The sequence below is a fragment of the Barbus barbus genome (genome assembly GCF_936440315.1).
Source record: "Barbus barbus genome assembly, chromosome: 20".
Taxonomy (NCBI): domain Eukaryota; kingdom Metazoa; phylum Chordata; class Actinopteri; order Cypriniformes; family Cyprinidae; genus Barbus; species Barbus barbus.
The window spans coordinates 23,841,384-23,973,730 of NC_136748.1; the positions used below are offsets into that span (position 1 = coordinate 23,841,384).

Genomic DNA, 132,347 nt, shown 5'->3' on the forward strand with positions numbered 1-132,347 from the left:
GCCTAGCAACATTGGAAAATTGAATTCTCCCTTGATACAGGAATTCCCTGTGGCCCCTTTTTTTCCCCCTTTAATGAACAAAATGTTGATTCTGTGCATTATTCTAAGGTTCACTTAGACCTTTTCTCCAGCACGTCTGTACTTAAAAGTTACAGCATGTTGCTTGTGAAATTTTTATTGTACATTTTAATGAAAATTAAATATTCAATCTGAATCATGTATCTCTTGCAAAACTATCTGAGACATTTGTTGAAACTGCTTTAGACCTTAGATCAGATAAATATTAGAGAGGTCTCCTCCATTCTAAAAAGGTATTTTAGTGTTGATCTCGGATCATAAGAGTAATTCCTAACAGAGCAGTCTGGCTGAAACCACTAGGATCATTATGTGTTTACCATTCGAATGAGTGACTACTATGTTAACGATTCCAATTACATCCCTGCAATTATTAATAATTGTCTACTATGTTACTATTATGTTACTAAACTCATTTTTGCAATTATTTTTCAGAGTATATGTATATATATATATATATATATATATATATATATATATATATATATATATATATATATATATATATATATATATATATAATTTTTTATTTTTTTTTTATTGGAAAGTGTGCTGGTGTTAGTTTTTTTTAACCATAAAGACTGATAGACTGCTACATTTTGCAGTTTAAATTTTCTCAAAGAAAAACTGACATCTAATTTCTTATGATGCATTTTAATTGTAATGTCCTGAATATCAGGTAAGTATCAAAATATCAGCTAAGTATCAGTCTTCGTTTCAAATGAGCATTTTATTGGGTCTAACCACTGATGAAGTTGCATTGGCAATCAGGCACCTATGCCTTATGTTTTGTGTTGCTTGGATGAGGCTTTTAAAGACATGAAGGCATCATATGGAAAGCTGCTTTAACATTTATTCTTTAAAACTAACAAGTGTCTGCATTTATGTTAAGTTCTGATAAATGCATATTACAGTTGTCTCTGGCACATATCCCTTTTAGGTTCAAATATTTATTAGTCCAGCTTTGCTATATCACAACAGCTTCTTATATTACATTTTTAAACATTACTCTTCATGTGTATTGGCTAATAAAAGTAATAACAGGAATACATGCTAATGTCTGATTTCAGTGTATATTGATTTGTTACTTTTAATCTAAAACACACACACACACACACACACACACACACATATGTATGTATATATATATATATATATATATATATATATATATTAGTGCTGTCAATCGACTAAAAATAAATAATTGATCGCAAAAAAATCTGAAATTAATCGCGATTAATCCCACCTAACATTAAAGTTTTTAAATATACTTTTATATTGCAATAATTTCACATTCGATCTTCAAATTAATGTTCAAACAACATATTTTTAGTATTTGTTTAATGGCATCTTTTTTATGACTGAAGGCCAGTATCACTGATACCAAGTAATACTGGTTTCCCTATAAAAAAAATTCCCCTAATATTTAACCATTGACTATAGCCACTAAACATTACATTATAATTAAGAGCTATCAAATTTAACATTTATTAAACTTAAAAAATAACTTCTAATTTAAGTGAACTTAAAACAATCTTCACATAAACCCATTATAATAAAGGTCATATTTATTATACATATTAACCTGTGCTCCTCTGCAGAAATATACAGAAATTGAGTAAAGTTATCAAACACTAAATTCTAAACTAATTACAGATAAATACAGCTATATAACAGACATCACAGCAGCTGGTTATTAGGTTATTTGGCTGCTATTTCTTTAAGAGCTGCTGTTGAATGTGACGCGGATCTGACATGCATCCTATTTTCTCGCAACTCTCATCAGCTTTTCTGACCCATTTCAGTCTCTATTAATGAACTGACGAGTTGAATCGGGTGTGTTAGATGAGGGAGACAGCGCTGGGATGCTCCAGGACAGTTTGGAAAACCATTTCAGACACATGTTCTTAATGTAACTCATATATAAAATATTACATGCATGCACAGTTTTACGGCAGCTTTAATCGCCTTTTTGATAATTTCATGCTTTAACTCACCACAACATTGCATGCACGTAGTTTATTTCGCGCTTTGATATGAATTGATACAGACTACAGCACGCGCTGAAACGTTTTACTCGCACCTGCCGCTGGAGCGCGCGTCTGAAACGTTTATGTTAACGTGTGTGCAAACTGTCTTTGAGGGAGAGAGAGAGTATGTGCTTTCCGTACATAATAAAACGTATTTTTGTGGCAAAAACATGGATATCTGTCATTTTTTAAAATCATTTTTTCGTTGTGGGTTTTGGTTCTTTAGATGTTTAAAGGCCATTGAAATAACGCAAATCATTTGGCGAAGTGATATGGACATGTAATGCGGTGCCTGGAACTACATTCGCCTTGCCTTTCGCTGAAAATAATTGCGCACCTTAGAATGTTCATCAGCCTGTCAGATTCAAGCATTCAACTCCCCTTATATAATTTATTTATAACTTTTAGGGAACTTTGCCAGAAACTTTAGCCAAAGTTCTGAGAACGTTCCCTAATAGCTGTGAAATAGTGACTAGTCGCTATTGAACTTCTTATAAGTTGTAATACTAAAGAAGCACCAGCAAACAAAGAAAGAAAAACTTTAGTTTTACAGTGTAATTGTTAAAATGGCTTGCCATATGCGTCTGCTCCGAGAGTTTCGTGCAGTCGCAGGGAACGTGCGCTTCTTGTGTGGTTTGTGTACTGAACTTAAGTGCATCGCGAATGTGTCCAGAGAGTTCTTGCGAGTTTAGTCTGTGCAAACTGGTGCTGAAGGCTTACTATAGTAGTTTTTAGCTTATGCACAAATTCAACGCTTGTATCAGTATTGTAAGATCTTTGTTATAGCGTGCGTGCAGCCACCTGATGGACGTACCAGCGACTGAAGTGAATATAAGGTATGACGGCTTTTCGAAGTGACATGCATCACATGAGATGAGCTGAACTAGCAGATCCACCCACAATCTCATCTAACAGGATTTCAGCTGCCACTAAACCCATTGTCAGAGGATGGTATGAGCATCTCTCATCATCATTGCTCATATGCAGTGCATTTGGTGTACATGCAGCCCAAGAATAATGGAAGACGAGGAAGTTTCTTACAGTTGCATGCCCACCACCGTTAAATGTAAGATGTGGAGACTTTATTACCAGTCCTGTCCAGCAGTAGTCAAATAATGGCATGTAGAGGCGCGTGCTGCTGTGGTCCTGTGAATGAAGATAATGCGAGGTTCATAATGTTGCTGCTCCTCATCATCCTCTACCTCCTGTGCGGAGCCGCGGTCTTTTCAGCCCTGGAGCATCCCAAGGAGAAGCAGGCGAAGGAAAAGTGGGCTCAGAGGTTTGAGCTGTTCAGCCAAAAGTACAATCTCAACAAAAGTGATCTGGAGAAGTTCTTGAGACATTATGAAGAGGCGAACATGGCAGGAATAAGGGTGGACACCCTCAGACCACGCTGGGATTTTACTGGAGCCTTTTACTTTGTCGGTACTGTCGTTTCCACCATCGGTAAGAAATATATTTGGACTAAAAAGATTCGTAAATGTATTAGGTATATTATATTTATAAAGCTATCTAAAATCACTCAAAAATTTGTATTTAGCCTATAACATATTTACAACAAACATACAAATAATAGTATGATAATGTGGTAATACTAATTTATTTGTGTGTGTGTGTGTGTGTGTGTTCCAATTCAGTGAATATGTAACCTAAAGTCTTGCCTGGAAAAAAATGTAGATACAGTTTATTGCAGACACCTTATTGAATAGTGGGGCATATTCTCACAATACAAGTGGTCATATAAACCTTTGCTTTAGCCCACAATTGTTTTAATTAATAAACTGTTTACATTTTTTACATTTCAAATAGTCCGGTCTTATTGTCCCTTCATGAATGTATTATATATGTCAGTTTTATCATCTTAACTTGTTTACCCGAAACACTGCAATAATTAGGATAGAATCCACAAAAAAATAAAAATTTAATTAAAGAGAGGTTTGACATAAAAAGTAACAGTTAGAGAAAACATAAATTTATGTAATTTGGCTTTGTTTCAAAACCATATAGTTTCTGACATATAGCCCTTGTGAGACCTGCAGTATATATGATACAGCTTTTTAATAAAAAAATATTTATGTATTGACTTATGCAGGTAAACCACATGTAGTCACACTTTTCTTGTGTTGTTACATTTTAGTGTTCATGATGTTGTGTATTTATTTATTTGTGTAAATACATTTGTCAAGATTTTTATGATTAAAAATTAATATATTTAGTTTAAAACATGCAATAACACAAAGTAAAGTGTTGCAAATTGTTACATTGTACATTTTGGAGAAGCATTTGATTTGAGTATTGATGCAGGTCACTTTGCCTGCATGTTCTATAGTGTAAAGATTTTGAAGTGAATATATTGGGCTTGACCAGACATTTTGCAGCTTTTGGTACAGAACTGAAATTTATAAAGGATGTTGTACAAGTTAAGTCAGTCTGATACATGTCCCCTCTCTTTTCTGTACATTTTCTCTTTATCTAACCATTCCAAATAGTAAATACTGACACTGAGGTTTTAGACTTAATAAAGATGCTGTTTATCTACATCGAATGCTGCAGGTAGTGCAATCAAAGATGTTTACAGAATTTCCCAGTTCCTCATGCCTGTATTCCTAACTAGTTCCAAGAAAATTTCCCAAAGGGGAACCGACAACCACACAACTGATAGTATTCCAAACGATGAACCATAGACCTTTGCAGCTTATATTATCTGATGTTTAGTTTGAGTTCATTGCATCTCTCTTTGATCAAGCACCTCACGAAATGTCCAGTGATAAAGTCTTCAGCTGAGGATGAGAATGAGCTTGTCTTCATGATGTCCCTGTCAATGGTGGCTTTCATATGCAGGGGAAATACATCTATGAGAAGAATAGTGCAATCCACTTGTTATTTGCATTTCAATCAGTGTGACAAGGGAAAGATGAGAGATGTTTCAGTATCTGTCACCAATAGCAACAGTTTGTTCTCCAGCTTTGAAGAAGAAAATAGTTTTGGCCTATTGAGCTCAATAAACAGCCTGCGGCAAATATAGTTTATTCCGTTATATAGTATAAATTAACATTTCTTCCTCTCATATTTCCCACAGGGTTTGGAATGACCACACCAGCCACAGTCGGTGGCAAAATCTTCCTGATCTTTTATGGTCTCATTGGCTGTGCAGCCACCATTTTATTTTTCAATCTGTTCTTGGAGAGAATAATAACAGTGCTGGCTTTTGTTCTGAAATCTTGCCATGAAGTCCAACGGCGACGCAAAGGAGTTTTACCTCACAACAGCAGACAAGACTCGAGCGATGCGAGGCTAAATCGTGAAGACAGCCTTGCAGGATGGAAGCCCTCAGTGTATTGTGTGATGTTGATCCTTTGCGTGGCAGCAATAATAATTTCTTGTTGTGCTTCGGCCATGTATTCCTCAATCGAGGGATGGGGATACTTGGATTCACTCTACTTCTGCTTTGTGGCATTCAGCACCATTGGTTTCGGGGATATGGTCAGCAGCCAGCGAGCCAGTTACGAAAACCAAACCGTCTACCGTATCTGCAATTTCTTCTTTATTTTAATGGGCGTTTGCTGTATTTACTCGCTGTTCAACGTCATCTCTATTGTTATCAAGCAGGTGCTGAACTGGCTCCTGAAAAAGCTTGAGATGCCATGCCGTCACTGCCCCGGGAGGTCTCTCCGGCCCCGTAGAAACGCAGTCATGCCGGCCCATGTCCGAACACGTGTTCGCAACATATCCATAGACACAGATGCAGTGAACGACAGCGAGACGGATGGACGCAGGATGTCTGGAGAGATGATCTCTATGAGAGATTTCCTGGTGGCTAATAAGGTCAACTTGGCGATCATGCAGAAACAACTGTCTGAGACTGCCAACGGTCATCCCAGGCCATGCGGGTCAACAAATAGGCACAATGGATTCTCTGGTGGGGTCGGAGCCCTGGGCATAATGAATAATAGGCTTGCAGAAACCAGTGTGGACAGATAAATATAACCTTTACAAACAAAACAACACAATGGCTTGATAAAAAGCCAGATTGCACTGCCCATAGTTTAGCTAGTATTACTTTTATAATACAGATGGCTCGTACATGAAGTCTCTTGTGTGTTTTGAATGCTGTAGTTGAAATATCATTGCTGCTCTGAAGGTAAAGAGAATGGAGAACTTAAGCTCAGGTCTGTTTCTAAGATTGATGTGCTGGGAGAGGCTTTGCTGCACAGAGTTCCGACTCAAACTTTCTTATGACTGCAGGGTTTTGTTTTTTTGTTTTGTTTTATTGGAGGATGTTGCAATCAGGTTTAGCACTTTGTATGGCAAAAAATGAACAGATGGGATCTACAGAACATCTTCAGTGGCGTGTCCAAAGTCTGAGACCACTAGTGTGAACATATATTTTATATTTATATTATGAACATAATTTGCATGAAATGTAAACTGAAAAATTAACATGAATTTTTGAATTTCATAACTATTAATTGAAAAATAGTACTTGCCCTTTTTTGGCTTAAATTGCAGCAGCACTCGAGCTGCATAAACTTTGGATCAAATGATCCAAAGAGCATCTTATGAACATCTGACCTTCTGTATACAAAGAGTCACACGAGCAACGTCACAAATGACATGTTTGACCTAGAAATAGTTCTGAATCTTAAGTATTAAATATATACACTACAATTCAAAAGTTTAGATTTTTTTGGTTTGGAAAATAATACTCATTCAGCAAGAATGCATTACATTTACAGTAAAACTTATCAAATATTTCTATTTCAAATAAATGCTGTTCTTTTGAACTTCAATTCATCAAGAATCCTTAAAACATTTATCACGAGTTTCACAAAAATATTAAGCAGCACATCTATTTGTAACATTGATAGTAAATGTCTCGAGAACCATATCAGCATATTAGAATGTTTTCTAAAAAATAAATAAATACACAACTTTACCATCGCAGGAATAAATTGCATTTTAAAATATACTGGAATAGAAAACTGTTATTTTTAATTGTAAAAGTATTTCAAATTATTACTGTTTTTGTATCAAATAAATGCACCCTTGGTGAGCACAAGAGACTTAAAACAACAAAAAATTCTGACCCTGAACTTCTGAATATGCACACATGCACGTATGGGGTCTGAGATTTTCATTGTGGTGTCAGACTTTTGGACTCCGTCTTTCTTTCACTTCTGTCAGCTTCTGACACTTTCTAGTGGAGCATTTCTTTTTAGGTTCAGCTGAAGAATCTAAGTGAAAAGATGATGCAAATTACATTCGTTCACCAGTAGCTTACTATCCTCTTCACTGTGCAGGTATGTAGATATGGGCATGAGGCATAAGGTGTGACAGTTAAGAGAGCCAGACAGCCTACATGCCATCTGTTTCATGACATTATACTGCAGACACTTCAGAGAGTCTAGCAGCTGTATAGAATCCATAACTCTGCTACAGCCTATTGATTGCTTGAATTGCTTATCAGGTATTTCAGATGAACTGAAATGAATGTGCAACAGTGCACAGAACAACTTTTGAACTGTTCATGAAATATGTGCAATGCCAAAATGGGTATGATGCAGGACATCAAATCATTTTCTCCAGCACTTTGTATCTTGAACTTTGAAACCTGCTTACTTTATTTTGAGGTGAATGACTGTTTAGAGGAGTAATGCATGATGAATTATAATAAAATATGCTTTGACAGTTTTGCTGGGAAGTCTTGCAAATGTGAGTGCGTGATAAAAATGATCATTCTGAACAACATTTATCTAAGTTACATTATTATACATAATATTTTTAGTCTAGAATGCATTATAATCAGTGGTGTTCTCTACACTGGATGCGGCGCGACTACTATTGCAGCGTTTATCCTGCTAGACTTATTGTTTTGTAGGGTAGGCTACTATTTCTTCTTAGCAAAAGCTTTAAGATAATAGGCTATGAATATTTTCAAATTGCCTAATTAAAACTCAAACGATATTTCATGTCCACATATTTATTTGGTGATTGACAATGATAACTATATTGGATGTATGAAATGACAGTTGTGCAAATCATCTCATAATGCAGGCTGTTATTTGACTGAACAGCGAGTGAGTCCTGCCATGTCTGTGTATGTGTGTCATGACTTTCCTTCCATTAACATCTGTCACCTGCAGTCTTATGGCCCTCACCAGCTTTCACACCCGTGTCGATATGATCCTGCTGTCACTTCAGGGGAATCTCAGAGGTGATGTGAAAGCCAGCAAAAGCAACCGGTTTCCAAGCAGCAAAGGAAATAGATGTTTTCTAGCATATTCTAGTCTTATTATTTGTTCGTTTTGTGCATTCTGGGGTGTCAAAATTAGTGCGTGGATCAATGCAAAGTCAATGATCCAAAATTGTTGAATGCCTAATGCACATTTCTTGCCGTTTGCACAATTACAATAGACTCAAGAAGCCTTGAGTTATTTGGCTGTGATTTGATTTTGAAACACAGGCACATACATAAAGTCTATGCAGCAAACAAGCTTCCAAAGATACCGTTCATTGAACTCAAACAATATCGGGTAAGTTATCATTAAATAGGTATTTCAGCTAAAACTAAACAATTGTAAAAAACACAAAAAAAGGTAAGGGTAACAAAAGTATCAAACCATTGTTCTAACCAACATTTTTTATATAAAATTGAAATTGGTAGTATGCCTACTACCAAAACAAACAAACAAAACAAGAAAATAAATGACAGATATTTTGAAAGCGTTTGAGAATCATGTCATTTCAATAACTTTCTTAGTATTTTGCAATGCTACCAAAATGTGGTGTTTTGTGGACACTGTTGTTGTGATTGCGGTAAATGTCCACTGGAGGGCGGTAGGGTGTAATAAATATCTGAACCCCTTTTGCAGGTGTTTGTAAGAATGTCATTTAATCCATTACAATCAAACATACCTTTTTATTTTTTAGGGTTTTTTGACAGTTTTTCCACACAGAATTAATCTCTGATAAAATGTATGTGAGTCTTTCGTTAAAAGTACTATGTCGAATAAATAGTAAATATTTAGGCTACTCTAAAGAAAAAAATACTTTATCTCGTTGAAAACATACATCTGTATGATTACCTTAATAATAATATTAATAATAAACTAAATTCATATTTCAGAGAAAAAAAAAAGACAAAGAACTACAAACAGTGAACTCCACATTCTGTCGTCACGTCCTCAGCGAATAAAAAGTCAGAAATTATATTTTTGTCCGTGCAGCATTTGGTGAAAAATGATCGAGGATGAAACTACCATATTCCACTGGATTTGTAGTCCGGCGCTCGACGAACTCTCATTAAGTGTGACTATCCCGCCCGCTGAGAGGAACTACAACTCCCATGAAACCACCGCAGCGCTTCTGTTAATATCAATATGGCTTCTGTCAGTCAGACAAAGGCGAATCAGTTTTTGCCTTGAAATGAAATCAAATTAGGGAAAGGTAGCGGGAGAGCCAGACATCGTCCTGTTTTGGTGGTTCATGTCTGGCGACGAAAATTAAAGGGACGGAAACACTGTCAATTTAGTTGAATAAATGCTGTGGTGCACGGAGGCCCCGCACGCGCACAATCAGGTAAGTCTGAGATGCCAAATTATAAGAAAGGCGTCTTTTGTTAAATCTGTCTGGAGACATGAAGCATGCATTCACGTGCATGCTCGGTTCGACCGCTGCTTCGCATGTAAAGTCACATCTGCTCTCGCTCTGTGCTGGGACAGGGGTTTAGAAAAGAAATGCCAGCAGCTGTGCAACAACTGACACTATGTTGACATTGGTCAAATGAACTAACAGTTGTGTTGATGCTCATCTCTTTGCATTTATTATTATGACTATTAGTAGGCTTATATTGTATATTTATATATTATTATGTTATGTGTTTCAGCTAGGTGCTGACAGTATCCTGAGAGCTGTGTTATTTGGGTATAGGGTGTGTTTATATTGGGTTAAGGTGACGTCCGGTGAATGTAGGCTTGATAGTTCATGCAAATTATTATTATTATTTTTATTTTCAATAGCAGCTATTTTTTTACTTCGAGATGTTGGCCCTATTAAGACCACCTTATTTCAAAGTTGTGCATCTTTTCTTATAAATACTATATGTTAATAGTTTTTCAATAAAATGTGTGCAATATACGATTAATCCAGTACATACGTTATTTTTGTCATAAACTGATGAAATTAAATTGCTTAATTTATTTACAAATGTGATAAATCCAGATTGTTTTTATAATGTAAAGTGCATTTGTATCCAGTCATGTTTTTTTTTTATTGTAAATAAAATAATTTAGATGCATTTTTGACTGACTAACCTACCTGATAACCTGCAAAAACTGCTGATGAAGCTAAAATATGCATTATGGTTTAGTATTTTGCACTTTCTTGAATCTATTCAACAATTTAAAAAAAAGTCAGTCTGGATGTTTCACTATGGTCCCTTCAACCTGTTCTTATCACGTACCTTAAGACAGTTTGCAATTTCTCTGGCTGAGCATCTTTCTGGATTCTAGCTTTCATTCCCAGTCTCAGTTTCTTCATATCAACTTCATATGTTTTTTTGCCAGTGCAGAAAGCTTATGAGACTTCCTTTTTTGGGGGCCATATCATTTCATTTTCACAGAGTGGCCAGTTTGTCTCCACAATGAAAATAATGTAAGCGGGTAAAGTTTCTAAAACAAAACAATGTGTTAGAATTCAGTTAATGTTGTTATATGAGGTAGGCTTATATGAAGCAGACAATAAGGGTTAACAGTGCACATTATAAGCATTCCTTATAAGCCCTCGTGACAAAAAAGCGTTATGTTTATGGATTATAATTACAGACAGAGCTTTAAATCTTTGTAGTTTTTTCTCTTTCTCTCAAATAGCTTGTATAATATTTTCATTTAATATAATTATTAAAAGTGTTTGTTTATTTTTTTTATTATTTTTAAGTTTTGTTCTGCTGCATCTTTGTGAACATCATTTAGGCGGTGTCGTGCTTGTTACAGATATGACCTTTTAAGATGCAAAGTATTGCCTTTTAAATGTTAGGAAAATAAATAATTTGAGGACGCATTTGATTTATTATCTATATAATCTATAACATAGATTTGTCTATGTTTCTATAGAGACCGTAGATGTTCTGTAGATGCGTATCACATTCAGTTTATTTATAGATATAACTTTAATTGTAGAAGCACAGTGGGCATCAAGTACTTCAGATGACAGGTTCTGGATGGTCTCTATTTTCATTGATCAGTGGGCATGAAGGTCTAATAATTACCAGCTGTCTATAAAGGAACATTGATATTTTAAAGATCACCGTAAATTACATATGCAACAAATGGGCTGTAAAAAAGTTTAAAATGATGGAGAATAGAAGTAAATATTTTGAGATTTGGGCTTTTTTTGGATGCCGTGCTGATGAAGAGAACCAGGGGCATATGGACAAAATCAACTTTGATCTGGAGCTGCTGCAAAACAGATGAGTTTTTGTGCTGCTGCCTCAGTACTGTAGTTTCATTACTATAATCTATAGATGCTTTTATGCTTCCATGCATATATCAGATAAGACTATGTATATGCAAATAAAAGAAACAATGAGCAACACTAAACTCTAAAACTCCTCTGAGCATTAAAATGTTATTAAAATTGTATGCACACCAGTAGCCTTGCATTTAATGTTTGATATAGCACTATTGTATCTCCCTTGATGATCGTTATTGTTTAAAGTTGCGATGCTTTTTGCATTATTAAATAATTATTTGTGTTGCTAGATTCATGTGTGCAGGCCAGTTAACTGAGTTGGTTTGTCATCATCAAGTGAGTAGAAGTGGTTGTGCGTGCCTGTGGTTTAACACGTCTACATATGGGCGATCCTGAATTCTTGTGTCACTGTGGTTTATCGGCTAGCATATTGATGTTTGAGGTGACTCCTTTACATTTGGAATGTTCTTTATTCTTATGTCAGAAAGACTGAAAATGTATATGTGGTGCACGCATCGGTGGGACAATAGGGGATTTTTATTTAATGACGTGTATTGTTCGGTTTCTACTGCTAAAGGCTTGTTACAAGGTATTGTTTTTTGGGAGATGCAAAAAATGGAATACTGAACAAATCCTTAAGAACGCTCCCAGATTTATTGTTGTTTTTGCTGATATGCAGTATCTGATGCCTCTGGATAATTAAACCTTTTGAAGCTTTTTAAGGGTGCTTGGGTGAACAGAAATCTTTTTTTATGCATTTTACGCAGCGCAGACACCAGGAGACAGTCGTATTCGCTCATCAGCAGAATTTATTCTTGAAGAACATGTCGCAGGGAAGTTGAAATCTTCATTTTGTTAAAAGGAGCCTCACCGTTTTCTCGTTTCCTTGATTGCATTACACTGTGGCATATGGAATGCATATTGCGCTGGCACGAGTTTTGCATTTGCAGCATAAGTTGTAGCTTCCTTTTAAAACTCGAAATGAATTGAAATACGGTGTGTTACGGGTCAACAATTCGGCAGAAGCGCGCGTGTGTGGGCAACAGCCTGGCATTGAGAGAACTATTCTCAGACAAACGCCCGTACGGAGTGATTCATCCTTAGCTTCTTCACTGAAAGTAGGTTGGCCGCCTCCGATGGAATTTTTCTTGGCAGTTTTCCCTAAAGTTAACCTCCTTCCCCCTCCTCACGTGTCCCAGCTTTCTGCTGTTTAAAGTCTATTAAAAATTCTGTGGTAATGCATGCAGTGTCTTTGCCTTGACCTCAGACAGGCTCCGCACTTCTGTTGCAATGATTGGTCGATAAAGGTGCGGTGACTTTGACATTTTCTTGGAAAAATAATGCTTTAGTTAGGGCTCATGCGTATGCGGCTCCTGCTACACCTCCTCCACTGCATTTCTTAGACAAAAACATTGTTTTCTTAGTCTAGGCTGTGTTGTTTTGCCTTTTAGACATTATGCAGCCATGTGTCATGTTTTATCAGCATTTCCTCCAACATCAATTCTCTAATGCAGCAGCTCTCTCTCTTTTTCTTGGCAGAATGTCCCATTATACAGATGAGCCTCGTTTTACCATTGAGCAGATCGACTTGCTGCAGCGGCTACGTCGGAGCGGCATGACAAAGCAAGAGATCTTGCACGCCCTGGACACCCTCGACCGGCTGGACCGCGAGCACGTGGAGAAATTCGGCCACCGGCATGCCCACGGCGGAATTGGGGCGGCCAGCGTCAATAACGGCAACGGCAGCAACGCCACCACCTCTTCCAACTCCTGCACTACCTCCTCTAACAACCTCACAGCCTCTTCTTCGATGACCTCTACGGCCACGCAGACGGGATACCGTGGCAATGGCCTCTCTCCCTCCCCTAGCAACAGCTATGACACCTCCCCGCCCCCGACGGTCCCCACCCCCGTGCCGGTAGTAGCACCCGTGGTCCAAAATAGACGTGACGGCCTCGCCGCTATGCCCAACGGAAAGCTCTCTCCGCCCCGCTTTGCTGTTAGCAACACCTCCTCGCGGGCCTTTGCGTACGAGCACCCAGATGAGGAAGTGGACATCGATGACAAAGTCGAGGAGCTCATGAGGTAAGTGGGAAACTCTCGGGATGGGATGGTTCATATTTTATTAAAAAAAATCTGGATGGTTACAAGACAAAAACAATTAAGGCTGCAAGCGGCATTGAAAGGGCTCTTGCACCCGGGCTCACCGCTTGGCTGTGGTGCTGTGACTATTAGTGAATATGGCCATGGGCATGTGTTCAGGACAGGACTCTTATCAAACATGTGAAGTTTGGGGCAGATCAGACATTGTATGCCTGAATTATAACAACTTAACAGGCCACCTGACAAACTCAAGATCTTTTCAATTTAACAAAAGGGCTTTAGATTGCAATGACTAAATTTGGTGTTGATCTGTTTAAACCTCCAGGAGTAATTTGTTTAAATACAATGCCTGGAAATGACAAAAACGGCAAAAAACTTGCAGAGAAAATTCAAAATAACAGATTTCCTGTTGGGTTTCGGACTTCGTACCGCGGGAGGGGGGACTTTTTTGTTGGTATTGGTGTGTTATATGTGTCTACCGAATTTCGTACATGTATTTGAAACACAGCTCGAGAGGCACTTCATTGAAATTTTATAGGTGGCACTATTGAGCCATTTTGCCACACCCGCTTCTGAAACCAATATCAGATGTAAATTTTCGCTAGTTTTGACGCGTGTGCAAAGTTTCATGAGTTTTGAGCATGTTTAGGCCCTCAAAAATGCGTTTTGAGAGAAGAAGAAGAAACAGCAATTCCAATAGGGTCCTTGCACCGCGGTGCTTGGGCCCTAAATACAGAAAAACGAAAAAATTGTTCACGATGAACAATTGTCTTTTGAACTCGTCACCCTAAAACGCCTTGTTAGCTTTCATTCATATATGAACTTAAATAAACTGTGTATTTGAATAATACTGTGCAAAAACAACAACAAAAAACGTTGTCTCTTATGAACAAATATTTTCCATGAATCATTCAAAAGAAGTCACAAATGAACTCATCAGCCAAAAATGTATCAATCATTAAAACTGGACCTGACTTGGTCATATCTGAACTGAAATATCCTTTGTGTTTGGTTGCTGCATCATAATACTAAATAGTAAAAAAACATCAAAAAACCCCAGTGGAGTCCAATTCATGATCAGTTGACTCTTATGAATCACTCAAAATGAGTCACAAATCATTCATGTCAGTCCTTAACACTGAATCCGAGTCACTCATTAACTTTGATCATATCTGAACTGAAATAAACTGTGTATTTGCTTAAATTAGTGTTATTAATACTGACTGCTTGTTGATATGACAACATATAGTTAAAGACAAGCATTAGGGACATTTTTGTTGTATTAAATAGTTCTTTAAAAATGTTACCAGAAATAGTGTTGGTGTTTTTCATTTGTTGTCTCTCTCTGCTGTTGTAGAATGGACAGTGCTATAATTAAAGAAGAGATTAAAGCGTTCTTGGGGAACCGGCGAATATCACAGGCAGTAGTTGCCCAAGTTACAGGTTAGTTTGCTCTGGCTTTTTGTTTTCTAAAATGAATAACAAATATATTGTGATTTATCCTGTGACTGTGATATATTTCTCTTGTTATTTTGTATAATAAAAAAGAGAGCAGTTAAAGCACACCTTAATATTTTGGTACTTCTAGCATAATGCTGTACAGAAATGTCAGCTGAATGGCTGTTTTGTATTACAGTTGTGGGATTTGTCATGGCAGGCCTTCGAGAGGCATATGCAAGTCAGATTTTGCCCTCATGAGCTGTGTGTTGTTGTCTCCAGGTATCAGTCAGAGCCGGATCTCTCATTGGCTGCTCCAGCAGGGCTCAGACCTCAGCGAGCAGAAGAAAAGAGCCTTCTACCGCTGGTACCAACTAGAGAAAACTACACCTGGTAATACTCAACCCCAGTGTCATTTACCCGTGTAGGACGTCCAACAACTTTCTCATGTTTCTATCATCTAATAACTTTAGTTTAACTCTAAACCCGAGACACCTTTGGCTGATAAAAATGTTGTTCCAGGAACATATCCTACTTGTGTAATGCAAGTTTTAACTTAATTTATTGATTGTGTACATTCTAATTTCCCGTTTTTACATTTCATACTATCTTTTGCAATGCTCACTTAATAAAAAAAAAACACAAATAATTGAATCTTTATCAAATTTTAAAATGAATATGTATTTTTCATACTGTACATTATAATGTTGTGATGTGTGAATTATTATCGATTTTATTTACACAAAATAGTGTAGAAACTTAATGCCTAACACATAATAAATAATATCGAGTAATATCAATACAGCACTGCTTTGCATTTTTTTTTGCAAAAATACACTGTATTTTTTTCATAATTTGTATATTACTATTGTTTAACACAATATGACAATTAAAAAAATAAAATCATAGAAATCATAATTCTGTATAAACCAAATTATATTTTGTGATTGCAAAATTGGGTAAAACGAGCAGTGAGGCCTTTCAAAATTTTTGAATTTGCAAGTTGCCATATGTATGATTTATTTTATTGTTTTGTCTTTTGAAACTGATACTGTTGTTTTAATTTGCTTTTATATTGAAGTTTGAATGTTTAATATTCTTGCGACATTAAATGGTGCTTGATATAAACCTTAAAAGAAAAGTTCACCCAAAAATGGAAATTCTGTCATTTACTCAAAAGTGACAGTGGTTGTATGGGGAAAAAAAAATACTATGGAAGTCAAAAGTTACCTACATTCTTCAAAATATCTTCTTTTGTGTTTAATAGAAGAAAGGAGTTCATACAGGTTTGGAACAACTTTTTCATTTTTGGGTGAACTATACCTTTAATATATGCATGTATACAGCATTAAATGGCACTGACATAAAAGAATAAACTGTTCTCCAAGTCTTTAGTTTTAGAAAACCTCTTGTGCTCCTTCAGTTTCTTCCAGGCTGATCTGAGGAAAGATATCAGCCATTCAGTGAATAGATTAGAAGGTCATGACCCAAATCCCATAGCGCCAGTTTTCTCATTATCATGTGCTTCCAGACACCGTGAAAAGGCTTCGGTCTCCTCAGAAGCACACAGACTGTTTTCCTTATGACACTTCATCTGAGATGACGGGTCATGTTTGTGTCCCAGGTGCAACACTAGCGATGCGGCCCACCCCGATGGCCCTGGAGGACATCGTGGAGTGGCGTCAGACCCCTCCTCCCATTAGCAGCACCCAGGGCAGCTTCCGTCTGCGGCGCGGCAGCCGCTTCACCTGGAGGAAAGAGTGTCTGGCGGTGATGGAGAGGTGAGAGGATGCAGCAAATTGTGTGAATGGTCAGGACAGGACATTGTGGGTCGATCCAGGATAATGGATGACCTTTTCATTGATAAACACACTATTGTTTATTCATGTTTGTTCATAATACATTAGTTAATGTTGAAATTTAAAAAATGTATCAGTTTAGTATGCAGAAATGTACATGAACCTATATAATTTAATTCTGTAAAAGTTCTGTTCATTACTGGTTAATGAACCTCAGTGTAAAGTGTTCATTTACTGATTTCTGTTTATTTGAATAGTTGAAAAAAATGTCATCTTAATTGACAGATATATAAGAATGTGTGCCATTGTTTAATTCAGTATGTTAGTGTTTATATTAATTATTTAAATGATGCTGTACATATAGTTTGCTGTGGTATCTTAACTCTTATCAAGAATGGTGAAAATTTGACTGATATTGACTACTAAAATGGTATTGTGACACCTGTAAAACAGTCTGGATTGAACAAAGACATAATGCAAGCATCTATTTAAAGCTATGAAATGTGTTATAGAAAGGTTATCTGCCTTACTTTGTTTATCTTATGTTTCCGCACAAGTTATTTCAATGACAACCAGTACCCCGATGAAGCCAAACGAGAGGAAATTGCCAACGCCTGCAATGCAGTTATTCAGAAACCAGGTAGGATGTTTAAACACAAGCTCCATAAAGAAGATAAATGCATGTGTAAATGCCTGTTATCGTGGCCCAGGACGTTATTGATGAGCTCTGCTGTGATTTGATTAAGGGAAGAAGCTTTCAGATCTTGAGAGGGTCACGTCTCTGAAAGTTTACAACTGGTTTGCCAATAGACGGAAGGAAATTAAGAGAAGAGCCAACATAGGTAATGTTGAAGCCCTCTGGGGACAGACAAAGCTCGAATTACACGCAACAATGCATTTTGAATATGGACAATGTAATTATTTCCATTGCGTTGTTATCGCCATGCTGCAGCTGTCTCATTCAAAATGTGCATTCATCAGAAATATTGAATTTACAGAAAAATGCCTTTCAGAAAACTCGGTTCCATCATGTTGGGTACATCCTAATGGGCTCAGATATGTTATGGCAAGGTCTGTTTTTTTCTAAGAAGCAGCAATCCTGGAGAGTCATGGGATTGATGTCCAAAGCCCAGGAGGTCATTCTAACAGCGATGAGATCGATGGAAATGACTACGGTGAGCCTGTAGCTGCTGACCAAGTTTTGGGAATGGTAAGTAATTTTATTTATTTTTTTAAATAAATGAACCATTGGTATTTTTGCTAGGATGGCCTATATTTTAATAAAAAAAAATAAGGATTTTTTTTTAGAATTTAACTTATTTATTTTTTTTAGAATAATTTTACATTATATATAATAATATTTTATTTGTTACATTTTTGTTTTTTTTTAATTGGCCAATACCAATTAGATAATTACTCTCATGCATTTTTTATTTTATTTAGTATATCAATTTATATTTATATCATAAATATTTGTTCATATTTTATCCTAGATTAATTACAAATTCTGGCTAATACTGATTAGCTAATAATTATTGTCATGTTATGACTGATAATCACTATATGGTTGATATTGAAATTAAATGCTATTTTGTAAATAAATAATTTAAAATAATTTTATGAATTTAGGAATGACAGCAGAGGTCAGTCTAAATTTGAAAATGCGGAAAATGAAAATGCACAATTAAATATCCAATGCCAGCCAATATAAATCCAATATATAAACATTCTGAAATAGTTCATACAACTCATGGTACTGTATATTGGTACCATTTCATGCTCTTTTGTCTTTTAATGACACAGTCATTCAAACAGGTTTGCAGAGGCAAAAGCAGAGGGCTTCAGACCAATCTCTGGTTCTCTACTTCCTTATAGGATGACAACACCGGCCCAAACGAACACCAGGACCCCATAGCTTTGGCAGTGGAGATGGCCGCTGTAAATCACAGCATCCTGGCACTGGCGAGGCAGGGTGGAGCCACCAGTGACATCAAGACAGAGGTGCTGGACGATGAGTGAGAATCCTCCCTTCATCGTGGAGCGTGGAGGGAAGCCGAAGGAGAAATGTGGGGTTACGAAAACAAAGCCAAACAGTTTGTGCGTGAACTGTTATGAGGAATATGGCCAGGTCGTTGATGACCAAAGTGAATGCGGAGGTTATAAAGACTGTTAACCCAACATTCCCCCCTTCCTCCTCCCTCCTACATGTGACGCCTCAATAGTCTTTTCATTCAAACCGTTCTCCTACATGCAGCGGGTTGTGGAGGTGCTGCGATTGAACTGTTGATGAAACACGTTCGCTAAAAACTTCATGCGACATATCACCCTGCCATCTCACACTTGGATAGTGAATTTCGCCTCTGTTTTCCTTCTTTCAGGAAGTCTTCTTTGCAGGATATAAGAGGTCAGTATCATACTAAATGTCCACTGCCTCAGTCTCTCCAGGGAAAGTGTGTTGGGAAGCATATTCTCTCTCACTTCTTAACTTATTTCTTTATGTACGTGCAGTCCAGCATTGCTGAAATTGCGTTTAAACTTGTACAGTTGTCACCAGGGTCTAAAGTTAACACTCGCCTATCACCAAATGTGTACCTGCAACTTTGCCAAGCCTGCTCTGGCAAGCATTAACAGACTAGCAAATCAAAAAAAAAAAAAAAAATACTGACTAAGTCTTACTGAGAAGTGCAAAATAGTTTGGTGATTCGAAATTGTCTTAAGGAAGTCTTCTACACTTTCTTTTTGGGCGTCTACATGGGTTTTTGCATTCAAAAACAGCTCTTAAGGCATGGTTTTAGAAACGTTTTGAAATGTTATGTTTAAATAACATTATTTTAAAAGTTATTTTAACTTCATATCTTGTCTTAAAAATGACACTAAAAAAACATTGCCATACTAGGGGTGGGCGATATGACCAAAATCAATCATTTTATTTCTCGGTAACAATATATATCGCAATATTGTTATTTTTGTCTTTATGATATCAAATGTTTTGATACCATTGAAAATTCTTGTCACCAGTATCAATATCACAAAAAACTAACACTAGCCGAGAAAAAAAAAAAACCTCGAGCTCATTGAAGACAAGTAAACAGTCAGCGATATAATAAGTATAAGAAACTAATTATAAGCAATAGGACAAAAAAAACTACTACAGCGGAACAAATAAATAAGAAATGTTACAAGTAACCAAAATTTATAAAAACACTGCATATTCTTCACTGTGTAAATTTAAATATTTCTTCTTATTAAAGTTACAAAAGTCAAAAGCAGTGAGAGATTTTCTCTATTTTGTTGTTTGATAATATGAATGAATGACAGACAGCAGGAATATTAGACTGCTGTCACTTTAAGAGCTGCCCGGATTCAGTATACTGTTACACGTGTGTTTTCTTTCTCAGCTGTTTGCTTTCACTTAAGACCTAAATGACTGTATTTGGCTATATTACATATAGCCAAACGAGTGGTCTTTTGCTGCTGATTGCATTTCAACAGCTTAACATCACTTGTTTTTAAACCGCAATACTTAAAAATGCATGCAAACGATGCGTGCACAGCAACATCACGTGAGCGTATAACTGCAATACAGGCGATAGTCGAAAATCTCTACCCACTGACAAATTTCTACCGGTAATGTCCCCCCCCCATGCGATATACAGTGCAACAGCCAAAGATGTATTTCTGAATGTGTATAGCTGTAGTGATGTGATTAAACAAGGTGAATTTAAAGACACAACTCCTGGATGAGTTTCACCATGCAAAATATATTATAGCTAATGTGTAGCATGTTAATTAAAGCATCACCTCTAAAATATCTAAACTAAAAGCAGCAAAAAATGGAAACTTAAATTGAATAATTGGTTTTATTGAATGATTAATTGTAACTCATAACTAAACATATTGCATGGAATTTTAAGAAATTTGCTGAAAATGTACTCGCCTTTAGGCCATCCAATAGGTAGATGAGTTTGTTTCTTCATCGGAACAGATTTGGGCAAATTTAGCATTACGTCACTTGCTCATCAATAGATCCTCTGCAGTGAATGGGTGCCGTCAGAATGAGAGTCCAAACAGCTAATAAAAACATCAATATAATCCACACAAATCCGGTCCATCAATTATCAATTAATGTCTTGTGAAGCGAAAAAGCTGCATGTTTGTAAGAAACAAATCTATCAAGATATTTTTAACTGTGATGCAATTTCTCCAAATCTGTTCCAATGAAGACACAAACACATCTACATCTTAGATGGCCTGAGAGTGAGTAAATTTTCTGCAAAAAAAAAAAAAGAGCGTCATTCTGCCCCATTGCTAATCAATTCACACGTTTTGTTGCTAATGGGCAGGAAAACATCAAAATTTAGTTGTCATTGTGACAAGAATAGATTAAGTAAAGCAAAATACAGTTTTATGACCAGTATGAAATACTTGTAGTTGTAAAATTGGCAAAACGTTAATTGTGGACCCTGGTTGTCAGCGTAAAAGGACTGTTTTTGCAGTACCATAACCGGCCTGCTGGCTTCAGCAATTACGTATTGCACTTTTAATTACTAGCGGCAGCTTATTTATGTTCCTGCCGCTACACAACTGTGCATCTCTGCAGGGAGGCGTCGAAGGCTGTCTGGAAACTGAAGCCTACTCGTGAAGATTGTGCCATTATATTTCAGCATTAGCAGACTAGAAATTCAGTCGGGCTCTTCTGCAGGCCTCTCTAAAAGCAATCAGACAACAGCCGTTTATTTGAACGTATATAACCTCAAAGTGTTCTACTCAGCCAATAACTGTGCAAACGTTTCAGCAGCACGCGGCTGGAAAATGTTGTAGCATTGGGGATTTCTTCGTCTCAGCGAACGGGGAAACACTTGACAATCAGGGTGACGACGTTCCAGTACAAACAAACCTGTTGGTGTTTGCCCACGTGTCCAAATATGGGGTTTCTCTGGAAAGTAATGATAGCTAAAGTCCCTTCCATAGGGCTCAATTACCGTTATTTCCCAAATTAAAGTGGATTTAACCACTCTAATAAATATCCCATTGCTTGTTTGTTTTTTGTTGAATAATCATAGAATGTCACTTTAAGGGGGAGGGTTATGGTGCTTTGGGTTCTTTACCCCAACCTACATGTTTTTTTTTTTTTCATTTATCTGGTACTGTTTCAAAGAAAGAACATAAGAGGGATGGACTATTTCAGGTTATTTTTATTTGTGCTTCAGAATTGAAATGTGGTGCTTGTTTTAAAAAAGGAAAGGAGATACTAACCACATGCCCTCTCCCACGTTTTACAGTCTTTCCTCTTTGCCTTTTAGGAAGCTGCTTTCTGTGTGTAATGCACATCATTGCAGTCACAAATAAGCTTTTTTTAGACATATCAAAATAGCTATCGGATGACAAACCTGTGAAAAGTATCAGCTGCTTCAAAAGTTCTCTCAGAATGTCTGAAATACCATTTCAACTCATCAACACACCTTTGTTCCTATTGAGCACAGCCGAACGTGAATTTTGAACATGGGCTTCAGCCTTAATGCAAGTATTTTTAAGCACTTAAATTACAGAATGTGTCAACTCGTCATTTCTGTGAAAATTAACTGTTGATGACGCGGTTTAAGTTAACGTTAATATTCCTAGATACAATTATTCCATAAATCTACATAAGCTTAACATAAATGTACCAAGTCTATCTGATAAAATATGTATCGAAAGAATATTGTATAGGAGAGAATGTTAATTGGAAATGAAATTTCTCGCTTTAGGAAATTCTGCTAAGCAGATAAATCTGTCAAATGAGACTTTATTTGTTTCTCTAGTTATGCCTTGTAATTTGGTTGAATTAAATCAAGTACAATCTGTTCCTTTGTAAGAGTGACCGGGGCTATTTTGCACATTTTTTACATCAGTGAATATTTGACAGTGTGCGATTATTATTACTGTAAATAGAATCAAACCTTACAGACTCTAGCAGTGCTAGTCACATTTTGAGAAAACACCATTTAATACACCATATATATATATATATATATACACTCTCTAAAAGATAATATTAAACATCACATTTAATATGTATTATTGCAAATACATATTTGTATTTAAAATTTATTATTATGGACATGGCTTTACAGGAGAAAGAAAATGTAATCAAATTTGATTAGCTTTGGCTAAAATAAGTTGTAATGAATTATACAAAACTACAACACAAAACTTGACAACTTGCCTCAACCTGATTTTAAACCTAAAATGCTTTTAAAAATTGAATCCACTTTCTTATATGAATATATAATCTCAGTAAAAATTAAAATATAAAGCGAAAAATATCAAATCAATGTTTTGGCTAACAGAAATTTTAATAAATTGTATGAAATTGCAGTTCTCCAACTGAATTCTGAATCAGAAAAATACGTTTTATATCTGTTTTCATTATATAATTGTAATGCAAATTTGGTTTTATTGCGTTCAGCAGCTATTAGAAAAGATATTGACATATGAATGCGAAATTTCTGCATTTTATTTTAGTTTTTTGTAATTACTGAAATATAATCCTTGTGACAACTTCCCTGTGACAACTAGCCCTGGTCTCTGTTTTATATTTCAGAGTTTTTCATTAAACCTCAGTCAAAATATTAGATGCTATTATAGCGAGACAATGAACAGTATTGCAAACTGCCAATCATACTTTCAGCTAAGAAAAGTGTAGAATTGTCCTCAAAATGTTTTAAGTCAGCTGGCGTTGCCAACCCAAATTTGAGCGTAAAATATCATAAGCTTGCACAGCAATCATGTAGTCTTGTATATTTTATTATAGGATACAGACAGTCCAATCTTATTAAGAGTCCCTCAGTAGATGCTTTCTTAGAAACAGTATTGAGGCACAATGTGATGATGGACTAGTGCCCAGTCAGTTACCCAGAAGTCTTTATTAAGCTAGTGTTGCAATGTGTTTGGAACAAGTCTGTCGTGAAAGAAAGAGGGAACACTTCGACTGTTTTTAATCTGTCCATGTTCAATATGTGAATATATTAAATATATATAAATATATTCTATGAGTATAAAAAATTCAAAATATATCACTGTTGTATTAACTTGAAATAGTCTAATCATGTATCTCTTATTACAGAATTTAGTGCCTTTTTTGGACAGTAGACTGTTCTGTAATTAATATGTAGTATAAAACGCATATGCTGTTACTTTAAGTTTTGTTTTGACACTTTTGTTCATTTTCAAACTTTGTTTTTATTTAGAACTGTACCTTCTAGAGAATAAAAACTTGAGCTGAAAGACTGTCTGATCATACTTTTATACATCACTTCAGAATTTAGTACAAATTTTGAATATTCTTAATTCTGAATAGTAACTGGATTGTTATTTGAAGACTGAAGACAATGTTATATAAATGTGTGCAGCTGCTCTTTTCCATGCAGAAAAAAAAATAATTGGCTGTCAGTTTGACAGAAAGAAAAAAAAAAGACAATTAAAGTCAAAATTTGAACATGGGTACACAAAAAAAAAAAAAAAAAAAGTTGAGAACTTTTCAACCAGCTTCAGCAGATTTGAGTTTTCAACTTTTGTAAAAGATTTTTCTCAAATTTGTTGAAGAAACTGAATACAAGTCGAGAACTCAAAACTCTGCTGAAGCTGGTTGCATTAAACTTAAGTTGTCAACTTTTGTACTCGAATAATATTATCCCCCCTTCAAGTCAAGGTAAAGTAAGCTAAGAGTGGAAGCCCTAAGACTTACTAAATTAAAAAAAACAGTAACAAGACAAATGTGTAAATCAGTTCACTTTTTATTTTTCTTTACAGACAGATTATTGTACAGTCAATATAAAAGAAATTATAAATGAATTATTATACATGATTATTCTTTGGATATCAGCATAGAATTGCAGATAATTAAATTAATCAAACCCAGCCTTGTGCTCAGATTGAACTCGAGATGCAACTATATACAAAACACACATACATGTATATTCTGGGTTCAAATGCTCCATATACGGGACAACTTTCATGACAAAATCGTCAGGACGAGGCACAGACTAGTGGTGAAAGATGGAGCCGTCCACTCACTGCTCACAAAAAAGGGAGGGACAAAAGTAGAGCAGCAACTTCCTGCCAAGAGCTTTGTCTAACATCTGTGTAAACAGCAGGGCCCAAAATTTCCTTCAAAACCTTTCTCCTGATGCCCTTAATGGGAAGGATTTCAAACAGGAGGAAAGCATGAGTCCCCACACCTGTATTTAGTATTTGACTTCAAAAGGCCACTGTGTGGTTGCTCAGATATGGCTCTGGATCTATGCCATTTATGACAGATCAAGGTGTCATTATTGTTACTGCAGACTTGCTGACGTTGAACAGAATTGATATTCAACCGTTTTAGTGAACAAAAATGGTAAATTGCACTTGAAAAACAAAAACACCTAGTACACATCTAGTTAAAAGCATCTATGCTTGAAATGTTGGGCCGTGGAGATCAGCTTACTGAAAATGTTCATTTACCCTTTCTTTTTAAAGTAACTCGTCATGTTCAAAACAATGAGCCATCAAATTGCTACAAGCACTTTTAACATTATTGCTACAACAGAAATGTATTAAACTTAGTAGAGACTTGTCATTCTAAAGGCAATCAATCTATTACCTTTAAATTAATACTTAAAGAATGACTAGTTACTAATGTGACCCAGTAGGACTACCGTCTGAAGCCGTTGCTGCTAATCAAAGCAACAAAGACGTGCTGCATGTGTGCATTTGTTTGTTTTTTTCTCATTATGAATGAGGCACAGATTAAGATACATAAAAAAAACTAATAGGAAGGCGTTAACCAAATTTTGACTGAACACAAACATCAAAACCACACTATAGGAAACAATTAAAGGCAACTTCAAACTGTGGAGAAACTGCATTTTCTCAGATGGAAATTTTGAAATGTTTTTTTACTTTTGAGCACCAAATCCAGTGAAAAGCAGATTTACAGTGCATCTTCGGTTAAAGTTAATTTACAACAAAACTAAGAAGTACCCTTTGGGCACATAAGCTATCTACTATAAATCAAATGTGCAAATTAATTTTCCATTCATGGGATTTTTACACTTTATAAATTCAATTTACATAACTACAACCATTAAAATATATTTTAATAATTTGATATTGCATTAGACTTCAGAAATCACATGATGATTTCCACGAATAGAATATAAAAGGAATGAAATACACTTTTTCTCCATCATGATGTGAACAAGCATCTTATCTGCATGGACTCATGCTCCTTATTAAAAAAACTATAAATGTGACCGCTTTGCCCATACAGTATGCTAAAAATATTTAATGAAATTACTTTTAGATCTTTTCATTTGAATAAATAAGATGAAGGTTTTGCCAGTAATTGGTCCAATACACAAAACTGGAATGTGCTTTTACCGTGACCTTCTTGTGGAAGACAGTCCTTTAGAAACCAATCAAACTGAGCTACTTTAAATTGCAGCACAAAGTTATTTGAGGTTGAAGTAGTTTCAATAACCCAATTCCAATTAAAAGGCTGCTTGCTTAAATGTACCCAAACCCATCAGGTTGCAAATAAGCCACTTTAAAATACTTCTTTTTTTTTCAGTTCAATCATCAAAACCATTAAGAGAGGATCTAATTAAGCCAGTCAAGTAAACCTGAATGTGCCAATTCAGTCAAGTCTAAAATTTCACCATGTGCAATTCAGGATACACACCAAGCAGGTGGTTTCCTCCTAAAATACTGATAGGCAATTCTTCCAATGATAACAAACCAAATAAAATATCCCATCTTGTGGATTTAGCCGACCAATCGCTGGTCATGTAATAGCAGTACTTTATGACATGAAGAAACTCCCATCAAAAACCAACATTACCCTGCTCAGGGCAGCACCTATGGCGAAATACATGCAACTTAGGCACAACATGACTTAGGCACATTCAGGAAACTAAAAACCGACTGTGCAGAGAAGATAAATTCAAGCATCATTTGTAGTATCAAGTCCAAAAATGGACTCTTGGTAAAACCAGGGCACAAACAAAAATGATGGGTTGATCTCAAAGACCTGGAAGATTCATTTACGGTCAACTCAAGGAGACTTGCTTGAGTTCTCAAACCAAGGAACACAGCTGAAGCAGCATGTTAAAAATTGATAGCACTCCCACATGCTACACATTAGCATAGCACCAAAACCGATAGAGGGGCTTGTAAGGGAATGTTGTACCACCTCCATGCAAATTGGGTATCAGAATGGTCCATTAGCCCAAGCACAGTGATGGATGGAGTTGAACTCCACGGTTGGATTCAGATGTTGGAGGTGGAGGCTCTGTCCTGCTCAGCTCATTGTCAATTAGCTGGTCCAGGATTTGCGATTCTCTCCTTTCTGAATGGCAGTGCCGGCTCCTCCCCTCAGTTGCTGACTGAACTCCCCACTGCGGCGATTTTCGGTGTGCCTTTTGGAAGCTTCCCGTCGAGTCAGTCGATCTGGACGGACTAGCACCCCGTAACCAGGGTTGCATCGGAAGTACTGGTGGCTCTCGACGGAACCATCATTCTTACCTAGTGGACAAAGGATAGAAAAGGAACAAGGTTGGCAAATTAGTCTCACCAAGGTGTCAATGTCTCAGAAAACTTAAAGAGGTCATGAACTGAGAAATCAAATTTAGCTTGATCTTTTGACATATAAGAGGTCTTTGTGCTATAAAAACATTCTGTAAGTTTCAGAACTCAAAACTTTCTCAAGTCGAAAAACAGCTTATTTTGAAGCCAAACTGCCAAAACAACAAGTTGTGGAATGTGCCACTTTGACATAATAGTGTGGCTAAACCCCGCCTCCGTAGAAGATGATCAACACCTGCTTCTACATCACTGCCTGTTCAGCCCCACCCACCGATTCACGCATGCAATGTAAATAATGATAGAGGTACACGCAGGTCTACACAGAAACAAACTTTTTGATTAACTTTATATTTAATGAAGTGCCAGACCGCATGAGTAAGAACTTTGTCCTTTGTTCACTTAATTTTACCGCAGATTCGTTTAACAAGCAAGGCACAGTTTGACGCAGGATTTTCAGAAAGACTGAAACTAAAAGACAATGCTGTGTCAACTATATTTGATCTGACAGTAATGTCACAACACACAAGTGTGAGTAACACACAAGTGTGTTTTTATTATGTGATCACTAGATAAGCTGTTCTTGCACTACACATATATCTGCACAGTTTTCTTTTATTTAACTGGTTTGCACTCTATTCTGCCATGTGCCTTATGCCACTTTATCTCTTTTTTTATTTTTCTACAATGTCCTCATTTGTATATCTGTATAGTTGTATGTACATATGTTTAAACTGTATTTATCTGTATTTGAACATCTACTGTCAGTGTCTTAAATGTTAACTGTATGCACCAAGGGTCTGAGAGTAACGCAATTTCAATTCTCTGTATGTACATGTGGAAGAATTGACAAAGCAGACTTGACTTGACTATTGCATGCAAGAGAGAGACCCTGTGACATGATGTCACCCCAGCAACTCTTTAAAACACTACACACAGGGCAAACCGAAATGTTTTCAAGTGTGCTTACATTTCTAGGGTCATATGGTTTCCACGAAAACGCAGACAGGATGGCGGGGTCCAGTCATAAAAACAGAATTTACTCTATAGCGCGGAATGCAACAGAATTCGTAAATTTTTGGATGAATAGAAGAAGGTCTGTCACTTAATTGGAATCACGATATAAACCAGTGTATGTGAATATTAAAAATGCAAAAAAGACGGTTTAAGTATGAATCCTGCATGTTCCGTTAGCCTCGGTATGTATGAATGGCGGAGACGGGGTTTTGTTTAGTTCACAAATACTGAAGCACATGTGAACTCGCAGTGATTTTCGGCCTCTGCATCTCACTACATGAACACGTGAGAGTCACTTCATGAGAATTTTAGTTTTATTTGAGAAAACTATCATATCATACTGTATACACCTAGTAACCTGTCAAAATAAAAGTGTGGTTTAACATGTAACAGAAATATCTTACTCCTGTATTACTTTTGTACAGTATAATGTACGTCTTGATATATTCCATTTACTGACTAATTTAAATAAAGCAATTAAATGATAAAAATAATTACTACAACCACATTCACCACTTAATTGTAGAAAAAATACAATTATTAAAACTTTTTTAAAGGAATATTCACACAATTTTTCTACCATATATTAATTTTAACAGTAGACCTCTGTTTGTTTGCCAAAAAAATAAAAGGGTTTCATTTTCATTTGATTAAAAATAAATAAATGTTTCATGCCTTCATTTGATTATCAGAAAAAAAAAAAAATAAAAATTGTAGGGCCCTATTGTTCAAAATGTTGAACTTGAGAGTTTTGGACTTATTTTTTCACTGAAATAAATGTTTTTGTTGTTACACAAAGTAAAGTACCGAAAAAAATTACAGGTACCGATACGGTACTGGTTCAAATGTGAATGGTACCCGACCCTAGACCTCAGAGAACAGTACAAACAAAAGGCAGTTCATGACCCCTTTAATAATGGAAGATCTAACTCACCTGAGGGAGTGTCCAACTCGACCCCAACCCAGATGCCTTCTGAGAAGTGCGTTGGGCCGATGTAGCGGACCGTGCCAGACTTGTTGGATCCGACAGTAACTCTCCCTCCCACCTTGAGCCAAGCAAGTTCCTTGGGTTCCACATCCTCAAAGGTTATCTCTAGCTTCTCCAGGCTGTTAGCTTGTGTTGTGGTAGTTTTTCCATCTCCAAGAATGTTACTGAAAGACCTGAGTTCATTGGCTTTGACCTTCTGGAGGGAAAAAGGGCTGTCTGTGGAGGTACTCAACACCAGGGAAGGGGTTGCATTTAGCTGTGCTTCCTGCTGAGAGGTGGTGACACCATTCCTGTGGGCCGCCTGGGTATCTTCCTCTTTTCTAGGCCTGTCAGATCTTAGCCCAGCTTCTACAGTAGCAACAAAGGCATTAACAGGGGTCGGTAGACAGTCTTCGTTGTCGTGCCTGGATGCTACGGGACCCGCTTTGGAATTGGGAGTTGGGGTAAGGTCCCCGCAAGCTATGGAGACGTCGGAAAGAGTGGCAGTGGAGACGCTAGTAGAAAAATAGCCACTGGAGGCCTCGCTGATGGGGCTCAGGGGCAGGTCATGCGGATCATGCATAGAGGACGGGGCATCAGGCCCATCTGAGTGTCTGTCTGAAGCAGGACTCTTCCCCATTACTGCAACCTATGGGGAAGGATGTCCAAAACCACAAGGAACATTTAACTACACCTCAACCTATCATCTGACTCTCACACAGAGAGTACATGCTAGGAAAACCACAGATTTAATAGCATGCAATTTACATCACATGCAGGAGAGAAAGACTGGGCTCTTAAAATATCTTCCTAGGCTATACTTTTGCAAAATACAAGACTGTAACCCAATTCATCATTCATATTTATTTAATTTCGCCAAAGACGAAGCATGAGATCAGAGTGGAGATCTACTTACCGGTTCTATTCTTACTCTTCCTTCATCAGGGTTGTTGGCTGTTTGCATCATTATTCGTGGCATATGCTGGAGAGATGAATGGAACGTATTAAATTTGTTTTTACGATTTCAGTAATGGTTTTCAGAGAGGCGGCACAAAGCATGATTTAAGTGTCACAAGTTCATTTTTTATGTCGGGAGCCTTTGGATTACGTTTGATCTAAAGTACTGACAGATCAAAAGTCTGCGTGCAGGGGAGGAGTGATGTACACAATGAATTTTTTTTCCCTCTACGCCTCAGTCGAAAGCATGCTGGGAGATATGATGAAAGGGTATGGCTTGACAATTAATCTTGGAGAAATTAAACACTGGAGTTTATCTATGGACTCCTGCCTAACATATAATCTGGTTTCCCTGACATGATTTACTTTGACAAAATGAGGACACTTTTAATCATGGAAAACCAAAAAAGCCTGTTTTCTCACAAAAAAATACACTACCAAGCAATAAGGCTTAATTTAAAGACTTAATTTTCCTCATACGAGATGGATGATATATCACAGATATAATATATGTAGTAGCATATGGAATTTGTGTCTATATGGAAATGAGGAGGCATGAAGACAGGACGACATTATGCTAGAATCTAAAATTGACTCAAATTAAATCGTCAAGAGGATTTGCATCCCTCTTTGATTACCACATATGATTTACTCATCTAAATGCAGCATATTTCTGACAGGCTTTGTAGGTGCTAAAATTGCTATTTTTATGACTGATACTCTACATCAGTTCTTTTTTTTTTTTTTTTTTTTTACATTTATGCATGAAATTACCCAACGGAACTACTATTGACAGGAATTTACATACAGAAATGTTTATAAGCATAGCTATTGCTTGTCTTGAATAAATTTAATAATTTGAGTTCTTTGTAACGGGAACATACTTTGAAAAACTAAAGAGGAGGGTGAATCTCATCAAAAAAAATGACAAGACATTTTTTTATATAAAAAATGCATTCAGAAATAACATTTATTTATATATAAATTAATTAATTAACTACAATTAAGCACATTTTACCCTCAAATACTACATGATATATACATAACTGGACTTCAAAATTTAATATATTACTTTACCTTATTGTTCATGTGTTATATTTTTATTTATGCATGTATTCTTTTTTTATAAATTTTTAAATAATTTTTCCTTTTGGTTTTAGGGTTAAATGTGACCTGGACATTTCTTGACAGTTTTCATGAGACTCACCCAGGTGAACGAAGAAACTTTTTAGGCATAGTTTACTAATTAAAAATGTCAAAAACATAACCAGACCTGTTGGGAGTGTGGAGAAGGTCTCAAATCTTTCTTGTCATCGCGTACAGGGAACAGGGACTTGAGCAGCTTGGGCATCTGAGGAACCAGGGCCTTGACTGGGGAGATATAAGAAGCAGCAAGCCCTGAAAAACCTGTGGGCGGGTTGGGAAGGAGGCAAACAGCAAGGTAGAGGTGTGGAGAGAGACGACAACGGTGGTGAAACAGATGTAGAAAAGATATAAAAGGAGTGCATGAAGTCACAGTCACATAAAAATGTCACACTGACATTTTTTGACAGATCACGAAGAGACAAGGTGAAAAGAAGTTTGAACAAGACTGGGAGAGATTTCGAGTAGGCAACTGAAAGGTTGCAAGTTCAAACCCTGAACCGGCATTATTGTGCCCTTGATGAAGATACAGGGATTTTCTCTGTAACAAGTGTTTGTTAAATTCATGAAACAGGTGAGAAATGAGAGTTCAGGCAGAAATTAACATTTACAGTAGAGAGCACAGAGTTGAAAGGACAGTCAAATACAGAATGGGTCATGCTGGAAACGGAAAGGAAGATTATTTTATTGTAGACTAAACCGTCCACAACCTGTAGCGCTCACTTTAAGAGTGACAGTTATTTCGTACCTTGCTCTGGGTCCTGATTCTGTGTAGGTGGTGTAGGAGGTCTGGATGGTCGTGGCAGTGTTTTGCTGAACTGAGAGGATGTCCCAAAAATATCCTGCTGACTCTCCCATCGATTCTTACATAAGCAAATTGGATATTAGAGGTTACATAAAAAGAAATAATTTCCGGTGGTGGACCATGTGTCTTATTTTCACCCTAGAATCTTACCTTGTTGTCATCCAGCACTGAGTTTAGTGACAGATCCTGTCTGCTTCCAGATAACTAGAGGTGGAAAAGGTTATGTGTGAATACAGAATGAAGGCTGCGATGATGCTGAGCTTTCTTCACATTTCTGTCTGTTAAGATGACGTTAAGGCTGCAGATGCGCTTACCCGGTGCACGCTGGGAGAGCTGAGACTGCGTCTGCTGCCCTTGCCTTTACCTGCCAAATGCTCCTTCACTGCCACCTCCTGTAGCAAATGATAAAAAACTGATTTGCATGATGAAAACAACTTGAGAGAGAAAACTAGACCGCACTGGGAAGTCACCATTCATTTCAGTGATATCATTCGTAGGACTGCTTGTTTTAATGAACCGTTTAAAAATGGAAAATGCACTGGCAGCATTCATGTTTCATTTATAGAGTAAAATATGTCTTTAATTAAAATACTGCTGCGTATCACAGCGTAAGTTTATACAGAATGAGTTAAGTCTTGTGCTTAACATATTACTACCCTCTGTTTTATTCCCAAAGTGATTTACACACATTTTGCGAACCAGTTAAAAGGAAAAATTAATAATTACATCTTCCACAATACTAATCAGATAAAGTCTTCCTTTAAGATTCAGATTAAAACAAAAAAACTATGTACTCAAATGGATTAAATGCAAAAAAAGATCAAATCATATTAATGAAGGTAGCTGTGTGACCTGTCTCAGACGGTCTAGTGTGAGGATGTTCTCCACAGCCAGGACGCTTCGCAGGTACTTCTCTATGGCAGCTTCGTTGTCTGAGGATTTGGGGTTCTCAGCGCTGGCGGCCACACGGGCCAGCATCTCCCTGTCCTCGGAGTTCTGACTGTCCTGCTGACATACACAGCCAGAGAGAGAGAGACAGGTGCTCGTAAACGGACGTTTTGCTGGGCATTGTAGTTGGCAGAGCCGTAGCTCTGGTCAAATGCTTTAGGACACGCAGACGGTGGAAGCTTGTGAAGCTTTGTCAGTGCGGATTTAGAGCGTTGCCTAGCATCCATCTGGCAAATCTCCGCTCTCTACCCAACGAAACGGACAAACTCCTTCTGGTCTCCTGGACAAACAAGGATTTTTCTAACTCTGCTGCCCTGTGTTTCATGGAAACCTGGCTGAATGGCGACATACCGGACAGCGTGCTACATCTGCCTAACTTCCAGCTGATCAGAGCAGAACACGACACGGAATCAACGGGGAAAATCACACGGCGGTGGGACGTGCTTTTACATCAATGTGAGGTGGTGTACAGATGTAACTGTTAAAGATGATGTTCAGATCTAGAAACGCTTTTCATTAACTGCAAGCCATTCTATTCGCCGTGGGAGATTTGTTCGTTCATTCTCGTGTCTACATTCCACCGCAAGCACACGTGAGCTCAGCTTTAGAGAAACTCGCTGATCGGATCACAGACACAGAACAACAACACCCAGACTCTGTTTTAATCATTCTCGGGGACTGCCAAAATACTGACAGCACATCACATGTCCCACCAGAGAGAGTAATATATTGGATCACTGTTACACAGTGATAAAGGACGCATATCACTCTGTCCCACGGGCAGCTTTAGGACTCTCTGATCACTGGTTCCTTTTATTCCGACCTACAGGCAGAAACTTAAATCTGCAAAACCTGTATTAAGAACTGTTAAGAGATGGACTAATGAAACAGAGCGGGATTTACAAGCCTGTTTCTCTCTCACTGATTGGACTGTTTTTGAAACTGCTGCCACCGATCTGGACGAGCTCACAGAGATTGTAACATCTTATATCAGTTTCTGTGAGGATATGTGCATTCCTACCAGGACTCATTTAACCTACAACAATGACAAACCACGGTTCACTGCAAAACTCAGACAGCTCTGTCAGGCCAAAGATGATGCTTACAGAAAGTGGCATAAAGTCTTGTATAAACAGGCCAAATACACACTGGCAGTGGCAAAGAGATATTATGACAAGCTAAGGAACAAATTCTCTTCCAGTGATTCTGCTTCAGTGTGGAAAGGTATGAAAGATATCACCAGTTACAAGATACCATCCCCCAGCACTTTGGAGAATCAACAACTGGCAGATGACCTGAATGAGATCAACTGCAGGTTTGAAAAACCACCCCACACCCACCCCGAACACCTCTCCACACCACCATTAACATCTCCAGCAACTCCCCTCTCCCCCACACCTACAATTCAGATCAGAGATGACGACGTGCGCCAGGTCTTCAGAAAGAACAAAAGAAGGAAAGCACCAGGCCCAGACGGCGTGTCACCAGCCTGCCTAAAAACCTGTGCTGACCATTTGGCCCCCATCTTCACACAGATCACTGGAGCTGTGTGAAGTCCCCTCATGCTTCAAACGCTCAAAAATCATTTGAAAGACTGGTTTTGGCTTATCTGAAGGCCTCCACTGGACCCCCTGCAGTTTGCCTACAGAGGAAACAGGTCTGTGGATGATGCAGTCAACATGGGACTGCACTTCATCCTGCAGCATCTGGACAGACCAGGGACTTATGTGGCGATCCTGTTTGTAGACTTCAGCTCCGCTTTTAACACCATCATCCCAGACACCCTTCAGAATAAACTGACTCAGCTCTCCGCCCCCACCTCTATCTGTCAGTGGATCACCAGCTTTCTGACAGACAGGCAGCAGCTAGTGAGGCTGAGAAAATTTACATCCAACACCCGCACCATCAGCACTGGAGCTCCTCAGGGCTGCGTTCTCTCCCCACTGCTCTTCTCCCTCTACACGGATGACTGCACATCTAAAGACCCCTCTGTCAAGCTCCTGAAGTTTGCAGACGACACCACACTGATCGGCCTCATTCAGGACGGTGACGAGTCTGCTTACAGACAGGAGGTTAAGGAGCTGGCTGTCTGGTGCAGTCTTAACAACCTGGAGCTTAACACGCTCAAAACTGTGGAGACGATAGTGGACTTCAGGAGAAACCCCCCTGCTCTCCCCCCACTCACCATCAGGAACAGCACCGTGACTGCAGTGGAGTCATTCAGATTCCTGGGCACCACAATTTCTGAGGACCTGAAGTGACTCTAATGTGAAGGCCCAGCAGAGGTTGTACTTCCTTCACCAGCTGAGGAAGTTCAACCTGCCACAGGAGCTGCTGAAACAGTTCTACTCTGGCATCATTGAATCCATCCTCTGCACTTCAATAACTGTCTGGTTCAGCTCAGCTACCAAATCTGACCTCAGAAGATTACGGAGGGTAGTCCAGACTGCTGAGTGAATCATTGGTTCAACCCTCCCCACTCTCCAAGAACTGTACTTATCCAGAGTGAGCAAAGGGGCTGGTAAAATCACTCTGGACCCCTCACATCCTGCACACTCCCTCTTTGAACTGTTACCGTCTGGTTGACGCTACAGAGCTCTGAGAACCAGAACGACCAGACACAGAAACAGTTTCTTCCCCCAGGCAATCCATCTCATGAACACTTGACAATAAACTCGGAACACACAACTATTATAACATATTTATTCACCACACTTACTTATTTTTTCATTTCAAATTTGCACATATCAGACCTGTACACACATAATTGTCCAGATTATATATTGTGTTTTTGCTGTTTTGTACATTGCCTATTTGTATATTATTCTTTTATTATCTGTGTCCTGTCCTGTTGCTGTCTTTCTGTTGCACTGTGGAGCTTCTGTCACTATAACAAATTCCTTGTATGTGTAAACATACCTGGCCAATAAATCTCATTCTGATTCTGATTACCAGAGCAGCTTTCTTCTGGGTAATAGCAAACTAACACGGCCTTTAAGCATTGCTGAGAGTTTTGCAGTGATACATATCAGCTAATAATATATTATTTAATATTTAGGATTACCAGTCAATATTATCACCTTGCTTCAGTTCTGAAATCTACTGACAATTCTATTCTGAATTGGTGTTATTTTAGTATTATTTATAAGACTATTATTAGTTTTGTTTTATATATATTTTAATTATATATTTTATTTCTATTAACTTTATTTCAGTTTTAGTTTTAGCAATTGTATTTTAGCTAAAACTTAATTTCAAGTATCTGCCGAAGCAACATTTAATTTTTCATCTAATATTTAGATTTTATTATTTCAATAACTTTATTTCAATAAAACAAATTAACAGTTTTAGTTACCACACTATTCTGAATTTGAAGAGAAATTATTATATATTGTCTTTGGTCACTGAAAACGCATATCATTCAGATAATGCACTATTTATTCATATTATGCATTACATAGCCATACAAATGTTTTTGAAAGCAGATATTTTATGCTTACCCCTGGGATGTTGGAGACGACTTCAAAGGTCACTCCACAGCCAGGAATAGTGCTCCTGATGGACATTCTCCTTAAGAAATTTTGAGCAAAACCCTGTTTAAAAAAAAATGTTAAAAATTTAAAATATGCAGAGATGGATATAAAAAAAAAAAAAAAAAAAAAAAAAAAAATTTTTTATCAGTATATCTAAATCTTGAAATTCCTAAAAAAGTATAAGGTTTAAAGCAACTAAGCACCAAAAATAGCTGGCACAGCTGTATGTAAAAAGTGTAAAAAGACACTTTCCTACAGTTCTGATGACAGTGTAGGTTATAGAAAGTAGGCTATCCCGCACCTGTCGTCCAGTGAGGTTCACACAGATGCGTTTGCGCAGGACTAGCTGCATCTCTGCAGGGTGGCTGAGCTGTACCACGGTGCGGATAATCAAGTATACTCTCTGATCTGGGACGGCACCTCGACTCAGCTGTGGACATTCATGAACTGTGGAGTCCCAAGAAGCTTCGGCTTTCACCTGGAAGAAAAATAGTTTTTAATACAATCCTATAAAAGCAACTAGGGAGCCTCTGAGAGCCCTGAGGGTGCGTAGGTCATATTCTCACCTCTCCATCATAGTGTTTGACAATCTGAAGGTCAAAAAATTCATCCTCATCTTCAGAGCTGAGCATGGCATTCCATCCGCCTGCCTCGGGAACGTCTAGGTTCTCCTGAGAGCTGAAGTCATCAGCTTGAAGGAAGGAAGAAGAGAAACACAGGATGAAAAATTTTGAAAATGAGTATAAAGATAAATAGTGCTTGCAGTGGAAGAAAGGTCACAGAGGACATTGCACTTCTGTAGAGAACATATAATGTTATTAAACAGGCAAGAAAAACATACCACTCAAGTCGAGGAAGAGCACTGGAATGTGAGTTTCCATTCCAGGTACTGGTACCCTGCCAAGAGAGACATATATATTATATAAAAAAAAAAAAAAAAATCAAAACAATCAAAAAAAAAAAATCAACCCAACGCCAAATACTCATGACTAAACATTTGTAAAAATGTTTAACCGATACTGACATTCATTCAACAAACAAAGTCTCAAATCTAAATATTATTTATTAAAACACATCATTTAAGGTTTATAACAACCTGCCTAAAAAGCTAACTGCATAGAACTGGATTGACATTAAATATCATTAAAATCTCTGACAGACAACATGTTTACCAGCAATCTATAACATTATATAACTTAAGTGTTCAGTGTAAATGCAAATTGCTCAGAGTGGTTGTAGCAGTTCTGTACCACTCAGCAGGAGCTCCTGGTATTCCACTGCCAGCAGAGGGCACCATCACTGCATTTCTCTCCTCTGTGAGCGTCAGACGCCACTCAAGCAGCTGGGCCTCCCTCTCCACATCATCCTCAGACTTATCTGGTCATAGAGAGCAAACTAGTCACCAGTGATTTCTCCAATTTCATGCTAAACACATACATATACACGTGTGTGTATGTATGTATGTATGTATGTATGTATGTATGTATGTGTATATATATATGTATATATATATATATATATATATATATATATATATATATATATATATATATATATATATATATATATATATATATATATATATATATATATATATATATATATATATATATATATATATATATACACACACAATTTATAAAGAATTAAAATACATCCCTATTTATCTATAAAAGCATTATTTGATTATATAATAGCATTAAACAAGCTGAGCTTTTTTTTTTTTGTGGCTGGCAAGGGAACAAAAAGAAGCTATGTGGGATTTTGGACCAATGCATGGTGTGTGCAAACAGAAACAACATACAAAATCAGATCCACATTTCTTCTGTCTAATCAGTCTGCTTGTTTCTCAAAGAGTGTGACACAAGCTCCCCAAAGCTAATTAGCAACAAACTAAAGAGAGGAAAGTACCATTTTATAGTCCATTACTGAGCTAAGACAAGTACATGTTTCTATCTGGTTTTTACCTGTTTTGCTGACCAACGTCTGAAGATGTTGGTCCAGATACTCTTGTCTCTTAGTGAGAGCAGTGAGCCACTGACGCCGCAGACGCTCCAGATCTTGCTCCTACAGGATGATGGACAAATACATAAACACAAAAGCTTCTATTGCTTGGCCATTTCTGTTTTGCTAATAAAGGCTTTTTATGTCTTTAATGGGCAGGACAGAGGAGAAAGACAGGAAAGAAGTGGGAGGGAGAAGCAGTAATGTGACGAGGAAATGACGCAGATCGGATTCAAAACTGAATCTCAGCAGGAGCACCACAACACCATGAAAAATATAATATAATATGAAAAATTTATAATAATCAATTCCTTTCATTTATTAAGAACTAAAAGCCTGTCATAAATGTATTGACATCCAAACATACCTGATAACTGTCCATTTCATCGCCCTCAAGCTAAAAACAAAAACAATGTAAACGTTATAGACTCTCAGGCAACATTCAGACATCATCCTGCTAAATGTTTAGGTGAAAAAGAATGTTTACCTCTTGTGGCTCGTTGTTTTTAGTCATCCACACCTGTCTGATATCCACACAGCCAATGGACACTCCCAGAATGATCTCTGCTATCAAAGGCATTGTGCCGGAGTCCTGCACTGAACGCACCTCCACCTGAATCCGCCGAGACTGGCCCTGAGAAAGACACACCAAAAACATTTAATACCCCATGACAAAAACCCTAAAGTGAAATGTTAAACAACTCTGTTGATAGAATAACAGAGCACAAGTAATATACAGAGTTCACATGCCAACAGCTATAGAAAAGAACACCTCGTTACCATCTGTATTAAACCTGTGACTTAAAGACAGGTCACAAGGTGTAGTGATCGACCGATATTGAATTTTTTAAAACCGATAACAATTATTTGCATGTTTATTTGCCCGATAACCAATATGCAGAACCGATATTTATTTACTATTATAAAGTAAATAAATGACTGCGTGGGGTAAGTCCATACTTCACTTTGGTTTTTACTCCTTTCAGTCATCTTAAAACATGTTTTGAGAATTAGCAGTCTTTCATGCAAGGCTCTAGACTCATTCTTCCCACTGGTGTGCGACTAACTTTCTCAGTAACAAGCTTATAACAAGCTTCTCAAAACGAAATTAAAAAAAAGTAAAACTAAACTGGCTGTTGCTGACAGGACATGTTTTTTTTCTACAAGAATACCAACATGTTCACCTTCTCTGTTTTAAGAAGTGGTCTTTTACTTTAGTTTGAAAACCAAATCCTCCGTTGCGCTCAGTCCGCTGCGCGCACCTTCGCGCTCGTGCTGATGCAGCGAGTATAAACCAGGCTCTACCCACGAAGCACTCGCGCTGAAAGCGCCTCTCTTCACATGACTCTGTTTAAGGCGAGACACGGCAGGCAAAAACATCGGTTTTTTTTTATTGGTCAATTTTGAGATTTTTGGATATTTGTCTTCAATAGCATGTCTTCTTTCAGACTTGTGGTGAAAAAAAGTCCGAAATACACATTTAGGTCTTTATTTTACTGCACTTTGTCTGTTTGCGTCTGTAGATTTCTCATAAATTCAACAAAAGTTGGCGTTCTAAATCAACATGCTGCTCCGCGATCTCTGCCTGTACCCAGTCATCACGTATACTGCTGGAAAGCTCTCTCTCTTCTGTACAATGCTGTCGGATCCAAATATGGTCATTTCCTTTTTATCAGCAACCAATCGTGAAAGTAAAAGAGGGGATTTAACTCTAAATGCGCAATCTCATTGGCTGAAGACAATTTCTGACAACGTGATTCGTTCAGAATCGTCACATGGTATGCTTTGATGCTTCCTTGTTTGGTTAAGCTTTCCGCGGGATCTTTTGAGTGAATGAATGAAAATGACTTCGCGTCAATCATCGAAAAGAGTACAGCAGTTGTCACTTGCAAGGGGAAAAAGGAAAATTAGTGATGGATTACCCAGTGAAATGCCCTCGGGAAGCGCATCTGAACGTAAGCTGTCGATGGGAGGTTTAGAATTTCTAATGTCAGAAATAGCCCAATACGTGTGGCTGTTACCACCTTCTAACATATTATAACATTACTGTAACAATATTTGTTTTGTATGGATGAAATATTTATTTATTTATAAAATTTATAAGAATAGAATAAAGTGCCATCTCATTCATTATGTTGTGTTGCGGTGGTCAGTTTTACTTTTACAGTACAGATTTCTGTGTGCTGTATCTATAAAAACAAAACAAATGAACAGTTATTGATACAATACACATTTCATTTTAGCGGCAGAAATTGAGAGAGGTCTTGAGTCACTTCACAGGACCAGGGAGCAGGTCAGGCAGGCCTATGCAGATATTGATGCAGATGTGGCAGAGTTGCTGAGAGAGGATGCAGATGCGGTGATAAATATCAGTGTGTCTTTTGATGGCACTTGGCAGAAAAGAGGGTTCACATCACACTATGGGATCGGGGTGTGCATCGATATTTGTACGGGACTGGTGATCGACTTTGAGGTTCTATCCTCCTATTGCCATGCTTGTGCCCTTTAAGAAGCTGCCAGACACGAGGGAAAGATTACAGATGAGGAAATTGACAGCTGGAGAGAAACGCATGACTGTGCACAAAATTTTAGGGGCTCAAGCAAGGCTATGGAGCAGGAGGCAGCGAAGAGGATGTGGGCCAGGTCTGTGAGTCGCCACCAGCTGAGATACATTCAGATGCTGTCAGATGGGGACAGTGCTGCATTCAGGGAGGTGGTATCCCTCAACCCATACCCTGGGCATGAGGTAGTAAAATTAGAATGCATCAACCATGCCCATAAGCGTATGGGCACAGCACTACGAAAATTAAGTGCTGAACGCAAATTGGGGGGGAAGGGTCTGGGAAAATTAACAGCCACAAAATGTAAAACATTACAAAATTATTACAGGGGGTCAATTTTAAATAACCAGGGTTCCATAGAGAAAATGAAAAATGAGATCTGGGGTGGTCTCCTCCATAGCATGTCCTGTGATGAAGTCCCCTTGCACACCAGGTGCAACCTGTCCAGGTGTTGGTATAGGAGAGCGGAGGAAAATGGAGAAACTCCAGAGAGCCACAGGCTCCATGCAGGAAACTTTTTGTCTTGGGAGGTGGGCCAGAAGCTGATACCTGTATACCACCGCATGTCAAGTGACAGCCTGCTGCAGCGCATGCAGCATGGTGGCACTCAAAATGCGAATGAGTGCCTCAACTCCGTCATTTGCGCCCGCTGTCCAAAAACAGCGTTTGTAGGTAAGAGTAGAGTTGAGGCAGCTGCAAGTATGGCCATTTCAACTTTTTGAGGGGGCCTCTGCCATGCTTGCCATTATGGATAAGCTTTGGCTGGAAAGCACTGTCGTTACAGTCACCACCATCAGGGAAACCGACATGCTGAGGATCACAGACGAATCCATCCGGTCTGAGAGTGTAAAACGTTGCAGAAAGACTCTGAGCACAGCTAAAAAGCTGAAAAGGCATCAGCAAGAGAGGGGTGAGGGGCCTAAATATGGTGCAGGCATGGAGAGCTAGGCTTTCAACCCTCATGGGTGAACTTTGTGTTCCGATGGACAGATGACTAGAGTTGCAGTTCTGATGATAAGTTTGTGTCTGTATTTGTGGTTCTCTGTGGTTAGTTGAAGGTCTTATTTGGCAATGTTGTTTTATTCAGTTGTCATTGTTCATGGTCTACATTGTTATAAACAATTACTTGGCCAGTTGTTTTGCTTGTTAGCAATGTTTTCATATAAAAATGTGTGGATTTTTACAATATAAATCTTTAAAGCCCGTTTTCTCAAAATGGCTTTTCTCTCATACTCCAAGTCCGAAATCTCCACTTCAGTAGCACCTATATACACCAAACTTTCCAGTCTTGTACCTAGTTATATTATGAAGACAATTACAGAGGGATTTGTAAATATATTATTCCTAGCCTGATTTATATAACATTTTATTCCAAAAAACATGGCGAAAATACATTTTTTAAGGCTATTGACAGTATATTCTGATTTACAGGATAACAAAAGTAGATATCCATAAATCCCTCTGTAATTTTTTTCCCATCTAATATGTGAACACAATGAAAAAATTATTTTGAACCTGGCTTTATCCAATTCTGAGATTTCGTTTTTTAAAATATATGCAAATTAGCGCATATTTAATTAGATAATGCATAATTTGCATATTTAAACAAAATTACTGAAACTTTGTAATACATTTTTTTCTCTTCTAAATATAGGTAATCAACTGGGAAAGTTTCATGGTGATATCTGCTAGTTAAAAATATTACCCTATTCACCTGTAGTGTCTCGCCTTAAAAACAGAAATCTGACTCCTGCTACAATGTGCCGCGGCTCTGCATGAAGCAGTCGCTTTGGAGCAGCGCAGACCATGTACTCGTACAAATGCGAACACGTCAAATTTGAACTCACAAATTCAAAAAATTACCATTTTGCTCGCAGTCTAGAGCCCTGTCATGTTAAATTTAATCTTCATATTACAATAAAAAAACATTTTATTTATAAAAAGCTTTAGCAGCAACACTAATATTAGCAGTAAGCAAAATAAACGTAGAATGTCTAATGTTTTCAAATGGAGAAAATAAATAAAAGGACAGGAGTCATATCAACTTCATTTTTAACTACAGTTTTAGTAGGTTTATAAGCTGTTTAATAGGCTAAAAAGTGAAGAATAATTCACTGGATAATGTTAATTCACAGAATAATATTCTCTGGAATATTGGAATATAACAAGCATTGTATTTTATTGCATTTCTCAACTGGCATCCTCTAAATTATGCTGCTGACAGCGCGGTTTATCTATGCATTTACACAGAACTGTAGGCTACTCAAACTGCGATCGATCGCGGAGATAATAAATAATTAATTTCCGTAGATTTGTATTAATTTGGATGTTTATAAACAAAATAATGGTTATATAGTAAGTGTTAATACAATTTAGGGTGCTTCAAAAAAGTGAATCTTGTTAAAAGTTACATGCAGTGGCCGAGCTGAGCATTTCTTGAGCATCAACCGCTGAGTGAACTGCAATATGAAAGCGGCTTCACGAGACTAATGATGAGCATATAGACAACAGAGAGAGAATTACATTCAATGCTTTTATTTCCAACATGCAATCATTCATGGCTGTATTATTTAATTCATGCAAAGTTACGTCTTTATTGGGAGAGGACTTGACGGATTATCTACATGACTTGTTTTGTTTTCAAATTCAAATTCAAATTTTATTTGTCACATACATATACATACATAGTACGACATGTAGTGAAATGTATTGTACGACTGTCCAACAAATTGTCCAACAAAATTAAGAAAAACCTCAAGTTTACAAAAATACAAATAGAAAAAGTACAGTAAACATATATATAGAAATAAACTAGCAATAAAATAAAATAACAAATAGATATGAGAATAAAAATAGATATGAAGAATAAAAAGAAATATGATATGATATGATATTTAATGATTTCGGATTTGACATTGTGTTTTCTTACATCTTATAATGTTTTCGGAATTGTTGTTGCATTTTCTGAATTATTTTGTTTTTTAGATTTGCATTTGCGTTTGTAATTTGTTATTTTGTTTTCAGAATCGTGATTTGTTTTGCACTTCTCGGCCACCGTAGCTTTTATTTCCAACATGCGCTAATTCATGGCTGTGTTATTTAATTCAGGCAGTTACATCTTTATTGGGACAGGGCTTGACAGAGTATCTTATTTATCATATTTCTTAGAGCCAAGTTGCATAAACTACATATCAGGCATTTATGTAATACATCTAATTTGTGCATTTATGACTGTAATGTTAAATAAAGTTTACTAACTACAGCAAATCAAGTACCTGCACGCCGTTGTTGTTGTCTCGTCTCCCCTCAGAGGAGCTGCAATTGCGATCAAGATGGCGGCGTTTATCGGTGATATTTTTTTATCGATATTACAAAACCGATATCCGGTCATGGAAAAATGCTTCAATATCGGTAAATCGATATATCGGTCGATCCCTAACAAGGTGCTATGCTTTATTCTGATCATAATAAACAACTATAGACAACAGCTGTGGGCTAACAGACTTACAGTGGTGTAATTTATAATAACCATTGCAGGAACATGAAGTGTCTGACCTGTTTGAGCTGGAAGATGCCACCCGTGCGAACATCTCGCGCTGGCACCACCTCCACAGGCATATACTCTCCATTCTCATTAAGCTCCAGAATCTGCACCCACATCTCCAACTTGCGTGTTACTTCGCTCCACCTGAGGACACGGAAGAGTCAAAACAATCCGAAAAGCGGGAAGCAGATCACTTGATGCAAGACGCCCCAGTGTTCTCTACATTACTGAAATTTTTTATCAGTATAATCGGACAATTACAGGGGGCTGAAGCTCATGTTTCTGCTCACCTATCACGTAAAGTGCGTGTTTTGGCCTGGATGATGCTGAGGTCCCACAGCGCAGGGTTCCTGCCTGGATCAGCCTGTCTGTGTCCGTATACCTCGATGGCTACAGCACCCTCTGTTAGATACTCGATAAAATCCTCCGTTACAGTCACAGCATGCTCCTACAGTACAGAGAGTATAACAAAAGTAAATACATGTTAATAATTTCTTGCCAATTTGGAGAAATGTAGCATTACATCTCTCTGCAGTGAATGGGTGCCGAGAGTTCAAACAGCTGATAAAAACATCACAATAATCAACACCACTCCAGTCCATCAATGAATGTTTTTGAAGTAAAACGTTTTTAACTTCAAACCATTGATTCCAATAAAATACGTGTCCTCTATTCATTATATTGCCTTCTACACTGAAAATGTCATCTCGTGAGAGGACAACAGAGGATGGACTTTTTCACTGTAGTTATTGTTATGAATTCTGGCCAGAAATGACATTGGAACTAAAATCGTCTGAATGATGGATTTGTTCATTTCTAACATGCAGCTTTTCACTTTACAATACATTAATTGATGGGCTGGAGACATGTGAATTACTTGTGGATTATTGTGATGTTTTTATCAGCTGTGTGAACTCATTCTGACGGCACCCATTCACTGCAGAGGATCCATTGGTGAGCAAATGATGTAATGCTACACTTCTCCAAATCTATTCCAAAGAAGAAAAAAAACTTATCTATATCTTGGATGTCTGAGGTTGAGTAAACTTTCATTTTTGGGTGAACTACTCCTTTAACGAACAAAGATGAACAATTACCCAAAGTCTTTTAACGCTGTAAGTCAATATTAGTAATAATTAACAATTGGGCAATTACTGGTTAATTTACCATTTGATTGTAAAAGCACACGTCTTGACTCATACCTTACAGCTGTCAAACACCACCATGCAGTGGGGGTCTTTGCTGCTGGAAAAGGAGGCAGAGGGATCCACTTCTGGGGCAACAATGACAGGCTCTGCTTGGTCCCAGAAAGAGTACTGACAGAAAACAAAATTGGACAGGTACTGCGGGAGACCAGTAGCCTGCAGGATCTTAATCTGTTTGAGAGACACGAGTAAAATAAGTATGAGGTAGGATTTTTAAATATGAACACACTGAAACAGTATATTGTGTTATTATTCATTTTAGTTAACTTCCTTTTAAAATATAAATTAAAACCAAAAATATTGACATGACTTAAGTTTCTCAAAACTTACATGCACAAAACCTGCTTCTGCGAACTTCAGTACTCACCATACAGACCAGTTTGCGTTCCTGTACATCACCGTCTGGGCTTCCATCACTTTCGTCTCCCCCGGCTACACTGTCATCAAATCCTCCACCCATTCTCATCACCTCCACATGCAGCCGCCCAGCAACCTGACATCAGCAACAAGTAAACAACACTTCACTGGTCCGCTGGAGATAAACTGTGTCTCACATGCTTTATATGATGACTCAATTAGATTCCATTTCACAGATGAAATTGCATTTGATTTAATTTGCATCCCATTTCATCTTCTGGAAGAAATTTTCTTCAGATATCAAATGAGTCAGTGAGAGTTAAATATTCATAGCGAGTCAAACCACTGATCTTATTTGCCTGACTGCTGCAGACAGATCTGAACACATCATCCTTACCTCTCCTTTCTGATTGATGATGGGAACCGCATATTGTAGCTTTACATCATAGAACAGGCAGGAGAGGAAAACGTTGGCCACCCCGATTAAACTGTGGTTCACCTGCTCATCGAAGAAAGGGTCGGCTCTCTTGAAGTACGAGCGCATCACCTATGAGATGGAGAGAAAAAAAACATTCCTGTAGTGTTACCTTTTCATTTTTAATGCACAGTAAAGCGCGTGATGAATAACAGCTTACAGGGTTGTCCTCGTCAAAGTCCTTCCACTCCTGATAAAGCTCTCTCATGTCCACCAGCCGGTTTTCCATCTTCTCAAGGGCCCATATTTGCTTCCCTTTGCCTTTCCTCCTAACCTGAATGGCAGGTTCGCTCAATACAGCATCTCGCTGCAAACACAAACACACAAAAAAAGTTCATGCTTATCCTGAGCTTATCTCATGTTATCCTGTGTATAGACGGATTCTGTAAGTTTTAGGAAAGGTCTAAAGATTCTTAAAGGGGTCATATATGATGCAATTTCAAGTTTTCCTTTCTCTTTGGAGTGTTACAAGCTGTTTGTGCATAGATAAGATCCCTGAAGTTGCAAAGACTAAAAGTCGCAAAACCAAAGAGATACTTTATAAAAGTAAAGACTCGACCACGCCCTCCTAAAACGGCTCATTTAAACACGGCCCCATATGTCTACGTCATGGTGTGGGGAGATTTGCAAAACACCGCCTAAATGTATATGCAACAAAAGGGGGCATGATTTTTATTCTCGCTGTAGTGTTGCTGTTGCTGCCGCCGCTGGCACCATGTCGTGGTGACGCTGTGTTTCATTGTGAAAGTACTTTGTTTAGAAATCAGTGGTTAAGTTGTAGTTACAACACTGTTCCAGAACAGTTCAACCCAAATATTAGAGTGTTTGCAGCACATTTTACAGAGGACTATTTCGTGAACCTGGCAGGAGAGTAGCCTACAATGCTGGCTTGCTCAAAGGCTGTTTCGATAAAGTGGGGCAATTCCAACTTTGCAAGGACAGTCTGGCACTTCTGACTCACAGCCTGTATGACGATTCATAAGCGAGTTTTGAGCTGTGTAGAGTAGAGCTTGTTGTTTCTCCGATCACAAATGCAGACATGGTAATGATTACGCGGCGTGATGCAAAAAAGACAGTATAGGCCATTATAATCAGTAATTATGTCCCCACTGGATGCAACAACTGCCTGATTTATAATGGGCTTTTATAAGTTTTCATATCCTGTTGACAGATATGTGTTCTTGTTTTAAGCACAAACTCACTTCATTTTGTTCACTTTCTCAGAAAAAAAGGCTTCAACTATCTTCGTGGGGAAGTTGTGGCCTAATGGTTAGAGAGTCGGACTCGTAATCCAAAGGTTGCAGGTTCGAGTCTCGGGCCGGCAGGGATTGTAGGTGGGGGAGTGAATGTCCAGCGCTCTCTCCCCCCTCAATACCACGACTGAGGTGCCCTTGAGCAAGGCACCGAACCCCCAACTGCTCCCCGGGCGCCGCAGCATAAATGGCTACCCACTGCTCCGGGTGTGTGTGTGTTCACTGCGGTGTGTGCGCACGTTGGATGGGTTAAATGCAGAGCACGAATTCCGAGTATGGGTCACCATACTTGGCAGTACGTCACTTCACTTCATTTTGCATTTCAAGTAAATGTATCTTAAATTTAAGGATGCTTAGATATTGAAAAACAAGACAAAAATACTGATGAAGATATTTGTTTTCAAAAGCATGCAACAGTTAATGCCATGACTTTATAAATGTAAGACTTTCTGCTCTCATTTAAGACCTTTCAACCTTAATTTGTAAGAAGGGCGAATTAAGACTTTTTAAGACCTGCAGAGACCCTGATATGGGTCTAAAATGTGGCTGACCTTTCTGTTGGCGTTAAGGTTTGCAGCAGGGATCTGTAGAGTAACTCTGTACTCGGTTCTCTTGTCGAGCTCTTCAGCGATGTAGCTTGCCTCCTGCACTAACAGATTAGCCCGTACGATCTGCTCCCTCAGTTTCCTCAAGCTCCGCGTCAGCACTACCTCCCTGTTGTCACCAAAATAACAGCATTAGAATTCACCATGTACCAAATTTCACCTTGGGAAAACAAAACACATTTGTTTCCACCAAAAATTTAAACCTCACCTCTCCTCGCTCCACTGGCGCAGGCGGTGCTGGGCGCTAGGTGATGATGACATTCCTCCCTGGCTCAGTCTCTCCCAGCTGCGGTACTGTGGCTGCAAGGGCTGCAAGGATTGCGACTGCGGTATCTGCATGCTCTGTCTGTCTGGAGTCAGCTGTTTGCGCAGCTGCTGCAGCTCCTGCTCGTACATCAGCCGCTGGCGCTCGAGAGCAGTCTGCTTCTCCTCCTCATGCTGGCGCTCCAGAGACTGCAAAACAGCCTGCATGGGGTCTGTTAGACAACAAAAACAGAAATATTTTACATAATTTTGGATCGTGTTTTGGCTACTGTACCTTTAAGACTTAAAGGTAAATGACCTGTTTTGACTGGCTAACATTTTCACATGTGAAATGAGTTAACATGCCTCTTCAATGCAAAATAAGTTTCCATATTTTTAATAGCAGCAATGTTCTACTTTTTATTACAGCTGTTCCGAAGTTTGGGGTTAGTAAGATTTTTTTTTGTAACAAATTAATACTTTTATGCACATCAAATGTGACCGTAAAGACATGAACAAAGTAACAAAAGATTTCCATTTCAAATAAATGCTGCTCTTTTGAACTTTTAAAAGTTAAAAATCTTGAAAAAAAGCATCACAGTTTCCACAAAAATATTAAGCAACACAACTGTTCATATTTCACATGCATTTTGTGGCTAAAACTCACCGTTGCTGCCCAAAGCCTTCATCATAACTTCAGTCTGAGCAAACTCGTAGCTGAAGCTGACCTCACTGGACACCTCGCTGGCCGTGTCTCCCTCTCCGTCCAGCTGCTCACTGCTGTTACTGTTCTTCATGTTCCCTCCCTCACCCTCCTCTTCCTCACTCCTCAAGCGTCGCTTCGGTAGGTTTATCCTGAAGAAGACACAAATATAAAAAGTCTTCATAAAAGAAGAATCCATACTGCACTTTCACGTGCAAATACAGGAAGCCGCTATGTGACATTCTTTAGTCTAGAGTAATAACACTGACCTGAAGAAGTGATTGTTTCCCCAAAAAATACGGTCCCCATGGTGAAGCTGCTGCCGGCTGGTGACTGGAGATCCGTTCACACATGTTCTGTAACAGAGGAAACATCAAATTACTTTATAAAACTTTAGATTTAACATTTACCTAAATAATGATTTGGCTGCTGTTGTTTTCCTCTAACTTGTAGTAATAACTTCTTAGATAAAAGAGCCAGTCTAATGCATACATTTAAATGTACTGTACATGCATAGTGCAAAGAAAACCTGCGGTTAAGCGTTCATGGATTAAATTGAACCTGTGACCCTTTTGGTTTATCCATCTCACATTTACACTACCATCATTGATAGTTACCTTGAGTTTCTGTAAGGATTGAGAAAGACAGCTCCCTCAGGTGTGATGTTAATGACACAATGTTCTGCTTGAATGCCCATTCCACATAACTGGATGTCCTGTGAATCTGCTGATCCAACCTTAGTGTGTTCCTGCAAAACATCCCAGAATTAACTGCAGTTATCACTCAGATGACATCCATAGAGGCAAAATCAACACATAATGGATGCCACATTTTCAAGCACCAAATTATAAATTAAACTAGAATATTGTTTTTTTTTTCTGTAATACTACTACTATTTAGTTCATTATTTCAGAACAGTACTACATGTATATGAATAATAACATTTATATAATTATAAAATATACTTTTAATATATTGTATTACATTAAAGTGTACAACAACAACAACCACAACAAGCATGTATAATATAATATAATATGTAATAATAAGTAGCAAATAATAGAAATAGTAATACTATTATTAAAACAACATACAATATACAAAACTCTTAAAATAAAATAAAAAATGTTTGTGCATTACCTTTAGATAATAAACCAATAGTTCATTAAGGGCAGGGTCAGCGTTGAGGTTGACCAGGAAGCATTTATCTTCTCCAACCTTGATACCAGATGACTGCAGAGAGATGCCAAGACTCTCCAGCTGTTTTTGTCTCTCCTGTGCAAAGAAAAAACAATGTGAGACGTTGTTTAGCATCCTCTTCTGTGTTTGACAGATGGTGTTATGGAACATGAACTACAGAACATCCAGACATAAACAAAATTACAGTCCAGACAAAACTAATTATTGTTGCTGTTACTTGTGCGATTTCCTCAGTCTTCCTCAGCTTCTGTTCCCAGGTGACCGTCATCTCCTGTATCAATTTTTCCGATTCCTCCAGTCTCTCCTTCAGCTCTGGTGCCTTCATAGACTGTAGAGGAACATGGCTCTTAACATGCTGTTTTTGACATTTTGCAACATCACACTAAGAAAATGATAAAAAGTGTGTACCTCAGCCTGCGTCAGCTGATCTCGCAGTTTCTCCACCTCTTCTCGAAGTTCCCGGATGATCCTGGCATTGGGGTCTTCATTGACCACGGCGTGGTTGACGATGCTCTTTGCTCGGTCTGCATAGCGTAACGTTGACAGTGTCTCATCATAATTATCTGCCGCAGGGCTTACAGTGGCAACCATAGCAGTCCGACTGTTTCCACCCAGACTGTCCTGCGGTTACACCAGAAGGACGGACATGAGACATCAATGCACAGGGCAGAGCGGTCACTTTCCAAAGATTATACATTCAAAAGTGTGTGGATGGAACTGCATTGGAATATGTAAAAAATACTGTGGAAATTCCCCTTTCTGGTGTTACTGGACAGAATGAGTGTTCATACCTTGAGCAGCCATGTCAGCACCGAATCTCTGTAGGGCACAAACTTGTTCTTGTTCTTTCCAGCACCCTGGTCTGCCAGAGCTGAGATCACCAAACCCAGAGTGGTTAAAGACCTGTCCGGTGTGGAGAGGAAAGATAGAAATGGAAAAAAATAAGTAAGCGAGAAACAGACCAAGGAAAAAGACACACTTCACACACAGAAATATGCACTGGCAGGCCAAAAAGCCTTAACCAGATTTATAAACCTTTCTCAGAACAAACTGTGCCCTTAGATGTAGCCAATTTAACAACTCTGATTCTCCACTGTATCTTTAAATCAACTAAAATACATTCTTAGAGGGCTTAAACATCCAGACACAATATTAGTGGGGAGCTTCGCACTGTAAATGAAGATTATGTCTACACAGATCAAACTTATTTCAAAACAGTTATTTTCCATGACATGTCTCCTGCAAAAGGCTACGAACAGAAAAGGAAACGCCTCAATTCAGTGCCATTGGAAAATATTCAGAGGTGACTCAGACATTCAGAGACTAGATTAAGCAAGAGAATCTCATGAAAACATGTCTGGGTCACATTTTACTCCAAAATTGAAAGGGAGAAATTAATAAAAGTATGCAAGAAAAAAATGAAGATGATTTCTGGAGCATGTAATTGTTATTTTATCGTATTACATCATTACTAATCATTAATAAATCCACAAATAATAATATAATATAATCATTCTCCACATTGCTTGTCCTTGGTAAGGTATAATATAATGCAACATATTATATAGTAATATGATATTGATTAATGGTCAAAAACTCTACTAATTATTATTATTTACATTTTTCTATAGCATAATATAATTGTAACAAAAAAAAAAAAAGTCCAAATGCAGGATAAAAACTTTTTCAGGCTTCCTTTAAGTTAAAAATAACTTTGCATTTTTTGGGGCAAAATATCAATCAGACTTGTTCTTGACAGTTTACATAAGATTAATGCAAATCCTCTGCAGGTTTGTACATTAATTTAAAAAAGTACCAAGACAAGTCATAAAAAAAAGAAAAAAATAGAAAGGTATCATGCATCATGAGTTAAGTTTGCACACACTTGTTAATGTTGCTGCCTTCCTTGAGCCGCTCGCCTGCAGCGCCCGTCTTCGCAGCTCTCTCACTTCCTGCCAGGTCCACCAAACTCAGTTTACTCACCTTTTCCCCACTTGTCTGTAGAAAGAGAATAAGGACAAAAAAAGAAAAGAGACGTTACATTCAAAACTGAATACTGCTTACCACATAATATACACTGGCTACTTTTTTTCCTCGGGAATAGCACGTCACATGACGTCATTATGTGTATGTTTCCATGATTGGCGCCTAGTTATCCTGGAAATAAACAGTGAACTAGCAGTGGCGGGAAGTCGGGAACTAATAAAAAAGCAACATAATAATCCCTCACTACTGAACATTTCCATGGCTGTCAATCCTGTCTGTGCTTGTCCTCCCTAGAAACCCAAGGAAACGGTTTTAAATGTTAAATTTGTGTATGAATGACCACGCTGGACAAATTCTGGTGAGCTGTCCTATATTACGAAGGAACAATGACAAGATAGGCTATAGTGGGTCATAGACAAGCATCCATTGTTCTCCTCTCTATTGCACAGCATTGGAGCAGTGTGTGGGGTGGAGTTCCTTTATGTGCCCCAGCATCAGACCTTACTGTACACAATCCCCGTTTGAGCATCAGAGATGAGGTTTAATTGAGAGGAGAGGGAGAGAGATGTGAGAGCGAGCTGAGAGGATATGGGAAGTCGTGAGGAGGGGGAACTGAGCTGGACCAAGATTACAGTGCATAACAGCAACAAAGAGTCCTTGTGCTGCGAAGGCTTCAGGCTCCACATGCACATTGGCTGAGAATACACAATCATATAGAGCCAGAGTTCATTCGTTAATCTATAATCGGCTATTTAAAGGAGACACATTCTGCTCTTTTGTAGCATTACATTTTTGTCCTTCTTTAACTACACTCAAGTTACTTCTTTATGACCCATTTCCACCACCTCTGTGACCTTTAGAACGAACAGGCAGTTTTTGCTACTGTACCTTTAAGACTTCTAAATATAGGAGTGACCTCTGAAAGCACATTGTTATGAGTTCACCCGTCTCAACACATTAGCAACTGCATAGCGAGGCAGTGACAATCACTCAGAACACCCTTGCAACTACAGAGATAGCCTACATATTAATCCCTAAGAACGTATTAGCAACTACATGGAAACGCCCTGGAAATCACCAAGAACACCCTAGAAACCACATAGCAACAAGGAACCACCCTGACAACCTCTCAGAACACCTTATCCACCTTTTAACTATAAATTAACCCTCTCAGAGCACATTAAGAACTGCATAGCAACACCCTGACAACCACCCAGAACACAACAATCACTCAGAACACCCTAGGATTCGCAAACTGGGGTTTGTAAACTAACTGCAACGGGTTTGTGAGTTTAATGAAAACCAAATAATAATTATTTCAATCATAAAAATGTTAAATTAAAAAGTAATTAAGCCATAATTTACTGCTATTGAGTAAATATCTAATCAAAAATGTAACTGTAGTCTGATTTATAATATTTTAATGTAATTTAATCAAATTACAAATACTTAATTTTTTTTAATCTGACTATGTAATCCATATTACATGTAATCAGTTACTACCCAGCTCTGGCAACTGCATAGCAATACTCTGGGAGAACACAGAAGTGCTGAATAGTGGTGAGTTTACACCATCAAGCACAGACAATGTAAAAATCTAGATTTTAAGGAGCCGTTTTCCATAGTATGCTAAACACAGATTTTAACACAAAAGAACATGGAAATCGGAGGTAATCTACTGCCTCACATTTCCTGTTTGCATGGAAAACCACAGCATGCAAAAGATGGGACTGATGACTGTGCTGGAACAACATACTAAGTTTAGATCTTGCACCTGTTGAGTGGCCAGTACAGTCCAGGCCGTGATGAATTATAGATTAGGGACAGGAAGCAAGTCGAATTAAATGATCGTGACATACAGCACAAAAGAAAAGCACAGTGACACCAGGACAGCGCAAGAGGAGATCAGCTGACGTCTAAACTCGGACACTCTATAATTTATTCATCAATTTTCCTGCCATTTGCATGAGCTCTCTTCCATGCTCACGATAAAGCCGATAAGGGAAGGTTTACTTGGTCGAGAGTGCACTTAATGGTACAAGATCTTTGGAGAAACAAATTAAATGACTTATGCAATATAAATAGGAAACAACCAGTAATGATCCAAAGTGGATGGAACAAAGGCAAGGGTGGTGTAAAAATATAATGTAAGAGGAACATTTGAGACTTAACACTGGACTGTGCCAACACAGGTCCACGTCAGCTGATAAAAGGTGCTGGACATCTTCCCCTTCCTGCAGTACTTAACTTTATTTCATGAGGATCTTGCAAGAACATTCAAGGTCCGAGTTATTCTCAAACAGCAGAATCAGGACTGTTCCCAAATTAAATTACCCTAATAAGGTTTTCCTTGCTCTTTTAAATAAGAGAGTTTGAAGACCGACTCTGATGCTCTCAACCCAGGCCACCCAGACCATTTACAATAACAAAACTACAAAAAAAAAAAACCTAGTAAAACATGGTTGCAAAGTTGAAAATACATTAACATATGACCACCCACATTTGCGTAGGTTTATTCAGAATTCAGAAACCTGACCCCACCTGATAACCAAACTATGCTGGTATGCAAAGGTTAGCCAATCATAAAGAAGGTCATTTACATGAAGTCTAAAAATGTACAGCAGTAAAAGCTAAGGGTGCAAAATGGTAATGATTATAAGTTTTATGGTGCAAGAAACTATATCTAACATAAAATAATTTAAATAAAACTGAAGCATGTAAGGTGTGACCCATTTAAGAGATTTTCCACTTGTATTATCTTGCATCTAAATCTTAATCTACGAAATTCATCTTTAGAACAGCGTGTGTAAGTGTGTCCTTACCCCTGACTGCAGGTCCTTTAGTGTGTGCGTGAGGATGATATTGAAAACGGCATGGGAGCGACTGCTTTCCTCATTCATATTGGTGGCCGCCACAGTGCGGGATTTATTCCCCTCAGACATCAAGGACTCAATGTCCTTTGGGTAGGAGAAGGGACACGATTAGAATCTCAGACAAGCTTTAAAGGTCAGAAATACTGCACACTTGTGCATACTTATTTTTTTGTAAAAAAAAAAGGCAAAGCAGTAAAGATGTCCTGAATATGGACTTTAAAAATAAGGCAGGTACAATGCTGATGAATAATGCTTACTGCAAAGTAACCTGTTTTTAGTTTTGAACAGAGTTAAATAGGACTTCCACAATGATCATCTATGGAATCTCTGGAATTCTACAGAATGGATTAAAATTTGTAAAAAATGTGTTAATCCAAAGCACTGAACACATTAAACACATTTAAACTCAAAATATTTTAGTAGAATCAAAAAGAATAGGTGACAAATTACACAATTCCATGAACGAAATTCTGCAAAACGCCACAGAAATCTGCTTTTTACAGATTCTGTGCAGGCTTTAGAATGACTAAGAGCTCCATAAGACCACAAACATCAGCAGTGACATGTCGTATTATGAGCGGACTATAAACATTCCTACAGTGGGATTTGCTAAGCATCAACTGCAGACCCGAAGAGGGGATAACTGAGCCACATGATCAACTAAACGACAGTATATATTGGAAAAAAGGAGGTGAAAGTTCAATCATTGTGTAAAGCGCATGTTATTCTACCATTAAAGATATTTTGTCTTATTTTGTTACCTTGTAACTTTCTACCGCAAGCCTTGATAGACCATCAACATAAGGCCCCAAAACTTTATGCTCTCTCACTCTTAAGGCCTGTCGACTCCTGTGGGGAAAACGGATATTGTGTAAGATCAACATTTACAGCAGAGTAAAGCTCAGAGATTAAACATGAGACACAATATGCTTCACCCTTTGGGGTCCAACAGGTCCCGGACTTTCTCATTGTAGATTTCCATATAAGAGACTTCCACGGTGAAGCTCTCTTCCTCTCTCTGGTGTTGAATGGTCCGATCAAACAGAGAACTGCAGAGTCTGGGGATCAAACCGGGTTGATCCGCCGAACCCATCATGGTGTACGACTTCCCAGAGCCTGAGGGAAACAACATTTTTGCATGTTATTTAATATAAATAATTACTAATTAACATAATCACATTACAAAAGAAGAATGGTTATGTTTAGAGTGCTTTTAAAAAAACTGAGCAAAGGTCACTGTGTAGAAAGCATTACTCACCAGTCTGCCCATATGCAAAAATACAGGCGTTGTAACCCTGAAAGGCATTGTGCAAAAGACTCTCCCCAAGGCACTGAAACACTACATCTTGGCCTGATAAAATATGATTGAATGACAATTAAGATGGACGTCCATAAATGTGAATCTTACAAAAACCTGTCATGACCATTTTCAAGAGATGTATGACTCTGAAATGACAATTAAACTAAGGTAGTATGTATATATATATATATATATATATATATATATATATATATATATATATATATATATATATATATATATATATATATATATATATATATATATATTTTTTTTTTTTTTTTTTTTTGCACCCTCAGATTCCAGATATTCAAATAGTTGCATCTCGGCCAAATATTGTCCAATCCTAACAAACCATACATCAATGGAAAGCTTATTTATTCAGCTTTGAGATGATGTATAAATCTCAATATCGAAAAATTTACACTTAAGATGGGTTTTGTGGTCCAGGTTATATATACACATATATAAAAAATGTTTTTCAATAAAATCAAATCACTTTCTGTCCCGTAGATAGTGCCCCATGACTTGAAACTGTTCTGAAAACCTCAAGGTGACACTGTAGATGTTCTGGGAAAAACCTTGTTAGTACAAATGACCTTGATGGGTAAGCAAAACCTTATCTTCACTAGCACCACCAGCACCAGCGCAAGAACCATCAAAATATGATACAGATAAGATATTTGGTACTGAACCAAGAAACAAACAAAGTGGCTTCTTCAAGAAGTGTTTCCAGAAACTGACCAGCAAACTTCTCTGTCTCCGACTCATCCATTGACCAAAAACAGTAGTCATAGGCGAAGGTCTTGACAAAAGAAATACAGATAGATAGAGATAAAAATGGTTACTTTGTGTTTCCATTTGTTCTATTCTAATCAAACTTGTATACTGTATGAATGTTCTATCAAACGTGTATTGTGTGTCATGCAAGCATGTTCATTTTAGACAGAAATGAGGGTCATACCTTTGGCTGACCGCTGCTGCAAGACGATCCAAGGAGAGGGTGCATATGGGAAAAGACAGAAAAAGAGCTAGTTTAAAAACAAATCACTTATGCATGTATTTTAGAAGAATGCACAAATTCAATGTGGCTGTGCTGAAGTACAAGATGACAAGTAAAAAATTCCATGTGTTATTTGGATGTGATATCATAAGAATACTATTAATACCACTGTACATATACCAGGATTCCATGGTATCATTAGATTTCTATTCATAGCATAATATTTACATTGGCAGGCAAATCATTTGAATAATTAAGATGTTTGAGTTAAGCTAGCCTAGGGTGCATTTATTTGATTTTAAAAATGCAGTAAACACAGTAATACTGCAAAATCTCATTACAATTTAAAATACTATTTATATGCCAAATTCCACTTTGCCGTCATGGAAATAAATGTGATTTCTAATTATATTCAAATAGAAAATAGTAATTTTAAATTGTAAAAATATTTCACAATTTTGGCCGCCAGTGCATAATATTTCAGTATATTTTTCCCTGAAAACATCTGAGCTTTAATTATTCCAGGAAGTTCAGACAAGCTTAAAAAAAAAAAAAAAAAAAAAAAAAAAAGAGCCTCTGTCCAAATTCTGTGGACCCACTGATTCACAGATGACCAAAATAGCATGTCATCACCATGAGCGCACTCAAACGGGACTAGGAACCAGCGGCTACACACAATCACACATCCTGAGTGAGTCCATGTCATCAGTTGTACTTTGCTCAGTGGACCTGAACACAAACAGACTGTCTCTCACTGAGAAAGCCCTGCCGTTTACAGGGTAAATACGCATTTGGAGCCCTGACTCAAAGTTGTGTTATGTGTAGAGGGCACCTCAATGGCTTTGCACAGCACTCTGTGAACACAATGACCTATATAAGCATTATTGACTGACTGTGGGAGCGTATTGAAGGATCTTAAATAGCTCAGAGAGCACTGTGCCTTTCCAGGCCAAATTAATTAAATTCTGTTGTTGTTCTCGGGGTAATTAAAAAACACAAATGCAAAACGGAAAGTCCTGTTCCAAACCATAGTGAGCTGCCTAAACAACAAATAGAATTGAGCGAAACATTTAAAAAAAACATCTACCAAGTATTTTACCCAATATTTGTTTGTGCCATGAACTTTTGAGCACTGAGCTATTAATATATTATTATTTAATATATAAATTATTAATATTTATTATTATTATTACTATAAAGAGTTACAGTTATGCTTACGTCATTTTGCATGGAAATTTGTCTTGGAGTACATGACAAACAAGTCAAATAATAATAATAATATTATATATGGGGTCGACCAATATGTGTTTTTCAGGAACCGAGGCCGATACTGATTAATAAAGATCAAGTAGACTATAACCAATATACAGTGGTATGAAAAAGTGTTGGCCCCCTTCCTGATTTTTTTGCATGTTTGTCCCACTTTAATGTTACAGATCATCAAACAAATTTTAGTATTAAATCAAAGATAACACAAGTAAACACAACATGCAGTTTTTGAATGAAGTTTTTTATTATGAAGGGAAAACAAAATCCAAACCCACATGGCCCTGTGTGAAAAAGTGCTTGCCCCCTAAACCTAATAACTGGTTGGGCCACCCTTAGCAGCAACAACTGCAATCAAGCGTTTGTGATAACTTGCAATGAGTCTGTTACAGCGCTGTGGAGGAATTTTGTCCCACTCATCTTGGCAGAATTGTTGTAATTCAGCCACATTGGAGGGTTTTCGACCATAAACCGCCTTTTTAAGGTCATGCCACAGCATCTCAATAGGATTCAGGTCAGGACTTTGACTAGGCCACTCCAAAGTCTTCATTTTGTTTTTCTTCAGCCATTCAGAGGTGGATTTGCTGGTGTGTTTTGGATCATTGTCCTGCTGCAGAACCCATGTTCGCTTCAGCTTGAGGCCACGAACAGATGGCCGGACATTGTCCTTCAGGATTTTTTGGTAGACAGCTGAATACATGGTTCCATTTATCACAGCAAGTCTTCCAGGTCCTGAAGCAGCTAAACAGCCCCAGACCATCACACTACCACCACCATATTTTACTGTTGGTATGATGTTCTTTTTCTGAAATGCTGTGTTACTTTTACGCCAGATGTAATGGGACACACACCTTCCAAACAGTTCAACTTTTGTCTCGTCAGTCCAGAGTATTTTCCCAAAAGTCTTGGGGATCATCAAGATGTTTTCTGGCAAAACTGAGACAAGCCTTTATGTTCTTTTTGCTCAGCAGCGGTTTACGTCTTGGAACTCTGCCATGCAGGCCATTTTTGCCCAGTCTCTTTCTTATGGTGGAGTCATGAACACTTACCTTAACTGAGGCAAGTGAAGCCTGCAGTTCTTTAGATGTTGTTGTGGGGTCTTTTGTGACCTCTTGGATGAGTCGTCGCTGCGCTCTTGGGGTAATTTTGGTCGACCGTCCACTCCTGAGAAGGTTCACCACTGTTCCATGTTTTCGCCATTTGTGGATAATGGCTCTCACTGTGGTTCGCTGGAGTCTCAAAAGCTTTAGAAATGGCTTTATAAGACTGATAGATCTCAATTACTTTCTTTCTCATTTGTTCCTGAATTTCTTTGAATCTCAACATGATGTGTAGCTTTTGAGCATCTTTTGGTCTGCTTCGCTTTGTCAGGCAGGTCCTATTTAAGTGATTTCTTGATTGCGAACAAGTGTGGCAGTAATCAGGCCAGGGTGTGGCTAGAGAAACTGAACTCAAGTGTGATAAAACCACAGTTATTTTTTAACGGGGGGGCAAACACTTTCACACAGGGTCATGTGGGTTTGGATTTTGTTTTCCCTTCATAAGAAAAACCCTTCATTTAAAAACTGCATGTTGTGTTTACTTGTTTCATCAAACAAATTTAAATATTAATCAAAGATAACATATTAAAGTGTGACAAACATGCAAAAAAAATTAAAATCAGGAAGGGGGCCAACACTTTTTCACACCACTGTATATGCCTGGTATAAAAATGAAAATTAATGTCAAAACTAACAATAACAAGGGCGCTGAAAAAATTATCTTTAAAAGCTTCTGCAAATCGGTTTTAAAAATGACCGATAACCATAAAAATGATTAATAAACGGCCAGGCAGATAATCATCAACCCCTAAATGGTTTAGTTTATTTATAGTAAAAATTTAATCTTGTATTTTTATTTGTATATTTAAAATTAAAATCATAAGATTAAATTATTACTATAAATAAACTAAACTATTAGTGAAATCAGCTAAGAAGTGATTTCTATGCAAGTCACTAAAAGGTTAAAAGAAATATAAGAGGGCTTGGTTGATCCAAAATATGAAGAAAGACTTCTTTGCCAGACTGTGCACAAATGAATCATACACAATAAGCCAAAAATGTGTGTAAAAGCAAAAACTGTTAATTTCAATTGAAAAACAATTTTAAGAATCTCATAACTAAGGACATAAATGATGTGGAATTATTGCCAATTTATACATGCCTTCTGCACATATACAAAAAAAAACCTATAATGACCATCTTCAGCAGTGGCGATTCCAATCTAGAAAATCTACGTCCATGAGAGCTTATGGAAATCACCGAAGCGTGTACAGCCATGTAGTTACACAGCAAGCAAACGAACAAACGAGGGATGGAAAGCTGGGGCAAAATATGCCTGGATTCAGTTCCAACGACCCCGGGCTCAGCTTGTCATTTAAAATCAGGCCATGTCGCACTTGTGGTATAAGTTGCATGATGACGTCCCCCGGTCACACCACGCTGAGAACTGAGAGAGATGTTGGCCCCTGAAGGAAGTGTCAGACTGAGCTTCATCTTGAGTTCCTGGGGGAGGTCTGGCAAATGTGGTGGACAAACACACATGGCGGATATTCGGAAAGCTGTGGAGACAGCTGCATATTCTGTAACACTAAAAATAACATTTCTAAGAGACAGTCCCTCAATTCTGACATTGAAATAAGTGTGGATATTCTTTAAAAAAAAATTCTCGTCTCCATATTATCGGTTTCTCAAAATCTAGCCTTGCTATCTGTCGCTACAGGGCATAAACTGAGCATTACAGATAACAGATACTTCAGAGGAAAACAAATCAAATTGCATGCACCATAGGAACATAACGCATGCTTTACAAGACACCTAAAGGACAGATTACTAATACTTGAGAAGGAGGTCTCTATCAAACCTCCACAGCCAAGGGTGTAGCTTGCAGTAGGTATGAGTGTAATGGCAAATGAGTTCATTGTTTTGTGTGCTACATCCAGACTACTGCTCATGCTCGTAGCTCCTGCCGCCGGCAACTCCTTTCCCAAACATTCGTTACAAGCCCTAGTGACTTTGACCTTGTACCATCTGACAAAGCCTATACTAACTATACCCCTGGTCACATTTAATCATATCTGATTCGCCAACATGAAAATACAATGTTGTACTGCTAAATAGCCTTCTCTTATTTATGTTGGGCTGAGAATCTAAATTCTTATGAATCGCTTCATTTGGATGACAGACGTGCGCGAACCAGTTCAAATATATGCTTCAGTGATGCAGCCTTTTTTAAATTTAGTGTAAATGTATCAGTTTAAATTAATAGTTATCATAAATATAATTTTTTATAGTTTCTGTTCTACAAAAATACTACTCTGACTGCAGAATATACAGTAATCTGATAACAAAAAAATTAAAAAATGAATTGAATCAAATCTAAACATTAATAAAATAAAATGTATCAATTAAAAATCAAATAAACAAGTGTTTAGGTATAAAGTTTGCATGTTAACACGGCTGTCCTGTACATCTGCAGAGATTGGAATCGCCCATGAGCCAACTGTACAAATGAAAAATGTGTATGCTGTGCCTCTATGCCTGTGTCTGTTTTCCCTACAGGAGACAGAGGCATGTGGCTGTTATTACCCAAAAAATGCCTCAGTGACAGGTGAGACCAATCGCTGAGAGACACTCTAGCAAGAACTGGGATCAGCACTGCGGTGCTGTTAATCACACAAGTTCTCTCATGATGTCATCGAGTAGCCTCGCCAGTCATCCTGCACGTTGCTTTATGACATTGTTTTTGTGGGAGTGCATCAGAGGCTTCCTGATACGAGGCAGCACTGACTGAGCAGAGTCCTCAGCTGCTGGGGAAGACACAAACGCTCACTTTCTTTAGCAATCGCACACACAAAAACATTAATTTCGAGAGTGACGGTTTGGCAGCGTGCAGCAAAGACGAGCTCATATAAGACCCTTCCCCCAAACCAAAAAAAACATGCTTTTTAGAAAAAGAATACTAGAAAGAACTATACTTTTTTTTTTTTTTTTTACAACTAATTCTTTTTAAACTCTACCATTCAATAGTTTTGGTTTTAATAAACAAATACTGTTATTTAGCAAGGACGCATTTAATTAATGCAATTTAATTATCTGTAATGTACTATTCATCAAAGAATCATGAAAAAAATGCATTACTGTTTCTACATTACTATTAAGCAGCAAAACTGTTTTCAACATAGATAGTGAGAAATGATTCTTAAGCAGCAAATCAGCATATTAGAATGATTTCTGAAGGATCGTGTGACACTGAAGACTGGAGTAATGGCTGCTGAAATTTAGCTTTGCAATTATAGGAATAAATTACATTTCAAAACATTCAGAAAAAGAGTTATTTCAAAGTATAAGCAACCTTCAAGAACAAATGACTGAATCACAAATGAACCACAGAATCATTTTCAACCAGATTACTGAACCTGTCAGTGCAAAGGGCTGGTTCAGAAATAAAAGTAATCTGCATTTTGGCTACTGACATTAATTAAATATCATATACCATGCACTTTAATGTTCGCAAGCTGTGATTTAAAGGGGAAAACTAGTACAATCTTTTGGGAATTTGATTACAAACTCCATAGTTGCAAACAAAATATCAAAACATAAAAAAAATGTACCACCACCATCTAGCCCTACCCACAGTTACTGCATATAAATCAATTTAGCTCACTGAAAGCATGTCAAAATTAAAGATTAAATGGTTTACCCCGCTTACAAAAACACGCTGTGGCAAAGATTTGGCAAACACTGCCATGAAGGTCATTGGTTTGAAAAATTAGACTTTGTTCGCCACATAATAACAGCAAGCTCATCACAAATGGTTGCTACTTTTAATAGATGCACTTTTATTATCCAAGGAACTGTCTATAGGGGAGGAGGCTGCTATGAAAGACTGTGTCAACAGTGTCGTCCCTTCCCCCACTCTCTGTATCCCTCCATTGGCGCTGCAAACAATGAGGAAATCACCACTCTGGCTTGGTGCTATAATAGTATACAAATGAAACCGAGACCAAAGCACCACAGGCGGAAAACAAAAACCACATTGACACCACCGGAGGGAAAACCCTCCATTTACAGGCTAAAAAGTGGTGGTTGATTCAAGTCTGCAGTCTAGCAAACAAGCCAATGGCTTCAATCGGTCTTTGAACGGCATCAAACACACATTTAATTCAATCAGGCTTTCATGCAAACTCAGGGAGCATTGCAGAAACATGCTTGCGATTTCATTTCCAGCTAGTTAATGGATTCACCCGATGCCTCATCAGACTATCCTAATATTCCTAATAGGCTTGAGGAAAGCATTTCCTACAGAGAACCATTTAAATCTCTCCTTCGAGAGTGTATCGACCACTCCGAGGCAAAGTGTCGACTCAAGGCCAGGACTGTAAATCCCTATGTCTTTGTCTGCATTCTTGCAGGGTATGAAGTCTGAGAAAAAGGGGGAGGAAGGAATGAACTTTGATTATGGTCCACTGCAGCTTTCGCATGGGTTAGTGACGTACGCTACGGTGACAGCTGTCAGTATGGCAGTGCGAGTATGCCAGAGACCGAGGGTTGTGCCAAACGCCGTCTAACACCTTGTGGTTGGCGTTCGCATGACGGGCTAGTCAGAAAGACAACCTGACCGTGCACACGGACGCACATAAACTACCCTTCAGCTTTTGCGCTCTGAAGTCGATTTAAAAAAAAAAAAAAAAAAGTAATTCCGTTCCGGTTGCTTGCAAATACGCAGCTTTCGACGTTTTGTACCCTTGACCTAAATTATGATCCACTAGATATGTCCTAATGAATGTATGTGCACCGACAGATGTGGTCTCATGCTTGAACTTAATGCTCGAGCAGGCAGAGGGCAACAGGATGCACTCTAGGCCACGTCTTTCACATGATGCAGAAATGATTTTTCTAAGCTAAAATGCCCAACTGTAACCAACTGTGGTAATTACAAAAGTAGTGTAATGAAAAGTGCACAATTGAACTCAATCAGCTGTGTTCATTAAGATTGTATGACGCTCATCCAGTCATTTTCACTGATTTGCTATAATGTAGAGGTTGGTAAGTAGACATTAGCCATTGTAAGCTTATAGAGAGAGAATATATAGATTGTATATACTGTATACACACACACACACATTTCATCATATACATATACTGAAAGAGAAAAGCTGGAGCTGCACAATTTCTCTGAATAACAACAGATACAAATATGCAGAGTTGGCTAATGAGAGTGTAATCTGGATCTGCATTAAAGGTGATTGTGTTTTGAACTAGTTTTGAGAACTGCACCCTTGGCATTGCTTGAGAACCTTGCTGTACGTCTGTCAGGTGAGAGCGTGTCTTTGGAGAGTGTCATATGAGATTGACAAAAAGCTGTAAAGAAAAGGTTGTGTTGAGATGGTTTGGGAGAGTTTTATGCAAATGACTAAACTTGGGCATAAGGTCGCTCATTTAGAATCCTCCAAATTCATTAACATTAGAATGTGGTTAAGAACAAATTCATGTGCGTACGCATTTGGTGTGAATTAGGCAGAAAGTGTAAATACGAATAATCTATGCAATTATTATTGAATGACAGCTATTGTCTTATATAAGGTTTTAATAACCATTCTAATTCTATGATGACAGCAGAGTCTATATATATCTGTCTATAGCTGCAGCACGCAATTACAATAATTATAATGTTATCATCTGTTGGTGCGGACACTAATATAGTTATCATTATTGGTGTGAACAGCCCTTTATATTTGTTGCAATATTATAAAATAGAAAAAAAACTACTTAACAAGTCAGTCCAATTATCCAGTTAAAATATCTAAACATCCTTGAAACAAGATAAATTTACTTGAGAAGCAACACTGCATATGAAAAGACAAAAAAAGAGAATGTATCTTCAATGTATTTTTTTTTACTTGTTAAGTATAAACAAGCTAAAAACAAGTTAATCAAAATAAAAAAAATAAAAACATTACAAATGTATACTTACAAAACAATCTATGGAAACATATCTAGACTTATTTTATGCAGTGTTGCTATAAAGTACATTTATCTTGTTTTAAATGTTTAAATATTTTTCCTGGAAAACAAGTATTAAACACATTAAAAACTCAAAGTCGTAATTTTAACACCGCATACTGTAAGATAGGAGGATCTAAACTAGTGTCTATGACTTGATAAAAAATAAAAAAAATCTAAAAACATCTTAGAGCCCTGTTCAGCGACCTCTTATGACATCCATCATATGCATGCCTAATCAAGAAGCATTCTGATATCGGATTACGCTTTTGAAGTCATTTCTACACAAATATGAGAATGTGTCTAGCAATTAAGGCATCTGTGCATCACTGCAATCACTATTAGAGCTCCATGTAAAGGAACTTTGATACACAGAGTGGCGGTTCCTGTTAGAAACAGTGCTGAGTCCTCAACACACCTGAACTCATTCTGATTACTGTATGTCTGACTGATTTCCTGTCAGCCAAAAACACGCCCTGTCTCTCCGGTGCTCTTTGGTGTATTTAGGTGGGATGGTCGTAGTCTTGATGTGCTGGCAACTCCTTAAATTAACAATCTAACACACGCCTTACACTAAAGGGCACAGCTGCAAAATGCTGTTAGTAATACTGAAATAGTTGGGAGTGACAAGCAATTATTGGTCGTTATGAATAACACAGGGATTTCTAAAATTATATATATGCTATTTTTAATCATAATTCATAAATACATTGACTTGCCAGGCACATACAAACTTCTGGTAAAGATACTTACTGCTCATGTCTGGATGAGTTTAATGCTCAATCCCTTCAAAACACCCCAAGGAGCTGCTTGCAAACATAAAACCTTTCAAATGTCATTTTCTTTCATTAAAGTAAATGGACAGGCACTAAGATTCATTCAGCCTGAGTATGTGATGCCATCGGACATGCAGAGAGAGGTACAACCACACAAAGGACTGAAAGACGGATATACACTGACATGTGTAGCTGTCATAACAAATGGTCTGGAACGTGTTGTAGCGTCTGACAGATCATAATTAATACGAAATGCCAGCAATAATCTGCATAAATAAGGCCATTTTGGTCATGTGAACCTTGCCATTTGAGGCATCTGCATCGCAGGGGCCATTAACGGGGCCGGCGATTGAGCGCGGCACGACACATGAACTCAACGCTACAATTAAACTGTCTGTTGTGCGAAGGCAGCAGGCGGCTCGACCATTCACTTCCAAGTTTAAAACCTGTTCAACCTCTGTCTTTGTTTGCACTGCACGACAAGAGAAAAGCAGAGGGAAAAAATAATTGCGCTCTCTTGTTTACCCGCCATAAAAGTCAGAGGAAATGTTTATGGCCGACAGATGCTAAAGCTAGCTTGTATTTTCCCCTTTTTCCAGACACAAGAGCTCCTCAGCTATGGATGACCTAGGGTTAACCCTCCTTCTGCGTTTCCGTGACAACGGAGGGCAGAGAAAAAGAGAGGAAGTCAGACGGAGGAGAGTTATGCCCCGACACACGGCAGGACGGAGTGAACAGCAGGCTGCGTCCACATTCCTGTTCTCCCTCAGCCCCCATCGTACGAGCCGACCGACCGAAACCCACAATGATACCCGTCCTCAAAGCCCCTGCTCTCAGCTATCTCATGAAGGGTCCAAAACATGAAATATCTGATTGAGAGAGGACGAAAAACCAATGCCGGTCTTGTTTGGAATGGAATTCTAGTTTACAGCATACTACTGTATATACATTAAATATTACTGTTTAGGTATTATGTGTTCAGAACATTTTAAACAGTACTATGCTGTATATATTTTTTGTTTTAAATCAAAGGAGTTCAAATGCCTCGATTCTTCACCTTGGAGAAAGAAATGGTTATTTTACATCCAATTTTTTGCACTGATCAATCCGATCAAATAACGAGTCAAGAAAAAGATGTTATAAAAAGCAGCAGATATTACTTCTGCTTTAATTACTCTGGAGAAGGAAGCCAAGTTGAGTGAAAAGCATTGTGGGATACAGTAACCACTGCAGTATGCAAATGTAGTAGGTCATTGGGTATTCTGCATACAAGTAGTATGCTATTCTGAACAAATCACAATGTTAGTAAATCTACACTACTGTGCAGTTTGGTGTCAGTAAGATTTTTAGTGTTTTTGAAATAATTATGTTAACCAAAGTGGCATTTATTTGTTCAAAAACACAATAAAAAGCAATACTGTGAAATATTATTACAGATTAATTGTTTTCTACTTTAATATTTTATAATGTAGTTTATTCGTGTGATAGCAAAGCAGATTTTCAGCAGCCATTCCTCCAGGAATCATTCTAATATTCTGATTTTGTGCTCAAAAAACATTTCTTATTATTATCAGTGGTGAAAACAGTTGCTGCTTAATATTTTTTTGAAACACTGATACATTTTTCAGGACTTTTTGATGAATAGAAAGGTCAAAGGAACAGCATTTATTTGAAACAGATCATTTAATGCATCCTTGCTGATTAAAAATATTAATATAGTATGTCAGATTTTCCCATTTAACTTACCTGGAATTTTTTCCTAGGTTTGCCGGGTACAGATATGTTTGATTCCCCTCCATTTCCACAACACATTTTGTGTTCAGGTCCTTTTCTGTTGGAAAAAAAAAAACATTAAGACAATGTAAGCACCAAAGAATATGAATTTTCTATTTATTTTGTGCTGCATCAAGTTATTGGAATATTAAAAAAAGGATACAATGCCACTAAACTGATCATATGAAGCATATATCCTATGGAACTGCTACTCTAAATATATTTGTCCCTTCTCTGTCACTTAGATGTATCTAATAAGACACTTTTATGACCTATTGAGTTCCCAGTCATCCTGATTATGCAGAACAAAAGGCTAAAATCAACAGCAGGGGTTTATTTCACAGCAGGAGATGCTGCTCGAGGACTGAAACCAAACCAGCATTCTGACACAGAGAGTGTTACTGAAATCAGCCACCACTATTCTCACAGATATGAAAAGAGTTCAGAGCAAAACCAGTTTTACAGACTCACGTCCTCAGATGAGATATTAAAGGCCATTTTAGGACAATCAAACTATAATCTCCCTTGACAGGCTGTTAACTATATTAGCAAAAAAATCTGTGAAAAAGCAATGATTCTACACATGCCAGATGCCATATGGCAATCTTATTAATATCCCTTTTAATCAATAATTTTGCTAACCAACTATTTCCAAATCCATATTTCTCCAAAATTGAATTAAATGATTTCATTGTGAAAGTGTAATAAACTCATCAGCAGGTCATGAGATGCCACAGTTCACAAATGTGAAACTAATTTAAAGCAAAAATCTATATTTCATGTCCAATTATGTATTCATTTGGAATGTAGTCATGTAATAAGTAAGAACAGTGAATGATCTGTCTGATTATTTTGCAAAATTGACCAGATGATGATAAAATGTGGCATATACCATCAGTGGATTTGGTTTTGTGTTTGCATTGAATTATTCAAATTAAAACATTGGAATAATTTGATTAAATTGGGGGGGGGGGGGGGGGGGGGGATTACCAAACTGAATAGCTGGCAACTTAAAATTTAAATAAATAAATAAACAAACAATATTCATGTGCACAAATACATGAAAATAATTAGAAATAATAAATACAAATTTAAATAATGTATACACAAAAAAATATTATAGATATTGGAGATGGGAAGTAAATAAAAAAATTAAAGCACTTTTTGGTCCTTTTTTAACTCACAGAAAATGTTTAGTTTAAGTTTAGTTAAGGCTGCAAGACATGAAAACACAGAAACATGGTCATTGAACAAGATCCAGCGACAACACCGCACAGGCTATATAGTTCAAGTGACACTTCCATGAACTGAAACGAAACTCTCTCACACTGGCCACATGCCATCGGGCCATCCTTAATGTTGAACCCTGGGATTGACTTGGCCAGAGCCTTCACTCTGACAGCAACAGCAGGAAGGACCTGCAACAGCATTCCTTCAAACACTATGTCAGCAGCAGCCTGTTGCCAAACCAGCTTCCGGTCCAATAAATGGATTCCAAATAAAGTTTTGCAGTTCGGTCAGCTGAAAATTTATGATGCACTGCTGACTGCTGACAAACAAAAGGGAAAGGCCTAATACTAACACACCCAATCCGACAGCAGGCCAAAGCATGTTTGAAACCAACAAACTCTCCTACCGACAACAACAGGGAACAACATCTGCAGCTGACTCAGAAATCCTTGGAAAGGATGCAGTCCAAAGCCACACTAGCTGTAACAACTTCCTGTTAAAGCAGGAAACAACTGGTTTCCTACCAGCATTGGTGGCCAAGGTCCAATAAGGAGACCCATCTGGATTTACCACAACTAGCCAGTCCAAAAATCTGAATTTCCTGCATTATGTCAGTCAGGTGAAAGCGATAAACACATGTAATCTTGGCAGCAGTGACAAAGTGGAAAGACTGACAGAATCCTGAACACAATAACACAAAGACCAAGCAACTATTTATCTACAGTGAACAAAAAAGATGCCCTGAAGCTATTTTCTGTAATTATTTGCCTAAGTTTATGGAAGTAAAACTATTACCAAAGCACGGTTCAGTTAGTTACATGAAACTGTAACTGCAATCTTCAGGCCATGTGAGAAGGGAATGAGGCAATTGGTGTACTCAACTAAACCGGTAAATCATTAACTATTTAAACCTCTATATCCCTTTATCCACCAAAAAGGTTTTGTGAAATTATCTTTACATAGCCTTAGGATTTAATATGAACATTTTCTAAGAGGAATCCAAACACATTTGGCCATGGGAACATGTTCGGTTATGCAACGTTGGCAAATAGTCCATTCAGACTCCCTTCCTGCCTTTGTCCAAAATAAAAAGAGAGAGACAGAGAGAGAGCGCAAGTAAAACAGAAAGTTAAGTGTCATTTGGAGACTTTCAAATTCAAGTGCTCCATGTCGTCTGAAAAATCTTTGGAACTGTATTAATACAATAATGAAGGTCAGAATTCCGGACTGGGAAGTGTTTTAAAGGATATGTGACTCAGAAAGCTCACACAGGCTGTCAGCACACGATCAGTGCCTGAGTCTTGTGACCGAATGTTACAGTCCAGTTAGACACGTGACCGCATCACTACAATACAGCAAATATTTCACGCTTCGGTGGCTTTACCAAGACGCATGTTCTCCCACGGCAAGACTTGCTTTAATGGCATGCTTGCTTGTGAAAGACATGCAAGTAATCGTGGAGAAAAAGAAAAGGTGAATAGAAAAAAAGAAATTTAATTAAACAGTATGTATGACATAAATGGGGTGTCCACTGGACAGATAGATAGATGGATGGAAAGAGAAACATCTTGCATGCATCATATACAGAGTATACCTGGAAACAGGTAGCTGATAACTTCAAGCTGTTTAACATTATAATTTATCTCAACCAATCCTTTTATAAATGCTATATGTTTGAGACCATGCATACATATTTTGCACTTTCAAAAATACACTTGTTGCACTGTTAATGAACTTCACCAAATACACTAGTTTCATTAAAAAGTTCACATCATCTGACCCAAATAGTTTAAAATGGATAGATAGTTCAATAGATAGATATTTTTTAACCAAGTTGAATTCCTTGTGTATGTAAACATACTTGGCAATAAAGTTTTCTGATTCTAAAGAAGAGCGAGAGACAAACAGAATCATATTTCTTATGAACTCAATCTGGTCATGTGACCCAACACACATCGTTACATAGAGAATCCACCTGGCATAGTCTGATCAAATGGACTTTCTCAAACTCCACACCTAGTGTGCTGACTAGCTAGACAGCTTCTGAGGACAATAACGTCTAAGAAAGCACTACACTGAGTCTTGAAATGCAGGCTGCATGTGATATCAAGTGACAGAACTGAAACTGGACTCACCTCTCCGGTTCATGGGCCGGACCCGAATCGCCACCTTCACGTTGGAGTCGTTCAAATTAGCGTCGCCCATGATGTATATCGATATATCCACGAGAAGACGTATTATAAAACGACTGACAGCTACGAGTTCATAAAATAAAACTCATCTAGATATGCCTGTCACAGGAGTCCCGGATAATCTGTGATATCTGAAGCGTGTCGTGTCCAAAAATGGCCAGCATCGTCCTTACTGGGTGGTTTTTCTGCGTTTTGAGCGGCACAGTAAAGACATTGTCGCTTTTAATAACATAAAAGAAAAGTTTAGCGGAATGTCTTGACAGCTGGAGATTTAGCTGGATCAAAAACAAGAGTCGAGAGCAAAGCCAACTCCCTCCTGGATCCCTGTCACACTCACACTGGGTCAAACTGCAAATATCAAGACTTTTGTCCGGCAGGAAACCGAATAACTAAGAAGTAAGCAGGGTTTAAATAATTCATGCCTGGCTGTGAGTGTCTACCTACCGCATTTTGCATTTATAAAAAACAAATATATCCCTTCAGGTGTTTTAATCCAGAAAACACTTCAGAACTGCCGGTTTAATCGCATTTATATCTGGGTAAAGTGCAATGTTTATCCAAAAATATATCAAACAAATAAGACAATATTCGCAATGCACAGGCCTACTAGATGTTAGGCTGTTAAATGCACTTTTACATCAACAAAATAGCAAACTACACGGTTTTAGACAGAAATAGCATTAATGTAAATGTCAACGACTGAGAAAAATCTTAAAAATCCTAATCTGGCAGTTATCTGATCGCGAATTGTTGAAATGGTAGGAGATCCCACCGCATCTGATGCGTATTTGTTGAATTTTGATTTCTTTTCAGGCTGGGTCCAACTTCACGAGCTGATTAAAAACAACGGTGCTGCTCTACATTCCCATCCAGCTCGGCAAATCTTCTGGGTTAATATCCAACATGACGGAGACAAGACTAGCAAAATGAGCGAATCCGGGAAAATGAAGATTGGACTGATTTAAGGACTCCAGCGTGGATGTTACGGTCGTTATAAACAGCCGCTTTATTCCATGACTGAGCAGCGTTAAGCCCGTGATGTTAACGGTGATCTATGACGCCCAGCGGAAGTACATCTTTCAAAGTAAAAGTCCTTGAAATAATAACACAAATAAAATGATTAATGAAGTGATTTCATACATTCGCTAAGAATTATTATTATTATTATTATTAATAATTAATCATCAAATCACCAGTCATACAATAACAATACTACTACTAATAATAATTATTATTATAGCAGTAGCAGTCGTAATAAGCTTTTTTATTATTATTATTACATGTATATTTCTCGAGTCAGAACAGCTGATCTCCTGGAACAACCTTTCAACCTCCGACGAGGAAGAGCTGATAATGTTTGGAAGTTCATGCCATTGTGGTGAGGTCAGATATATTTCGGTAGTTTCCCCATTTAAGTCCACCTTTTTCTTCGTTTACAGACATTTTAATATCCTATCCATATAAAGTTGGACGTTCCGAATGTTCACATAAACTCATAAAACACACAAAGCTTTGGAAAGAGAGAAGGTGCTTTAATATTATTTATTTTGAGGAGAAAATACTGCCAACATACTTTTACTGGCAGCACAAATAAATGCGACACCTGCTGGTCGTGTTTAGCACACTGAATCACACGTCCCATACAAATAAAACATATTAAAATAAAACTTATTTATAAATAGACTTATTTATTTTATATCGTATGTATAAATAATTTTGTCAGTGTCATTATTCAGGTGTTTTTTTTTTTCTTTAATGTGCTTTCAGTTAAACGAGACTTACAGTTAAAAGTATAGTACACAAAAAAAAACTACAACAGCAATAGAAACAATAACCGTAGTTAAAAAGAACATTAAACAATGTCAAAATCCATAGCTAAAAACTGAAAATTAGCCTAAAGAAATAGATGAGAATCTAAGAAATAATAAAAGATAGAAAGGAAGAATATATTACTCAATTTGAAAAATAAATAAAGTAAAGAGTCTGTGTTCTGTGCTGTCGATGACCGTTTCTAGATTAGGCCATGTAATAATGTGATATCCCACTAGAGGATGCTGAGTTCTCAAATAAAACCACCCAAATGTATTTTCATGAGACCAAAAGGATGCAATGACAAATTCTGAAATGTAATAACACTAACTTAATTTTAAAATTATGATTCCCTTATATTTAATGTATTTTGTATTTGTCCTGAGAAGCAAACAGAATTATTACACTGTCAAAAAGCGCCAAATAAGTTTGATCAAGACTTATAACTAAGTTAGTTTGAAGCTGAGTCACTTTTCTTGTACAATCACACCCACTGCACTTACATGAGTAAGTCGTCTGTAACTGAAATGTCACGGTCCACCCTATACATAAAGGTTGAAAATAGGAACAATAATTGCAGATGAAGGAGTACCTGTACTGAAAGTTTAATTTGTTCTTCAAGTAAAAGAAAAAAGTTGTACGCACATGTCTGCTCAAGAACAAAGAGTCACAATATGGAGAAAACCCAACACAATTAATACAGCTGTCTATGGTAATAAGAGTAGAAATATAAATACAAGTTGACGTTTGCTGATTGTATCATTTATTTGGAGTTGCCGCAATAGTGCAACTATTGGAAAACACCCTATTAAAGTCTAAATTAGCTTTAGATCGGCTTACCGAACAAATCACTTTCATTAATCACAATGTAAGCAAAATTCCACAATGAAATTGAATCCTAGTGGTTTTTCAGGATCTATGACTTAATCATTTCAGTCTGGGTACATACAGTGCACTTTGAAGCTTGGTAATTTAGTGTAAATGTTAGAGCGTGAGGGGTCTGACGGGGCCTGAGAGGGAACTCCTGTGATCTGTGTGGCTCCGAAAGAAGGGGCCTTCCAGGGGAAAGGGCATCTGCTTTGAATCCCACCACGCAGGCCGCCTCCACCCCACTGTTATGCTTTCGCCTCCTCCAGACCTGAGTTACTATTAGATCAGTAAACCACATCCACTTCAGACCAATATTAATGAGCTCCTTTCCATTGCATTACTATGGGTAAATATTTGTTTGTTGTGTAAGGCTAAAGCAAACCCCTAATCGTAATTTCAGAAATAAACTATATGTGGTGGTAACAAATGTCACTACTCAATGGAGGTGATACAGTTCCAGTACCTTGCCATTAAACCAGATGTGCTAACTATGAGACTCTAACAGCTAATAGAAGATTATCTTATTTAGCAAGGTTCTTTTCTAACAGCTGCTCTCCATAAAACTGATGCCAGTTTTAGAGGCCCTTTCATTCATATCGCAAACTCTGAAATTGAGTTTACGTTGCAAAAAACAGTTGCTTTCTGATACTTGTGTGTGCACTTCGGGCAAGTATTAAACTTTGGCACACAAATCTTCCACATCTGAAATCTCAAATTATGTGGCTTTTTTGTTAACAAGAACTGTGCTATTTCTTTTCTGCAGCGTTCAGACGAGGGTTATTTACGATGGCCGAGAGAGCTCAACGCGCTGCAACTTCAGAAAACACATGCAAATAGAAAAAGCACAAGCAAATCAAGAAAACATCTTCATCAATTTGACAACACACGCGCTTGCAAATGCTCACAACACAACCAAACAAAGAAATGCGCTGCAAATAAAATTCTTTATTTGGTTGTGTTGTGAGCATTTGCAGCGTGTGTGTTGTTTTCTTGATTTGCAGGTGTTTTTTTTATATTTGCAGCACGTTGATACTATAACTAAAACCTTAAAAAAATAACCTTTAACAGAAAATAAAATATTAGTAAAGAACTTTTCAGCAAGCTGCCAAAACAACATTTCATTTTCACTTAGTTTCATTTGATGTATTAAAATAACAAACTGAAACAAAACAAAAAATTATAATAAAAACAAAATTAAAGACTAAATAAAATCCATTAAAAAGCCGAATAAAATGTAAAAAATAGAACTAAATTACTAAATAAATTTAAAACTAAATATACAAAAATTAAATATATACAAAATTAATTCAAACTATTAATAAAAATTAATAAGAGCTATTAATATACATTACTTCAAATAAATTATATTTATAGTATATATATATATATATATATATAATATTAATAATAACAATAATAATACACTGGAGTAATGACCGCTGACAATTAAGCTCTGCCATCACAGGAGTAAATTAATTCGAAAATACATTAAAATACAAAACCGGTATTGTAAATTGTGATTATACTGTTTTACTGTATTTTTGATCAAATAAAGTGGCTAGATTTTCATGGACAAGAAACACATTTTATTGAGAAAACGTCAATTCTAGTTTGTTTTTGCATATTGCAAGCAAGCTATTCACTCAACTTGTTTTCCTAACATTGTTTTTCCACACATTAAATGCTGCTCGGCCATGATGATGATTTGACTCCTAACATCTTGATTAGATAAACCAACAACTGTCACTAACAAACACGCGTAAACACCCGCAATGGGAACTTTATGTCTTTTCCTCAGCTTAATTCATCTTTATTAAGACGGGCGATAAGGGACAGTATTGCATGTAGGCGAAGGTCTTCTGGATTACTGGCTCCAAGGCGGTTTATCGTGGGGGTTCGTTAAGATGACACGATTAAGATAATTGTTCCGGCAGCTAATCAGACGGAAGCGTGGCAGGCAGAGGGTTCGATTTCAGGGATGACACTTATCTTTACAGAGAGGGTTCAGAGGGGGTAGGTGGCATGGGTAATCAATTAACTGTTCCCAAGTTTAGAGAGGTGCTGTCTTATGAATGGTCCTGTCCACAACATTACTGAGAGGAGAAGATCTAACGCAGAACATCTGACAACAAGAGCAATGCTCTCAAATTAGAGTTTAATTACTTTTCATACTTTAATGATTATTTCGAAACGTGACTGTTTGTGCTATTGACATAAACATAATTAACTTTGTACCTTTTTTGGCATGCAAAAACCAGGCCTGGAATCACAGGAAGCATGAATCATAAGCCTGGGAAGGTGAAAGCAGAGGTAAAGAGGTGGAAATGTACATCAGCAGTTTTTCAGGCAGAAACTCAAAATGAAATGCGGTCTCCTGCCCTTCTTGCCCCGTAGAGAATGCAGTTGGAGCTGTGCTGCTTCATGTGGTAGATGACTCATACTGTGCGAGAGCAGGATTAGTAGATTGGAAATGGGTTTCCGGAAAATCGGAGGTGAGCAACCATCTTCTCTCGCTCAGCACGACGTTGGGTTTCATTTCTCAGCTTTGTCTTCTATAAAGTTTTTTTTTTCTCCCCTTTATTTTGTGTGGTCATATTATAACCTAAAAAAACAAAAGAGACGTCAATGTCAGGGAGATCACAAAAATATATAAGATAAGATATATAAGATGAGATAAATATGGTCACACTTTAGTTTTGGGACTAATTCTCACAATTAACTAACGATTAACTATGACTTTTGCCTCAATAAAATCCCAATTTGCTGTTTACTAATTAGTTATTATGGTAATTGTTAAGTTTAGGTTCATGATAATGCAAAATAAGGCATTGATATGTGCTAATAAACTAATAGACAGACAATATGCTAGTAACATGCATGCTAATAAGCAACTAGTTAATAGAGAATTGGTCCCGAAGGTGTTACCATAAATATACTCTATTAAAATGAGTTTTTTTATTGACATCTATGATAAACCAACATGGATAGAATTTTTCTATTACATAAAATATTTGACAAGGTTCTTTTAAATTCTTAAAATGTCCTTCTCACTAAGAAAAAAAATAAAAACTGTTCTTTGGGGAACCAAAAATACCAGTAGCCCCTCACTGCAGAACAAAGATCCAGGGGGTGGAGATTGGTAGGTTTAGGGGTGGGGATGGGTGGGTTTAGGGATCAGGGGGTGGAGACGGGTAGGTTTAGGTAAATGTAAGGTGGGAGGAGTTGGATCTAGATCCAACCACACCGCCTGGATCTTGTGTTCTGCAGTGAGGACCATCTCAAAAATACCACCATACTGGAATCTAAAAGTAAATGATACATTTAGTCTCGGTCATTTTAGCATTGATTCCAAAGATACAAAGCAAAAGGCATAAGGATTAGGTCACAAACTTATTGGGAATATATTTCAGTCAAACCGCACCAGAGATCTTTTTTAAAAAAAAACACCTTTTCAGGGTTTATAAGAAAAGGCAGCTTTTCAGGGGTTCTCGGTTCACTTGTTTTGTTCACACCAAGGTTCAGATGGAATCGTTTATGCTTATTTAAATGAACAACAGTTCGTTTTATTCGAACCAAACCTGCCAAGTGTAAAGACTCCCTAAGAGTGTATAGATTACTAGTTGATGCATGATTAGCCATATGGGTGAATCTCACAGAAAATATCAAAAAGTCTCTGTATCAAAAAAAAAAAAAATTGTATTTATATAATATGTATAATTACGATTAATCCCACCTAGCATTAAAGTTTTTAAATGTACTTTGAATGTGAAATTATGGCAATATAAATCTTCAATTTAATATATAAACAACATAAAGACAGTATATTTAATATTTGTTTAATGGCATCATTTTTATGACTGAAGGCGAGTATCTCTGATACCAATACTACTGATGTCTCTAGTAAGTTGTTCTTTTTTTCCTAATATTTCGCAATTGACTACAGCCATTCAACATTACAGTATAATTTGGAGCTGTCAAATTTAACACACACACACTTTTTTTTTCTGGTGACATTTCTTTGGTTGACCCATTTATCTGTTATGCATTTGCAATTTTACAAATGCAATTCTATACATACTTTTACTTTAATGTGTTGATCACATTATCCATCAGTATTTCATTATGAAATAGCAACTAAGGTTTGTTTTTCATGAATTTTAGAACACAGCCGTTGCAAACATATGAAGCTCTCAGTGGTGCAGGTGTATTGCTGTGTTTTTATGGTCCTTTCTAATGAGTCCTGTGGCAGAATATTGTTTCACATTATGCAGGACTCTGTCAAGTCAAATGAATTGAGCGTGTTTATGAGGTGGGGTCATTGCCTATGACAAAGAACCTCATCTGGGCCTTTAACATATGCAAAATGACTCGAATTAGATTTTGGGTGATGTAAGCTCTACTAAAATCAGCGAATAGCCCTCTGGGTCCTTTTCATATTCTGGCGATATTGAAAGAGGTGATGGAGAGGTTATGGTGTGGTTTGATATTTGGCTCATTATAAGAGTTGGTTTACTATCAAACTTAGTCAACAGCTAGTTTTGTTATTCCAATGCCAAATAAAGATCATATTTATCAGAAGTTTTTTAATAAATTCACTATTCCCATGAATATCTGAACCCTTACAGTAAGTTCATTATCATATAATTTTAAACAGATAACTGAGTGGATTCTACAATGTCAAATGTTCCGTTTAATATTTATTTTTCAAAACATTTTTTGCCAAACATTCTAAATGTTTTGAGGTTGAATAATAATAGACTGTTTCAACCATGTTGTCACGGAACGGCGAGGGAAGCGCCGTGAAAAGACGGAGTCTGGGTCCAAATGCAGGTAAGGCGCTCTTTAATTTCAAAACAAAAAGCCAACACGGCAAAAAACAAAGCAGAAAAGGAATTGGATACGAACGGCAACGCAGTGCATGTATCCCAGACCAGAGCAGACACTAGAAACAAAATACATTTACCATGTACACCAAATAACAATTAATGCAACCAGGCAGAGTGGTGGGAGAGGGGAGACTATATAGTCTGTGGCAATGGGGAACAGCTGCAAGTGTAATGAGTGTAATAGTTGAATGATGTGGCAGGTGTGTGTGGTTTGTGACAGCTGTGTGGAGTTTAGGGAGATAGAGTCCGGGAGGACGGGAGATGGTGACCTCCGGTGGTGACAGGAAGAACTGCAGGACCCAGACTCATGACAGGACCCCTCCTTTAAGGAACGGCTTCCAGACGTTCCACCAAAAACCCCAAAAGTCTGGAGGGAGGTGGAACAGGGGGAGGGATGGCGGGCCAGGCCCGTGTAGCGGAAAAAGGCCTGGAGACAGAGGTAGACATGGGCGCCAGGATGGTGCTGGCCGAGCAGGAGGCCAGGGCGGATCTGGTGGATTCTTCCTGTCCTGGTGACAGGAAGAACTGCAGGGCCCAGACTCATGACACATGTGGTCAAAAAGACGATGTTAAAAAAATCTATACTATTACGTTTAGAGGGGAATAATGTCAGAAAAAAAAAAATCTGAAAATGAACAGAATATATAAAAAAAAGAAACACATACAGTGAATAAAGTGTTAATTTCAAAAAAGTAATTTAAAGAGTATTTTATTATTATTTATAAACATTTTACAAATAATAAAAAAATGTGGCAAAAATATATATATTTTTAATCCGTTAATTTCTCTATTTACAAACTAAATCTATTAAATAACTTGCCCAAGTTCAGTGTCCTCGTAATTATATCATTGTAAGTCATGGGGACACAAAGCACAAATGGCACAGTTTCCTGAGAATTACTCAAAAGCAGATGAGGTATCAAATCCCATAATAGCCGCATGTTTGTTGAGAGTAGTCTGGAAATTCACTTTTCTCTTGGACTTGAAACAAAGCCAGCTCACCACCTTTCCTTCAGCAGTTTATCAGGAATATCTCCCCTTGACCAGGTGCACAGAGCAATAGGGCAGCTCTCTCCATCAGCCGAGTTCAAACCTCAAACTGCCTTTCTTGTGAATCACTGCAGTGATAAAGAAATCCCATTAAGCGTTTGCCAGTTTGCACACCCCATCAATCTCACTTGTAGCAATGAGGAAGCCAAAGTGTGTGAGAGGCAAGTGAATCATAGTTGGACACAGGTTGTTTAAAACCTACTGAATTTTCCCTTAAAAAGTCAGAAAGGAACACCAAAAACTCTTCGCATTAGCTCTGAATTTTATTCTTCTAATGAACTAAAACATATTCAAATATTCTGAGAGTAGCGATTGATAGAAAATAGCAAGAACACCCAGAATGTCCTCTACCTGCAGCTGTGAGATCATCGTCAAGCTGCAACAGGCAATGATAAGACGCCGTTGACATCTCATTGATTCAGCCTCGTCTCATTGATTTGACTCTGTCACGTGCGTCACAGAAAGGGACAGGAACCTTTGGATCTGTCTGCATCTTTTGGCTCCTGCTGGCCCACTGGAGAGAAAGAATAATGACAAGATAATAATAAAGAAATAGTTCACCCTAAAATCTAAATTTGCTGAAAATTTACTTACTCTTAGGTTATCCAAATGTAGATGTTTGTTTCTTCATCGGATTTGGAGAAATGTAGCATTACATCACTTGCTCACCAATGGATCCTCTGCATTGAATGGATGCCGTCAGAATGATAGCCCATACAGCTGATAAAAACATTACAATAATCCACAAGTAATCCACACGACTTCAGTCCATCAGTTAACGTCTTGTAAAGCACAAAGCTGCGTGTTTGTAAGAAACAAATCCATCACAATGTTTTTTGCTTCTAGCTGAAATATGAGTCTTCTATCCGTAATATTGCTTTCTAATATTGGATTTTGATCTGAAAAGACAACTGAGGATGGACTTTTTCAATGGAGGAAGTTAGGGCCGCTGCTGGCCAAATGGGTGCCCTAAGCAGAACTGTATTGTTGTGCCCCTCCCCCAAATATTATGGATGTAAAAAAATAAAATAAAAACACCTATAGGGGGTCAAAATAGGACTTCAATAAAAATATAAAAGTAAATAAATTGTAATTAAATCGTATTATTTACAAATGACAATTGTAGCTGGCTATAATTTTATTAATACAGTTGTCTAATTGATTTAATAGTCTCAAGCATTCAAAAATCATGCAAAAGAAAATTAAGCAGTTTTACTATGATAAAACCATGGTTAATTTTTGTAAGGGTTATGATGTCCACGTGTTTTTGTTGAAGAAATTATAGAGGCTGTAGCATTTCTATTGTAAAAAGGTGGCCAAAAATGAAAGATTAAGTTGATATTTGAAATGGCCTAAATATTTGGTCAATATTAAACAAGGTCTTGATGTTTAGAGTTTTTATGTATAGAACGATAAGTTTTTTTTTTTTTTTCCCAGCAACTGGGACGGTGCCCCCCTGGGAGTTGTTGCTAGACGCAAACTGCGTACTCTGCATCATCTATAAAAACCAAGCCAAATGAGTTTATGTGAGTGCTAAAAATGAATTCTGGGAAACTCATATTGCTAGAGTTCAGACTGTATGGTGCTTGTCAGTCATGCACAAGTCAGAGCAGCACAGCAGTAGAGAAAACACTGTGATCTGTCCAGTGACGTCTATGAGCATGTGACTGAACCACCACTGTCACGCAGAGATTTATTTTGGGATTCAAATGTATGCACAACTGAAGGTTAAATTACAAAAAAAAAAACACACTACCATAGTTATGAAAGTCGCATTATTGCCAAGGATCTAAGAAAGAACTTTTTCAAAAAGAGAGAGATGTGCACCTGTGTGTATTTACATACCTATAGTTTGGGGACAAAACTGTCCCCAGAACTTAATTAAATCCAACAAAAGTTCCCCAGAAGGATTGTTAAACTTGAAATCACCTACATTGTGGAAACCAGTCACCATAAGGACAATATAGCTTAATAAACATGCTAAATAATAGCTTCATGAAAATCGAAAAATTCTGAAAAGTTTGTGAGAGTTAAGCTAGGTTCAAGGTTAAAGAAAATAAAATCTTAGAAAATATAATACATAAATTAGTACAGTTGAGCCCCCTTTTTGACCAATCTGATAGACGCTCTGTGTTTTGTAGGGAAAGCTACTCAATATATTTTTTTAAAAATGAACAAAATCTAATTCAGCAAGACATTTAAAAAGATTGTTAGTCCTTGAGGTAGAATGCTTTTAGAGAAGTATAATTCAAGGCCACAATCGCTATGATGTTTGAGTCTCACCGGCCCCAGACGGCTGCCATCTGTGTCGCCAGCAGAAATGTTTTTGACCCCAATTAGCTCCCCTGTCTCTCCCCAGCACCTCAATGACAGTCTACTCCACCAGGTCCTTGCTTTTACAACTCCCGTGAAGTCACTATGGTTAACAACAGGTAAATATATAACTCTCCTCTTACAAAAAAAACATCTGAAGCTTTGAAGATGCATATCCGGATAGCTTTGAACATTTGACTATTTGATCAAATGCGTTCTTAGTAAGTACCAACCCTGAGGTTCAATACGCCCTTTTGATTATTTTTTTTTTACCAAATCACTAAATAAATAGCAATTAACAAAATCACAGCTCTCGTATAAAAACAACGTTTGACATTATGCACTCCAAAGCCAATCCTGATTAATGAGGTCTTCACCTGAAATGACAAATCATCGAATTTGAGGTAATTTCATCTAATATATATATATATATATATATATATATATATATATATTTTGCCATATATGCCAACAACTATTTTGCCATATTATTGCCCCCTTATCTCTATTGTCCACCAGAGGGCACTTTGCCCTGAAATTTGCATACTTTTAATCAGAAGATGCTTCTATCATTTTTTTTTACCAAATTTAGTTTCATCAATATTCAATAAAAATAAATGTTTTTTTAATGGTCCAATTTTAGGACCCCCCCCCCACTGAGTTTGATTGACATCAGTGCAATTATTAGAAAAAAAAAAAATGCAGTAACTACATTTTCACTTGTTTTTACACTGATAAGCATGTTATTTTTATATTGCTTACTATTTGCTCTCTCTAAGTTTGAAGGCAGCACCCTGACCCTCACCAGCTGTCCATCATTACCGTGTTTAGTAAGCCAGTTAATAGACTGCCTCTCGGATCACAGGTCAGCCACTCACATGAATTTTATGTGAATAGTCTCATTACATTTTTTGCAAGTTTCTGAGAGGAATTCCTTATGCAGACATAGGAAGCAGAAACAGAAACGCACGAGTGATTCACTTGTTAAACTCAGTGAAATAAATGTAAACAATTATTTGCTTCTCCCAAACAGTTTACTAATTTTTTTTTTTTTGGCATAAGGACTGCATGTATGATGTTTTTTTTTTATATGATCCCTTTGGGATCTTCACAGCAATGTTCAATAATCATCCTTGTACTGCAAATCTCTTTTTCTCTGCAATTATGTTTCTGCCATCGTCAAGCTGCTTTAATAAGCCACATAGGGGTAATCCAATACAGGAGGGTACTAGAAACCACACGTATACATCGACGAGACCGAACGAAGAAACACTGAACTGAATGCAACTTATATTGGAACGTAAATGAGGATAATAACTAGACACACCTGAACATAATGACACAATAACAAGAGACAGAAACTAGGTCACAGTGAGCACATGGGGAAAGAAAACACACAAAAAATTACAGAATAGACTTTAGAATGAAATGAGTCAATATTTAATTTTTGGGTTAACTATTTCTAAAGGTATTTCCTGAAATGTGGAATATCTAGAAATGTTCATTAAAGGAATAGGTCGCCCAAAAATGAAAATTTGCTGAAAATGGTATTCACCTGAAGGCCATCCAAGATGTAGATGAGTGTCACGGGGCAAGAGACGCGAGACGTGCAGATCCATTTGCAAGCTTTATTCCAAGACGTGGTCAAAACACAAGCAGGGTCAAAACATGAAACCGGTATAACAAGCATGACAAAGAGTAATCCTAGGGCAAGCGTGGGTCTTTGAGCAGCGAACAATATCCACAGGGCTTGAGAAGAGGGGTAGTCCAATAACATAAGCAATAACCCAAACGAGGTACAGAGTCCGAACGGCAAGGCAAGGGGCTAATCCAGGAAACACAGGCAAGAATCAAAACATGAGAAAACAGGAAATGCAAGACTATGACAACTAAGTGGGCTCAGTGTTGCCAACTGCTTTCATTTGAAGCTAAAACTGGTGGCTAAATGTCATCATAATGCCAAATTCATTGATCTATATAAAGATGAATAGAGATCAGTGGGCAAGATAAGAACTTAGATAAGGTTTGTCCAAGAAGTTGTTATATTTGTCCCTAAACTTCTGAAAAGGGGTGGGGAAGTCACTTGATCTAGCTACAAAATAGCTAAATTGGCAACACTAAGTGCGCTCCGTAAAGCAGCTATCGCTTGAAGAGTGATATACAATACTCAGCGATCTGAAAAAGGAAGTCCAAGGCTTATAAAGCGTGTCTGAATGGATTCAGCTGTGTATGTGTAATCGGTGCCTTCAGCTGTGTGTGTGCAATCAGTGAAATGGATCATGGGAACTGTAGTCTGGAGTGACATGTAAAAGTCTGTGTGGTGTGAGAGTCAATGTAAAGAGAAGACGACATCTGGTGGTGAGCAGACAGAAGGCTACGGACTGAATTCGTGACAGAGAGTTTGTTTCTTAATCGGAACAGATTTGGAGAAATTTGGCCTTTGATTATTTGCTCACCAATGGATTCTCTTCAGTGAATGGGTGCCATCAGAATGAGAGTCCAAACAGCTGATAAAAACGTCACAATAATCCAAAAGTAATCCACGTGTGAAGAGTTGCTTGTTTGTAATAAGATAATGCATAATTAAGAAGTTTTGAACTTCAAACCATTGCTTTTGACTAAAATATGGAGTCCTCTATCCATAATGCTGCTTTCTACAGTGAAAAAACTGAATCAGGAGAATATGCATATATGGAAATATGCAAAGATCAGTCGCCATCTATAAGCAAAAAGAGTTCTAAATTGTTCTAAACAAATATGTCTGTGTATTTTGATGTGCAAATAGGTCTGTGCATTTTTTTACTCAAGGAAACATTATTATGGATTATGTACTCATATTTTCGGTACATAATCGTGTTAACAATGGATTTTTTTCTTATAAACATTTAGCTTTTCACTTCACAAGAAGTTAATTGATGGTCTGCAGTCATATTGACGATTTGTGGATTACTGTGATGTTTTTATTAGCTGTTTGGACTCTCATTCTGACGGCACCCATTCACTGCAGAGGATCCATTGGTGAGCAAGTGATGTAATGCTAAATTTCTCCAAATCTGTTCTAACGAAGAAGCTCATACATCTTGGATGCGTGGGTGAACTATTCCTTTAATGCACTTGTGATTCACTTGTTAATGCACTTTTTGTTTAATTAATCAATAGTCATCATCACCACTCCTTTAGTCAAGCTGCTGGTTTCTTGCAGAAACCGATGTTGATTTCAGCTTCAGGTGATTATCTGAAACCCATTTGCTCCCCTCACGCATCAAAGAGTGCTCATTTGCTCGTTGGGCTTATTCACTTCACAGCCCTCGTCTTTTAGCCTCTGCAGTGCAGCAATAGAACAGTAAAATGCATAAAAATGCTTTCAGGTCCGTCAGCTGCGGAGTTCAGTCGATTGGGAGTATTTATCATGGGGGTGCTTTCTATCTTTAGAAAGGCTATCAACACGCCAGAGCGGTCAGGACAAGCGTCCACAGAGCACTGTCATCCGAAGACGTCCGTGTCTCCCGGCCAGGACGGAAAGAGAACTGGTGCGTCCGTTCGGTTCAGCGAGCTGATGATTGCCTCAAACCCACGCTACATCTCAAATGGAGGATTCAGTCAAGAGGAACAAGTTAAAACAAAGCTTTCTGTTCAATTTCATCACAACACAGATATCACAGGCTTCTCTGATCAATGCATTGCACATACACACATAGCATGTTTCAACTGTAAAGTCAAAGAAGCACTTGTCTATATTTTCTAGAATCTAGAACATATTAAATCATTTCAAACCTAGTTTGGCTCCTCTACCCAAAACATTTCAGTATCCAGTTTTCAGGCTATTTTTCTCAAGCTGTTTATGGGCAGGATACATGCAGTGGTTCATTTCCCATTGTTATTTCTCATCTCATAATTTCTTTATTTTCAATAGCAAATTATGCTTCCATTACTGCTTTTGTGGCACCACATGTCACAAACATGACGTACAGCTCTTGAAGATAAAAGCCATAAACGATTAGCCACCTGAAATATGATTTGCAATAAAACCAATGTGGTCTTCAATATCTATATGTCTGCAGCACTCATTGAGAAGATAATGGTGAAGAAGGATCAATCGTCTCTCAGGGTCACAAGCCAATGTGTTCAGAGCCATTCATTCTATTATCATTTACAAAACCTCATGACAGTCATTCCAAAACAGCATGACTGACTTTTTTCCACTGAAAAAACGAGACACTAGACTGAGTTTTTCCTAATATCTTCTTTTGGAATTAACAGAAAAAAATTAATGATCACAAAAAAATACTAAGAAAATAAAAGCTATTTAGGACAAAATACTGTACAATGACCCTTTTACAATTGAAACATTTGTAATAAATAAATAAATACAAAAATAATCTGAACTGTGAAAAGACATGAAAAAAGTTATAAAACTGAAAATTATTATTTCATAATATAATTCCATAGGAAATGCATATTGTACAAAGACTTGGGGTAGTGATACAAAAATATTTTTTTCTAAATCTTCTAAATATGTAAAGGACACTGTTGAGGTTCAGAAGATTTATGAGGAATGTGATGTATCAAATATTTAATTGAAAAAAAATCTTACTGAAAAAATACAAAATTGGGTCAACTTGCCACCTATATGTATGTTAGGGTTAATTAATTAGATACGGTTCATTTTTGGTTTCATGATTTCTTTTGAATCACTCTTTCTTCAAAAACTTTTCTGGAATAGTTCCTCTGGGAGACATTATGGGAAGCCAGATAAATTACAGCCACGCTGGCCCCAGTGTTGTTAGTGGGGATCATCATCTATATTTCAAGCAAGTATATATATATAAATATATATATACAGTATATATATATATATATATATATATATATATAAAATTATTATTATTATTTTTTTTTAAGTAATTACGACACAATCCTCAGAAGCTTTTCCTTTTAAGATTCTGTATCAGTGGCAGAACGAATTGATTAAGAAGTAATGTTCAAAAAGGCTTTTTTCTCTTCAAGGAGGCAATCCCCATCTAAGCCTGCTGTGATTTCCTCCATTATTCTTTACTGGCTTATCTTGTTAAGAACTTTACTTTAGAATTAGAGCGCTGAAAGTGGTCTAAAAGTGCAAAAGTATTGAGTTGTACACTTTAGATGCACAATCAAACACTTCCATCATCACCCAGAATATCTGCCAACACTGGAGAACTGCAAATGTGTGCTAAATCACGATGGGTCCATTAACTTAATGGACAGAGGGTGGTCGTGAAAAGAAAAAAAAATAGATGGGGAGTGTGTTAGAGAGACAGGAGGGGGCTGGGACAGTAACCTTTGGCTTTTTATTGGAATGAGATGACACACTCGAGCAGCTCTTAAATGAATGGCATCTGTAGTGCGGTTTCTGCTGAGAGGGTTGCCCTTTTCTTTGCAGCATGGTCCAACTGAAAATGAAACACTGCCTCTTTTCTCTGAACACCTCAGAGTCAACCTTCCAGCCGCACCGCCAGATGTGGCATCAATGTACCTTTTCAGCTATGTTATCGAACTGCGATGCTGTGTCTGATCTGTGGCTCAACGCTTCCTGTTCAAAAGGTTAGCTTCAGTGTCACAAAAGACGTTTTTAAATAGCGGCATCGTCCGAATGACGCAATTTCATTACCACAAGCTGCGACTCGTCTAGAAAGTTCTCTAAATGCAATTACCAACATTCTTATCGTTGTTATTGTCCCATTTGAGGATTCTAATGTTCACTGGTTCTTTTTGAAGAGTCTTCTCTGAGCAGTTAATTATTTAATCATTTTTAATGTCCACGCACCATGCATACAGACGAGACACGCTTCCATAATTCCTCGCTCCGTTGCACTTACAGAGATTGCTGTTTTAGAAATTACACCCAAATTGCTCTGAGCTTTCCGGCCAGATAACACCCAAGAACCTCACATCCAACGCTGAGGATTTCCTTGTATCACCTTAAATGAGAAAGACAGGCGTCTTAAAGTGGACTTATCGAGAATGTACAGGGAAAATTTCACAGTTGGCCTACCAGCATAAACACACACGCACACAGCTCCTGGTCCTTCACAGTTAAAAAAACTAACTCTTCTGGGATTTTCATATTACACATTGCTTTGTAAATCTCTGCGGCTCAAAAGAATGCTTAAAGAGTGCTGATGTCATTCCTTCCATGCTTATTACAATTTATTATAATAAAAAAAAACTAATACACACTGTTTATCTATATCCTGCTCCTTTGTTCTTTAATGATTAGGGCTTAAATGACAGGCATTGTGAAATACCAAAGCTTCTGAGCATGGGCGACGTTTAACTCAAGTCGGGGGGAAGGAAAAAATGGCAAAAAAAAAGCAAAACATTTAAAGCAAATTTAAAATGTTGTTACGTATAAGTATCAAAACAATGTCCTACCTCACTGCGCGAGCCAAAGTAGTTAATAGTAACACCACAGTCACAAATAACTTAAAGAGGTTGAATTTTTTACCGTCTTTTGCTGGAATGAATTTACTGGTTGATATGGCCCAAAGTTGAAACTGGATGCTGTCTGTGGAGGTTTGGCCTGTCCCCATTCCAGAATTAAATCACTGAGTATGCTATAGCCTTAATGTCCATCTATTTTCATGTATATTCTGCACTGAACAAAAGTGCTGGCTTTTTCAGCAGTGAGTGAATTCTGACCAACTTAAACACTTCTGATTGGCTAAGAAATCAACAGTAATGCCTGTGATTGGCTACAATGCTAAACACAGAAAAAATATGTTGAAATAGAAATGTTGTTGCTAACCGCTCCAAATAGGGCCTTCCATGATAACACTAAATTAATCCAAAATTCTGGCATGAAACTCTAGGTGCAGTCCGATAGGTCAAATTCAGTCTGACATAGTGATCATCACATGGCGCAGCTGTAGTTTTGTCAAAAGTACAGACTTCGGTACCAGTCGGTACTGAAATTTAAAAAATGTCCATTTCCTGCTAGCATTTGAGGATCTGCTGACAGTCACCTGCTTTCAAATGCTCCTGTGCGCTTCTGTGTGCGCGCTTGGTAAAGGGTGTGAAGCAATGATCATTGTAGCCAATCACAGATGTATCTGTTGAGCATGTGAACACAATAGCCAATCAGCGGTGTTTAACAATCTACTCAACAGCGTTCTAATGTCTGCGGGAAATGGATATTTTTTAAATTTCAGTACCTACTGGTAGCGAAGTCAGTACTTTTGACAACAGTAAGCAGCTACTTGGTTCTTTTTGCATCAGCAGCCAATCAGCTTGCTGCTCAACATTCAAATACTTGGCTAGTGTCTGCTGTAGCAGTTGCTGCACGCATCAGAAATCCTCCACCTTCCCCAGCTCCACCTGTATAGATCTGCTGTGGGTGATTCATGTATGCTATTGGGGTTATTTCATATATGTTATATGTGCAGCAGCAGTATTTCTTACATGATCACAGCAGCATATTGTGGATGTACTGGCATTATCAAGTCTCTGTATTTGCTCTGCTGCTGCAGCAACAGCATAGCAGATCTATTCCCCCTAATTTCGCCCCTGCTTTTAAATATTTTTATTTGGACATTATGAAAGTGCACATTTTAAAATCATATTGAACAGCACACTACTCTTACAATTTCTGATATTAATATTACATATATTAATGGGTGCTTGTATACTGATATTGACCTTTTTAAGCAAATCAACTGAGCTGTAAAAGCCATGTGATCACTCTGGAGCTGCAGGAAAACATTTTGACATGCCATAAAAACATCAATGGAGCAGACAGTGAAAAAGCAGTCCATATCATGCTTTAAAGAGCACTGCTTTGAAATAAATGAATAAAGTCAGTCACTGGTAAAACATCTACAATTAAATGATGAAATGGGATATTTAGAAAAATTACATTCAAATATAATATATGATAAAATATAAATATATATATATATTATGATGTAATAAAAAAAATGCAGAATACGTGGTTAATTCTAAATGGAGAAAATGTTTTTTGCCCTCAGAATGGTGGATTGGTGGACTGTCTACCAGCTAGGGCTAACCGAATCATGTTAGCCAGCCAAACCAGCCAAAAAAAAAAAGGTGATAGTCTACACCACAGTGGAATATGAGATCATTTTCTTGATTCACTGCCTCACTGGACAGCCAACAGTTAAGGCATTTTACATAAATTGGATTAAAATGCCAAATAAACATTTCTGTTTCTGAGATAAGCACACTTGCTGAATAAAACATGCAATGTGATAAGGTCATCTAATAATTTGTAAAGAAAATTGTGGGAAGAGGACAAAACTGCACAGTATCCATTAAGCACATACTATTCCATTCAGAATATAGCCACAACACATACTCCAACTCATTCAACAATCCAGTCAAAAATAATTATTTTCACAAACACCTCTATTAGAAGACTCAAATTACATCCTCATGCTAGATATCTTTACTCAACACTGAAGTGACCACATGCCAGTAGCTTGCAATTTTAGAAGATTCAAAAAAGATAAAATGCTTTTTATTTTTTCACAAACATACTGGATCTACAAGAGTTCAAGAGTCAATAAATTCCTTCTGAAATTCCCTGATTGGATCGCAGCCTCAAACACCTGCAGAAAGAGAGATAAGCTACTTATCTTTGAAATGTTCCAAACCCCAGTGTTTCCACATCCTTTCACACTGGATTATAGGGAAACACACATAAAAAATATAATTGCTCGTTTACTGTTATAATTACAGCATCGCAGAGCTTGGCAAAGTGTTTTTTTTTTATAGTCACAGCATTATTAAATGCAAATCAAAATCGTCAAATGAACTAAAGAAGTGATGATATTCATGTTGATATATTTTAGCTTCATTGTGCACTAACTGGAAAAAAACTAAATAACTGACTTAGTTATTGCTGTTTTCTTTAAATATAGCCTGGAGCCAGCAAAGACTCTCTGTCATTGCTCCTCAGGGTAATCATAAATGAGCTGCAACTCCTAATGACTATTTAATTAGCGGCTAAAATAACGGAAATAATGAAAGGGATTTTTCATGGCTTGACCGTCAAATGAATGCATTAATTTACACCATCTACAGTGTTTATAAGTTTACATACCACTTAGAACCTATGAGATGCATTAAAAAAGGGCAAATATTAAGAACTAAGGCTATGCAAACATTTGAACAAGTCAAAATTTGTAAATATATAAATAGGAATTCCAATACTAAAATTCTAAAGGATGAAATTAACAACAACTTTACCTGCAGAACATGCATTAAAGATTGAACGGTCTCAAAAACGTGGTCCAACCAAACCTCAAGTTCTCCTCACATGTCTGGCAGTATCTGTTTTGGCTCCTACAGGCAGAACGCTTAACATCACACAGGCAGAGTCACAATCATTTGGCAGAAACACTCTCTGACTAAACAAGTGTGTGGTTTTGTTGCACACTTGTGATTCATTTTCAAGGAGATTTTGTTCTGTATGGCTGCCTTCCATGATGTATCATCTGTTGACAACATTCTGCTGTGATGTTGTATGATTAATTGTGTAAATTTCTGCCATCAGGTGATTTCATAAATGCTTCGTTTGACAACATCAGTACACAGTTTCATTATATGTAACAGATCATGTCATTTTGTGCAATTTAATCAATAAATGACCTGTCAATGTGACAAATTCCCTTTTATTTAATAGTGTTTACTACAGCAAGCATCAATATTTTCACAAAACCCCTAACCCCAAGTATTCAACTTTAGCTTGTAATCAACTCTTGGTGTTTGTGGGCTTGAGGAGAGGTGTGTTATTATAACTTTTCTAGGAATTTAGGCGTATGATTTTCACTAATAGATGATAAAACAGATAAACAAATCCCATAGACTTACACTGAAAGAGAGACTTGAGAGAGATCTAGAGACTAGAATATCATGGCGACTTGGACATAAACCACCAAGCAAAGATTGCTATAGCAGTACCAACTGGTATAGACCATCAGTACTTTTGACAATACTAGCAACTACCAAGAAGACCTGAGCAAATGCATAGCAGCATCTTGGCAATCACCTCAACATCTAGCACCATTATTGCACAATAATCAGCAACCAATACAGATTCAAACCAACAAGTTTCATACACTCTTAAAAGCAAAGGTTCTTTATCAGCATCTATACGGGTCTTTAACATCCATAGAACCTTTCCATTGCACAGAAGGTTCTTTGTAGTGGAAAAATAGGCATTTTCAAAATGATTTAATAAATGATCTGTGGGGTATTCGAGCTGAAACTTCACACATTCTGGGGACACCTGAGACTTACATATTGTAAACAAGGGGGGCATAATAGTTCTCCTTTAAGAAGTGGTTACTGAAACCAAAATGGTTCTGAAAAACCCCCTTTTGTAAACGTTATTTTTGGAAAGTGTACAGTACTATTTTATGCAAAATGTTTATATTATAAAACATTTTGAAGCTCCTATACAATAGTCAGATATGAGTCAGTAGTCACCCTAAAGCCATGTAGAGTCCAGATATACTGTAATCCAATCTGTTTATTGAGCAGTGATGAAATAATCAGCTGGTAAATGTATTCTGATGAAGTTTTCTGTGGTGAATCACAGTAAGTAGCCATCTAATGCCTGCTGGTGGCAGCCTGTTTAGTGCAAAGCGTAAGTCAACCAATGTTAGCCTTCCGTCTGGAGCCGGCTTTAATGCACATGCTGTTGCCCCGATCTCAAGCTCTTATGGTCTCTCAGTTTCTAAGGCACTAAGCATGGTCATTAACCATCAACATGGTCACTTTCCTGTGTAAATGTACAGGGGTTGATTTGGTCAGAGTGTCCAGAAACCCATATGTATGGACTTAATATGACCATGGGAAAACGGATTTAATGTTTGACCACAGTATAGTCCCACTATTTACTCTCATGTTGGAAAACATGTTTTTGACATCTTGTTAAATAGCGAGTAAGCTTGTGGCAAGCATAATAGATGTTATTTTTCTTAATTGAGGAACTATGTTTTTAATTTTCTGGCTTCTTAAAGATGCTGCATATGCCCTTTGGCAATGGAACCCTACATAAATATCATGAGAGGAATTTTTCAATTAAGTTTCAACATGAAGCTCGTACTCTTTGATTGACAACCACTCCAAAACCATTTTACTCTTTGCAGTTCGCCCTTGGCAATAGAAATTGATATGACGTTGTTATACTTAGGCTATGCTAAGTGACAAGGGCAAATTGGAGCTGTCTTGAACTTTCTAATAGTTCCATTGAATTCCTGCATCCTAAAAATAGCTGGTCCAGACACTCAAAGACAAACTTGTCTGATTCCACAAATAACATCATTTAAATATGAAAGGCATGAATAATACACAGAAAATGTTGTGGGATTTGCATTTGCAAAACGTTTCAGTCATTTGCTTTGTATAAGATGCTTTTATACAAACATGCATTCAAGCTGCACATTTTTACAGTATTTTTTAAACGCTGATGTTGCTGGCACCATTTTCATCCAGTTGCGCACACAGAAACAATTGAACCACTGAAAAACACTTAAGTTGTTCATGTTCTAGTATCATTTGGTAAACATTTTTGGGCAGAAAACGTATGATTTTCAGAAAACTGATGCTGATTCATTTGCATCTATTATTTCTAAAGTATGCTATTTGCAGTTACAGTTATTTTCTATGAATTAAAACAACTCAACAAAGGAAGAAATTACTACAAAGGCGTTTAAATCTTGTTAACCAAATGTTTAATGTTTGGTGAGTATTTTTTTAAGGGAATGTCATTTAAATCCCACTTGCTGAAATAGTCTTGGTTATTTTATGCAGCTTATCTGAACAGTGTCCATGATTCGGAGCAAAAGTGATTTAGATTTATCATTGTGTGTACTTGTTAGGTTCCAGTTTAACTTTGTTTTATTTGGTTTGAAGCTCCATAAAAACAGTTTAGTGCATCTTTATCTCTTCTCAGAAGTAGAAAAATATAAAGTAATCTGTTAACGTCATGTCGGACCAATCCTGTGGGATTCTAGCAGTGCAGTGCAGCTCTATTAATCAAACTGATTGTGTATGATACAACTGTTCTCTCTCGTGCTTTTAATGATACTGGGGATTTCCAAAGGCCTTTGATTGATTGCATTCATTGTTGTGATGCATTCTTATCAATGATTTTGGTTGACTCAACTCGGAAATGTTCACTTTACAATCAAGCTGATGATGCCAGGAAGGAAATACAGCTGTAGAAGGACCCTTGGGAGGGTTTCTGAAATTGCACAGTTGTGACATTTCCAGAGTTGAATCAACAAATTGAGATATTGAGTCCTCAGACACAAGTTTGTAATATCATTATGAAAACTGACAGATCGAACAAAGCTCACTGCCATCATCAACAAGGGAATGTTACGTTGCGATACTTTCATAAATATGTTACACTTTGGTGTCTCGTTATCTTTTCCTTTTTTCTTTTTTGTCTTGAGACTATTAGATATTGGTGATAACCTAGCATGGAAAGTCTTAAACACATTAGATGTCCACCATTTAAACTGGTAATTTGTGCTTGTATCAAACAAATAAAATCTATTAAACTCATATTCAATTGCTTGTTAAATTATTTTAATTACCAAAAATTGTGATAAATTACAATAGACTTGCAACTCTCTTACCCATTCTGGCACATTTCACTGACAATTCGTTATATTTCTGGCACTATTTCATAAAAGACACCAAGTGGTGACATTAATTATCAGATCACTGAAGAAAATAAATTGTTAAATTAGGATGGATATTAGCCTTCTTTTTGAAGGCTTTTCTTTGTTATTCACTGCACTGCGTGGGACACGGACTTCTGTAATATGCACGTTTTATCTTCCACGCATCATGCCCCGAGTCCATAGCACAATAATCAGCAACCAGCAAAGATGCAAACTAACAATTCTACCCATGGCAGACTCACCCTAGAGCTGATCCCCAGAATATCTCACAAAATGCTTTCTGCTCTCTCAGCAGGAGTTTCTTCTCTGGCCCATTTCCTCAGCATGGTGACACGCTGCAGCCAGATGAGCGAACACAACTCATCCTATAACACACTTATCAGATCTCCTCGTCTATGCCATCCAGCTGAGAGCTACAATGATACATCATTTGGGCCAGAAGCCTTCACGAGATGGTCATCTCAGCGAGAGGCTGTTTTTGCCATCACCATAATCAGAGGTTTTCTATATACCCGCCCAAGGACAAACACATGACTGTTTAAACTCACTTTATAAGATCTGGCTTAAGCAACTGTGGAGCCCACAGCTGGGAGGGCCAATTTTCTGGTCCCTTCACCTGTGTAGACAGAGTGCTGGCCTGTTCTGATTTGGCTGTTTTGGACTTGCCAGACAAGACTGGGTTTCAATTCACAAGCGGCTCACCGCTAGAAAAGCAATCTCAACACTTTCTAGTCCTTATATTGTATTTTGGATTTGGTTTCATCACCATGAAATAGTTTTATTTTAAAACTGCCATTCATTGTGAGACTATGCAAAGGAGCTTTCGCTATCCGTCAGGCGCATTTATCTACGGAGTATTTCATGTAAAAGCACACACTCGTCTTCAGACATGTTCTGACTCTGAACGCTGTGAATTTCTCACCTCACTGGTGTGACTGTCAGTACTCAATAATTGAGATGTCTTAAAGATTGATTTTTCAGAACTTGTTCAGGGCATGTTGTTTTTAGTAAAGCCCCAGCTAACAAAAATATGTCCTAGGAGTGTTTTGCTAATGTTCCCATTAAGTTATGAAAATGTAATTTCAGAATATTCTCAGTTGAAAACGACTTGGTTATGCAAACGTTAAGGGAACATTATGTGAATGCAGCTTTTGAATGCTCTCTAAAAATTCTGAAACAAGTAACACAAAAATATTTTTACATGAATTTCCAAAGAAATTTCCAAGAAACAAAATGCTCCGTGAAATTTGTAAAAATGTATTTGAGGCGAGACTTTTGTGAACATTTTAAAAGATCAGATGACTTTGAATGAATGTTCCATTACCGTTAGTGGAACAATGTTTGTTTAAAACACGGAGAGAACTTTGTCAGAACCTTAGCCGAAGTTCTGAGAACATTCCCTGCTAGATGGATGTAGCCTGTTTGACTACAAACATTTATTCTGAAATTAGAATAAATCAAAAATGAATAGTAAATTATTATGATTGGACAATAGAAAGAAATTAAAAACATTCTGTCAGGCTCACTTCTGTCATAGTGTTAATTGTTCTATAAAACATTAGATAAAACTTCCAGTCTCAAACAAACTGATAAATTACAGAGAAACTCATAAATTAGAGAAACTTCCCAAAGCAAACTCATAGCCCTATTATGTTTCAAAATGTCTTAAACTGTGTTCAAATCTGCCAAGAATATGAACATACAAGATTCAAATATAATTTGTTCAAATAAAAGTAACTAGCTTTTATAAAGCAACTAGCAAAAAAAAAAAAAAACTTACATAGAAAAAATGCCTAGTATTTTTCACAAAGAAACAGCAAGTAACATTGCATTAAAGGGATCATTCACCCAAAAATAAACATTATGTCATTAATTACTCACCCTCGTGTCATTCCAAACCCGTAAGACCTTCATTCATCTTTAAAACACAAATTAAGATATTTTAATGAAATCCAAGAGCTTTCTGACCCTGCATAGACAGCAATGCAACTGACACGTTCAAGGCCCAGGAAAGTAAGGACATCGTTAAAATACGTCATGTAACATCAGAGGATTAACCTTAATTTTATGAAGCGAAAATACTTTTTGTGTGCAAAGAAAACAAAAATAACTTGACCGAAATGCTAATGACCGAATTTTCATTTCTGGGTGAATTTGAAATTTGAAGTAAAAAGACTCAAATAGTATTTTCTTGTAAACATACTCATATAACCTTTGTTTTTTATCCAACTTTGAAAATCTTTTACAGTGTATAAAAACCAACCTATGAGCAATAAAACATTTTATTTTCTTTGGCTCTCAAGATGTTTGGTTTAACGTTCCTAATTCCCATTGTTCGCCCTTAAATTCATAATTTAAAGTTCTTATTGCTTGATCGATATTAATTTGAACTTTTAGACTGCAAACGAGATATTGAAAACAGCACAGATTGAAGTTTAATCCATTGCAATGCCAATGGTCACGCTTTTTGCACACAGCTTTCAAAGCATCATTATTGTCTTGGAGCATCACTTCATCAGAGGATGAATGGACAGAGGACACACTGTGAATGAGTGTGCGGGTATTCTGGGAAAATGTTTGCTTGTATTTTTAGTTTCCCAGTTTGTTTTCAGAGACTGCAATCCTTGACGTAGAGGATAAGTCTTGACGTCCACCCATCCCAATACGTAAGACAGTCTTCTCCTGTGTCCTCTCTCTCTCTCTCTTTCTCATCACACTCTCGTGCGCACACACACACACACACACACACACACACACACACTTGTAAAACAGGGGGTTAGGGGTTGGACCACAGGGAGGGGTGTGTCTCTATAAGACGACCGAGCAACAGCATCCTCTTAGGAAACAAACAGAAGCAGGCGATAGGAGAATATAACCGCCTTCAGTTTCAGCAGATCTGCTCAGGACAGGTGCCTGAACCGCACACAGCTCAGGTAGGCTGACTGGAGAGAGAAACACTTTAGATTCACATCAATTTACTCAGGCCACTTTGCATGAATCTGTTTGCTGATTATTTGTAATTTAGCATGTGCAATACAATGTATTTTTTCATTAAACTTAAACGGATAGTTTAATTTACTAACCCTCATGTCCTTCCAAACCTGTAAATAAAATACTTTCTTCTGTTATATCTTCTTTTGAAAGCAAGTCATTCAAGTTTTGAATGACATGAGGGTGTAACTAAGAATATTTTCACTTTCTAGGTGAACTTTCTTGTTAGATCAGGAGTTTATTTTATCAGTAACTATTTTGTCCACTTTAATCAGCAATTATTATTTGACCACATGCAATAAATTTGACATTTTTTCACATAATTAACTGACATAAAGCATCAAATGATGTATAAAAACGATGGTGTATGGCTGTTACACATCTTCTGAAACCTATTTATGTGAATGACAGGGATGTATTTTTCACTTTGCTCTCATAATTGTATCATCGATTGATACATAGTGAAATCAATGCATTTCTTTACAGGGCAAAATTCAGGCTACTATAGACCCCATTTAATTTTAGGGAGAATTTACTGTACACTGGGGTGTTTAATTCAGCTGAGAGTAGTATTGGCAGTATTGTGAAATATTTTTGAAAAGGAGCTGACTTTTGGTGCGCAAAATGCCTGGCACCTGCTCCATTCATGGACCATTACCATGCAATTTTCTACTATCTTTGGCCAGTGCTTATAAATGTCTTATCTGCTAGATTTAGTTTGGATTTAGTGCTCAGGATTCAAAACCAAAGAGAGACACATAATTGTTCATTGATTTCACAAGAGGTCATAATGAATTAGCCTTTAAATATCGTTCTGCCTTGGGTAATTCAGAATGTAACTTTCAGATGTTGCACTTTTCTAGATAATTTTATATTTGGCCTATATCACAGAGTGTCACTAAAAGCTTGGTTGGAGCTGAGATTGCAAGAATAGTGGCTATGATCATGAAAAAAAAGTGGTAATACTATTTTTTAAAAGAAAGAAAGAAAGAAAGGAACCCTGACTGACTTAAAAAAATAAAAAAATAAAAAATGTGATTCCATCTATACAAATTTCTATTGGTTCCTTCTATGAAAATTCTTAATTTTTGTATGTTGTATAAGAACATTACATTTAGGAGATTATGTAATATTGATGGCAATTGCCTCAGTTACCCTTTTTAAAAACTTTTGTAAAGACAAATCCACATAATGATTAATAGAAAATTTCAAGTATGATTCAAAAATCATTAAGGAGAGGGGCATCTAGGATTTCTGAATCTATGAATAGTCAGATTATTTATTTGAAGGCCCTGAGGCAAATGTATCGACTCGTCCAAAACTCATGGCACAATTTTAGCCACTGTGAAATTGACTCCTGATTAGCGGTCCTTGCAGTGCTTTAAATATCCTGATGCACAAAAAGCATAACCATAAGCATAAAGTAAAATATATCAGCATAATCACAATTAATGACTGGAAATACTTAAAAAAATTAAAAAATAAAATTGAATCCAGCTTTATAATAAAAGATTAAGTGATCTAAATACCGAGGCACATTCTATGAATTATTTTAAAATAGCATAAATGACCAAAATTTCCACATATAGATAAAAATATGTATTTTTTTGTTATATATAGATATGAACAGTACAGTAGATATGAAAGACGTTAGGCACTGAATCCTGAAAAAGCCTTGTTTGAAGATAGATGTGCAGTGCAGTGCAGCAGTGTGATGTGATTTATTCTTAACATGCAGCTGTAAAAATTCTAAGTAGTTTATCTACCATCTAACAGCTTCCAAACTTTTTTTCAGGTATTTCAATGTATGACTGTTTGATACTTGACTACAAAAAGCAATGTTATTGTTGTAAAGGACTGCACTGTAGGAGGAGTTAAGTCCTTAATGATATTTCATCAAGGAGTTTCTCTGCCCTTAAAGTCAGTTTAACAACTGCATTCAGTACGGAAGACGAAACAATTACTTTCGCATCACAAGCATGAAAACAGCTTTAAGCTTTTTGATTAGATAATCTATCTCTGACGTCATGCACGTCAAAGCAAAGCCTAACCTGACGGCTGTGTTTAAGTGTGGTAAATCCATCCATCCCAGCCACTGATTATTTAGTATCAAAGAAACAGTTGTGGTTATTGGGCCAATTTTGCATTCAGTTTGTTTGAATGCGTTTATCTACTATTGAGTTTGCAGGTGTATGTGCACAAATTTGTCTTTGACCTTCATGGGCTGCAGCGGCCCTACTGAGACACACAGTTGAAGCTGTCAATCTGTGTGTTTGTTTAATTGTTTCAGGATAGATCTCAACAGCGTTGCTCAGACTGGCCAGGATACCAAACGGATCTAACATTAGAAATCAAAACATAAAATAAAAAATTTCTCATCAGATTCTTCTAAAGCCAAATTATAGCTGCACAGCTTCATTTTGAAGCTCTAGACTCTCACTGTACACCAACAATTGTTTCATTTTTATTTCTCCTAGAGAATTTAAGGAGAAACATAAATTATACTTAAGTGAAGCCTAACTGAGACTCACCATTGCTATGTAAGAGCAACATTATGAGCAATAAAATGTTCCTCAGGGGTGTTGTTCCATCACTGGTCGCTTTATTGACATGTTTATAGCCAATAATAATGACACTTTTACACAGCAACTATTGGATACTAAAGGCTCTAAGGGTTAATAGTGGACTAGTAATAATGGTCATTGATTTCTTCTTTTCAAACTTATCTAACGTGTGATGCTTGAAGGACTTTGACGTCATTAATCCAAACCAGGTACAGCAGTTAGCGTCATATAGTCTCATCCCTAACGGCCAGCCCATTATGATCATATTCCACTATTTCTTTACTTTATGGTGGTAGTGTCATATTCCTCTATATATATCATCAGAATGATGTATTTCCATCTGCAGTTGCACAATTCTGGTCTAATTAGATACAGCAGTGGGCTGCCCGTCTCCACCACTGAGAACCCCTGTGGTATTTAACTTTGATTATGACGCGTTTCATTGAGAAATCAGCTGCTCAAATCAGCCCCATTTACCTCTGGAGTTTAATTGAGCCATTGAGGGTTTTTAGCCAACCGTGTTTGGCTAAATCTCAGGAGATAACACATCTGAAATGATGGGCAATATCTACACAACAGTAGCGACTGGTGATGGAGACGGGAAATGAAGCAGAACATGGTATTCTTTCCACTTGCTTTGTTTACTGTCATTTCTCATCATGATATTTATGAGCAATGACAGAAATGCTTCATTGTTCTCATTAAAAATCAGTTCACAGGGTCTTATCTCCTTTTATCTAATTGGAATATGGAAAAGAAGCTGACAATGGAAGGTGGATTAAAATATGAAATGTATGAGTGAAATGAACACTTAAGTTTACTTGAAGTGTTTACACAGCTGAGTTAAAGCTGCTCAGAGGAGACTGTGTGTCTTCGTCAGATTCTGCATAAAATCCATGCTAAAATACGCTGCTCTGATCCACCTGGTCCCTAGTATCAATTGCTGCTTTTCTTCTGTAAATGTAGATAAAATCCAGCTGAATATATATTTTAATTTATAGTTACATAATTTTATAAATTTTACATTTTTAGTGTCATCCATCATTTCATGTTTTTTTTTATTTGGAAGCCCACTTCAGAACAAAACGTACAACAGATTATTGTGAGACAAAATTAAAAATAAGGAATAAAGCAACATTGTGAGAGATAGTCATATTGCAAGATATAGTTTTGATTATGAACTGAACAGTGAGCTATTGAGTCACATTGTGCGATATAAAGTCACAAACACAAAATGAATTCGCAGTTACAAGAAATAGAGTTGCAATTGTAAGACATAAAAATATCACTGGGAGATGCAAAGTCCTAAATATTAAAACATAAAGTTGCAATTGAACATGCAATTGTGAAATAACACATTGTGCAATATATTATATTATATTGCACACTGTGCAATATAAAGTCACAGTTCTGTGATGTAAATCCTATTGTGAGATATAAAGTCTGAACTGTGAAATAAATCATGATTGTGAGATCCAAAGTTGCAACTGTCAGATATAGTTGCATTTGTCAGACATAAAGTCACTTTTCTATATATATATATTTACACTGAGACAGAAACAGACTTCCATGTTTCAATAATTTCATATTTAAAATATACATTTCATAAGTTTATTTAGACAATTGTAATTTTTGAGCAAATGCATTTATACCGCCTCTGTGCATTATTAAACAGTTTGTGTAAATAAATCTTAAACTATGCCACAAATCACTAAACGCACTGTTACTGTAGGAAAGATATGAAGCACTGACATACTGTAAATAGAGCACTTAGTCTTTCCTTTTCAAAACAGAAAAGCTTTCTTATGATGTAAAAAGTACAGTTTCTCAAAGTGCACCAATTTCCTCCCACTTAGTCAATGAGAGATTGTTCTTTCCTTTGAGTATATGAGATAATTCCAAAGGTCACAAGTTAAAGCACTATGTCTATCTTGATTAAGTCTTTTTTATTACATAATTGAGTTACATAATTAAATCATGAAGGCCTGCCAAGCTTTGCATCCCACATGTATGTATGCTTCTGTACAAACCACAGTGAGATTAAGAACTTCTGGGGCACCTGAGGTGCACAGAAAATGTACTGGTAATCTAAATTTAAATGAGAAACTTCAACCAGAAAAAAATAGCTGCTGAAAGGAAAAAACTGGAGTTGTAACAAGCAATCCCCACTTGAAATATCACCTCTTAACAATGCTACACCCTGGCCTGAATCCATTTAGGTACGTCATCTTGTAGTTCCCAAGAAAAAAATAAAGGGAGTGACAAAAATCAATATCCAGTTCTCTTCCCCTGCATAAAGTTGTTCGTAATTCACTCTCACTTATAATTATGTGTCTTTCCTTCTCTGTTACTCGTACAGTGACTGAATTCAATAAAACTCACTCAAGGGGTGCCTATCGATTCTCCGTGACTTACACCTTTGCTTTTGTTCCTGGTGACACCTTCAGTACAAGTGTAATGCAGGTCAAATTGATTTATCTTGAAGTTGCTTTTGAAGCAACTAAACAATTGATGGTTTGGTGGGCAGCAGTCACCCGCCACCCATCAATGCTGAAACGTACATTCATTGGTGCTTTATTTGCTTGACAAATAAGGTTATTTTTCTTAAAGCTTTGGCATTAAAAGGATTGAAGCGCTTTATAGCCCTTTCTATTGTTTGGACTAATGCGGTGACTAAGACTGCTTAACCAGTGTACATCACAGTGGCTCAAATCCTCCTCCTCTTCTCCATTCTGCTCCCATTATGCCACAAGCACTAATTCTAGCTTCAATTACTACAGATGATGAGTTTTGCTAATGAAGTACTGGCAAATGCTAAGTCTGTCTCAAATACATTCAAAAAGTAGGCTACCTTAAAATATGGTCAGTTAGATTCATTTTTTGACTAAATCTAGTTTAGATTATGTGAGGGATAATGTACATTCAGAAAGTCATCATTGCAAAATAATCACACCCTGAAGGAATTTATTTCTCAGTAATGACCTTCTGACTCTACATTACACCGCTCGAAGTTACTTGCCTAATAAACAAATTAAATAACATTAAATAATGAATTCAGCTGAAACTCTGTTATTAAATGAATTTATCTTAGATTAGCTAAAGGCTTCTGCAAAGAAAAACAGCTCATTACAACATAGAAAACAAGTCGCCTGGCAACCACCCCAACACTGACAATAAACAACATTTATTTATAATAAATTATAATTAATATGCTATGATTCTTTTTCTAGGTGTAACATATGTTGCCCTATTTTAAGTTCTCTCTATCAGTGAGTCTCTTTCTGGTTGTTAGTTTCACTTTTTAAATGGGGATTCTTGAGCTTCTAGTAATAGGATATCAAAGGGTTTATGTTCACCGTTTAAGTTATGGCAGCGGCTATTTGCACTAAGTGTAAATAGCGATAGACGCAATTAGATGCTATTTACACCAAGTGCAAATAGCATATTTTTTTATTGACATATGCTATTTACACTAAGTGCAAATAGCAATGGATTCTATTTAAACCAAGTGAAAATAGCAGTATTTTTTAACGATATGCTATTTACACTAAGTGCAAATAGCTATAGATTCTATTTACACTATGTTAAAATAGCAAGATTTTCTGCTATTTATACTACTTATTGCAAATAGTGGCAATTATCTGCACCTCAGTATTGTAGTACATTATAAAACAGTACACAATAATAACATACTGTGTAAATTATAATTTTAATTCAAATTTATTAAATGGATGCCACCTTATTGGGACAATAAAGCCCTCCTTACACCTACCCTAACCCTACCCGATACTTTATTTTCAACTTTTTGATTATTTCCTTCATTTTTATTAAAAATAAATGCCTTTCTGGTGCGATATGAGATTTGAAAAGGGAGTAAAAAATGTTTGGGAAAAGGTGGGCTCGAACTCGGGTCGATCGCGTCAAAAACCATGCGCTTACCATCTACGCCACTGAAACTGATGATAGCCTGACTTTTTGTATTGTTGACTAACCCAATCACACGTCAGTGGGCGGAGTTAGTGTAAATCGCCTTTGCCAACAAGATGGGCTATTTGCACTTAGTGTAAATAGACACTCCATTAAGTTATAGGGGTCAGTTGTGTCAGTACCAATGGCCTCATAGACACCCCCTCCCCCCGGCTTAATGAATGGACGCATAAAATGGCAAAAATAAAATCTTAAAAAAGAAAAAAGAAGTTTGAAGTCAGTCCCTTACCACATTTATTTACTTATTTTGCAAGAAATTAATACTTTTATTTAGCAAGAATCCATTAAATTGATTAAGTGAGAGTAAACAGTTTTTCATAGTTTCCATACAATTTTTTTGATAATTATGAGAAATGCAGTAAATCAATATATTAGACCGATTTCTGAAGGATAATGGGACACTGAAGACTGGAGTAATGATGCTGGAAATTCAGCTTTGCAATCACAGGAATAAATTACATTATGAAATATATTCAAATGAAAATTAATTGCAATAACATTTCACAATATTGAATTTTGATCAAATAAATTAAGCAATTCTCACAGCAATTCATACATATTTTTTTACGAAGTGGCGAATTCATACGAGCAAGATTGGATGAATTTGTATGTTTTGTGAAAAATCGCATGTATTTTACAAGGTGGCAAATTCGTAGGAATTCGTATGAATGACCACCCCTAACCCTGCTCCTAAACCTACCCCTGACAGAAAACGTACAAAATCATATGAGTAAGGTCATACAAATTTGTACGAATTAGCCACCTCGTAAAATGCGTATGAATAAGATAGCATTGGTATAAGAGACTTCTTTAAAAAAAAAAAAAAAAAAAAAAAAAAAAAACTTTCAGACTTTTGAATCGTAGTGTGTATACATAACATTGAAGTAATAAAGGCCATTTACAGTTTTTATTTTTAAATATATTAGATTTGATTCACAAAGACGGCTATGATGTTGCATTTAATCAGAAGAACGCCAGAAATACTTTGCTATTATTAATATGCTGAACTAACATATACACATACTGTTGTAGTAAGATTTAATTCCAGGAATTGTAACCTATTTTCTCTCTCACACCATCATCTCTGTCTCTACAGACGGCACTTCAGCTGTTAACACACTGCGTGATGAAGACTCCACTGTGGACACTACTGTTGCTTGGACTGTGTAACCCAGCATGGTGTGACTGCCAGAAGGATTGCCTCTTCTGCAGCCAAAAACTGCCTAATGAATATGCCTTCAACAACTTGGTAATTCCCTACAGTGTCAATCACTCCACATAGGAAAGAATATCACAAATAAGATGTCTTACTATCTCTTCTATACAGCAGTGAGATTAAACGGAGTGCAACTGGAAAGTTTTGCGTAGCCTCTCAAGATTTTTTCCCTGAAAAAAAATACCCCACTAATCTCTCACGTCTTGTCTAGAATTTCTGAAGAGAACAACATAACAGATTGTGCCAACAATCAGAGATTTAAAATGAGCTCAAATATTTTTATTAAATTCATAACCAGAATATACAGGTTATGACCACCATATTAATTTTATAGCTTTATGTTCTTATATACATCAATAACTATATCATTTCAGTTTTTTCTTTCAAAGGAGAAACGTACAGTTGATAAAGTCACAGGCAAGCAGCACTTTCATTTTCTTAAGAAAATGTACAAGTCTAGTTTTATATGCTACTCTGCACAGATCTTCTACAGCTTCCTGAATTTTATTTCATTTTCTGTACTGTCCAAGACCTATGGCCTCAATTGTATCGAATTTCCCTGAGACACGCCATTAGTTGACATAATTATAATGATCATAACAGTGGAATGTGGTTGTGCTCTGCAGCTGATTATAGCTCCGAGGAGGAGGACATACTCTCTGATTCATGTCAATAACACGCATTTGAGGGGGAAGAAGTGCTAATTTGGTTAAAGATGGCCCTTTGACTCAAAACAGCTGGGGTGATTCAGTTATCTTGTTGTGTAATTAAGTAGAAACACAATAACATCATTCGGCAAGACTGCTTACGGAAACTGATGGGCTTGAGTAGCCCTCCATTGTGTAGACTCTCTCTTGTTTCAATGATTCAGAGTCAACTCTTTCTTTTGAGAGACAATAACTTTACACACAGTGCACTTTCAGATTTAAAATTTTGCAGGATGTTTTCATTCAGCTAGAGCTGTGTTACACACTGCATGAAAGGTCATTTTCAAAAATCCATAATATAGGGGCACTTTAAGACACACCATTTGCAGTATCTATACCTGTATAGCTGGAAAAATGAGACTGGAAGCAAGACCCATGACATTTACAAATGGCCGCGTCCATTTTTACGTGAATGTGGTGGATACGTTCTCATGAAATTCACTTTTCAGAAACACTTTTGAAAAAACAATCTCTGGTCCAGGATATAAACATATAAAACTGTCTAATCAAGCAATATCCACAAGCAAGAGAGCTGCTGTTCCAAACATATTAAGCTGCTGTATAATTACTTATTAAATCCCATTCTACCTCAGTAATGTACCATATTTCTTATTGAGATAAAGGGGTGACTTAATTTAATCAATCAGTAGCTTAAAAATTGTTTAAAAAAACAAAATAAGTGGTTGGAGGGAGATGTAGAAATTATCTGAACACCCGTTTGTCTTGGGAGAGAAACCAGCTTAAAGCAGCTAGGCCCAGATGAGTTATAAATGATTGTTGAAAATAAAGTTGCCTACAAGACAGATGCATCTTTATGTTTCTATAAGTGTGGCTGTATTACAGCATAATGATGTTGACAGTGTAATGTGTTTGTGTGTGTCTTTGTTCAGGTGTGTCTGGTGGAGTGCCATGGTAAACTTTCTCCAGGCGACACCTGGGAGATGTGTCGCAGGACCATCGTGGAGCAACAATCAAAAGCCTTGCTATCGGTTGGCAATAGCATGCTGAAAAGAGCAGAAGAGGAAGCGGACACCTCTCTGCCTGTGGACCAGGATGATGGCCAGTATTCTGAAACCCTCCAGAGGTTCGACCACATAGCACGGGCCTTGGGAACGGATGATCAGGACCAAGATATGCAGCTCAGTAAAAAATACAAGTTCCTGCAAGTACAGTCAGCACAGGAATCTGAGGAAGAGCGAGATGGAGATAGCGAGGTGGAAGGCGATGAGGAAGAGGCTGCCGTCCACCTTATCAAACGCTTTGGAGGCTTCCTCAAAAACAAGTATGGCTACAGGAAGTTCATAGATCCTGGAAGGTCTTTGCAAAAGAGATATGGGGGTTTCATAGGCATCCGCAAATCTGCCCGTAAGTGGAACAACCAGAAGCGTTTTAGCGAGTTCCTCAAGCAGTATTTGGGCATGAGTACTCGAGCTAGCGAGTTTAATAGTATGTCTGCTGATGTCACCCAACAGAATGAGTAAGCTTTGACCTTTGAAGTGAATAAACTTACCCAGCAAACCATTCGTTATGCTCATTCGAAAGATATCATGCACCGTTCTCCTTAAACACAAAAAGCTCTCATAGTGCCACAGGTTTAGATGTGGATTTACTCACTGAAGCATCTAATCTGTGTCAAACAAAGCTTACATATATTAGCTTGAAGTTTGAAGAAAATTCTTCAGATTCAATTTGAGACACCTATAGATTGCATTAGATGATCGATATTGTAAATGATGGCCCCTGTAGTTTAATTATACATTGTGCAAAGACCATTTCAATTCATCTCCTTTTTGACACTGCCACCTATTGGCCAACGAGAGTTCCCATAATGAAATCTCCATGAAAATACTTGAAATTGAAGTGAAATGTCATATAGAGGGGTAATTACTTGGCAAAATATAATTATTAAAGGAATAGTTCACCAAAAATGAAAAATTTGTCATGACTCACTCATCCTTATGTCCTTCTCAGCTCCAAATGGAACATAAATAAGCATACAGTCTAGTGAAAGCATGAGAATCAGACTACAATTTAGGTTTTTAATCTTAATCTGTGCCATCAAACCTAATTTATGCTTTCAAATCTCTTATGCACACATTAAAACCTGCTAAACTGCAATTCTGTCATGTGACATGCGCTAACCAATTAAGTTTTGGAAGTAGTAACATTAATTTCAGTCTGTTCTTAGCTCAAATCTATTATATGGCTTTAGAAGACTTGGAATATAGTGCACAAGTCATATGGTCTATTCTTTATGCCACTTTTTGGAGCTCTTCTAACGCTGAATGGAAAATACAACCCGATCTCACAGGAAAACCTAATTTTATCAAGTGGCAATTTCGTATGAATTTGTATACAGTAAACTTTCTTAAGAAAAAACAAGCATAAAGATCCACCCCTAAACATAACCATCACTGGAGCGAAAGCGCAGTACAAAAATGTATGGATGAGATTGTACAAATTCATATAAATTAGCCACCAATTCACCAAAATGTATTCATATTCATGAGATTATGTTGGGAAAAGAGCAGCTTTAATATTCTGCTTAATGTCTCCTTTTGCTTTAAGGATGAAATAAAAATAATAATGGGATCAGAATTATATGAGAATGAGTAATTGATAGAATTTGCATTTTTGGGTGAACTATTCCTTTAAAGGGATTAAGGAAAGCTAATCTGTGTTTATCATCTCTCCCAAAAAATAAACAAAACCAGATTTTGCATAAACCATTCCAGCAAAGACTCATCACTGTAATATGCCTATACAAACATAAATTCTGTCACGCACATGCACACAGAGTTTGCATCCTCATCTGACAGTAGGAAACCAAAAGCTTTAATTTTATTTTTTTTGAAACTGACAAAGTTGATTTGTATTTGTGCAGATGAAATCATGTATTTATGCAAACATTGCCAAATCATGCTTTTCCCTTTATTCTAATGATAAAAACCATGTTGACTAAATGAACTGTACATAGTAACTGAACTATGTCAATAAAATAGTTTACTATTTTCTGTGGCTTGTCATGCAGCAAATGATTGCGTGTCCTGAAGTATTTTGTTCAGCATTCATTTGGATCTCAAATTGTAATATTTCCCACCACTGCATACTGAAAGCACTCCACCATGTCATCCTCAAAAGGACAAATATTAAAATGAACAACTTGCTGTCGTACTTGTTTGCACAAAAGTTTATTTAAAAAAAAGGCTTGAAGCAACATAAGTTTCATGAAAAGAAATTATACTTTTACCTTGAAAAGATCTCAGACAGTTTTTGACTTTTCATGAAAGAAAATACTTTTGAAGTACTCTACAAAAATGTACAAAAAGATTGTTTTGCATGAGGCTCATCGAATGTCTCTCAGACTAGGATGTCCTTAAAGAGCTATGACCATGACTGTCGAAATGCGTAAAGATTTGCAAAGATCTTCAGGGCAAGGTACATTCAGTTTTATGTTGTCAAAGCATCAAGTTTTGCAAAAGATGTTGAGCTACACATAAAAAAGATGATGTATAGAAGTGTTATACAAAGTAAGAAAATATTTGGACCCCGTATTAAGAGCATGAACCAATCAAACGGTTACAAGTTTCTCATAAATGGTAAACAGATTCATTTCACATTATTTTGCAGAGTTGTATATGATGTATTACCTTGCTGAGATTCTCTTTGGCAATAACATAATCCAAATAGACGAACAGCCAGTGAGCAGACTGGGGAAAAAAGCGCAAAAAGTAAACAAATAACTGCATCACATCATGCATGTTTACACAGATAATTCCTTAATATTGATGAGACAGAAAAGTGAATCATCTCATTCCACAGAAGTATAACCTGCGACACAGAAATACACTGATAATGACATGACGCACGATTTAACACGTCGCAGATATCAAAATCTTAATACAAAATCCTTTTTTCTTCCTTTTTCCTTTTCAAAAGTTTGTTATACAAAATTTTGCACTGGAAATTGAAGAAAAAAAAAACTGCATCTCTACAGGTAAACACGGCATATATGAACATAAACGTTATATGCTATTAAATCATTTATTCCGCTTTCTTGTTTATCTACAATTAACCATAAGCTGCCAATTATGCCCCTGAAAGCAATGGACCATGGTAAAGACCTCCTGTCTCATATTAGCAATTAATTTGGAATGAATGGTCTGATGACGGGACGACAATGTTTACACCATATTAAACAAAAAGTATATGGATCCTGCTGTTATACAAGGCTGCTTGCTGCTTGTAAAAGAATGTCAGACTTCATCAGTTCTTGATATAAGACGTAGGAAGACTGCAGGAGTTTGTGGGGTAGAGGCAGTGCTTTTTGCTTTATCATTCTTCCAGCACCAGCATAGTTCCTTAGCACATTTGAAAAAACACGTAATCGCAATTAAAAAGTAGAAAACATTTTAAGTCACAAAGGTGCTCTTTTGGTTTCTTCCAACCATAGTTCCAGGTAAGATGCCCTCTTGTGGGTCTCTGTAAGGTTAGTGTTCTATTTCCATTAACCTAAAGAAGGATTCAGTCGAGGAATCGCTGACAGGCCTTTTTCCAGCGGCAGGCGGTGCACCACTGGTCTCGGTGTTCAATGCCGTATACCTTTCGGCATTTCTTGGCTTCGCCCCGAATCCTCCTATTAACATGATAGAAATTCAGAGTTAAATTTGACATCTAATTTCAATACAAATCAAAAATAGCAACTGACAACACTTTAAAAGGTGAACTATGTAATTTACACTACTATCCATAAGTTTGGCACCAGTATGATTTTTTTAAAATAAATTACTTTTATTCAGAACAGATATTTCATCAAAATTGAAAGTGAAGTGAAGATTTAAGATTGTTACAATTTTAATTTCAGAAATAAATTCTTTTGAACTTTATATTCCTGAAAACAAAAGCATCACAATTTCCACAGAAATATTAAGCAGCGCAACTGTTTTCAACATTAGCCCTATTCAGACAGTAATTGTTTCTCACGGGGATGTAATATTTTCAACATTTTTAGAGGCCAGTCGGCGGTTTTGTTGCCATCCAAATCCAGAAAGTCTGTGTTTTTCTCCTACCACGTGTAAAAAAAGAAAAAAAAAAGAAATCCTGTCTGAACTTGACTAGAATTAATCCATCAGAATTTAAATGTACATGTGTACATGTTTTGTAGTTTTATATTTATTACTATGATGTTATTACTCTTTTTTTTCGGCCCACCCAATCTTGGTTACATCAATAAAAGTCATTACAGGTGGAGAAAATGTACTACATTTTAAATGGAAAAATTATGAATTTTTTCTTCCTTCAGAATAATTGCATAATAATGCCAATCATTTTCTGATTTCAAGATCAAGTTTTTTTTAATCAAACCTAAAGTTCATAAATGATTGACATTCAACACTAAGAGATTGAATAATTACTAAAAACACAAACAAATCTCACCTTGAAGTGCAATGGTTTCTTGGCGGTGAAACACTGGCAGGATGTGGCCTGAAGGTGGCATTGTTATTTTGGAGCCACTGTTCCCCAACACTAAGAGAACGACGGCGGAATGGTGAGCCCTGGGGAGCAGAGAGAGAGAGAAAGAGAGAAAGACCACCATTAGTCACAGAATGACGCACTGCAGGTTATATTACAGCTTCAAACACTACAGTATAAACAATGCATCAGTGCAGCAAACCTGTGAACTGTTAGAAGATATGCATTAAGGCTAATACATGACACCTTATTTCAGGAGACAAGCAAGATGTTTAAAACTAATGCCAGCATATTTTTTGTATGATTTTTCATCCTAGTGCCAAGCATGTGTTCAGACAAAGAGAACACAGTGTCCTCAACTCCACTAGATGGCACTGCAATAACATCCACATTTCTTGTGGGCGGAACGAAGGACACAAAAACAACATGTGCATGTCACTCCCATTTCCAGTGCTAGAACGCCTTTGGGGCCATGTGGTGCTTTGTGGTGTTCTGAAAGCCCACTTTTAAGACATCTGTGCTAAGATTTCTCCAGCCTTGTAGACTCTCACCTGTTTGCTCTGGTGAACTGTGAGAGATGGAGTCCAATGACAGGACACAGGAACAGCCACTGGTTTGCTCTGAGTCACAACCTGAACGGGTGGAGAAGCCTGAGGAATAGACATCAACATATTAAACATTCTTCCATGTTTGTTCCTTTATGGCCAATTTACATGCAAGTGACATAACACTGATCATATCTTTGAAGGCACTAAACGCCCTCAAGAGAAACACATTGTTTAATTGCACAATAACAATGTCAAGCATCTTACCTGGTAAGAGTGCTCAGAATGGACCTGCCAGAAGATGCCCGGGGCGGACTGGCTGAGCGGGCTGAGCTGGAGCATCTCCGGGGTGGAGGGAGGTGGGGGCGTGAGCCGGCTGGGACTGGATGGAGAAGTGCAGGAAGGTCGGTGGCCACCAGAGGGAGTGGTCTGTTCCAAGTCCTGGTAGACTTCAGTGTAGTAGAAGTCTTCTTCCCTTTGGGAGTGCTCATCACTTTGTCTGCAGAAAGCATAATACACAGTATGATTACGATAAAAACTTTCCAGATTGCAGCATTCACTGGTAAGAACGTATGGTTGTGAAAGGCTTGTGATGCTTACCCAAGATGAGAATTTCGAATGTGACGTTTGATGCCCACTACTGTGGTCAGTATTTTTCCACAATTTGGCCACAAGCACCGATATGCAACTTTTACGGAGTTCTAGAGGGCAAAAAACCAACGTAAAAAAAAGATAAGCTACATTCTCCATAAACTAAACCCTAATATATTATTTTATTAGGTTTTACAATGTACCTTGCGTTTCCTTGGCATTGGCTCGTTGAACAACATTTGGTCCAGTTCCATGTCCAGGCCTTCATCGACGAGAGGGGTGCTCTTGTCCATCTCTGCGATGGGTGGGGATGGGGCAGGGCTTCCGTTTCCATGGTCGCAGCTCCAATATCCACCATCAGACAGTTCGCCACCACCATTTTCCATTCCACACAAAGCTAATACAAACAAAAATAACAGAGGTAAATGAGAAGATGTGCTTCATCAAAAACGTAAATGTCTTTTAAACCAGTGGACAAGTGTCCAAAATGTTAATTATGAAAAAAAAAAACAATTATATAAATATATAAATGCATTTAAGTATGGTATAATATAAATTAAATAAATAATTTATACTATATAAATGTAATAGACAATAAATTATAATGTATAAATACACTATTGCTTGGGGATCAAAGTTTTTTTTTTTAAAGAAATTAATGCTTATATTGATCATAGATGCCTTACATTTCTCAAAAGAAACAGTAAAGACATGGATAATGTTATAAAAGATTGCGGTTTCAGTTAAATCCTGTTCTTTTGAATTTTCTGTTCATTTAGATTCTTGAAAAAAAAAAATCCAGCACAACCATTTTCAACAATGTTTTTTGATTTCTGAAGGAAATGAGACACTGAAGACTGGAGTAAAGGCCGCTGAAAATTCAGCTTTGCCATCACAGGAAGAAAATGCATTTGAACATTTTAAAACAAAATTCTCAAATTGTTACAATATTTCACAAAGTTACCGTTTTTACTGTATTTTTGATCAAATTAATGCAGCCTTTGTGAGCATACAAGACTTCTTTAAAAAACAAACAAAACAAAAAAACCCTGTAAAATCTAATTTCTATAGTTATATTTTATTCAGAAGTTCCAAAATTTCAGTTTAGTCTGGTTAGGATCTTTCAGGAGTGATTAAAAATGATGATGATCAATTCTGTACTAGCTCGTTTAGACTTTGTTTTACTAATGAAAGCTGTTTGTGCAGTTGTTAAGTATTTCTTCTTGGTGACTAAGACCTATCTTAGCGAGCGTTGAGTAATCTCAGCTGGTTTATGCCGGATTTGTGCATTGCATTGCTGCTTGCAACTTAGCAACATTAATATAATGTTCTACTAACCTTGAGTTTCGCTCCCTGGAGCCGAGTGCTGGATGACTGGACTGCACGACAGACTTGTAAGCACCATTGCAGCCATAATCTCATCCATGTCCACGGTCCCTGGACTCCTGCAGTGTCGAAGTAGAGTTATAAAGGAATGTTTTTCATTCAAAAGGTCAGCATTCGTCATTCAGACAACTATAACACAACGTACCTTCTGGGCACATCAATGGACGAGGAGACTGCGGAGCCAGATCTGGAAGTGGGGCTCATCCACACGTCTTCCAGCTTGCGATGAACATGCTGGTTGAGCTGCGGCAGGAAGATAGACACTTCATTGTCCACGTGGTTATGCTGTTCGACCACACCTCCACATTCTTGCCCGCCGCAGTGCACATACACCTGAAACATATCAGGTAAAACACCATGAAGAGGCTGAGCACACCATTGTTGACATTGTGTACCTCACCTAAATGAGAATACCATTCATATTTTGATTAAATCTACAAGGATAAAACCTACCTTCTGTCCCGGGTAAAGCTTGCTTTTGTGAAGCCCACTGTCCGGGCATCCATGGGGTCCCGTTTCTGTCAGGCCCTCCGCTGAGGAACCACACACCAGGGTGCCCAGTGGGGACCGTTTCCCAAGTCTGGTCTTCGGTACCATTTTCTGTTCCAAGCACCTTGTATCTTCTCGACTGCTTTGAAGAACTCCTGATGGAGATTCAGCAGCGCTATTCAAATGACGAACAGGAAGCGGAGAAGAGGAAACCAAAAAATGATTACTTTTGGGCAACTCCGCACATTTTATTGGCAGAAAGAGAGCCTGATGTTCTGTAGATAGCAATTTTGTGTACGTCTCATTTGGTGGTTTTATTATGCCAAAATTTCTCCCCACCCTGCTCTCTAGATATTAGTATCAGCACTGGAAATTGAAAAACCAAATGGTCGACCAAAAGTTCTAACCAAACAAAAAAGCATATTTAATACATATATGTTTTATAATATATCTAAACGTGCACCATTACAAATGTATTACATTTTCATTTACAAATTCAGGAACAAACAAAAAGACAGGCCACTGGTGTAAGCATGTACAAAATATTAGTATTAGTCTCAACATTGTTGAACACCTGTTCAGTCTGATCAGTGAAATCAGTCTGAGTCACCAACCATCCTTATGTGAAACATCCGGCAACTAAGTGTCAATAGGTTAAGACATCACAGGACGAATGACGCAAAATTTGAAGTTTACGTGCAACTGTGAACAATGACTATGAGTCAGTGTCAGCACGGAACGATCCATGCAAAAACTACTTTAAACTGACGCAAGTCATAAAACTGCTATGGTCATGCTAGGCCCTCTAACCTCAAAATGCTCACCCAACAGTTTAGCTGAGAAACTGAGCATTATTACCAGCTGCTGTCAGGTATTAAGTTTCCTCTGTTCCAGTAAAGGGTGATTCAGAGTAATTGTAACTAATACTACATATTTGACAACATGAAAGAGAGATTACTTCTTGTATTATGCATAAAGTAGTAATAATAAAGGTGAATGTGCTTCTTCCAAAATGTTAATATCCTGTAAAGCCATTTATAATTGGCACTAAAGATTTTTGTTTCAAATAAATTATATTCTTTTCAACTGAAATTTCTGTTTTCAACACTTGGTATTAAAAATATTTTTTGAAACCCAAATAAGAATATTTCTGAAGGAAGCGTATTAGTATCATGTACGGAAGGCTATTAGACAAATGAATAACAACAGAGCAGAAAAATGCTGTCCAAACCATTAATATGACTTGATATTGTTATACGATTTACTTTGTCATGTCAAGAAGAAGAAGAAAATCACAATATAATGTTGCACAATATGCAGTAGTTAGAATGTACAGTAACCAAAGCAGATGTGAATGATTACGACTTTACTGCTTGTTTGAACTTGTTTTCCTAGATTGTGATTCAACAACAAGAATTGAAAAAGGGGTTTTATGCAAATTATTTTTATTTATATCCATCCTGCATCAAAATCCGTTTTCGAAAAGAGAAAATGCAGAGGTATGGACAAATATATGTATTGTGTGTTACAACTGAGACTCATTTGCCTTTTTGAGGAAACTTTCTCACAAATTTTTTATGAGGATTTTCTCACACGAGTGCGGGCAGATTTTCTCACATGTGCAATTGAGCAAATTTCTTTTCCAAAACAGCAGATGGCGCTGTTGGTCAATTTACGCTAGTCTCCCGAGACCTGAAACACCTCTTTACCTTTTCAGACCAATATGAGTGGGGAACAGGTGAGTTTCTGTCTTACTAGATCTATAATTAACCATTTAGATTTAGATTTTCACAAAGCGACCCTACTACAGTGTCAGTGAAATTCACAACAAGTGCTGTAAAGTTGTTAACATGATTGATTAGTTCAAAAATCAGAGGTCACATGGCTAAACATTTAACTAGGCTGTCTTTCCCTATAAAATCCGATCCATTCTCCGTACCTCTTATCCTCTGTTGGATCGTGAGATATAGAATATACATATATATTGATACAATTGTTCAACATTCAAAACAATGCAAATGTATAATAGATAGCAACAATATTGTGTACCAAAAATGAAAGCTTAGACTATTTAATTTAGTATCAGATATAGTAATATCACCCAAGAGGTCATTAATTATTAATAAAAAAAATGAAAACAAATCACATTATTTAGTGCAATATCTAAAACTTTTTTTTTTTTTTTTAAATGTAACTGTGCAATCATTTGTCTAAAATAATTACGTATTTTTTAGCTAAGCAAAATTATGAATATTTATTTTCTGGTGTCACTCTTGTCCTGTCAATTGGGGAGAAGGATCAAGTGATCACGCTGATATAATACTAAATTCATCATTTTAATAAACAGTGGTTTAATAAACAGCGTGCTACACGGGTGAAGACACACTCTGGACAGCGAGGACTCTTCTAGGAGTGACTCAGATGACCAACGTTTGCATTTTAAAGAGCCACTAATATAATTCCTGACGGTAGCCTTTTATTCTTAACTTCATGAGTTAAAATGTTGCTCGGCCATATATAAAAAGCTACATAATTTTAGTTGAATTTTTCCAAACAGGCTATTGTCTGACTAAAATCTGCTGGTATATTGGTTGAAATAGGAAATATCTCCTTACAGGCCACTTTTAGTTTGAAATGGCATGTATATTACTATATATAAACATAAATATGATAAACTATGATATCCCTTATGAAAATTAAAATAGTTTTTACTATTGTAAAAGTGTGGTAACCATGTTTTTTTGCAGGTTACTATTTCAATATAGGCAGCTTTACTACAAATACCATGGTATTTATTTAGTAAAACCATGGCTAATTTTCATAAGGGATATTAATGTTTAGATTATATTTTGGTACATTTATATAGCTGAATCACAATAAAGCTCACCTGAACTTAAACTAGTTTGATTATAGTAGCCTATTTGTATAATTAGATTAGCCTACTCCTTTCAGTAGGTTGTCTGTGTGTAGTTTTATACTTGTTTAAACTTTTACTGCAGAGGTAGCCTACAGCATTTCTCTCCACTGTAGGCTATGTTTCAACATATATACAAGAAAGACAATAAATCTGACTTGACCTAACGTAAAAAAAAATTCAAAATGCTTTCATTTTTGGTACACAATATTGTCGCTATCCACTATATATTTGCATTTTAGTATTACAATATATTGTGACAATATATTGTTATACCCCTGCATTGTTTTGAATGTTGAACAATTGTATCAATATATATGTATATTCTATATCCCGCGATCCAACAGAGGATAAGAGGTACGGAGAATGGATCAGATTTTATAGGGAAAGACAGCCTAGTTAAATGTTTAGCCATGTGACCTCTGATTTTTGAACTAATCAATCATGTTAACAACTTTACAGCACTTGTTGTGAATTTCACTGACACTGTAGTAGGGTCGCTTTGTGAAAATCTAAATGGTTAATTATAGATCTAGTAAGACAGAAACTCACCTGTTGCCCACTCATATTGGTCTGAAAAGGTAAAGAGGTGTTTCAGGTCTCGGGAGACTAGCGTAAATTGACCAACAGCGCCATCTGCTGTTTTGGAAAAGAAATTTGCTCAATTGTACATGTGAGAAAATCAGCTTATTTGATCGGTTTTGGCACGTTTTAATACAATAAATATAAACTCACATACAATTATAAAAATCACAAACGTTTTATTTGTAACATTTATGCTGTTTGACTATTAAAACAACTCGTGTCGGACATGTTCGAAAGACAAGCAGTCCGATTCATTCACGTTCATATGAACCGGCTCAATCAATTAATCGAAGACACATGTAACTCAAAAGAACCGTTCGTTCAGGATTCGCTGATTCAGAAAATTAATAACAGTCGCTTTCCACATGCTCGCAGCTTATCCATCTAATATTCATTCAAAGCGTTATAAATGCTGTCTTTGCAAAACTGACCAGCATTTAGCAGCTGGACAGTTAATCTCTCCCAATGCGAAAAAAGTTCGTTTTTGCAGATTTTAAAGCCGAATTAATGACCTTATGTTGTGTTGACCACAGTTGTGTTGACATTGAATCAGAACAACTAACACAATCTTTCCTAAAAGGTTAAGTCGAAGCACAACATTGCACAAACAAGTCTCAAACATCCAAAGCCTTTTCATATTAATTCAGTGTAATAATGCACCAACCTCAATGACACCAAACAATGCAGTCTTGAAGCACGCAGAGCAACGATAAGACACGAATGCATTTAAAACAGAGGGGAAACTTTCAATGAACGCTGCGCACTTACCTTTGCCAAATTTCAACACACCCCCTTTCCACAAGGCTCGCTCTGACCGGCTGTAACTTGAAAATGTCTTTTTTTCAGATCCCAGAACGGCTTAAATTAAAGTATTCAAAATCCCGGCATGGATTTATATGGTTACACGTAACTGTACGTTTGATAACGCACCAACACCACTATTAAAGCGGTCTATTCTGATCTACAGTGTTCACTTTACATGCCATAGCTGAGGCGAGCTTCTGTTTTAATCCGCATTGCTTCTGTCTTTCCAGAGATGAGCCGCTCCAGAGTGATCCAGTGCCGTGTTTTCCACTCAGCGCCTTCTAGCGAGCTTCTGCTCTTGTAGTAAACAACCTGACCACGTGGTAGAGATGTCGACGCTCATTGGCTAAACACCGCGTTCCAAGACACACGCCCTACAATTCCAACTTGTTTACGCAGAAGTTGAGGAAGGGTCAAGAAACACAATGGACACATATGTACAGTGTATTTCACGCACTCCCACACTACTTTCATTTAAACTCATTGCTCATGCATTTAAACAGATGCAGATAAACAACGTGCAAATGGCTGCATTGCGCAAATAATGATTTAAAACGTGAACTGCGTATGTAATATTTCATGACATGAAGTATGCATTAAAACTGCAATCATTTAACAACCGTATGTGTCTGCAAAGTGCAGGATTTGTTTCTGTGCATGTGTGTACATCGTGTTCCTTGTAAATCGTGGCTGGTTGATGTTGCACTGAATGCCTTTATTTTATAGAATTAACCTTGGGGTTATGTTTGACTTGTTTTCAGTATAGAATATGCTATAAATATATGCGGTTATAAAATATACAACATGAAGTGATTCAAATGCAAAGATTTGGCCAGAGCTGTCTTCATGTTTTTGAATAAATCAAATGGTTTTGTTTTCAACTGTTTTCCAAAATTATTAATGTTTGTTTATATCATTCTATCATTTCTATCAAAATACGCATTTTTTGGGGGAGGGGTCTATTGTACATTCATTGCCTTTAAATGTACAGTAGAAAACATCTTAAGTTCAGTAGCTGCGTTTTCTTTCTTTCAGTAGTTGTGGTTTATTAATTTTTTATTTTTTTTGTAGTTGTGCTTTATAAATGGGGAGGGTATGAAAGGATTACGTAATACAAGCTTTCCCAGTCCCCGTCGCGGCACGCCATTGGTCGATCGCTGTGACGCAGATCCCAGTGTGGATTTTCACAGTGTGTTAGTATTTATGTTTGCATGTTAAAGTGGCTGACAATAAATATTCTTATATGTATAAGCAAAACAAAAACATTTAATTACATTAATTTATTAGATAAAGGCATGCATATTTAATATAGATCCAAACCATGCCTAGCATTTAGTATCAGGTTGATTCATGAGATTTCACTAATCTTTAAAGAACTGGTTAAAAACAAAATGCCCACTTGAACATGAATCAAACACCCTCCATAATGTTTGGTGAGACAGAAACCCCAGGCATAAAACATTAAATGTATTGCATCATATCTGTGGTAAATGCCTCCTTTTAATATTTGATATATTCCATTATTTTGCTTTAGATCTAGTTGAGTTCAATATAGTTTAATATAAGGATCAATGTCAAAAAAAGGGTCAGAAAATACAAAAACAAATAGTTTAAAACCATGTGCTTATACAAAGCTCATAGAAATGCATGTTGGTTTCATAAATATATTTTTTTAAATGTCTGACTTTTTTTCCATATTTCTCAAAAATCATGCATTTGCATCCGTAAAATGGTTTATTGCATATTGTTTACACTACTCAAACTTTAGTTTAGCAGAGAAGTATCAAAAATCATAATTAAATTGTCTCCCGTCTTCTTATTTTTAAAGAAATATATTTCAGATCTAATTATTTCAAAGATTTTGTAAGAATTTCAGCCTCTAAATGCCTTCACAAAAAAAATAAATACAAATAAAATAAAAGCCCCAATACTATGGAGCAAATATTTCCCTTAACGAAAGAATAAAGTCAATCTCACCAGAACAAGAGGGTTAATTCTAAAGCATCGGTTACTTTAATTACATCATTCATGCCCACAGGAATTAATACATTTGTTCAAAACTTAAAAGTATTCACTAGTATGCTGCTATTTAAATACATAAACTTAAACGCATACAGACCAGTTGATCTGAGAGATAAAGTCTATATGGCACCCCTACTAAGAATGAATATGAACAGAATAATTTCACAATACCGGAGTTCGTTAGAAAAAGACAAGTGAAAGGTCATCATTTTTTAGGTCATTATAGTACGCCGACACTTCCCCCTCCTCTTCAGATGGAGATGACCTTATTTTCTTGTTTATGTTGCATTTAATCTGTGACCACCTGAATAGAGATTCCTACGTGTCAAAACAAGTGTGGCCAGAAGATCAGCCTCCCTCCGCTAAGGGACACTGACCATTCTTGTCAGAAACTGTCTGAACCATTGCATAAGGATTCAGCTTTGAATCAGTCCAGTCAATGCTGAGGGACCCATTGGGGGTTCCTATAGGTTTCTATAGTCTCAAAGTTTGATGGGCACTTACGGGTGTCAATGCCACAAAGCAGGACCTCAGCCTGGCTTCAGAAGGATACAGAAACCATTCATCTCCAAATAGTGAAGGGGTTTGTTTAGTTTGAGCATATCAGGTTGCATAATAAAGATGGAGTTCTCTGCAAGTTTTTTTCCACCATTCAAAGTTGGTGGCGTTTCACCTACGGCAGTGACTCCGCTTTTGTCATCTGAATTAAAAAATAAGAAAAGGTACTTATATGTTTGTATTGTCATATGAAATGTCACTCAGAGCATTTTAAAAGTAGAAGAGGGTCATTCAAAGTGCTTACACTTTCTCAGATAGCTTGAAGTGTTACCGGACCCTCAGTCGTTGTCCCAACCCCACCATTTATTTGAGTTTGTAGGCTTGAACCTGCAGAAAAGCACAGATATATAGTCAGACCATCCTGTGTGGTGAGAAGTGAAGCAATTTCACTGGGATTAAATGACTCTTGTGGTTTGAATTCCTCAATCATCTTTTTTGTCCTGGAGAGACATACCGTGTGTGAGTGTGTGACTTCTCCAGGGTCTGCAAGCAACGCCACCATCCACAGCCTCTAAACCTTCAAAAGACAAGATTAAAGTGCATCCGCTAAGTGTGATGATAGCATTGCTCGGAGATAAACAGCTATTCAGATTCAAAAGAAATTCATTGTCATTGACAACTCAGTTTTACCGATTTCATTTTCTGAGATGTCATTAGCAGCAGGGTTTGAATCCTCCATTTTTGCCTGTTTAATTGAGCACAAGATTTGCATCACATCTATATGATAGTTTATAGAAACACTAATGTACTAAATACAAAACAGTAATTTAATATTTTTACCATTTAAAACCGCTTATATTTGAATACATTTTAAAATGAAAAAAAAAAAAATTGCTTAATACTTTCATTCAGCAGTGATGCATTAAAGTGATCAAAAGTGACAGCAAAGCCATTTCTAATGTTACAAAAAAAAAAAAAAAAAAAAAAAAAAAAAAAAAAAAGAATTCTGAAAAAAAAATTAGTTTCCACAGAAATATTAAAACACCAAAAAGTGTTTGGAACACAAGTTAATAAGAATCATTAATAATAGAGCAACAAATCCACCTATTAGAATGATTTCTGGAGGGTTATGTGACTGAAGTCTGAAATAATGGCTGCTGAAAATCATCTTTGCATCACAGAATTCAGCTTTGCCATTACATTCGGAAAGAAAAGTCATTTTTAAATTTTACATTTTGTAATAAAGGTTTGACAATATTACGGTTTTTAATTTTGATTAAATAATAGCAGTCTTGGGGATCATAAAATTTAAAAAAATCTCAATTATATCAAAATTATTCAAAATCTTTGGCTGCCAGTACGTGTATTTTTGGAAAAAAATTTTATAATGATTATAAAAAAATATGTGAAGCAAAGATAAATTCAGCATCATTACTCCAGTCTTCAGTGTCACATGATCCTTCAGAAATCAGTGTTGAAAACAGCTGTGCTGCTTAATATTTTTTGGGACCCGTTTCAGTTTTCTTTGATAAATAAGAATTTAATAAACAGTGTTTATTCAAAATAGAAATTGTGTGTTACAATATACACTACTAAAAAGTAGTAGTTTCTTTTTTTAAAGAAATTAACACTTTTATTCAGCAAGGATGTTAAATGCATGAAAAGTGATAGTAAAGGCTTATATTGTTAGAAAATATACATTTTTAATAAATGCTGTTCTTAACTTTCTATTCATCAAGAAAAAAAAACAGGCAGGGGCGCCGTAACGGGGGAAAGACTACTCCAAGGGCCCGGGGTGAGGGAGAGGCACGATTTTTGTGTGTTTTTTTTTTTTTTACACAGAGGGGGAAACCAGTGTCCTCATGTGACACTGAACACTGGAGAAATGGCTGATGAAAATTCAGTGCTGTGTCACAGAAATAAGTTATATTTTCAAGCATATTAAAATAGGACACCAATATTAGGAATTGCAAAAATTATCACAATACTACTGTTTTCTTCATTTTTGATCAAATAAATACAGCCTTGCACAGAAGAGACTCAATTTAAAATTTTACTGATCCCAAACTTCTGAATGGCAGTGTTGACACACACACACACATATATTCCCGTTTAGGTTTTACAAAGTATAACACTCACCACGCTCACAAGTGTGGATGCTTTCTGCTGCTTGGGTGCGCTGTGGTTCTCTAACTCAAATGAATGTCTGCAAAGTAATAAATCAAAATTCTGAGTTTTAGTCTTTATTTAAAACACCAGTAACAAACCCAATTTGTGTCACCAAACAAGAATTATCTACAGTGCAACAGTTTAAATCCTAAAGTTTATCCTAGCCCACATGCACTGAAGTTCTTGACTGGCCTCTTTTGGCTGACATTCAAACTGCAGCCGAGGGTACATGGCCAAATTAATGTAAATTAATCTCAAAACCAAAAATTTCTTACAATTATATTGGATTAACAGTTAGCTTCTTATAAAACAATTTCATTGCTTATATTACAAAAAAAAAAAAAAAAAAAAAAAAAAAAAAAAAAAAGCCTGCATTTCTTCATTTATCACTCACTGGAGTTCTTGGCTGGCCTCCAGTGGATGAAATTAATACTGCAACTAAAAAAAAAAGTTAAATTTCCAAATGAACGTGAATTAAATCACCAAATCCTTTTTATTAAAAAAAAAAATAATTTTTAGTTATGGGCATTTACTCCGAGTTTAAAGAATGTGAATGAGACTGAAATGCTGACTGGTATTTGACCTACTGGCTTGCTTATTTATTTGTTTTATTTATATATATAAATAAATCAATATGCAGACAGTCTGCATAGACTTCATAAACTACAATCTCACAATGTACTGCTTATTTCATGTGTCAAGCATGAGCTAGTATGAGTAAGATGCTGCTCTGTGTTTTGTGACAGAGCCACATTCCTGCCTCATTCCTTACAAATTTCCATAGTAGAAAAACTTGACTGATGTCTAGGTATGTAGCTTACAGCAACAGAGTGGGTGACTCGCTGCTACATACCTACAGGACATGTATTGTTGCCCGTTTCAGTTGACTTAATCTTTTGAGGCATGTTTTTTTTTTTTTACCTAAATAAAAAAAGGTCACTCAGAAACCACTCACTTTTTACAGCTTGCACAGAGAACGAGGAGTGCAATGCTAACGATGAAGAGGACGACTATGGAGAGAAATGCAGCCTCTGGTTGCTCTGTGACCGCCCAGCCTACTAGATCTGTGCTGATTGGTGCCATGATTGTGGTACCTACAGAAAGACAGATCAAATGTTGAATGCATTATTTCATGTACATCTACAGAGAGAGAAGAAAAAAAAAAAAAAGAAAAAAGTAAAATTAATTTCCACTCAGAACTTGAAAGTAAATTTCATAAAGAATTGCAAGCAGCAGCAAGTAACACTAAATTAAACATGAAATTCTGAAGTAGAAAAACTTCTTGTTTTATTTATACCTTTGAACAGTCATTTTTATAATTCCACGTGATCATTTATTAGGACTTGATCATTTGGGTCCTCTTAGTGTTACGGTGGCAATTACATTAAGTCATATGTATATAAAATGTATGAGTCTTAATATGATGTAGGCATTTTAGAGAGAGTATAGTCACTGTGGACATCATACAGTTTTTAATTGCACCTGATTCCTAGTGCTTTACACAAAAATAATCCAGCTAGATAAAAATACATTCAGAGTCCTGTCACAAAAGTTAGTCATATACGAAATTCAAAAGCGCCCTTTTATAACTCATCCTTTCCAGTCATCCTACTACCTGTCCGCTTGATCCTATTCCATCTCATCTCCTTCAAGCCATTTCACCTGCAGTCGTACCTGCACTCACTCACATCGTTAACACATCCCTTCACACTGGAATTTTTCCCTCTGCATTTAAACAGGCTCGTATAACTCCACTTCTTAAAAAACCCACTCTTAACCCAACTCTTTTTGGGAACTATAGACCGGTTTCCCTTCTTCCTTTCATTGCAAAAACACTTGAACGAGTTGTGTTCAACCAAGTCTCTGTCTTTCTCACACAGAACAACCTCCTGGACAGTAACCAATCTGGCTTCAGAAGTGGACATTCGACTGAAACTGCCTTGCTTTCTGTTGTTGAAGCCCTAAGACTTGCAAGAGCGGCTGACAAATCTTCATTACTCATCTTGCTAGATTTGTCTGCTGCTTTTGATACGGTCAACCATCAGATCCTCTTGTCAACCCTATTGAGAAAGGGCTTCTCAGGAACCGCACTCCAGTGGTTTGAGTCTTACCTCTCTGATAGGTCCTTCAAAGTATCTTGGAGAGGTGAGGTATCCAAGTCGCAACATCTAGCTACTGGGGTGCCTCAGGGCTCAGTTCTTGGACCACTTCTCTTTTCTGTCTACATGGCATCACTAGGTTCTGTCATTCAGAAACATGGCTTTTCATATCACTGCTATGCTGATGACACTCAACTCTACCTCTCATTCCATCCTGATGATCCGACGATAGCTGCTCGCATCTCAGCGTGTCTATCAGACATTTCTTGCTGGATGATGGACCATCACCTTCAACTCAACCTAGCTAAGACAGAACTGCTTGTAATTTCAGCTAACCCATCGCTTCATCACAATCTCAGCTTCCAGTTAGGCTCATCTACCATAACTCCTTCAAAAACAGCCAGAAACCTTGGAGTTGTGATTGATGATAAGCTGAATTTCTCAGACCACATTGTTAAAACTGCCCGGTCCTGCAGATTTGCATTATATAATATTAAGAAGATCAGGCCCTTTCTCTCGGAACATGCAACGCAACTCCTTGTTCAGGCTCTTGTTCTGTCCAGACTTGACTATTGCAATGCTCTCTTGGCAGGTCTTCCAGCCAATTCTATTAAACCTCTACAATTAATCCAAAATGCCGCTGCAAGATTAATCTTTAATGAGCCGAAAAGAACGCACGTCACGCCTCTGTTCATCAATTTGCACTGGCTACCAATAGCTGCTCGCATTAAATTCAAGGCATTAATGTTTGCCTACAGAACCACCACTGGCTCTGCACCCCTTTACCTAAATTCTTTACTTCAGACTTATGTGCCCTCTAGAAGCTTGCGTTCTTCAAGTGAACAACGAATTATTGTACCATCCCAAAAACACAGAAAAACACTTTCAAGGACTTTTTCATTAACTGTTCCCATCTGGTGGAATGACCTGCCCAACTCGATCCGAGCAGCCGAATCCTTACCCATCTTCAAGAAACGGCTAAAAACTCATCTGTTCCATCTTTACTTGACCCTCTAACTCTAGCACTATCTATTCTAATTGTATTTTATCCATGTCTTTTTATTAAAAAATAACAATAATAATAATAATAATTATCTGTACTGCGTTAGGCTAACCAAGACTTGTAATAGCACTTGCACGTTGTTGCTCTTTTGTTGGTTTTGATTGCTTCTTATGTCCTCATTTGTAAGTCGCTTTGGATAAAAGCGTCTGCTAAATAAATAAATAAATAAATAAATAAATAAATAAATAAATAAATAAATAAATAAATAAATAAATAAATAAATAAATAAATAAATAAATAAATAAATAAATAAATAAATAAATAAATAAATAAATAAATAAATAAATAAATAAATAAATAAATAAATAAATAAATAAATAAATAAATAAATAAATAAATAAATAAATAAATAAATAAATAAATAAATAAATAAATAAATAAATAAATAAATAAATAAATAAATAAATAAATAAATAAATAAATAAATAAATAAATAAATAAATAAATAAATAAATAAATAAATAAATAAATAAATAAATAAATAAATAAATAAATAAATAAATAAATAAATAAATAAATAAATAAATAAATAAATAAATAAATAAATAAATAAATAAATAAATAAATAAATAAATAAATAAATAAATAAATAAATAAATAAATAAATAAATAAATAAATAAATAAATAAATAAATAAATAAATAAATAAATAAATAAATAAATAAATAAATAAATAAATAAATAAATAAATAAATAAATAAATAAATAAATAAATAAATAAATAAATAAATAAATAAATAAATAAATAAATAAATAAATAAGGACTGTTTTGCCCATCTCATGAAGCACATTGGTTTGCACAGAAGGATGTTTTCATATAATGTTTCCATTGGTATTACCAGAAGTCGGTTTTCATGTTGGCAAGTGCTGCAATGAAGCAGTTTTAAAGCAACAGAACACCAAATGGGGGGGAAAAAAAGCTGTACTCAAGGAGGCACAGTTCGCTCTTGATAAACCAGATGAGGCCTCTTGCTCTTCTCTTAAGGACTCAAACATTGAACACCAGTTCAGGGATCATTCACCCAAAGTCAGGCACTGAAGTTTAAGCTCACAAATATCATAAAATTGATCTACCAGAGTCTTCTCAGGCCATAAGGCGGCTCCGCAGGATAAACAGACCAAGTAGTCAGACCTTTTGAATGAATTGGTTAGTCCAGTTCAGCAAAAAAAACAGTCTGAAACTGGATCTGACTGAGCCGGTTCTCGAGTTGACTAAATTACCAGCTCGCAGTTGTTAACAGCTCACTAGGGAGAAATATTTTTTATTGACAAACATGTACATTTCAGTCTGTTTCTCACACAAATCATTATGATGATATCATTGATGTTTTATTTCCTTGTTGAACTTTAAGCTTCCTTATTCTTGTAATTAGTGTGTTGCCTGGAATAATCAGAACCGAAATGTTTTGTTCCACAGAAGAATATAAATGTTACAGGTTTGGAACAACATGATGGTCAGTACTGTAAATTAAATTGGGTAAACATAGAATGAGTAAACTTATATAGAATGCACAATTTAATTTACAGTTTAATATTGCTTGTTTACTATTCATTAAAAAAAAAACTTTAGCTGGGATTGTTTGTCATTTTACCATGACAAATCAAACCAGTATAACCGCTTTAATTAAATGGTAAACCATGGTTATTCTGTGGTGACATGTCTTTAACATAAATATAATTCCAAAAAGGTACTACAGGTACAGTAGGTAAACCTCACCCCAAAAGCAAAATGACAAATGGAACAGGTTCCAGAACAAAACTTTGAGATCCACCTGCTCCAAGTCATTTGCGAGCAGTGAGAAACGCACTTGTCCCAGTTTCACGGATCGATTATTACGCTCATTGAACAATATGCAAGACCGAGGAAGCTTTCTTAAAAGAGACAGAAACTAAATAATTAACTAGATAATTATTTAAACAAAACAAAAAAATAAATCTCCAAATGAAGTGGTAATGAACAAGTCAGGACCCACTTTCATACAAAATGACAGGTGCCAAGTAGGAGCAAAAATAGTGGAAAAAGATAAAGTACCTGTACAGATAATAATTCAATGACCTCCTTCTGTCAGTGAACTCTTGTTTGAAGCGTTCAGATGCAGTCCCTGGGCAGTCTCTCCTCTGCTCTTGTACCCTACATACAACAATCATCCGTCAGCCAGCTCCTGTCAGCATAACACTGACTCTTTGACAAGCCCCATTTCCTCATTCTTTCATTTGCCTTCACGTCAGACATTCTGCCAATTACTCATTGACTCCTTATGTAGATTCCTCTCTCACACCCATTTTCAAATGTACTTGCTGATATTCAGTTACAGAAGCAGGTCAAACCAAAAGAATAAAAATAAAAATTCACAATTGACGTCATATCAAACACTCACAAAATGGTTTATTAAATCACAAATATGATCTGAACAGAACATTACTGTAATCATCTGTAGGGACATACCATTCCAGATAGCGCCACCATCCTGGAAGGGCTCACCTAACCTGCTAACTAGTCTCTTTGTGGAATGTTTTTAGTGTAACTAACAGGAAATTTGCATTTACACAAATTAAAAAAAAAGACATGTACTTTGAACCCTGGGAACATTTTTAAAAATTCTCTTGCCTTCTTTGACGCTTGTTTCCAAATAAAATCTAATTTGCATATGATAAATGGTGTACTGTTACAATATTAATGAGACAAAGGCTAGCGGTCAAATTGGGTATGTATTAGTAATTCAAAGGTTTCAAACTAAATTTCAACTGTAACTAATTCAACTGTAACAAAACGATTACATATTTGTAAAACAATTACAACATTTTTAATGTAAGAATTACAGATTGTCAGTGATATACAGGTACATCTAAAACAATTTGAATATCGTGAATTCATTTTTTAGTAACTTATGTAAAATATGAGTTTCACTTTTTGAAATAAGACATTTCAAAAGCTTTTTTGTTTTAATTTTGATGATTAGAGCTTACAGCTCATGAAAGTCAAAATCCAGTCTCTCAAATTAGAATATTTATATTTGAGTTTCAATAAATGACCATCCCTACAGTATAAATTCCGGGTATCTCTTGTTCTTTGAAACCACAATAATGGGGAAGACTGCTGACTTGGCAATGATCCAGAAGATGAACACTAACACCCTCTACAAAGAAGGTAAGTCACAGAGGGTCATTACTGAAAGGAGTGGCTGTTCACAGAGTGCTGTATCAAAGCATATTAAATGCAAAGTTGACTGGAAGGAAGAAATTGGGTAGGAAAATGTGCACAAGCAACAGGGATGACCGCAAGCTTGAGAATACTGTCAAGCAAAGCTGATTCAAACACTTGGGAGAGCTTCACAAGGAGTGGACTGAAGCTGGAGTCAGTGCATCAAGAGTCAGCACGCTCAGACGTCTTCAGGAAAAGGGCTACCAAGCCACTTCTGAAACAGCCCAGGTAAGATGCTTCTGACGTTGTTTCTAAGGAGAAAAAGAACTGGACTGTTGCTCAGTGGTCCAAAGTCCTCTTTTCAGATAAAAGTAAATTTTGTATTTCATTTGGAAATCAATGTCTGGAGTCTGGAGGAAGACTGGAGAGGCACAGAACCCAAGCTGCTTGAAGTCCAGTGTGAAGTTTCCACAGTCAATGATGATTTGGGGTGCCGTGCCGTCTGCTGGTGTTGGTCCATTGCGTTTTATCAAGTCCAGAGTCGATGCAGCCATCTACCAGGAGATTTGGGAGCATTTTATGCTTCCATCTGCTGACAAGCTTTATGGAGACTTTATCACCTGCCCACAGTGCCAAAACCACTTCCAAGTGCTTTGCTGACCATAATATTACGGTGCTTGATTGGCCAGCCAACATGCCTGACCTGATCCCCATATGGAATCTATGGTATATTTTCAAGAGGAAGATGAGAAACAGTCGATCCAACAATACAGACGAGCTGAAGGCTCAACAGTGCCACATATGAAAGTTTCACTTTAAAAAAAAAAAAAATTCACGATATTCTAATTTTTTTAGATGCACCTGTATATATTTTGGCATTTGATTTTATATCCAATGTTATTGTTAACTGAAACTACTTAAAATTCGTTTTTGGTAATTGATATAAAGCTAAAATAAAATAAGTATTAGATGAAAAATATAAACTTAAAAGAAAATAAATATTG

The 132,347-nt window shown here is 36.9% G+C and overlaps 6 protein-coding genes across 12 annotated transcripts; 3 read left to right on the forward strand and 3 right to left on the reverse strand.

Annotated features, from left to right (window-relative positions):
- Positions 1-3,220: 3,220 nt before the first annotated feature.
- Positions 3,221-6,086, forward strand: kcnk13a (potassium channel, subfamily K, member 13a; the record flags this gene model as incomplete). The annotated part of the gene is made up of 2 exons (XM_079443711.1): positions 3,221-3,551; positions 5,185-6,086. The coding sequence occupies 2 exons, from the start codon at positions 3,221-3,223 to the stop codon at positions 6,084-6,086; spliced, it is 1,233 nt and encodes a 410-aa protein (XP_079299837.1).
- Positions 6,087-9,436: 3,350 nt separating this feature from the next.
- LOC306886525 (homeobox-containing protein 1-like) lies at positions 9,437-21,186 on the forward strand. 3 transcript variants are annotated; one of them, XM_079443701.1, is made up of 9 exons: positions 9,437-9,683; positions 13,113-13,658; positions 15,034-15,119; positions 15,396-15,506; positions 16,738-16,894; positions 17,470-17,552; positions 17,659-17,754; positions 18,007-18,122; positions 18,716-19,554. In XM_079443701.1, the coding sequence occupies exons 2-9, from the start codon at positions 13,114-13,116 to the stop codon at positions 18,785-18,787; spliced, it is 1,266 nt and encodes a 421-aa protein (XP_079299827.1). In that variant the 5' UTR covers positions 9,437-9,683; position 13,113; the 3' UTR covers positions 18,788-19,554. The 3 variants fall into 3 exon arrangements, with proteins under 3 accessions (XP_079299827.1, XP_079299826.1, XP_079299825.1); XM_079443700.1 differs by having other exon boundaries at positions 9,467-9,683; positions 18,788-21,186; XM_079443699.1 differs by having other exon boundaries at positions 9,472-9,683; positions 18,004-18,122; positions 18,788-20,740.
- Positions 21,187-24,671: 3,485 nt separating this feature from the next.
- Positions 24,672-73,525, reverse strand: kif13ba (kinesin family member 13Ba). 3 transcript variants are annotated; one of them, XM_079443646.1, is made up of 40 exons: positions 72,420-73,525; positions 69,028-69,112; positions 58,158-58,173; positions 57,938-57,998; positions 57,152-57,244; positions 56,829-57,009; positions 56,655-56,742; positions 55,843-55,977; positions 52,920-53,032; positions 51,826-51,937; positions 51,443-51,655; positions 51,252-51,362; positions 50,975-51,109; positions 50,452-50,582; positions 50,104-50,190; positions 49,799-49,986; positions 49,097-49,364; positions 48,835-48,997; positions 47,191-47,337; positions 46,953-47,102; positions 46,575-46,691; positions 46,201-46,266; positions 45,284-45,441; positions 45,005-45,137; positions 39,376-39,522; positions 39,256-39,285; positions 38,852-38,951; positions 38,135-38,261; positions 37,726-37,781; positions 37,451-37,575; positions 37,186-37,362; positions 36,852-36,944; positions 33,256-33,411; positions 32,718-32,795; positions 32,554-32,607; positions 32,347-32,461; positions 31,729-31,826; positions 30,415-30,480; positions 29,466-30,147; positions 24,672-27,457 (listed from the first exon to the last, which is right to left on the reverse strand). In XM_079443646.1, exons 1-40 carry the CDS (start codon positions 72,487-72,489, stop codon positions 27,249-27,251), a joined length of 5,334 nt encoding a protein of 1,777 aa, XP_079299772.1. In that variant the 5' UTR covers positions 72,490-73,525; the 3' UTR covers positions 24,672-27,248. The 3 variants fall into 3 exon arrangements, with proteins under 3 accessions (XP_079299772.1, XP_079299771.1, XP_079299770.1); XM_079443645.1 differs by having other exon boundaries at positions 33,256-33,408; positions 46,196-46,369; positions 46,566-46,691; XM_079443644.1 differs by having other exon boundaries at positions 46,196-46,369; positions 46,566-46,691.
- A 25,419-nt stretch (positions 73,526-98,944) lies between these two features.
- Positions 98,945-110,596, forward strand: pnoca (prepronociceptin a). Its single transcript, XM_079443725.1, has 3 exons — positions 98,945-99,032; positions 106,738-106,890; positions 108,455-110,596. The coding sequence occupies exons 2-3, from the start codon at positions 106,768-106,770 to the stop codon at positions 109,043-109,045; spliced, it is 714 nt and encodes a 237-aa protein (XP_079299851.1). The 5' UTR covers positions 98,945-99,032; positions 106,738-106,767; the 3' UTR covers positions 109,046-110,596.
- Positions 110,597-110,732: 136 nt separating this feature from the next.
- On the reverse strand, positions 110,733-120,633 carry LOC306886523 (zinc finger protein 395-like). Of its 3 annotated transcripts, none has more exons than XM_079443695.1 (10): positions 120,315-120,633; positions 116,012-116,222; positions 115,704-115,891; positions 115,511-115,617; positions 114,376-114,569; positions 114,182-114,282; positions 113,849-114,080; positions 113,588-113,686; positions 113,001-113,119; positions 110,733-112,200 (listed from the first exon to the last, which is right to left on the reverse strand). In XM_079443695.1, exons 2-10 carry the CDS (start codon positions 116,153-116,155, stop codon positions 112,089-112,091), a joined length of 1,296 nt encoding a protein of 431 aa, XP_079299821.1. In that variant the 5' UTR covers positions 116,156-116,222; positions 120,315-120,633; the 3' UTR covers positions 110,733-112,088. The 3 variants fall into 3 exon arrangements, with proteins under 3 accessions (XP_079299821.1, XP_079299820.1, XP_079299822.1); XM_079443694.1 differs by lacking the exon at positions 120,315-120,633 and adding an exon at positions 120,211-120,308; XM_079443696.1 differs by lacking the exon at positions 110,733-112,200 and adding an exon at positions 112,506-112,629 and having other exon boundaries at positions 120,315-120,621.
- A 978-nt stretch (positions 120,634-121,611) lies between these two features.
- LOC306886547 (uncharacterized protein) lies at positions 121,612-130,379 on the reverse strand. Its single transcript, XM_079443733.1, has 7 exons — positions 130,234-130,379; positions 125,995-126,133; positions 125,010-125,076; positions 123,561-123,615; positions 123,385-123,447; positions 123,175-123,257; positions 121,612-123,072 (listed from the first exon to the last, which is right to left on the reverse strand). Exons 2-6 carry the CDS (start codon positions 126,120-126,122, stop codon positions 123,181-123,183), a joined length of 390 nt encoding a protein of 129 aa, XP_079299859.1. The 5' UTR covers positions 126,123-126,133; positions 130,234-130,379; the 3' UTR covers positions 121,612-123,072; positions 123,175-123,180.
- Between the last annotated feature and the right edge of the window lie 1,968 nt (positions 130,380-132,347).

Bases quoted from the DNA above. Each gene is read 5' to 3' on its own strand.
- LOC306886525 (XM_079443699.1), top strand. From the start codon at position 13,114: ATGTCCCATTATACAGATGAGCCTCGTTTTACCATTGAGCAGATCGAC. The intron at 17,553-17,658 runs GTAGGATGTTTA...GATTTGATTAAG, and splicing joins TGCAGTTATTCAGAAACCAG to GGAAGAAGCTTTCAGATCTT. The intron at 17,755-18,003 runs GTAATGTTGAAG...TTTTCTAAGAAG, and splicing joins TAAGAGAAGAGCCAACATAG to CAGCAATCCTGGAGAGTCAT.
- kif13ba (XM_079443644.1), bottom strand. From the start codon at position 72,489: ATGGGCGACGCTAATTTGAACGACTCCAACGTGAAGGTGGCGATTCGG. The intron at 51,110-51,251 runs GTAACAGCAACA...TTCTTTGCACAG, and splicing joins AGACTGAGGAAATCGCACAA to GAGAGACAAAAACAGCTGGA. The intron at 37,782-38,134 runs GTACAGAACTGC...CTCTCTTGGCAG, and splicing joins CCAGGAGCTCCTGCTGAGTG to GGTACCAGTACCTGGAATGG.
- pnoca (XM_079443725.1), top strand. From the start codon at position 106,768: ATGAAGACTCCACTGTGGACACTACTGTTGCTTGGACTGTGTAACCCA. The intron at 106,891-108,454 runs GTAATTCCCTAC...GTCTTTGTTCAG, and splicing joins AATATGCCTTCAACAACTTG to GTGTGTCTGGTGGAGTGCCA.
- LOC306886523 (XM_079443694.1), bottom strand. From the start codon at position 120,272: ATGCATTCGTGTCTTATCGTTGCTCTGCGTGCTTCAAGACTGCATTGT. The intron at 114,081-114,181 runs GTAAGCATCACA...TGCTTTCTGCAG, and splicing joins ATTCGAAATTCTCATCTTGG to ACAAAGTGATGAGCACTCCC. The intron at 112,201-113,000 runs GTGAGATTTGTT...TCATGTTAATAG, and splicing joins AGAAACCATTGCACTTCAAG to GAGGATTCGGGGCGAAGCCA.
- LOC306886547 (XM_079443733.1), bottom strand. From the start codon at position 126,122: ATGGCACCAATCAGCACAGATCTAGTAGGCTGGGCGGTCACAGAGCAA. The intron at 125,077-125,994 runs GTGAGTGGTTTC...ATTACTTTGCAG, and splicing joins CTCTGTGCAAGCTGTAAAAA to ACATTCATTTGAGTTAGAGA. The intron at 123,258-123,384 runs GTATGTCTCTCC...GCTTTTCTGCAG, and splicing joins AAGTCACACACTCACACACG to GTTCAAGCCTACAAACTCAA.